A 128453-nucleotide genomic window follows, 5' to 3' on the forward strand; every position below is an offset into this window, starting at 1 on the left:
GGAGACGCACTTTCACTTTTACTGCCATTTAACAAGCTTGTGTTCCTCTGAGCTTTGTGTTTAATAAAGGTTTCTACTGACTCTGCCCTTTGGCTGTGTTCAGGTGCCTGGGGCTGGGAGGGGTGGTGGGGAACCTCAGCTGTAAAACCGAGATGTTTGGGGTTGTTCTGTGCTCTGTTCTCCACTTTGAACTTGAAATCCATTACCAGGTATGTCCATACCTGGGGCTGCCAAAGGTGCTTTGGTGCTTGGTCCCACACAGGGTGGGATCTGGGCCTGATCCTGCCCTCCCTGCTCCTCCAAAGAGGCTGAGCTGCAGGAGGATGGGGGTGATGGGTCTGGATGGGGTTTGCTTTCCTTTCAGCAGCCCCTCTCCCCACTTGGCTCCTCTCCTGCCTGGCTGTGACCGTGTTCACAGGGGTCTGAGGATGAGGGAAGAGAAGAGGATCTGACTCCATGTTTCAGAAGGCTGATTTATTATTTGATGATATATATTACATTAAAACTATACTAAAAGAATAGAAGAAAGGATTTCATCAGAAGGCTGGCTAAGAATAGAAAAAGAAAGACTGATAACAAAGGTTTGTGGCTCTGACTCTCTGTCCGAACCAGCTGGGCTGTGATTGGCCATTAATTAGAAAAAACCCCATGAGACCAATCCCAGATGCACCTGTTGCATTCCACAGCAGCAGATAACCATTGGTTACATTTTGTTCCTGAGGCCTCTCAGCTTCTCAGGAGGAAAAATCCTAAGGAAAGGATTTTTCATAAAAGATGTCTGTGACACCTGGTTCCCTCCCCACCTTCACCCCGGTTTTGGGGCAGCATTTTCCTGCAGCGTGGGGCCAGTGTGAAGCCACTCCATCCACTGAGTTCCCAGCTTTCCCTGTTCACCCAGCTCTTGCTGCTGCCTCAAGGCACCTGCTGGCACAGGTTTCTGGCCCAAAGTTCGAGGTCCCCATGTCCTTGCTGGCTGGGGACTCACTGCCAGCAGCAGCAGCCCTGCCCTGCCTGCCCTGATCCCTCTGCAGCACTGAGGGGCACTGGGGACCCCAGGGAGGGGTGCTTGGAGCTCCCAGGGGCTCCTGGCAGCCAGGATGGGGCTCAGGGGCTCCCTAGTGGCAGCCAGGGCTGTGCTACTTCCTGCCCCTGTTTGTGCCCTTTCTCCCCTCCTCCTGCCTGGTTTTCCTTTAAACAGCCTGATAAATATTTCACCCTGAGCACGTTGTGTAAACTCCCCCTGCTCCTGCAGCAGCAGGCAATGGGATCCCACGTCAGGACAGGCTGCTGGGTGGCACAGAGAGCCCTTCACACTGCCTGGCATCCTGCCTGCATCCTTGTGCCTCTCTTCCCACACCTTCTTCTTCATGGCTTTGGGTGGCATTTTGTAATTGGGCAGAAAAGTCCCCATTGTAGGCTCTGTGGGATCAGTTATTGGGTTAAAAGGGAAAATAATCCAGGTGTCAGCTCTTAATTGGATAGTTTAGTCTTAAAAGACCTTGGAACCAGAGATTCTTGGCCATTTTTGTGGTGCTTTTCCAGCGTGCTGAGCCTGGTGTGGGCAGCATGCAAAACTCTAGATAAGATAACAATAAACAAGAACCTGAAGACCAAAAAGATCCAGTGCATCTCTCTTTCCTGACACAGAACCACCCCAGGAGGGTCTCCCCTGACAGGGGAGCCCCCAGGGAGGGCCCAGCCATAACCCAGAAGTCGGGGAATCGGCAACAGATACCCTGACACTGCAGGGTGCCCAGCCCAGCCCACGCCAGCTCCTCCCCAGCCATCCCCCCCTCCTCTGCTCAGTCCCGTGGGGATGGATGGTGATGCTGATGGTGATGGTGATGGTGACCTGCAGTGCTGCAAAGGGGAGAGACCCCAGTGTTGGAAACAGGAAAGCCTTATCAATATGATTGCCTGGCAAAAGATTTTGAGAATATAGAAACTATAAGTGAGATTGAAATGAAAGCAAGCTTTGAGATCCCTCAGTTACTGAACAACTGGAAAACAATGGTGTGGCCAGCTGAAGGTGATCCCCTTTTGATGGAACAACACCCTCTGCTTGCAGACAGGCCCAAGGCTCAGAGCAGACCTCACTGGCTGGGCAGAAGGGGCCCAAAGAGGAGTTTTTAGGGTTTAAAATGTAACACAGTGTGGTAATGTAATGATTCTTATAGGCTGGATGTAAATGCTGTAGGATTTGTATCTTGCACTAGATTGGTTAGTGAGAATGAGAATATTCAATACAGAAGAAGATTTATTGTATTGTAATGGGAACCTTGCTCTCTTGCTCTCTTATCCTCTCTTTTACTCATCCTCTCACTCTCTTTTACTCTTTTTCTCTCTCTCATTTTCTCTTTACCACGCTCTTGCTCTCTCTCTTTACCTCTCTCCCTCTTTGGGGCCTGCTCTGAGCTGTGGCAGCTCCCAGCAGGGCCCTGCCCCCAGGCCCTTTGCAATAACCCCCAAGTTCCAGCCCTGGCTGCAGAGATCTCTCGTGTCCGTCTGTCCCGACCGTCCTACCCCCATCACTCCTACACCCCGGCACAGGGAATGGTTTTATGGAGGGGGCACAAGGAGAGGGGAGAGGATTTGCACTGCCATCCCCAGCTCCACGGGGTGCTCCCACAGCCAGCCCAGCCCCAGTCCCAGCACAGCTCTGCCCCTTTCCCCCGAGAGAAGGCAAAGTGCCACAGACATATTTTATGAAAAATCCTTTTGCCAGGATCTTTTCTCCTGAGAAGCTTCAGCTTCTCCATGTTTTGCTGCTTTGGAATGTGATTTGGAGAATTGTTTACCCAGCATGGGAAATTGGTTTTACTTGATGACCAATGACAGCCACCTGTGTGAGGCTGTGAGCAGTCACAAAATTTTATTATCATTCCATTCCTTTCTATTCCTTTCAAGCCTTCTGATGAAATCCTTTCTTCTATTCTTTTAGTATAGTTATAATCTATCATTTTCTTTTAATATAATATATATCATAAAATAATAAATCAGCCTTCTGAAACATGGAGTCAAGATTCTCATCTCTTCCCTCGTCCTGGGACCCCTGTGAGCACCACCACAGGCACAGGGCTGTGTCCCCCTGGGGGCTGCACTGCCAGCTCCACGTGACCCACGTAAAAATAACCACTGTGCCTCCCAGGATGATTCATGATGCAGCTCAAGGGCTTCCCTCTGCTATTTCGGGTGCCTGGAGAGGGAGCTGATGGTAGAAAAGCACATGGCAGCATTGGGAAGCAGCCCCAGGCACTGCCTGGTTTGATTTTTCTGCTGCAAAGCTGCTTTTCTCTGGCAGGTGAAGGCAGCAGGTCAGGGGATGGGCACCTTGCACTCATCCTTGGGCTCTCATTGCCAGGAGTGTCACCCCACAGGGACAATGTCCAACCAGCCTGGGGCTGCAGTGGTGACCCCCTGGCATTGGAAAATGCTGGGCAGGATGTGGCCACGGTGCTGAGCCCAGGCAGCCCCGGGGTGCCCTGGCCCTGGGCTGTAGGGTTGGGATCTGGGGGGTCAGGGGAGCTCCATAGTGGGGTGAGCTCCAGGACAGGCTGGCAGTGGCATTAATGCCCCCCATAAGGGGTTTGTATCTTCAACCTGATCCCCCTAGAGGGTCCTAGGGGGCTTTGGGGTCTCTCTAGGCAGGGGTGTCCTGCCCCACCTCTGCATCCCACCCTACCCTTCCCTATTTCCACTTCCAAAAATCCCTCCTCTTTCCTGCAAAGGAGGGAGCTCAGGGAGCTGAAGAGCAGCATTGTTTATTCCTGGGATGCTGTTGAGTGGCTGCTCCCTTTAATTCCTCCCCCCTGAGGTGCTGGGGAGCAGAGCAGAGCCCTGGTGTCCCCCACAGCTGGGCCATGTCCCCCTTCCCTGCCGTGGCTTTCTGGGATTGGGAGCGCCTGTCACCTCCTGCCATCAGCCTGAACTTCACCCTCACTCTCAAGCTGCTCCTTCCCACTTGGACACCCATGGTGACTCCCAGGGATCCCACTGGGCACCCAGTGTGGATTTTTGGGGCAGAGGGGAGTGTGGGAAGCCCTTCCAAGGGGGGGATTTTGATCCAGGGCAGAGCCTCACCATCACCCAAGACCCTTCCATGCTCCCTGGCAAGGTGAGCCCCTGTCCCTGCTGCACCCCTGGCCTGTGTTCTGTTCCTGCTCCCATTTCAGATGGATTTGATGATGGCCATGCTCAGCAGCTCCAGCCCTTGGAGCTCTGTGCCTCCCTGGGGACAGGGAGAGCCCCGTGCCAAGGGCAGGGAGTGCACGAGCACCCTGGAGCCCTTGGATGCCCCTGCCAGGGCCCAGCTGTGCTTTTTCCACCTCTTTTGCTTTGCACACACCTGGAACAGCTGGGAGATGGTAAAAATAGCTGTGATGCCGTGGGCTCAGCTTGGAGCACATTGTCCCAGGGGGAGCAGGAGGTGAGCGAGCTCCACGTGCTGCAGTGGGTCACATTGGGGTGGGGAAGGAGCTGGGATCTGAGACCTGGCCCAAGCAGAGCTGAGCTCAGCAGTCAGGGTGTCCTGCAGAGCTCCAGGTGAAAGCAGAGGTGGTGCTGAGGGAGGCAAAGCCTGCCTGGGATTCTGAAAAATCCAAGCAAAACTGGTTCATGGCCCTTTCTCATAAACTGAAATCCTGGAATGGAGGCACAAACCCCCAAGTGCCTGTGCCAGGCAAGGGATGGGGACAGCTGCTCTTCCTCCTCCCCCTCCTCCTGTCCCCCAGCCTGCTGAGGCAGGGGGGGTTCCCATCTCTGGAGGTACCAGGATCCTGGCATGTTGCTCCAGAGGGAAGCAGCTCGGAGCAAAGGCTGCCTGGCACTGGAGGAGCTGGCACCACCAGGCACTCATTTGGAGCCACCCTGGGATCTAGGGCCACCAAAACCACAGTGGCACTAGCTGTGGTCAAACTGGGGCCAACCCAGGGCCAACTGAGGGAACCAGGACTTTCCCAGTGCCATCCGTGTCCATGTTGGGACCACCTGTGGTCAAACTGGGACCAACTGGGGCAATCAGGGCTATCCCAAAGCCAACAGTGACTGCACTGGGACCGCCTGTGGACAAACTGGGACAACTGGAGCCACAGTGGGACAAACAAAGCCATGCTAGGACCAGCCATGACCCCACTATGACCACCCATGGTCAAACTGGGGCAGACCCAGGGCCATCTGGGGCAGACCAGAGCTACCCTGGGGCCAACAGCAACCACACTGGGACCACCCACAGTCAAACTGGGACCACCTGGGGCCTCGCTTAGGGCACCCAGGGCTACGGTGGGGTCAACAACGACCACACTGGGACCATCCATCACCAGACTAGAGCCACCCCAGGGCCAGCTGAGGCACCCAGTGCTACTGTGGGGCCAGCAGTGACCACACTGAGACCACCTGTGGCCACCCCAGGGCCAGCTGAGGCACCCAGGGCTGCTGTGGGACCAACAGTGACCACACCAAGACCACCTGTGGCCACACTGGGATCAGCTAAGGCACCCAGGGCTGCTGTGGGGCCAGCACTGATAGCTATGGTCACACTGGGACACTCAGGGACGGTCACACAACCCAGGGGTGGGACCCCACGGGGCTGTTCTGGGTCCACCGGGACCGCCCCAGCGGCGAGCGGGCACCGGGACCCAGCGCGGCCCCGCCTCTCTCCCCTACGCAAAACCCATTGGTGGTTATTGATGTCAATCACAGCTCGTGGCCAATAGAATGGCGGCGGGGGCGGGCCCTCCGCGGAGGCAAAGTTGGCTGGGGCGGCGGAGCCGCTCGGCTGAGTCGGGATCGGCGGGGCGCGACCGGCGCACGGAGCGAGCCCAACCGAGCCGGGCCGAACCGAGCCAACCAAACCGAGCTAACAAAACCGAGCCGAGCCAACCTGCCGAACCGAGCTGAGCCCAGCCGAACCATCCCTGCCGAACCGAGGAGAGCCGAACCCATCCCTCCGGCACCGCACCGAACCCGTCCCTCCGGCACGCATCTGATCCCTTAGGCACAGAACCAGACCCATCCCTACCGCACCGAGGCCATTCTTTTCGCACCCAGCCCATCTCTACGGTACCGCACCGAGCCGTGCCCCACGGCACCGCACCGAACCCATCCGTACAGCAGCGCCCCTGCCCTGCGGCACCGCACCGCATCCCGGGGCACCGCACCGCACCCCGGGGTACTGCACCGAACCTGTGCCCTGCAGTACCGCACCGCATCCCAGGGCACCGCACCGCATCTCGGGCACCGCACCGCATCCCGGGCACCGCACCGAACCTGTGCCCTGCAGTACCGCACCGCATCCCAGGGCACCGCACCGCACCCTCCGGTACCGCTCCGCTCCCCGGTGCCCGCAGCACCGCGCCCGGCGGGACCATGATGTCGTGTGCCGAGCTGCTGGCCGTGTGCCTGCTCTCCGCAGATCGCGGCCCCAAGCCCCGCCGCCAGCCGCTGCCCATCTTCCACGACGTGAGTACCGCGGGCGGGACCCCCGCAGCCCGTGCCCCGCTCGGGAGCCGCCGCACGGCTGCGATCGGGTGAGGCTCCTTCCCGCAGGAACCGGCCCGGGGGATGCGCCCGTGGCAGCGTGGTCGTGATGGCTTCAGTAATGATGTGTCCTTCTGCCGAATGCTGGGCCTCTGGTGGCTGGGAACAGCCCACGCCTCATCCAGAGCTGGCTGTCATGACTCCCGGAGCGGGAGCTGTGTGGCAGGAAGGCCGTGGAAGGTTCCCTGGAGCTGTTCACAGCCATGGGATCCAGCAGAGCGTTGCCTGCGGCAGCCCCCGGGTGCAGCCCCCGGGTGCAGCCCTGTCCCTGCCCGCTCCCGACGCTCCGGGATTGTGGAGGAGGATGCTCCGTGCGGGTTGGAGGTTGCCTCGGCATCCTGGCGGCTGTGGGTGGCACGGGGGAGTGGGAAATGCAGGTGGTGCCTCTCTTTGTGCTCGGGGAACTGCTGGCACAGTTCCTCCTGTCACACCGCGTCCCCTCCTGTGCCGGGGGCCGGGGCTCCGGGGGAGGCGGCTGCATGTCGGCCATGGGCCAGGGGCACAGCCCGGGCCAGAGCCACCCCTGGAGCACCTCCGGCCCTCCTGCTCCTGTCCAAATCGCCGTGGTGACAGAGCCCTGGCATTGCCGAGTGTCCGGCACTGCTGCGCTCTGAGCCACCCTGGGGACCAGGGACGTGCGGGGACACAGGTGCTGTCCCTGCCCTGCCGCAGGGAGGAGGAGGAGGAGGAGAAAGGCAGCGAGGATGGGGTGCCCGGGGAGGAGGAGAAAGGCAGCGAGGATGGGGTGCCCGGGCACTGGCACAGCCCAGGTTGGTGCCAGCTGCCATGTCCCAGCTGCCATCTCCGTCCTGACCCTCTCCCGTTCACCCCCGTGCCCCAGCCCATGCCAGAGGAGGGGAACAGCAGATCCCGGTCTGGACCAGCCACGTCTGGTCCAGTCCAAAGCCCCCGGCATGCCCAGGGAGGCGCTGGGAAGCCGTGGTGCCGCTCAGCTGCCAGCTGGGGTCGGGGTCTCTCTCCTGCCTGGGGGGCTCGGGCTGCCAGGCTCTCCAGCCAGCATCATTAACCGCGCTAATTACTCGGCTGAGGGGAGGTGGGCAGGAGGGGGGGGTGGTGACAGCTGTGTTCCAGCTCAGCTCCTCAGGGCACTCGCTGAGTCGCACATCCATCCCTCAGGGTGTCATTAAAGCAATTAAAATGGGAAATGTTAACAACGCTAGCAGCTGCTTTCCGGGTTCTGACGGCTTCTCTTCCTCTACCCTGTGACTCCTTTGCTCCCACCTTTGCTCCAGAGCTTGGCAGGGTGAGTTTCATCTCTGCACCTTTGGCTCTGGGCACTTGGCCGGTGCCCAGCTGCCCCCAGATGTGGCTGTGTTCACAGGGGTCTGAGGATGAGGGAGGAGATGAGGATCTGACTCCATGTTTCAGAAGGCTGATTTATTATTTTATGATATATATTACATTTAAACTATACTAAAAGAATAAAAGAAAGGATTTCATCAGAAGGCTAGCTAAGAATAGAATAAGAAAGAATGATAACAAAGGTTTGTGTCTCAGACAGAGAGTCTGAGCCAGCTGGGCTGTGATTGGCCATTAATTAGAAACAACTAACATGGGCTAATCAAAGATCCACCTGTTGCATTCCACAGCAGCAGATAATCAATGTTTACATTTTGTTCCTGAGGCCTCTCAGCTTCTCAGGAGGAAAAATCCTAAGGGAAGGATTTTTCATAAAAGATGTCTGTGACACCCAGGCTGGTCGGGGTGAGTGAGCATCCCTTGGCAGCAGGGCAGGATCCCTGCCTGCCCCTGGCAGCACTGCCCACTGCACATCCCCGTGGCTGCTGCTCCTCTGGGACCTGCCAGCACATCTCCTGCCTTTGGGAGCAGGGAGGAGGAGGAGGAGGAGGAGGGCTTCGCTGCAGGCGCGGTGTGAGCCGCAGTGCTGCCATGGCCCTGTGCAGCATCTCCAGCCTCAGGGAGATTCATCCCTCAGGCCCAGGGCTTGCTCTGTGCCCTCCCGGGACATGGGAGCTGAAGGAAGGACGGTGCTGCCTGGCTGCAGCCTGTCCATGTCCCCAGGGCAGCTGTCCCCTCCCCAGCACTGCAGCTGCCTCCACACCTGCAGGCAGAGAGGAATCCTATAATCTCCATCCTTTCTGGGGTGCATGTGGGGCTCATCCCATGAATAAATGGTGTTTCAGTGCTTCTTCCATTGGTATTGGTGAGGCTGCAACTGCTTGGGCACAAGCCCAAGGGCTGAGGGAAACATCCTGGGCTCCAGGCAGTACCCCTGTGCCTCTGGGGCTGCACCCTGAGGCAAGAGAGAGATTCCTTGTAGGGCCCTAATCCCACTCCCAGCCTGGCTTTTCATCACCTTCCCCTGGCTTTGTCCCAGGGTGCTGTCCTGACTGGGGACAGTGCTCAGCTGCCATCCCTGAGCCCAGGGAGGGGACAGCACTGGCCCTGTGGAGCGTGGAAAGGGCTCTGTGCTGGCTGGGCTGGGCTGGGCTGGAGCTGGTCCTGGGCTCAGGCAGGGATGGGCTGGCTGCAGGCAGCCAGAGCCAGAGCCCTGCCATGCCAGGCTATATTGGTAAATTATTACCAGTATAGCAGGACAAGATGTGCCTGAGCTTGTCTGGCCCTTGCTGCTTGACCAAAAGGCGGCAACTGTGGTGTTTCACCCCACAGACACTTTTGGCTGCCTGGGTGTGTGGTGTTTCACCCCACAGACACTTTTGGCTGCTGGGTGCTGCAGTTGACACTGGGGACAGGTCCAGGCCTGCAGGAGCTCTGGTGGTGCTGGGATGGAGCTTCCCCCCATAACAGGGGCTGCTCCTCAGGTTTCCCTCTGGCAGAGAAGCTTTGAGGCCATAGTGAAGGAAAGGAGTCGGTTCTGATGGAGGCTTTGGATCCAGAGCTTTATTCTGGCCCTCAGGCCTCTGAATGCAGCACCAGCTCCAACAGAACTCCCTGAGCCCGTGGCTGCTGCTCCTTTAACCCCGGGGAGAGGGGCAGGGAAGGGGCAGGGAGGCACCAAGCAGGGACAGGAGGGGAGGGACAAAGGGACAAAGGACACCTGGATGGCCCAGTGCCCCCCAGGGGTAGAGGGCATCCTGTGACTCTGCCAATCACTCAATGCCCTTCTGGAATGCCAGGACTGACAGACAGTGCTGGGAGGGGTCAGGGAGGGAAAGGAGAGGAGACTGACACACCTGGGAGGGAATTATCAGGGGAGGGACCCGGGGTTCTGGGGCAAACCCTGACATCACATTGCAACAGGGAGCCCTGCAGCAGATGTAGCCTTGCCCTGGGGGCACTCACAGCTCCTGCCTGTGCCACGCTCCTCTGGAGCTCCAGGCGGCTGTCCTGTGTGCACTGGCTCGTGTAACTCACTGAACCTTGTGAGTGAGGAACAGGCACCCACTCTGTGTGCTGAGGCTCCTGCTGAAGCCAGGATGGGCTCACCCCAGATTAGAGACCACCTCAGTGTAGTTATGATATTTTCTGAAAAATCCCTTTGCTGGGATTTTCCCTTTTTCTCTTGAGAAGCTGAGAGGCTTCAGGAACAAAATGTAAACAATGATTATCTGTAGAATGCAACAGGTGGATCTGGGATTGGTCTCATGTGGTTGTTTCTAATTAATGGCCAATCTTAATGGGCAATCCGGACAGTCCAGCTGTCTGGACTATCTCAGTCAGTCACAGGATTTTGTTATCATTCCATTCTCTCTGCTTCCCTGGCAAGCCTTCTGATGAAATCCTTTCTTCTATTCTTTTAGTATAGTTTTAATATAATATATATAATAAAATAATAAACCAGCCTTCTGAAACATAAAGTCAACATTCTCATCTCTTCCCTGGTCCTGGGACTCCTGTGAACACCACCACAGCTCAGGTCTCTGGTCTCCCCTGAAGCTGAGTTCTGCCTCTGAGCCCACAGATAAGCCCTGCTGAGCAAGGGCAGCCTGAGAGTGGGAAATGTTTGCCCTCGCTCGAAGTGCCTGGGTGACACTTGGCTGTCTCTGGGATGAGCTGGGTGGCCTTTGGGACACCTGGAGCCACACGAGCCACATGTCCCTCTGATGACACACAGCTCTGCAGGATGAAGCTTCTCCCTTGATGGAGAGTCCGTGGCAGGGTGGGACCCACGCCTGTGGCATTCACATTGTCTGGAAAAATTCCTTCATGCCCAGGATTTTCTCCTGGGAAGCTGAGAAGCCTCAGAGAAAAGGAAAACAATTCTGGTCTCATTTGCTTCTCCTGTGTTGTGCTCACATGTGGAATGTGTTTGGAGATTGTTTACCCACAGGTGATTGTTCCATTGCATTCTGCTGGGAGTTGTTTTCACTCTTTGGCCAATCAGGGCCAAGCTGTGTCAGGACTCTGGAGAGAGTCACCAGTTTTCATTATTATCTTTTTAGCATTCAGTAAGTATCCTTTCTGTGTTCTTTAGTAGAGTATAGTATTCTTTAACATAATATAGTATCATAAAATAATAAATGAGCCTTCTGAGAACATGGAGTCAGATTCATCATTCCTGCCTTTTTTGGGCCAGGAATACAATAAATACAAATTTAAAATTGTAATACAATAAATACTGTAAATACAATACCACGGGTGCTGCCCCTGCAGCTGTGAGACCCCACAAGGAACCCATTAGCCTGGAGAAAGCTTTGCTCTAAAATCCAGAGGAATCACCAGCGTTTGGGAGCTGCAGGTTTCCATCTCAGCTCAGTGTATGCTGTGTGGTGCTCAGGGAGTGCCCACCCCCTTTCCTGGCCAGCTGGGACCCTGGGGATGGTTCCCTGGAGCTGCCTGGCCCAAGGCAGCCCCTGCTCTTCAGCTTGGGGCAGAAGGAGCTCGCTGTGCTCACAGGAGCATCCTCCAAGGAGCTGCTCCTGCTCCTGATTCCCAGGGAAGGACCCAGGGAGCTCCAGCCCTAGAAAAACCTCAACCCAGCTGCAAGCCAGAGGCTCAGGGGGTTTTCCTGGGCAGCTCCTCCTTTGCCTCAGGTTCTCAGGGGGATGTCAGGGCCTGGGGACATGCACAGAGCTGGTGGTGGGCAGTGCAGGAGGAGCAGTGGTGCCTCTGCCTGTGCAGAGGGCTGCTCTGGGTGTGGGGGCAAGAATAGAAAAGTTCTGTCTCCTTTCCCGGCCCTTTTTCTTTCCTAATCTTTCTTCAGACCTGCAGATTCCTTCATCAGCCAGGATAGTAAATCAGGGCAACCCCGACAAAGGGAGGAATGATGAGGAGGACTCTATTCAGAAGGCTAATTAGTTATTATTTTATTATATATAGGCTAATTAATGAATTATTTTATTATACAATATTTTTCTATGTTATATTACACTGAATCTGCACAAACACTCCACTCAACTGCCCAGAATCTCCTGTCAGTGACAGTCCCAACACCCCTGGATTCAATTGGTCAGTGAATCAAAACACTCACACCAGAATCCAATTACCAATTCCCTTCAGGTAAACAATCTTCCACAATGCATTCCACTTGTGAACAACACAGGGAAAGTAAATGAGATAAGAATTGTTCTTTCTTTCTCTGAGGTTCCTCTCTGTGATTCCCAGAAATATCCTTGGGAAGTTGTGCCTTGCTTTTCTCTGTGAAGAGAAATGTGGCCACAAGCCAGGATGATATAAAGGATGGTTTCCACATAGAAAATTTTCTGTTGTTGCCTCCATTAGGATGTGCTGGACAAAACCTTGTACATTTTGGTCTGGAAAAACGTTGCCAGGCTTCAGAGGTGATGCTGTTCCTCACTAGAGTCAGCCCAAATAATTCCTGGTGAATCAGGTCCCAGCAGGGCTGAGCAGCCCCAGCTTTCTCCTGGGTCATGGGAGAAGCCTCATGGTTGGGAATCTGTGCTGAGACCCTGAACTGGAGCAGCTCTCCAGCTGTGCCCTGTGGCAGAAGCAGTTACAGATTAATTAACTCATTAATGATTAATTACAGTGAGTGTGCGTGCCGAGGAGCTGTGGGAAGGGCTGTGCTGAGGGCTGGTTACAAAGCTCAGGGCAGGAGCTGCTCCTTGATGCAGGTGCTGCAGTGCTGGTGATGCACAAAGTGCTTCCTTACAGACTGGGTTTATTCCTAATGTTCTTTCCTTTAAATGGACTGAAAAATTAAACAGTTGCTATCACAGGATGCAGCAAAGTCCTTTCTGCTTTGCCTGTGTGTTCTCTAAAGGTGCTTGCTGTGAGTGCTGGGCTCACTCAGCCAAGAGCTCTGTGCATTAAGGGCAAGAAATGGGTTTAATCATTGGCAAAGGGGCATTTCCCAGGGCAGCCTGTGCAGTCCCAACAGCTGGAGCTGTTCTCCCTGAGCTCTTGGAGGTGTTTTTCCGTGCTGCTGGCTGCTGCCTGTCTCACTGCTCAGCTGCCCTTCTCTCCTCTTGTGTTTTGTCTTGCAGATTTTCCGGCGAGCCGACAAGAACGGTGAGTGCTTTGTTCCTCTGCTGCCTCCCCCTCCCTGCCTGGCTCCTTCCCACTGGGAGGTTTGGCTGCGAGAGGGAGGGTGGAAAAGGCTTTTCTGCTTCACCTGGATCCCAGAGCCTGCCCAGGGCTTGGGGAATGGGCTCTCCCAGTTCCCATCCGTGTACCGTGCAGGACACAGCCCCTTCCAAGCCCTTCTCCTGCCCAGGGCCTGTCAGGCTTCTGCTGGGTCCCTCACAGGATGGGTTCTGTCTCCGTGCTCAGTGCAGGGTTTTACAGAGCAGAAGGGACCCTCAGACAGAGCTGTTTGCAAATTCCTGCAAATGCAGGAAACGTGGGCTTTGGGGAGTGCAGGATTTGGTGTTGTTTGAGGGCTGTGCTGGTGCCCTGCTGTCCCCATGGTGCCTTGGACAGCCCTTCTCCCCGGCCTTGTCCCTTGCACTGTCAGGAACTTAATATTTCAGAGAGCTGGGCAAAATTTGCTGCCAGACTGAAGAATATTACAAAGCTGGGAAGCAGCTGCAAGCTCTGCAAGCAGATCTGCTGTGCTGCCTTTGTGTCCTGAAGCTTTAGTGGTGATGGGAAAGTTTCACCCTCCTGGCTGGGGGATTCTGTTTCTGGGTGCCCCTGCAGCCCCTGGCATTTGGGAATTAGGCTCTGCCACCCAGTTTTTAATCCAGCACCCATAAACCAAGAGGTCCAAAATCACAAGGGATGTCCCTTAGCCTTCCCACACTCTCTTGGCTCTTTTCCTTCATGGTAGCACAGGAGATGCTTTTATTGCAGATCACAATGCAGCCCAGGAGCTGCAGTCCTCCACAGAGAGGAAGGAAAAAGCTCTTGAGTCCATGGAGAGCACTTTCTTTCCATGGAAATCTGGTGCTGCCCTCAGTGTGCTGTTCTTGGACAGTCTGTGTGCCTTTCTGAGAACACCACAGTGGGGCCTTTAGGGAAGGGCTGAAATTCCCACCTGCACTTCCAGCAGCACCCAGTGTCTTTGCTGGGCTGGTGGGCCAGGCTCTCAGGGAGATTTGTGCTGTAATTATGATGCAGAACACGCCCAGCCCCATCCCACGCAGGGCTGGGATGCTGCTTTCCACAGATATATAATTATTCTTCCCTTTCCTTTGAATGCAGATGATGGGAAGCTGTCATTTGAGGAGTTCAAGAACTATTTCTCTGATGGCATCCTGAGCTCGGAGGAGTTGTGGGAGTTGTTCAGTGGCATTGACAGGCGTCACTCAGAGTGAGTACCATGGTGGTGGCACTGAGGAGATGCAGGAGAAGCTAAAACTGCCTGACTGGAGGTGGAGGAGCTTGGGAGGCGGGTGTGATAAATAATCAGGGTGAGACAAACCCACCTCTTGCCACAGAGGCACTGAAACCAGCAGTGAGCCCTGGGAGTGCTGAGAGCAGCCAGAGATTTTGAGAGCAGCCATGGATTTCCTGCAGCTCCAGGAGGCAAGCAAGCATTGAAAATGCCATTCTTGTGGTTTGGGAAATGTGCTCCAGGAATAGGCAGCCTGTGGAGCAGGCTGTGTGCCTGCAGGAGCCTGTGCTGGTGTGGGGACACACAAAGTCACAGACTCTGCCACTGCTGACTTAGGAGCTGCTTGGCACTTATGTAAGAGCTGCTTTCCACACAAGTGGGCCTGGTGCATGTAGAAGGGAATTTAGGACAGCTACTTGTAAAAAAAAAAAGCCCCACAGATCAGGAGAAGGAAATGAGTTTAACTCTGGTCTCCTAACAGGGAATTTAGGGCAGCTACTTGTGAAAAAAAGCCCCACAGATCAGGAGAAGGAATTGAGTTTAGTTCTGGTCTCCTCATGAGTGGTGCTATCCAGAGGGCTCTGCTGGGCTTGTCTGGGATTCTCATCCCAGCTTTTTGGGTATTTTGGCCTCACTGGGGTCTCTATGCCCAGCTGGGTGAGTCTGTCCTGGCACTGGGAGGAGCTGGGTGCTGCTGCATTGCATGGCTGGGGTCTGTCCACACACTGGGGTGCTGCTGGGGGACAAGGGGCTGCAGCTTCTCCCCAGTCTGGGGGGCAGCTTTGGCTTCCCCTGCACCTCTGACACCCTTGACCAGGGCACAGGTCCCTGCCAGGGTGAGGAAATCTGGGGCAGCCTGAGCTGCACACGCTGTCCCAGGGCTTTGCAGGGAGCCAGGGTGGTGGCACAGAGGGCACTTGTCCCCCTGAGATGCCAACAGCCACCAAATGCCACCAACAGCAGACACCCAGTGTCACCACCCACTCAGGACTGGGGCAGTGGGAATGGTGAACTCCCAGTGCTGGTGGAGCTGGGTTTGGTTCCCACAGCAGGGGTGGGCAGCCTTGTGCTGCTTTCCTTGGAGCCTGCTGGTTGGGCTTGTGGGTGTGGGCAGCAGGAAAACATCTCTGAAACCTCTCTGTCTCTGGGCTGTGATCCCAGGAAGGTGCAGTGAGTGTTCCCTTTCCTCTGGAAATGCTCCTTTCCTCTTGCTCCATTTTGGGGTGATCTCAGAGTCACAACAGCCCTGGAAAACACAGGGAGCAGCAAAAGATGTGTCAAGGGAAATACAGGTTGGATATTAGGGAAAGGTTTTTCACAGAAAGAGTGATAAAGTTCTGGAATGTTCTGCCTGGGGAGGTGGTGGAGTCCCCATCCCTGGGGGTGTTTAACAAAGCCTGGATGTGGCACTGGGTGCCAGGGTTGAGCTGAGGGCTTGGGGCTGGGTTGGACTCAGTGATCTTGAAGGTCTCTTCCAACCTGGTCATTCTGTGAATTCAGTGAAGCTGAGAGCTTTAACCCAGCTCAAAACTGAGCAGGGAAGGTCTCCTACCTTCAGGTGGGGCTTGTTCCATCCATCTGGAGCAGCTGAGGGGGCCTGACTGGGCTGGGCTGCCCGGGGAGCCGTGGCTGCAGCAGAGCCCCCAGAGCTCGTTACCTAACGAGGGCAGCTGTGACAGCATTGAGCTGGTGACACCTTCAGCAGGGTGTGAGCCTTGGCTTCTCTTCCTGCCACCAAGAGCAGAAGGGACCCTCAGACAGAGCTGTTTGCAAATTCCTGCAAATGCAGGAAACGTGGGCTTTGGGGAGTGCAGGATTTGGTGTTGTTTGAGGGCTGTGCTGGTGCCCTGCTGTCCCCATGGTGCCTTGGACAGCCCTTCTCCCCTGGCCTTGTCCCTTGCACTGTCAGGAACTTAATATTTCAGAGAGCTGGGCAAAATTTGCTGCCAGACTGAAGAATATTACAAAGCTGGGAAGCAGCTGCAAGCTCTGCAAGCAGATCTGCTGTGCTGCCTTTGTGTCCTGAAGCTTTAGTGGTGATGGGAAAGTTTCACCCTCAATCCAGCAGGTGGGTTTGGTGCTGTGTTTGTCATGTCCAGGCTGGAATTGGTGTTTCCTCAGCCCTGCCAGGCTGATCTGAGGAGGGGCAGCAGCAGAGATCTCCATGCCCAGACCCCTCCTGACCCTCACCCACCCCTGGAACCTGCAGCTGCTGGGAACATGAACATTTCAGAGCTCTCCACATTTCAGAGCTCTCCCACATTTCAGAGCTCTCCCACCTTTCTTGTTGCCCTTCCAGAGGGCCCCATGCCCTTCTCTGTCCACCTCCCACCCCTCTGGCTCTCAGGTGGGACATTGGGCCTGTGCATCACACACCTCTGCTGGGGTCACTTCACATTCTACATCTCCACAGCAGGCTGGTTTTGTTCTGCATTTCAGAAAATGGTTCCATTTTGGCATAAAGAATCCCCTCACTTTAATTCTGTGACATTTCAAAGTTTATGTTGAAGCCAAATTCAGCTCTGGATGGCAGCTGGGACAGCAGCAGGTCCATGGCTTTGTGTGGCTGGTGCAGAGCTCCACACCAGCTCTGGCAGTGGCACAGTGAGGTTCATCTTCCTGGAGAAGGGCATTTTCATCCTCTGAAATATCTGGGTGAGGAGAGACTGATGTTTCTGGAGGTATGAGAGCTCCATAGCTGCATCCAGAATTGCAGGGGTTGAATGCCAGCCCTGTGAAACCTGCCCAGGGAGTTGCTGTCTGGATTTTACCCGTCCTTCTGTCCTGCACCTGTTGGGGAAATCTAGAAAAATATGGTCTGGAAATGCATCTTTCCATGAGAGTGTTCAGGAATTGGGTGCAGATTGCTCAGAGCCTTTGACCTGGAGCCACAAGGGATGGAAATGCTGACCTGGTGCCTCCTAAAGTCTCTTGGTGGAAATAACCTCAAGCCTGTGATTGTCTGGAAGAAGGGATTTGAGTGGATTCCCTCTCCTCTCTTTACTCAGAGACTGCAGCATCTGCCAGCCCCAGATGATGGAGAGTGACTGAAACACTCTGTGTCACACAAAAAAGGTTTGGAAAGCAGATCTGTGATGGCAGTGGAGGTTCCCAACATGATAAATGATAAAAATAATAATAAAAAAAAACAAACCCCGTCTGCTTTTCTGCAGCTGATTGCTGTTTCCTTGCATAAATTCCAGGCACATTCTGACAAAATCCCAACAGCATAATGATGACAAGCTCCTCCATCATCAGTTCAGGCTTAATTACAGTTAATCAGTGGTTTGAGCACAGTCAAAATACAGCTCTGGGAGATGTGGAGAGTCTCAGGATGAGTGCTTTGGAGGCAGAGGATGGCTCTTCTCCTGGAGTGGGAATGGCAGAGAGGGAAGCCTGCTGCCCCTGGCAGCCCTGCAAAGTGGGTCAGCATTTGGTGTGCACTCTGTGGGTGAGCTCCACCCTGGTTTGGGGGTGAATCAGTTCTGGCAGCATCAGAATGGCCCCAGCAGCCCCGGGGTTTGCCTGCTGTGCTCTGTCCTGCCCCTGCTGTGCCAGGGGGATGCTGCAGCCTCTGGGACATGGGAGAGGTTCCCCTGCAGGGCTGCTGCTGGAACCGGCTGCAGAGCCTCCCCTGGACAGCTCCCACAGGGGGGATTTCTCCACGAGGTGTCATTGATTGGTTCAATGGTCAGTGCTTTAGTGATTGATTAGTTAACATTTCTTTTTAAGCAGCCAAGATATAAAGATATATACCTTTATATATCTATATCTATATCTATATCTATCTTTTTATATATATATCTTTATATATATAAAATTTTTATATACATATAATTTTTATATAGATATAAAATTCATATGTATATAAATATATAAAAATTATATATTTATTATACTCTTTATATACTCTTATATCTTTATATACATTTTACATATATATATAAATATATCTTATATATATTTATATATATAAAAAGATATATATATAAAAATATATATCTTTTATATATATATATATAAAGATATAAAGAGTTATTCATAACCTTGGGAGCCACAGGGTGGGAGTTGATGGCAGCTCCTGTCACACCTTGCTGGAGCTGGGATGGCAGTGAGTTGAGCTGGTGGCTCCTTGTTCCTTCTGAAACCAGTCCCAGCCCCAGGTGCTCACTGGGACCAGTGCAAATGCCTGGATAATGTGTGCACAAAGTGTCCACATCCCCTCTGGGGTGATTTTTACCCCTCTCTTAGGTGGGAGCCAGGTTTCCCTGCAGCTCTGGGGCTGTGCTGTGGATGCTGCAGTGCCAGGGCTCTTGCAGCACTGCAGCAGCTCTGCAGCCTCCAGGCAGCTGCCAGAAATAAAGGGGGAAACTTCACAAGGAGCAAAACCTTTTTCCAGTGCCCACTGGTGCCCCAAACCCCAGTGCCTGTGTCAGGCAGAGCTGCCCAGAGATGGGATCAGCAGAGTTGGGCAGAGTGAGGGGCTGTGGCTTTGCAGGTTTATCTGGATTGAGTCTCAAGGGAAACAGGATTTTTTTCTCCACTTTACAAAGTGCCTGCAGTGCCAGGTCAGTGCACAGAGCCCTGCCTGAATCAGCTGCTGTGTGTTTAAAATAGCTGAGCTGAATGTTCCTGTCCCTCTGTGCTGCTCAGAGCTCCAGTGCAGTCCCAGAGCAGCCTGCAGCCCCCTGCCCTGGCTCTGCCAAAATATTGCCCTGCTTTGAGCCACTGCCCACTGTTAAAGTGCTCTCAATGGAGAAAGGGAGAGACACAAACAGCCTTTGATGTCTCAGGAAAAGCTGTAGGAAGATTTTCACCTTAATTATTTCACCTTAAATGGCATTTTAGACAGTTCACACAGTGTTCTCTAATTTTACATGGGGGTGTTTTTGTCCCTTTGCCCTGTGAGCAGTGTCAGGAGGGGACAGGGTGATGGTTTCCCACCCCTGGGCAGCAGCACTGCAGCATTCCCTGTGCTGGGAGCCTGGCAAACTCCAGGTACTGCCACTTCCCCCATGTGTGACAGCACTTAAACACTTGAAAACCACTTGAAAAGCTCTCTTTGGGGCTCTCTTCCACTTTCCCAATCAGGATTAAAATTGGTTGTAATCATCTGGGGGATTTTGAGGCAGCAGAAGGCCTGGAGCAGAGGCTGATTTGAATAAATGCCATGCTGGGGTCTGTCCCTGCAGGCTCTGGGCATGGAGAGCAGCTCTGCCTCTGTGCCTTTGGCCACCTGAGCAGCTCCTGCAGCACCCTGCAGACCCATCCCAAAACCTGGGGCTGCTTCTGAGCATTCCCTCCTCCCTCTCTATCGCCAGCTGGGGTCTCTGTACAAATCACAAACAGGCCAGGACTGCTGGAACGTGCCTTGAGCTGTTTTATTTTTCAGTATCACTCTCATTACATGGTTATGACAATGGGAAGATGCCACCAGCTCACATCCCAGGCAGCAGACCCAGAACTTAATGTTACAACTCACTTTATAAGTTTTTTGACCAATCCCATAAAGCAAAAGCCCATTGACAGTAGTTCTATCCAACCACCATAAGCACAGGTACCTTTGGTTAAACAATGCTTGCTTATTTCAAATACAATACCTGCTTGTAAGCCTTAAAGCACAACGCACAGAGCTCCATTATTAAGCTTCAAACTTCCTAATATCTTGCTAGATAAACTTTTCTGTAGCTTAGAGAGTTATTCTAGACAAGCATTTATACACAGACCATTGCTCTATTTGTCCTTGCTTTTCTACTTTTTAAATAATTTTTCTGCTGACCAATCTCATGGCTGCTGCTTAGCTCTAATCACAGTTCTGCTGTCTCTGAGTCCTGCCTTTTGCAGCTTTCCCCAAACCCTCTGATTTTGTGGATTCCCACACCTTTCAACCCCAGCAGCACCTTTAGCAGCCTCAGGAGGGACCTGTCCCAGCCCTGCAGGGATGCCAGGGGAAATTGTGCTCTCTGTTAGTAAAAAGGGTGGGGGTCTGGCCCCTGCCTCCAGGATTTTGGAGCCAGATCCCTGCTTTAATGACCTTCAGGGCAGGAACAGCTTCTCTGGAGGGCTGGGAAGTCACCCAGCACCTGGGCTCTGAGGGAGGAGGAGGAGGAGGGGGTCTGGCCATGGGAGGACCTGGGCTGAGGTCAAGGATGAACAAGGAGGGAGTCCTGGCTGGATGCTCCCCAGCTTTGGGGGAAGAGGTTGGGTTGCAGAAGCAGCTCCAGGCTCAGAAATGGCCAGGCAGGGTGTGGGGCACCTCCATGGCAGCCCCACTCTGTTGTCACAGGTGCTCTCCCAGCACCCTCCAGCTCCAGGAGATGGTGGTGGAGCAGATTTTCCTGCTCCTTCAGCCCCTGGGTGCTGCAGGGGCTGGGAATGGCTCCTGAGCTGCTGGCTCTGAACCTGTGCAGCTCCTTCTTTTTCTAATGCAGCTTGTGAAAATACATGAACGTGAAAATCCACCAGGACACAAGACAAGCCCCCAGACCCCTGCTCACCACCACTGTTTCCCCCACACCAGCCCCACTATCTAACAGGAGCTTTTCTGTGTTTCTTGCAGCAACGTGGACACGGAGAAGTTGTGTGGTAAGTGAGGGATGTTCCTGCCCTGGAGAGCTTCCCCTCCCCAGGTGTGTGGTGGGGTTTGTGTGTGTCTGACCTGGGCTGGACTGGGTGGCTCAGAGGTCCCTGTGGCTGGATCCCAGCACAGAGGTGCTTTTCCCAAGGGGAGAGGTGTCTTGGTTTGAAAAGCCACGTGCCTACTAAGGAAGGCAGGAGCTTCCCCTGAAATGGAAAATGCATTTTCCCTCTGAATTATTATAATTTTGAAATCATAATAATAGTTATTTCAAAATCATTATTATAATTTCAAAATCACAATAAATTTTATTTATTATATTTTAATATTATATTTTAATAATTTTAATTATATTTAATCATATTTAATAATATCAATTTATTTAATTAATTATAATTAATTATATAAAATTAATTATATAATATAATTATAATTATATTTTAATATTTAAATATTTTTAATATTTATATTCTAATTATTACAATTTTGAAATTAAGGGTCTCTCAGGAAAAGATATGGGAGCAGGAATAACAGTTCTTTACTAGGGAAGAAAATAAAAATAAAATAAACAATGCAGTAATACAAAACTCCAGAGCCAGAGTGAGAGCAGGCCCTGTCCCCTGTGTGTCAGGGGGTGGCACAGCCCCATCCCATGGGGGCTCAGCCCTCCTGCAGTGCCAGCTGTGGCTCTGCTGGAGCAGGGATCCTGCACAAGGGGGGAGTTTTCCTCTGCAGCTCCAGGGCTGCTGGAGATGGGCCTGGGCTCCCTCTGGCAATGCAGGGCAGCAGAAGCTGCTCCTCTGGCAATGCACTGGGCAAAGGCTGCTGTGCTGTGCCAGGCTCACATTGGATCCAGGTAGGAATGCTTGGCTCCTGCCCTGGGCGCAGCATCTCCCCATGGGATGCTGGAATTGGATCAGCCCTGCAGGGACACTCAGTGGCCATGGACAGCAGAGATCTCCTGCAGGGAGGATTGGCTGTGGCAGAGATCAAGAAAAAACTGCCCCAAGAACAGCAGAGAACTGCCCCAGCTCTGACACATGGGGATAGAATTTACCAAACCACAGCCCCAAACCACATCTTACAACACAGGACAATAGGGAAGGATTTTTAATTTCAGTCCAAGTGGGAGAATGATTCTGGAAAGGGAAGTGAATTCCCCCCTTGCAGCTCTGGGCTGAATGTGGGGAGCAGGAGCAGGGGAGGCAGGGATGGAGGTGCTCAGGAGCCTGACCATGGTGTTCTGTCCTGCTGCAGATTATTTCTCAGCATACCTGGGGGAATACAGGAATGTTCTCTCTGCCCTGGAAACGCTCAACGCCGCAGTGCTGGCAGCCATGGACAAAACCAAGCTGGTAAGGATGGCACAGGGGAGGGCAGCTGGGTGGGAAACTGGAGCTGTGGTGAGCTCAGCTGCTTCTTAGTGTGGAATTTGAGAGTTGGAGGCAGCAAACCCCTCAAATCAGGGCACACAGCCTGGAGGAGGGCAAGGGCAGCAGCCTGGTATCAATGGATGGTGTTTGCTGCTACCTTTCCCAAAAGCATCTTCTGAGAAAGCTGCTTGGGCAAGTACAGACTCAATCCACACTCTCAGCACAGCTAGATCAGTATAAAAAGACAGAAGGGGTCTCTGTTTAGAGTTCCAGTGAGGTTTGTTGTACAGTCATGCTGAAGGAACCCAGGGACAAGGACAGGGCAAACAGTGAGTGTCCTTGGTTAAGTATGGGGTCAGGAACAATGGTTTGGGGACACAGGGACAGTACAAAGGGCAGTGACCTGTGAGAAAGGGCAGATTAACATTGCTGCAGGACACCATGGGAGAAGCCCCTTTACACTCATCCTAAGGTGAGAGGCACTCTCGAACCTATGGTGAATTCTTCCAGGGCAGCATCCTAGAAGTTTCCCTAACAGGCTCAAAGGTGTTCACAGAGAAGGGTCAATCCAAAACTTTTGTGCTTTGGAGACCTTATCTGCGTTGTGGGGACATGATCTGTGCTCTGGGGACATCACCCCCCCTTGCAGGGCTCTGGCAGTGCCTGTTCCAGCAGCTCCCTGCAGTGTCCTGCCCACAGACACTTTCATGGAGCATCACTGAGAGCCTGTGGCAGGTTCTGAGTCAGTGTTTCAAAGTGTTTCCCCCCAGCAGTGAGGCTCCAAACTGCCCTGCAGGGCTGGTGGTGCTCGGGATGGAGCCCAGCCCAGCTGTGCTGCAGAGGAGGGGCAGGAGCAGCTGCAGTTCCTGCTCTCCCAGCCTGGTGCAGGGCTCATTGCTGCCCCTGTGCTCACCCTGTGCTGATGGAAATAGTTTGGAGGCTGCTGATTAGGGCAGGCTCTGAGCCCCAGCTGGGCTGGGCAGCCTCAGGGTAAGGACAGTGGGGAAAGGCAGTGCTGGGAGGGCCCTGCCCAGGGACCAGCAGCTCCTTCTACACCTGAGCTGTGTCAGAGGGCTCAGCTGTGTGCTTGGGCTGCTGCTGAGCCAGGAGAACACCCTTCCTTGGAAGCAGGTGAGGGGCATCATCTGTGTGAATGCTCCTCTGAGCTCTTGGTCAGACAGAGAAGGAAAGGGGGAGCAGCCCCACACTCACCAGAGTGGTGTTTGTGCCTCTCTAGTGTCAGTCCCTCTCTGGGCTTTCCTCTGGCCAAACCCAGCCTGAGTTTGTCCTGTGTGCCTGCAGTTACTGCAGTGTCTGATTGAGCCCTTTTCTGACCCAGAGATGGGCAACTGAGAGGTGTTTTCAAACCTGTGTGTGGAAATTTCATGCCAGGAGAGGGAATCTCCTGAAAATGCATTTTCTCATTGGCTCAAGTCCCTGGCCTCACTCACTGTTATTCAATACAAGTCCAGAGGGAGAGGAGGAATCCTCTCCAGAGACCTGGGCTTTATTTCAGCTCCTTTCTGTTCTGTTTTTTGGGTATTGAATGTGTACACTGGTGTTTCTCCAAAGGGCAGCACAGTCACTCTCTGCTCCCCAATATTGCTGTGAGGCATTCACTCCCTCTGAGGCTCCTGCGCCACTGCTGTTCTCTGGAAAAGAGAAGCAGGTTTTTCCTGTTGAAGCAAATTTTGCTGGAGTCATTTCTCCACCTGTTTGGATGTGCCTGGAGCCAGGGCAGTGCAGTGTTCCCAGCACTGCTCCCACCCAGGAGGGGTCTGTGCTGATCAGGAGCTCTGACCCAGCCCTGCTGTGCCCAGTGCAGGAATTGATGCTCCTGGGGTCCCTTCCCTGCACTCCCTGCTCTGCTGGGCTCTGCTCAGGGCAGGAGCTGTGGGAGGGATGCCTGCCCCTGCTGGAGGCTGCAGAGATGATAAATGCTGCATTCCTACCTGCTGGCACCTGAACGTGTTCCCACATTTGTATTTCCAGAGTTGCACTCGAGGTTGAGTTGTGATGGGATGAGTGGGCTGGATTTTAGCCAAAGCTCACACCTCTGTGAGCCAGGGCAGAGAATTTTACACCTGCCCCTCAGAATTTTACACCACATTAGACCTGCCCCTCAGTTCTTCTGGCTCAAACACCCCTCTGAGCCCCCCTTGGCAGAGAGAGCAGCCTCGTGGAAGAACCAGATGAACTTTCACCCCAGGGAGCTGCTTGAGCACTGAGAAAACTGCAGTGTTGGAAACCTAAATTCTGAGAATTTCAGACTTTCTGTGCTGACAGGCACTGACCCCCAGGAGAACACTGCATTTGACCTGAGGCCATGGAGAAAGTTCCAAAATTAAAGAATATAACTAATATTATGAGTGTGTAATTTAAATAGAAGTGTGTAATATCACGTAGTAGAAAACTTATAATTTAAGGTTTTAGAATATAAGTATATAATATATAAAATAAATATTATATATTAAATATATATATATATAAAATATATATATTTAAAAACTTATTTTATACTATACTTCATACTTAAATATATATACTTTATATATACTTTTTAATATGTATATATAGTATATATACATTATATGTATAGTGTATATATACTTTATCTTTTTCTATACTATATATTTTTATATATACTATATGCAATAGGTATAGTGTCTATATAGTATATATAATAATATACTATATTAATATAGAGTATAATAATATATATTTTATATATAATATATAAATTTTAGATAATATATAGTATATATAATATATAAAATATATAGTATAATATATACAATATATATTTTCATATATACTTATATATATAAAATATATACTTATACAGTTTATACTTATACTAACACTTTTAAAACTTATTTGTAGTTTCATCTCTCTCTCAACAATATCTATCTTATTCTATAATATTTATAAGTTAACATTTCTTATCTCAATGTTTACATACAAATATGTACTATGTGAGCCTTCTGTCAGATTTTAAGAATTTTCTATTAATCCCACACTTCAGGAAGCTCTGTGTGTGTGTGTGAGCAGCAAACCTGCTCCTGGTTGTTTTTATGGATCTACAGGTCAGCAGGAGGAAACCAAACCATTAGGGGTTCCCATGCCTCCACCCTCCCTCACTAGGAACCTGCTGAAGAAAATTTGCCTTGTCAAAAAAGAGAGTTTTTCCTTCACATTCTGTCATTCCCACTTATTTGTAAAATATAACTTGGTAGCTGTGCTGTAGTGTGCTAATTACACCTTATTTTGTGGTTGAACTTCATGTTTGCAATATAATTGTGTAGGGATAGGAGGTGAACAGAGGAAATAGCTCAGAAAACAGCCTGATGTTTCTCACAGGGGGTCTGAATGCTGAAATCTTTCCATTCCTCAGTGTGCAAACACTGCAAACCCTCACATCAATACCTCTCCAGGCCAGGCAGCCTCATTGACCCTTTGACAGGAATTATGTGGCCACTCATTCCATTCTGTCCTGAGCTTAACTATCATCATAAGAAATCATTGAAACCCCTCAAAAGCAGAATTATAGCAGCTCCTGGAAACTTGGTGATTTTCATCTGGATAAACAGAGCTGAAATACCAGTGCAGGACCAAAATTCCTTGTCTTGAGCTTGCTGAGTTATTTCCTTTGTGACTCCCAGCCACAGGGCTTTGCCATGAGCAGAAATGCTGTGCTTGCTGAGTTTATTGATAAGAGGGTTTGACCTCTGTGCAATATCTGATGAGAGGATTTTGGGTTTTTGCCCCAAAATGAGGAGTGCAGTGGGGACCGAATTTTAGGTTCTTTCTCTCCCCCGGCACAAATTTTCCCAAATTGCTGCTGCAATGTAGAGCAGCATTTGGAGCTCTCCTGGGGATGGTTATTTCCATCCTGTCTCCAGCACGTTCCCCTGGGTGTGCTGGGTTTGATGAGGCAGCTGGCACTGCTGCCATGTCCCCTCCTGGCACAGCCTGCCCTGGGCTGCCAGGGGGGACTGGGGGCTGCCACCCCACACTGCTGCCTGTGCCCCTGTGTTTGGGGCTGGTAGGAAAATTCATCCACAAATACCAGAGGTTTATGTCCAAAAAGGAGACAGAGGAGTCCTTTTACTTTATTCCAATAAAGGGAGAGGCCATGGGGCATTCCTCTTGGGTCTCTCTAATTTTTGGAGGACTCAGCCTCCTTTTTATCCCAGTTTCCCAGCCACATCTCCCTTCTCTCTTTCCCCATTGGCTGAGGTACTTGGGAGGTACAGATTTCCCAGAACTCCTGATACCAAAGATTTCCCTCTAATGTATAACCCTCCCTTTTAATTTTTAATTCTTATGGAATTTAGGGGATTTTCTTCTCCATTGTTTCTTTCATCTTTCAATATTCAATTTCATTTATCAGCAAACCTAAAGTTTATTTGTAAAGGCAAATATCTTCTTCCATTCATGAATCAGTGGAATCCTTCCCATTGTTTCTTTCATTGTTTATCTACCAGCAGACCCACAGCTTGTTTGGAAACATAAATCTGCTGTTCCTCTCAGGGTGCAGGGGCTGCCCTGGGTGAGCTGTGGGGCTCAGGGCAGGTGGAATGTGCTGTTGGTGAGAGCAGCTCTGTCCCTGCCATAAAACTCCATCCATGGGGGATGTGGGGCTTGGGGCATTCAGGGTGGGAGCTGAGAGGATGAGGAGTGCTGGGATGAAGGGTTGGTGCTTCTCCCAGAACCTAGCCCTGGGAAGGTGCCAGATTATGCTCTTTTCTGACCCAGAGATGGGGCAACTGAGAGGTGTTTTAAAAATTTTTATTTTATTTTTAACAGTACAATAACAATATTCTACTTTAACAATAAAATTTTGTACTGAGTTTCAGTACTAAAAAAATTCCATAATTAAATGTTACTCCCCATCACGTATATACAGAAACTCAGGTTTGTAGTGCAATTGTACTAGCCCAGTACCCCCTAAAAATAAAATTACTAACCTAAATAAATTCCCACAGGAAGGGGAGTGATGTGCTTGGGGAGAAGCCTCCAAGCCCCAGGGTAGGGGAAGTGTTTGTGTGCCCAGGCTGGAAGGACACCTCAGAGATGGGAGCACACCTCATTTGGCTGATGCTGGGGGAAGGGCCCTGGGAGGTGCCAGAGGCATGACAGGGCTTGGGTTTGGATTTTGGGCACTGAAATTGGTGCCTTGTGAGGGCTGCCCTAGAGCAGAGGCTGGACAGAGCTAAAGAATAAAGCAGGGATTTATTCAAAGGATCTCCTCCATGGATCCACCTTGGGCAGCACCAGAGCCCAGCCAGGGCTGCACCCAAAATGAACCAAAATGGCCCCAAAATGCACGGCCGGGCACGGGGTCTGTCCCTGGGATCAGTTCTGCTCCATTTGCATCTTGCAGTTCATTGTCCCATTCCAGCTTTAGCCCATCCAGTCCCACCCTGCTTGTTTTTCTCTCTCCAGCCCACGGGGTTTGTGCTCTTGGGGCTGAGATTTGGATCATTTGTCCTTGGTGCCCAGCTGGAGCAGGAATTGTTTTGTCTCCCTGCTCTGATATGAAGCTCAGAATTACACATTAAAGCAGCACAGAATCTGAGAAATATAAAAGCTAAACCTGAGGCATCAGAACAGACTGTGCAGGGCTCTGTGGTGGGTGAATAATGTTCCTGCTGTGCCCCCTGGGCACTCTCTCCCTCCAGGTGTGTCCTGGGGAGGCTGGAGTGTCTTTGTTTCCCTTCAAGCAGGGAGTGGGTCCAGGCTGGCAGGAGCTGGGCAGGCACAGAGAGGCAGTGCTGGGAGAGCTTTCAGTGCCTGCACACCCTGAGATGAGGAGGGGAACGGTGGGCAGGGATCCCCAGCCCTGGGCTCTCCATTTTTGGGGTTGTGGGCACAGAAGGATTTGTGGGAACACGTGGGATGCTTGGCTGGGAGAGGCTGGAGATGCAGAGCTGGAACTCAGTTTGCTGTGGCTGCATCTTGTCAGTGTGGCTGCCATCCTCTTCCTGAGGCAGGAAAATGAGATTCATTTTCCAGCAGGGATGAAACCCCCATCCCCCTGGCCCCTAGTGCTGGGGGTAGGGGGCTGTGACCATCCTTTGCTGGCTCCAGCATGAGCCCAGAGCTTGGGGGATGAGCATCCATCCTCTCCACTCTCTCCCCTTCTCTTCCATTCCCTTCCCTTCCCCTCCTTTCCCATCCAGGCACAGCTCCTGGACTGGCACAGAGCAACCAGAGAACCACGAGGGGCTCAGGAGCCTCCCCACTGCTCCCTTTCTTTGGCACCAGCAGTGGAAGGGTTACAAGGAAATCCTTCTGTGCAGAGCTTCTGGAATTCCAGATCCTCAGCGTGCTGGAGAGAAACACAGCAGGAATTGGAAATATTTGACCCCAGTGATGGGGTGGCATTGCTGGACATTATTTTGGACATGGTTCATGGAGCCTGGGGGGGGTGAGGGCAGCTCTGGGTGCTGCAGCCTTGGGGTCACACGAGGACACACAGGGAGGGCAGGGATGCTGCTCCAGCCTTGTCTGTGTCCAGGAAAGGGGTGGATTTCTCCTGGTGGATGCTCCTGGGGAGCAGCCAGCCCTCCTGCATCACGTGGAGGCTCCTTCCTCGCCCTCCCACTGCTGCTCCTGTCTCTCTCAGAGCTCACAGTGACTCCTGTGGTTTCTGTGTCCCTTGGGGAGCTGGCACGGGGCTGGCCATGGGGACAGCAGTCTGCTGTGACAGCTGGGCTGTGCTCTCCAGCTGCTTCCTTCACCACCTCTGATCCCTTTCTAGTCATCTGCCCAGCTGAGTCAGTTCAGGCAGGCAGTGCCAGGGGAGGAAATGCCTGCTCAGGGAGCTGAATCGGCTCCCTGCAGCACCAAATGACCTTTAGACCAAAACTGAAGGAGTGAAAGCAGTTCCCTGGTATTCAGCTCATCTTCCCCAGCCAGTGCTGACCTGTTCCCTGTGCCAGGTGAGGAATCGCCTCCTGCAGGGAGTGGCTGCAATGCAGGTGCTCTGTGGACCTTGCCCTGCTCAGCTCCTTCCTCCCACACCTGTGGCTCCCTTTGGGGGTCCTGCAGTGCTGACAGCTGGAAAAGGTCCCTCCCATTCCAGCTGGGAAATGCAGCCTGGAGCATTAGGATTGCCTAAATATACCCAGACCAGGCAGTCAGCATGGCCTGGATCCCCAGCATGAGCCACAATTGTTTTCCACCCCGATGGGACACACTCTTATTAGACAGGAAATAACCTGGAGTGTCAGTGAAAAGCACTTTGCTTCTTCTGGGGCATTTTATTGACTTTGCACCCCTGCAGCAGCACAGGAGCCACTCAGGCACTGCTGCAGCTGCCCCAGGGGCAGGGCAGTGTTTCAGTGACACAGTGGGATGGCTGCCACCTCTCTGCTGCAATTTTGTGTGCACTCCTGCAGTGACACAGGGGATGGCTGCCACCTCTCTACTGGAATTTTGTGTGCACTCCTGCAGTGACACAGGGGATGGCTGCCACCTCTTTACTGGAATTTTGTGTGCACATACTGGGCCCCGTGCTCCTGGTACTCTCCCTTTGTCATCCAGGTGTGCTGGAAGGAGGTGAGCGAGGCTGCCATGGAGCCCCCAGCCCAGGCTGCCGTGGCCCTCCTGGGGCTGGCCAGCACCTCGACGTGCACACCTGCTCCTCGGAACAGCAGGTTCAGCTCCAAGCACATCCTCTCAGGAAAGCCAGGGAACATGGAGGAGCCCCCTGAGAGCACGATGTTGCCCAGCACATGTCTCCTGGCCTGCTGAGGCACGGCCTGCAGGCTCTGCCAGGCCAGCTGGTGCAGCCCGGGGCTGCTGAGCTGCAGCAGCTCGGGCCGGAACAGCGGCTCGGGGCAGCAGAAACGCTCCTTGCCCAGGGTGATCCAGTGCCCGTCAGGGGTCTGGAATCTGGCTGGATGATGGGATCCCTCCTCCTGGAGGTCTCCCTCGTAGTCCAAGGACACGTAGCAGCACTGCTCCTTCAGCCGGGTCAGCACCTTCTTCGTCAGGGCCTGCAGCGCTGAGGGCTCCGTGTGGCTCTGCTGCTGCAGCAGCTGGTGCAGGTGCCTGGACAGGTGATCCCCGGCCACCCCCAGGCTGCGGGTGCCCTTCCTCAGGGTCTGGCCCTCCCAGACGGAGGTGACATGGGACAGGCCTGCCCCAGCCTCCACGGCCAGCCCAGTGACCCTGCCGTGGGCGCAGAGTGACAGGAACCCGGTGTTGGCCAGGTGCAGCGCGGGCACCCCCAGGCCCTCGATCAGCACCTCGGCCGCCTTGGCCCGGGCAGTGCCAGGGCAGGACGGGGACTCGGCCAGCAGCACCGGGTGCTCCTCTGGGGACACTTTGAGGCAGCAGCAGAACAGGTGGTCCCACAGGGTTCTCATGCCGTCCCAGTCCTCAACCAGGCCGTACTTGAGCGGGCAGCGCCGCGGGGCCGAGCACTGTGGGCTCTCCGTGCCGGGGCAGGGCTGCCAGGGGGTGCCCAGGCTGCAGGGCTGCCAGGGGTCCCAGGGGGTGCCCAGGCTGCAGGGCAGCAGTGTCCTCAGCACGCACTGGGGCTGCTCCTGGCCTGCAAAGCCGCCCCGGGTGAAGCGGCTGCCGCTGTCGATGACCACCGCGGGCTTCAGCATGGCTGGTGCTCCACAGGGATAACAGGCATGGAGGAACAGCCTGCAGCAGGACAGGAGGGGTCTGGTGAGGGCAAAGCAGGCTCAGGTGCCTGCTCTGCCCCTCTGGGGGACAACAGTGTCTGCTCTAGAGGTGTCTGGGTTTGTCCCTCCTCACTCCCTATCTCGCTGGGCATCCCTCCCTGTCTCCATCCCCTGAGGTTCTCTGACAGTGCAAGGAGAGAACTTGAGGTGGTTTTAAGGAAGCAAGGGAACACTGGACAGGGAGGTTGAGTGGTTGGACCAAATCCTGGGCTGTATCTGAGGGAGAGGGGCCAGAAGGTCAAAGGAGGTGACTCTGCTCATCTACTCTGCTCTTGTGAGACCCCATTTGGAATACTGTGCACAGTTCTGGCATCTCCAGCACAAGAAGGACATGGAACTGTTGGAACCATTCCTGAGGAGGCCACAGAGTTTCTGAGGGTACTGGAGCACCTCCCCTCTGGAGACAGGCTGAGAGGGTTGGGGCTGTTGAGGCTGGAGGAGAGAAGGTTGTGTGGAGACCTCCCAGCACCTTCCCAGGGTGTGAAGGGGCTACAGGGAAGCAGGAGAGGATTCTTTGTCAGGAACTGCAGTGACAGGACAAGGGGAATGGGATCAAACTGAAGGAGGAGAAATTTATGCTGGATATTAAATGCAGGAAGTTCCTTACCGTGAGGGTGGGGAGGCCCTGGCACAGGGTGCCCAGAGCAGCTGGGGCTGCCCCTGGATCCCTGGCAGTGCCCAAGGCCAGGCTGGACAGGGCTTGGAGCAGCCTGGGACAGTGGGAGGTGTCCCTGCCATGGCAGAGGGGGATTGGAACTGGATGATCTCTGAGGTCCATTCCAATCCCTTAACATCCACAGATTCTGTGAATGCTGCTGCCAGCAGAGCCCATAGCACATGGAGAGGAGCTGAGAGGATCTGTGATCCCAGCTGGCAGAGAAGGGCAGGAGTTTGGGGTGCCTCTGTGTGTGCCCAGGCCCTTCCCTGGCTCTCTGTGCCTCCCAGACCTGCCCCTGTGGCATGGTGTGCCTCTTGACCTGTTCTTTGGGCACTCTCCAGGCCAGGTGACCCTTCAGAGGACACAGTCTCAAGCTAGGTCAGGGAAGGTGTAGGTTGGATATTAGGAAGAAATTTTTCACCAAAAGAATAATAAATACTGGAATGCTCTTCCCAGGGAGGTGGTAGAATCACCATCTCTGGGTGTGTTTAAAAAAACACTGGCCATGGCACTGGGTGCTATAGTTTGGTTGAGGTGTTAGGGCATAGGCTGGACTCAATGATCTTAGAGGTCTTTTCCAACCTCATTATTCTGTGATTCTGTGATTCTGTGATTCTGTGATTCTGTGATTCTGTGATTCTGTGATTCTGTGATTTGTTCTCCCCCAAGCGTCTCACATGCCCCTCTGGATGCACTTTTACATCACCCATCAGAAATTCCTCAGGGAGTGTCTCATGGGAGCAGACAGGCTGGCACTGTTTCCCTGGGCAGAGAGGGCACAAAGCCAGCCCTGCCTGGGCCTGCCAGTGCTGGGGGGGTCCCTGGAGGAGCTGCCAGCACCCAGGGGCCACCACAGGCTCCCAGCCTTGTCCCCAAGCCCTGCAGTGAGCAGAGCAGTGTGTGAGCAGGGGGCACAGGGGATGCTGTGGGGCCCTCCCTGGGGCTGGGGGCTGTCCCTGACAGTGACCCTGACCTTGTGGCTCGTGTCCATGTGCCCTCCTGGAGCTGGCAGTGCTGGACCAGGGCTGGCAGGGCTGGGCTGTGGGTGCTGGGCAGGAGTGCCCATGGAACCATGGCTGTGTGCCCTGCTGTGATCTCACAGCAATGCAGCCCGGGGGTTCTTCTGCCCCACAGCCTCACTTCTACCCCCAAGTGTCACTTGTGGGGATAATTAAAATTTGATAAAAAATAAACCTCGTTTGCTTTATTTAAGGGACAGCCCCTTAAATATGGCTCTGCTGCCCCTGCACAGAGGCAGATCTGACAGATCCTGTCCCCTCTCCCCAGAGGTACGAGACAGCCTCCAAGATGGAGCAGTTCCTGACACGGTTCCTGCTGCGGGAAACCATGCACCAGCTGCAGTCCCTGCAGGCGTCCCTCGAGTGCGCTGTGGACACCGTGGAGGAGCAGGCGGGACGGGAGAGGTACCGGGATGGGATGGGATGGGATGGGATGGGATGGGATGGGATGGGATGGGATGGGATGGGATGGGATGGGATGGGATGGGATGGGAGAAGAGAGGTACTGGGGTGGGACACGAGAGGTTCCAGGGTAGGACAGGAGAGGTACCAGGGTGGGATGGGAGAAGTACTGGGGCAGGAGAGGTATCAGGGTGGAATGGGAGTGGTGGAACAGGGTGGGATGGGAGATGTACGGGGATGGGAATGGGAGCAGTACCAGGATGGGATGGGAGAGGTACCGGGATGGGATGGGATGGGATGGGACAGGATGGGATGGGAGAGGTACTGGGGTGGGATGGGATGGGATGGGATGGGATGGGATGGGATGGGATGGGATGGGATGGGATGGGATGGGATGGGAGAGGTACCGGGTGGAACACAAGAGGTACCGGGTGGAACATGCCCAGCCTCTGTCCCCAGTCCCGCTCCTCACTGGGACAGAGAGCCAGGAGCCCTTTTCCCAGCCCAGTGCTGAGCTGACACCTCTAGGAATGGCTTCAACCCCTCCTTTTGATTTTTTTTGTTTTAATTCCAGAAAGGAGATCAAGAAGTCGGAGACTTCGGTTGGCCTGAGGGCAGGGAGGCGCTGTGGGCGCAGGGGACAGAAGAACGTCTGTCTGTCCCCAACAGACCCCTACTCTGGGATGCTGACAACAGGTACCTGCTGTTCCTCAGTTCTTTGTGTCCTGCTGGAGCCTGGAGGGGGTGTGGGACCAGCACAGAATCACAGTAAGGTGGGAAAAGATCTCCAACGTTGAGTCCAGCCATTCCCCCAGCACTACCAAGGCCACTTCTAAACTGTATGCCCAAGTGCCACATCTCCAGCAGCACTGGGCAGTGAGGGCTCCTCCAGGATGGAGCCTGGAGCATCTCACCCAGGTGCCAGCTGGAGCTTCTGGGGGATGCTGTGTCTCTTGGCCAGTAGAAAAAAAATTAAGTTTTTTGGATGAGAGGTTTAGAAGATTTTGTGGTGTTTGGGTCTTAAGCAAGCTTTGGCTGTGACAAAACTGAGCTGTTTTGGGTGACACCTCTGTGCCCTTTGCCCTGCAGGCGTTTGTGTCGAAGACAACAGCCAGTGGATGGCTCAGATCAACAGGCTCCAGCAGCTCATTGAGAAGCTGGAGTGCAAGGTGTGTGCCCAGGGGGTGCTGGGGCTGCCCCACGCCTGGGCACGGCCACGTCAGTGCTGGGACCCCCCTCCCATCAGTGCCAGCACGCCCTCTCCAGCCCTGGCATTGTCACAGAGCTGCCCCAGCCCTGCATGCCCTTGCCCCCAGCTCTGATGACCCTGTCCTGCCTTCCCCGGGGGGCTGAGGACTTCCCCAGGCCCATTGACCCCACAGGTGTGCAGGGCACAGCCTGCTCTGCCCAGGTGCCACAGGGAGTGTCCCTGGGGTGGTCCCCAGCTGTCCCCGGGCCACTCCTGCTGCAGAGCCCTCCCAGTGACTCTGGTTTATCCCAGTAATTCTGGTTTATCCCAGTAACTCTGGTTTATCCCAGTGACTCTGGTTTATCCCAGTAATTCTGGTTTTCCTGGTAAATCTTGTTTTTCCCTGTTGCTAATGCAGAGCCCCCGCCTGGAGCCGCTGAAGGAGGAAGCCATGTGCAAGGGACAGGATGCAGTGAGTCCCTGTCCCTGCCTCTGTCATTTCCCTGTCCCTGTCCCCATCCTCGTCCCTGCCCCTGTCCCTGTCCCTGTCATTTTCCTGTCCCCATCCCCATCCCCATCCCCATCCCCATCCCCGTCCCCATCCCTGTCCCCATCCCTGTCCCCATCCCTGTCCCTGTCCCTGCCCCTGTTATTTCCCTGTCCCTGTCCCTGTCCCTGTCCCCATCCCCATCCCCATCTCTGTCCCTGTCCCTGTCCCTGGTGTGCAGTGCCCCCTGTCCCCCGCTGTCCATCCTGGCAGCTCTGCTGTTCCCCGCTGATGGAGCAGCCTGGGCTCCCGGGCTGGGTCCATCCAGGGGACAAGTGCAGCTCCCCCGTGTCCCTGCCAGCCCCGGGCAGTGCCCCCTGCCAGCCCCGAGGGTGCCCACAGAGCCAGGGGAGGGGTCCCCGAGCCCCTTTCTGGGGGGATCTGCAGCATCTCCTGTCCAGGTGGGCAGCAGCGCTTGGTGTCCCCGCTGTCCCCAGCGCTGCGGTGGCACCGGGGGGGAGCAGGGGGCGGGAGGGGACAGCCCCTGACCCCGTGCTGTCCCTGGCAGCACATCCTGGTGGCCAAGAGGCAGATCTCGGTGGCCACGAGCAGCATCGAGCAGTTCCGGCGGGCGGTCCGCTCCTACACCGAGGGCACGGCCGGCCACAGCAGCTGCCTGCAGTGAGTGGGGGCTTTGCTTTCGGGCTATTTTGGGCGTGTTTTGGGGGGTTCCCCCCCAGAAATGCGGGTTTTTGCCCCTCGGGGGACACAAGGGTGTGTGTGGGGTGTTTTGTGGGCGAGGCTGGGCTGGGACCTGGCAGGCAGTGTGCCCCCAGTGCCGTCCCATCTGCTGCAGGTGTTCCCAGTAAGAACCAGTGCCTGCGGAGGAGTGGGGGCTTTGTGGCTGTGGTGCTTTCCTGTGGGTGAATGCAGGAGCTCCTGCAGCGCTGCAGGACTCAGCAGCAGTGGGAAGGTCAAGGGCAGGGCTCCTGCAGCGTTCTGGTTGATGGAGAGCCTGTGGGAAGCTGCCCCTGGGGAGGCCAAGGCTGCCCCAGAGCCCTGCAGGGCCATGGCAGTGCCAGGCTGGCCCTGATGGCACAGCTGCTCCCTCCCCTGTCCCACGGGACACTCCAGGCTGCCTCCAGCAGGGAATGTTCCTGCTGTTCCCATTTCAAGTGTCCTTCCTCAGCTCTTCACTTTCAACAGCACAAATTCACATTTTCAGTCCAAACAAAAGGAAGATGCTGGCTGTGACACGTGTGGTGGAGAGAATGGGAGGGTTTTCCTTTGGAATGGATGTTTTTTTTCTCTCATCAGGGTTATTTGTGGAGGCAGCAGGGTGCTGTTGTGTGGGCTGGCTCTCCATGGGAGCACAAAGCTGGAGCTGAGCCTGGGGACATTCCATGGGGCTGGGTCCCTGCAGGGCATCACAGAGCCCCGTGTGGGGCAGGGCACACAGCCCCAGAGCTGCTGGGTGACATTCTGTGCTGTCCCCCCGGGCTTGGCCCCCTCCAGCAGCTGCAGGAAAGGCTTGGCCTCAGCTGGAATTGCTGCTGCTGCTGCCCAGCACAGCTGCTTCCCCTGGCCCTGCACCCCAGCACTGCAGGGAGCCCTGGCTGCCTCCCCCAGCAGCCCCAGCCTCTCCAGGGAATGTGGAATTATCACTGTGGGGGCAGAGAGCTGGGGGTCTGTGCTGTGGGCCCAGCTCCTGCCCCCGTGCCTCAGTTTCCCCCCGTGTGAAGGGTGACACCAACCTGCTCCAAGGGGCTGGAAGGATGAGCTGTGGCAGTGCTGGGGAGGAGTAAGAAATAATAAAACACGGTAAGAAATAATAAAATACAGTAAGAAATAATAAACCACAGAAGGTGCTGGCTCCTGGGCAGCAGCAAAGAGCTGTGTGAGAGCTGTACAGCTCCTCTGCCTCCTGGACCCAGGAACTGTGGAGCAGGATTTGGGTTTGGGATCCTCTGGAGCTGGGAATGCACCCAAACTGTGCTTTGGGAGCCTTGTGGGGAGAGTGATGGGCACAGCAATGCCCTGCTGTGCCAGGGCCGTGCCAGGGCCGTGCCAGGGCTGTGCCAAGGCCGTGCCAGGGCCGTGCCAGGGCCGTGCCAGGGCCATGCCAGGGCCATGCCAGCCTGCCCAGGGCTCAGGGTCCCTCTGTCCCCACAGTGTCTCTGCCTGCAAGCTGACTGACGAGGCCTGCTTCATCCTGTACGAGTTCTGGCAGGACGTGACCTCGTGGAGAAGGTGGGGCAGTGCCCATGTGAGGGCTGGGGGGCTCACACGGGGTGAGCCCTCTGCTCCCTTCCCTTGCCCAGCCTGTCCCCCTGCCCTGCCCTGTGTGCCCTGGGGCACAGCTGCAGCTCACAGGGCTGAACACACCCAGAAAGGCTTTGGGGAGCAGGGGCTGGTGCTGGGGGTGCAGAAGCTGCTCTGTGTGGGCACAGGGCCCTGGCACCACATCCCCCTGACCCCACACCCTGCTTTACAGCCATTTGCAGTCCAGCTGCAGCAAGACTTTCCAGCAGTCCATCCTCAGCCTGCTGGAGTCCCCAGAGCTGCTGACCACCATGCTGTTCCCAGGTGAGGCTGCCCCAGTCCTGCTCTGATGGGCTGCACAGGGCAGGAGCGGGCACTGGGGCTCCCTCCAGAGCACAAAATGGCTTTGGGGTTACCTAAATGAGCTTCTTCAAGCCTCAGGGTGAGACCTGTTGTCCCCAGCAGGTCTGGCTGTGTGAGCTGGGCTCTGTCCCCTGCCCAAGGGTGGTGACAGCCAGGAGCAGGGACACTGCCCAGGTAGCAGATGAGCTGAGTCCTGGCCCCAATACAGCTGGTGCCTCATTTTGTGTTTCTCCTGAGCCCTGAAGCTGCTCTGCAAAGTGCTGCTGCTCCCAGCTCAGGGCCAGGGGTTCCAGCCCAGCTGGGCCAGGGGGAGGCCAGCACAGGGAATGTGCCATTCCCAGGGTACCCTTGGAAATGGGACCAGCTGTGGGGACATTCCCAGGGTACCCATGGAAATGGGACCAGCTGTGGGGACATTCCCAGGGTACCCAGCTGTGGGGACTGGGAACCAAATTCAGCCCCAGTTTGCTTTCAGGGATCACTTCAGGGTCTTGGAAAATAATAGTCCATAAAAGATGGATTAATTTGGACTGAACCCTGCTGCTCCTGAGTTGCCAGTGCCACTGACCACATTCCCAGTGTTCTCCTGCAGGAATTGCCACAGTGCCAGGGGCTCACCCCTCTCAGGCTCCCTGCCCAGGGTGGGGGTGGGTGCTTTAGGGACCCACAGGTCCCATCTCTGCCACCCCAAATCCCCATTCCCAGTCTCACACTGCCCTCAGCTCCCTGCTTTCCCTCTCTTCCCAGCTTCCTGGTGGATCATGAACAACAACTGACCCGGGGCAGCGTCTCCAGGACACCATCAGCATGCGGGAGGACGTGGGCACAGCCTTTGTCACCTCTGTCACCTCCCTGTCCCTCCATTCCCTCCTGTGGCCAGCGGGGGCTGCCTGCCCTCGGCCCTGCCAGTGTTTTGCTCTTTTCATGTTAATTTATTTATTTCTCCTGCTCCCAAGCCGGTGTCTGAGCTGCCTGGGGGGGCTCTGGGTGGGGTGGCAGCCCTGCCCCTGGGGGAGCATCCCAGGGGGGGCCTTCAGTCCCTCTTGCACTCAGCTCCTCTTCCTCCTGGCTCTGAGCTGCCCAGGGGTGGGCAGGGACACAGCACTGGCCAGCTGTGACATCCAGCCCAGGGAGCCAGGTGGCCTGATATGGATTGGCAAGAGTGTTTTATAGGGGAAAAATATTTTCTGAAGTGCTTCTGGCAAGGTGTACCTGCGCATGGCCTGCCACGCTGGCAGCATGTGCCTTTGGGGCTGGCTTTGTGCCCCAGCAGCTGTGCCCATGGCTGAACCTGTCCCCAGCACATCCCAGAGAGGCTCCAGTCCCTGCTCAGCTCCCAAACCCAGCCTTGGCACCGGGCAGTGGTGCCAGGAGTGGAGCTGAGGCAGTGGGGAGGGGTCTGGGCTGGGGGAATAAGTGAGGGGGGAAGGCTGGGGCAGATCCCACCTGCTCCAGGGTGGCTCTGGGGCTTTCCTTGGTGGTGCTGCAGCAGCAGAGCCTCTGCTGAGCTGGGAAAAAATGCATTGTCACAGGCAGTGTGGAGGGAGTGGGATGGCACAGGGGACAGGAGGGACACCAGCTGTGGGAATCTATCAAATCAGAGGGTTTGGGGAAAGCTGCAAAAGGCAGGCCTCAGACACAGCAGAACTGTGATTAGAGCTGAGCAGCAGCCATGAGATTGGTCAGATTCCCACAACCAGCCACCCATCCTGGCCTGGAGAACATCATCCTTGTGCCCTGCCTGTCCTCAGCACCAGTGTGGCACAGGGGTGGCTGCAGCCCCAGTGCTCACCCACCCAGCACCTGCTGCCACCCCAGGCTCCTCTCCCAGTCCCTGTGGGTGCTGCTCCAGCAGAACCATTACCTGGGGTGCAGCTCCCTCCTGGGGACCCCAAACAGGCTGTGCTGGGTGGCTCTGACCCAGGGCTCACAGGGTTTTGGGGTGTTTGTTTTGCTCCAGCAGGAGCTGCCTGGGTTGGGGTGCCAGGGGCTGGCCTGGCTGATGGCAGGAGGAACCTGCAGGGAGCAGGGAAGCTCCTGCTTGGAGGGACAGCAGCTGCCCCTGCCAGCCCAGCCCGGGGCAGGCTCAGCACACAGACACAAATGAGGGGTGGGGGGCAGAGCCTGTCCCTGTCCCCATCCCCAAGCCCCCCATTGTTTGTCTGATTACCAATCCCTGCTGCTTGCCCTGGCCAAAGCCAGGATTTGCTGGGACCATGGGGCAGCAGAAGTGGCTCAGCCCTGGGCAGGGGCAGCTGCAGGGCCACACTCCTGGCCCTGGGATGACAAACAAGGGCTGCAGGGATGGTGCAGCCACAGCAGCACCATCAGGAAGGGACAGGCTGTGCCAGGGCACTGCCAGGGGGGTCAGACAGAGGCAGCCCTGCAGCAGGCCCTGGTTTGGGATTCCTGAGCTGCCTCCCCAGCCCCATGTAGGGTTCACCCCTCAGTTTTGGGGTTTTTTCACCACTGGATTAATGCTTGCAGCAGCCTGGAGATCAAAATGCTCTGTTCAAGCCAAGGTGTGGGCAGGGGGCATCCCTGGGGGGCACAGGGCTGGCAGTGGCAGCCAGCTGGGACAGCACCCTGCAGGCTGCTCTGTGCTCACATAAAACAAGATCATTTATACAAAGCTCAGAAAACAACACACTGAGCTATAAAGCCAAAGGAATCACTGAGGATAGGGCTGAACTCCAGCTCTGCCTCACATGCTCCCAGGCTTTGCCCAGAGCATCACCACCACAGGGGAGGCAATTTCTGTCCCTAAAAGCCCAGGGTGTGGCAGCATCCCCCAAAAACCCCAAGAGCTGCCTGAGCACTGCTGAAAACCTCTGCCCCTTCCCAGAGAGAAGGGGAGCTGGAGGATGAATATAGTCTTTTTATTGACTACTTTTGAGTAGAACAAACTAAATACATCTGTAACAGTTTGGGTTCCTTTATACAGGACATTAAATAAGTTATGCACAGGAATGAAGTAACAAATTTCTATTACAGAATTAAATGTCAAAAAAAAAAAAAATAGAAACCTTAACCCAATGTCTTCCCACTCCCCAAGTTCACATTTATCATTCCATCTTTTAAAAAAAAACAACAAAAAAGGAAAGAAGCAATCATTCTAATCATGACTGTTAGTATTTCATTCATTTACACTGGGGTTAATTTTAATACACAGCCATCAAAGTTGCATGAGAATTATGGAAGACAATCTATTTACAAGCAATTCCTCCCAGCCCTGCCCTGCTCCCCCACCCCACCCCAGCCTGGCACTGCCACCACTCACCCACAGCATGAGCAGGTGAGGAGGGGACCTGGGATTGACCTGAGGCTGTTCCAAAAGTGCCCCTTAGGGCAGAAAATCCCTTCCTGCCAGCCCCAGGATGGGCTGCTGCAGGTCAGGGTGGCTCCAGTGCCACCCCCCTGGGAGCTGCCTCAATGCCAGTGTGCTCCAGCACCAACTCCTGGGGACACAGGGACACATCCCCAGGGCCACTGGAGCTGTGGGGTTCACTTCAACACCAGGAGACCTTGTGGCTTTTTAACAAAACCTTGCAGACCAGCTCCATGCCACAAGAGCAGCTTCCCAAGGGGCCAGGCCTGGAGCAGCAGGTTCCCCACTCACCCCTGTGACAACCCATTACAGCTCATTATTGGCCTCCCATTGAAAAAGTGATCAGAAATAATTAGGGAATGACTTGCCTCATTGGGCTCCAGCCCAGCAGTGGCACACACACAGTCCCAAACATGGCTTTCCTGAAGAGGAGGATTTCTAGAGCCCCTGTGGGAGTTGGGAGCAGCTCCTGGAGGGCACATCCCCTCCCTGCCACGGGCTGTGCCACTGCCACCCTGTGTGACACTCCTGGCCAGCCCTGCTGCAGGGCTGTGCTGCCACAGCCTGCACTGCCCTGGGGGCCCCCAGTCCCTTCTTCCACCCCACAGCAGGGACTCTGGGATGGACAGAGCTCCCCAGGCTGGCCCCATTCCCCTGGGACCTCGTGATCCTCTGGTTTTGAGATCCTCTGATCCTGGGGTTTCAGGACCATCTCTGAAGGTGGATGCACATCCCTGGGCATCTCTGGATGCAGCACTGCAGGAATCCCCTGGAGCAGGGGATAAAAATCCACACAGGACACCCAGTCCTGCCTTTCTTTTAGCAGTGTGAGTGGAGAGCACAGGCTGTAAACAACCCCTTGCACCAGCGAGGATCTCTGGGCTCAAAAACAACAGCAGGAACTCACAAACCAGCAGCTTCCAGGCAGTGAAAAAACAAAACAACTGCCCCCAGGTGGAAAGGGCACCTGCAGCCAGCCCAGATCTGCTGTGCACGTGTTCCCCCAGCACAGGCCCCACCCAGGAAACACCCAACTGTCTGTCTCACCACAGACTGGGATGAAATCCAGGCCATCCAGCACTACCTCCCTGCCACTGCCTCTTGTTTCAGAGCAGACAAATCCCCTCCTCCCTCTCTGCAACCCTCAGCTGCCAGCCTGGAGGCAGGAGAAGTGGGCTCAGCTTTTGCCATCCACAGAGGATGAGATGCTCCCGCTGGGAAATTGGCTCTGGTCTGTTCACAGCAACAACCGGCCCACACAGCCACCTGAGGCACAGCTGCCTGGGAGCAGGGAACAAACATGGAAATGATGGAGGAAAGGTGGAAGGAGGAGGCAGTGGTGGCTCTGGCACCTCGGGAAGTGAGTCTGAGCATGCCACAAGGACAGGGCTCCCTGCTTGGGCACCACACTCTCAGCACCTCTGGCATGTGCCAGTGCTCTCCCCATAGTCCAGGTCCCCTGAGTGGGTGCCCAGTGTCCCCCAGGTCCTGACACTGCTCTGGTGTCCCCCTGAGAGGAGCAGGGAGATGCTGCAGGCGAGGCTCACCCCAGTCCACGAGCCACAAAGGAAAAGGCAGGATGAGAGGGCAAGGCCGGAGTGTCGGTGCCCCGATGTGTCAAATATATCAAGTGATAACAGTTGCTGCAGGGGCTTTTTCAGCTTTAAAAACCCCCAGGGAACTCATCCAGTGGAGTGAAGCCAAGCCTCCCTCCTAGAGCCCGTTGGTGTCTATGGCTGTCACGGACGCCGGCGTGGAGGAGCGCGAGGTGGTGGCCGAGCTCTTCTCCAGGGCTGGGCTGGGGATGCCATCCAGGCTCTTGGCTGCTGCTGCCACCCGGCCCGTGGGCAGTGCCAGGGGCTTGCTCTGGCCGTGCAGGCCTTGCCCACAGATGCGGTGGTGCCTCTCCCAGTCCTTGTGCTGGCAGAAGGAGCCGCAGTAGCGGGCGATGTTGCAGCCGCTGCACGTCTCGCTGGCCTTGCGGCCACAGTTCCAGCAGCTCTGCAAGACCAAAGACACTGTGCTTGAAAGGGGGTTCGCTTCTCTAGGAGCTGCAGGATGGTGCTGACTCAGCTCTGGAGGGGACTGTTCATCCCCTCTGGCCCAGATTTGAGAATATGAAAATGAGCAAGCCATTAATTCCTGCTATTTCCCAGCTCTTTGCCAACGGTTCTAACCCCCACTGCTCTTTGCCCACAGCCTCTGTCACACTGCTCCAGGCACATCCTCTGCCCTAGACCCACCCGAATGCAGACAGGAAACAGCAGGCAGGGACTGAAAAACACTCTGCAGATGCTGCTATTGGGCCTTTTTATTTCCTGTTTTAAGCAGCTCTATTTTGGTCTCCCTCCCAGCCAAGTGCTCTCTGCGGGGATCAGGGCGCGCTGCACAGGCACCATTTGCTCCGCACCCTGCCTCGCTGCACAAGAGGTTGGAGCAGGCCAATTTGGAAAAGCAAATGCTCATTTGAAAGCCTCCCAGCCAGGTGGAAGCACTGCCAGAGCCCGAGCTTCAGTCTGGAAGTAGAGCAAAGCCCCTCTGGCCGCAGGGAGAGGCGTCAGCTGGTGGCTCCCGCGTGCCACCGCTTCCCTCGGAGCGCGGGGCAAGGGGCCAGCCCCGGATCAGGGCTGCAGCTGCTCTGGGGAGGGGAGGGACAGCAGAGCAGCTTCCCTGCAGCTGGAGCAGGGCGTAGCAAACACACACTGGGGAGGGCAGCTCAGCTGTGGGAACGCAGCTTCTGTCAGAGCTGGCCTTTGTGGGCACACGGCTGCTGTGACCACCAGCAGAGAGCTGTGGGAGGGGGGTGCTGGGCTCCAGCAGGCAGCCCTGCTGTGGGGAAGGGCTGGGAGATTCCCCAGCACTGGAGCCACCAGCCCATGGTGGTGATTTATGGGCTGGCAGTGAAGCACCTGACCGGTTCACTTTGGAGTGAGGTGCTCCAGAGCCTCTGTGTCCCCAAAGGTCCTCCACCTTCCAGGAGAAGCAGGACTTGAGGCCAAAAAGCCCCTACCAAAGGATGTGGTAGTTCTTTGAAAACTGGGTCACTGCTTCGCAGCTGTTTACACTTCAAGTGTTTTTCAACTGTGTTGCAAAGGTTACAAGATGTGCCAGAAACAGGACAGCTTTTACACAAGGGCTCTAGGGCTTGCACAGGGTGCTCAGCAGCTCCCGAGGTCCCAGACTGCTCCTCAGCACAGCTGGACGAGGAGGACACTCCTCTGCTATTCCCCTATGGAGAAATCACTACTTGCCTCATTCCTTCCATGGCTTCCTGAGCAGTTCCACCCACTCCCATCATGCGACTGCTGTGTTCAACCCTCAGCAATTTCACTGGGAATTGCACTATGGACATAATTCTCTGGAATAACACCTAGAATTCCATGGTTCTGGCCACACTTCCCAAGCTCCGGCTGAGCTGAAACCCACCAGGAGGTTTGGACCTGCTGTCCCCACATCTCAGCAGACATGAACAGCACAGTCCCATCAGATTTCTGCACAGCAGACACAAACTCTCTGCTCTTGTACGTGTAAAGAAATTAAAATAGGGAGCAAAGCCCACATGGATGGAATGTGGTAGTGCAGGAATGAGCCATGTGATTCCCCTTGCCCAAAATCTCAAAAAGTTCTACCCAAGTGAACTTCCTGTTAAGCAACAGGGAGGATGATTGATGATTGAAGAGTAGAAAGAGATTCTCTGAGGAACCCATTCAGCACATGGCACTGGCTATGACAAACCAAGATCCATCCCTTCTTATCCAACATGCAAGTGTGGCACAGACCACCAGGAATGTGCAAGGGCTTTTCCTGCAGCCCAGCTTCTGCCCTGCCCTATTTTCAAGCCCACAAACAGCAATTTCTTTTTTGCAAAGATCAAGTAACTCCACCACAATTTCTGAGCTAAACTGCTGCATGCACCAGCATCCTTTTCTCTTTGCTTCTACACCTCTTTCAATCCCACAAAATCCCTGGTCATTACACTGAGTCCAGCTCAGGGTGCCCAGTGGCTGCACACACTCGTGTCCACAGACATTGTTCAGGCTGACTCCCTGCCAGCAAAACCTAAAAAGGATTTTTGATTATACTGGTGCATTGCTTTAGCTATTGATTGGAGAGAGACTTCTAAAAGGAAAAGGGGTTGAAGACTGGAGTTTGGAGCATTCTGGTCTAGTAGCAGGTGTCCCTGCTCATGGCAGGGGCTTGGAATGGGATGATCTTTGAGGTCTCTTCCAACCCAACCCATGGTGTGATCTATGATTCTGTGAAAAGGCAGGGGGGACCTGCAGGTTTGACCTGGAGACTCTGCAGCCTTGGCAAGCCCTTGCCAGGCTGTGCCCTCACCGCTCACCTCCGTGGACTCCTCCTGCTCGTTGATGACCAGGAAGGCATCCTCGGTGGCCTGGCGCTTGGCGTCGGCGATGGTCTGCTCCATGCGCGCCCGCTCCGACGCGATCATCTCAAAGGCCTTCTGCTCCGCCTCGGCCACCGCCTTCTGCACCTCCGACATGGCCTGCCGCTTCACCTCGTTCACAGCTTCTTCTGGAAGGAAAGAGCAGCCTCACACACCCACCCTGGCAGTGAGGAGAGCCTCCCAGAGAAACCCAGCTCCAGCAGCACGTTCACAGCACAGCATCCAACGCATGGCGAGGCCAGGCTCAGCACCATGGGATCCCCGTGCCATCACAGAGGAGCAGAGCCCTTTGGGAAAGGCAGGGTGGGGATGATGGCAGCCAGATGTGCACATCCTGCACATCCAGCAAACCCCCAGTTTTGTGTTTAGCTTGGGTGATCCAGCAGGATCCCAGCCTTGGTCACTGCGAACATTCACCGGGTTTTTTCCAAATCTCCCCCATGACAGCCATGGGATCCCCATGCATTCACAGAGGAGCAGAGCCCTTTGGGAAAGGCAGGGTGGGGATGATGGCAGCCAGATGTGCACATCCTGGGGTGTTGCTGCAGCTGGGCTCCTGCTGTTTCTGCACAGCAAACCCCAGCTTTGTGTTTAGCCCAGGCGATCCGGCAGGGTCCTGGCCGTAGTCACCGCGAACACTCACCGGCTTTTTTCCAAATCTCCTCCGTGACGTAGCCTGTCCCCGACCTGCTGCTGAACTCCCTCAGGGAATCTGCTGGAGGAAGGGACACAGGGAAAGGTTGGCAAAGCCTCATCCCACCCAGCTGCAGCTAATGTGCCCAGTGGTAGCTCAGGACATCACAGGGCAGGGAAGGATTGACCAGCTAAAACTCCAAGCAGAGGATTCCTACCGGTAAAGCCAATCCTCAAACACTGACATGATAAATTACAACATTTAATTAGCACCTTGCATAATTTATGACACTGTATAACCTATCTCCTGGTACTCTAAAACAACAGGCAATGCTTATAAATGTATGTTATCCAACTTCTGCACTGTCCACAGGCTGTGAGCATAAGTCTGTGCACCAGCAGTTCACATTAATCACAGCACTTCCCCATCCCAGGGCAATTCAAAGGCTTGAACTTATGGACAAACTGTCCTCCAAGACACCTGGAGATGCTGCTTGATGCTTAACTGAACCTTCTCACAAGAGCAATAGAGCTTGAAAATTATCCCTAGGTCCCACTAGGGGAGAAAGCAACAGCTTTCCAAATTTATATAAAAATTTTAATTTTATCAACAAGAGGCTGGAAGTGTATTAGTCATGATATACTTAAATATAGAAGGGCTAAAAGCTGGCTGTGCCCCCCAGGCTGTCACATACACCCACTGCTCCTCAGACTTGGTGGCAACTGGAGCCAGGGGCACTTGGATTTCTTGCAGGAGGATTCACTCTATATTTTGTATACAAACAAGTAGAATATACATCAAATTTATATTTATTTTTGCTAGAAGAAATCCATTTTTATTACTGAATAATCAGAGGTTTTTCCCCCCAGAACTTGAATTGCAGTGGGTTTGGTTGTATGGAAATCTGAATTACATTGTAATAAATCAGCATTTTAGACTCGTTTTTTTCTATAGGGTCAAACCCCTGCATACTGGATGGGGAAACCAGTCAGCTTCAATAAAGTTGACTCATGATACAAAAATAGAATTAGTAACACAGGTAGCTATTACACTTACAAAAGCCTTTGGTATTTTTAGAATAAATAGACCTCAACATTTAAAATCCTTCAGGCAAGAGGGACTGGAAGGAGGAGAATGGTGGAGACTAACACCTCCTCCCTGCCTTTTCACCCCCAGCTTTGGACCAACTTTGCCCAGCAGTGACAAGGAAAGCATGAGCAAAGGTGCCTTTAGACACTGACAAAAACTGCTTCCTGTGTCACCTCTCTTCAAATCCTTGAGAAAAATACTTAAGCATTGTGTGGATGTGACAGCCTGGGGTTTTTTTGTTTGTTTTGTTTGTTTGTTTTTTTTTTTTTTTTCCAGAAGGCAAAATGGCAAAAGCCCTGTTTATTTGATCCTCTCTTCATTTATACCTTAGTTTGCTACAGGTGCACCTGATTGGTCATTTAATCAATACATTTCACATGATTGCCTAATTAACAAGACACCCATTTGTAAACAACCTTATGAGAAAAACAGCAAAACAGATTGTTAAAAAACACCACCTGCAGACTGTTTTAGTATTTGACTATCATTAGTTATCTCCAGCTCCCTAAAGCTTCCCAGGCCAATTCATGGGAAAACTTATCCAGCTTTTTCTCTCTCTGACCAGGCTGTTATAGTATTTGTTGGGAAGTGCCCCAACAAAGGCAGGAATGATGAATCTGACTCCATGTTCTCAGAAGGCTCATTTATTACTTTATGATGCTATATTATATTAAAGAATACTATACTATACTAAAGAACACAGAAAGGATACTTACTGAATGCTAAAAAGATAACAATGAAAACTGGTGACTCTCTCCAGAGTCCTGACACAGCTTGGCCCTGATTGGCCAAAGAGTGAAAACAACTCCCAGCAGAATGCAATGGAACAATCACCTGTGGGTGAACAATCTCCAAACACATTCCCCATGTGAGCACAACACAGGAGAAGCAAATGAGATCAGAATTGTTTTCCTTTTCTCTGAGGCTCCTCAGCTTCCCAGGAGAAAAATCCTGGGCATGAAGGAATTTTTCCAGAGAATGTGAATGCCACACATGTGGGCCATGGACTCTCCATCAAGGGAGAAGCTTCATCCTGCAAAGCTGTGTGTCATCAGAGGGACACATGGCTCGTGTGGCTCCAGGTGTCCCAGAGGCCACCCAGCTCATCCCAGAGACAGCCAAGTGTCACCCAGGCACTTTGAGCGAGGGCAAACACATCTGTGCCATCCACAGCAGTGCTCAACCAAACCCATCCCACGAGTGGCACACAGGACCAGCCCTCCCTGCCCGCTCACCGCTGCCCGCGGAGTCGGCGCTGGCGGGGCTGTGCTGGCGGCTGAGCAGCTCGGTGCCCGCCTTGCGCGGCTCGGCCGTCTCGGAGCAGCGTCTCTTCCAGTAGTTGAGCTCCTCCCTGTCGGCCTCCTGGCAGCGCCGCAGCACCGCCATGGAGCGCCGCGTCTTCTCCACCATCTCCATGATGCAGTTCAGGGCCTGCGGGGCGGGGAAAGGGTCTCAATGGTTATAGGAATGTGTCTCTTGTTAACAGAGTGACATAATGTTCCAGATTGCAATGAAAGATGTTTTCTATTATTACCATCTGTATGGCAGATTATCTTCTGTCAAGTGGGCAGTTTGCCTTATCTCTCTCTTTGAGTGACCACAATCACTCCTCCCTCAAGAGGGGACACTTGCTGATAACAGCCATTGAATGTCCCTGCATGGCTGATAAGAACTACAGCATCCCATTGGGAGATGTGAGCCCAGAGGGAGGAGCCAAGCATTCCTACCTGGATATAATCCAGAGGTTTTGAGACACCAGCACAGCTTCCCCCCCTGGATTCCCCAGAGGAACAGCAGCTGCCTCTTGCCCTGGATCTTCAGAGGAAGAATCCATCCTTCTCTACAGGATCCCCCTTGCTCCAGCAGAACCAGCCCTGACACTGCAGGAGGGCTGAGCCACAATTCCAATAGGACTGCTGCCAGCACCCTGACCCACAGGGTGTCAGGCTGGGTTCTGACTCTGTCAGTGTTGGTTTAGTGCACTGCATTGTTTATTTTAGCCTTTTTTTTTTCTTCCCTATTAAAGAACTGTTATTTCCTGCTCCCATATTTTTGCCTGAGAGCCCCTAAATTTAAAATTTATAGCAATTCAGAGGGGTGGGGAGGGTTTACATTCTCCATTTCAGGGGAGGCTCCTGCCTTCCTTAGCAGACTCCTGTCTTTCCAAACCAAGACACAAAACTATAATTTGTGCCCTTAAAAAGGAAATAAGGCCAGAAGTTTCTCTCCTCAATGAGCTGAAAAGGCATCTCATAAGATCTGGAGGATTTCACCTCAAACTTAAGGATAGCTAATTGGACAGGAGCCAAAAAAGTCCTGCCTGAGCAATTACTAGATATAATACTAGAATATAGATAAATACTAGAAATAGAAGAGATAAAATAATAGTAGAAAAAGAAGAGAACAAAGAAACTAATGGCTTTTGTGGGGTATTTTACCAGGGGCAGGAGGGCCTCTTGCACCTGGATCTGTTTTCCTCTGTAAAGAGTTTTGTTATTTTGCCTTTTATTGAAACCTTTTTGTTTCCAACACTGCCACAGAAGCCATCCTGATTTTATGCCTTCTAAGGTAGCTGAGCTATCTTGGGTGTGAAATAGATCTCCAAGAGCTCATGAGACCTGGCTTGAAGAGAATCATATTTCAACGATGACAGGTTTCACTGTGGAGGGACCATACCAGGCAGATGAGACAAGAGCGAGGTGGTTTCCCTGGATTTGGGATGGTGTCATGCCCAAGGATACAGCACTAGGTTGGGTCACCACAAGAGGCAGCTCAACACCTCCAGGACATGCTCCTAAAAGTGGAGAGGAAAACCCCACCACTTTCCTATGGGATTTGGTTATGATCCTGGTGTCAGTGCTGCCGTCACAGTCCAACTCCAAATATTCAGCTACAGGGCCTCTGCTCCACCCCAACACCATCCCCTCAAAAAAACCCATTAGCTTTAAACCGTGAGGTCTCTGCATTTATGATCAAAGCTGAATTTTAATCCCATCTCTGACAGAAACAGCAGTGAAGTGCCTGGAGGAGCTGCCTTGCTCAGAAGGAAAAAGCTCAGCATAAAATCTGCCAGAAGCACCAGGTCTTGCTGTTGGTGCTTTTTTGGTCCATAAAAAGCTGGCACCTCGGGGAAAAAAAAGTCTTAAAATACAGTAATGATAGGTTTACTCATTTTCTAAGTAAGTCCATATCCTGACTGCACTTAGTGCATCTGTGCACTTGTGCTGGCCAGGGCTGGGGCAGAAAAGATCCCAGTGGAGATAAAGCTGGGGTTGGTTGCTCAGCCAGCCATGGCAGCACCTGGCCATGCTCTGTAGGAGAAGCTCCCCAGCTCTAGACACTTCAGCCACACCAATTTTAGTCTCCACTGACCACGGGCAGAGGAAACCTGCCAGGAAAGCGCTACAGCTCCTCTCAGCCCTCCCCACCATCCACCTGCTTGTGGTGGCTTGTTCCACCACCAGCCACCAGGAGAGCCTGGCTATGGTATCAACAAGGAAATCACCAACTGGAGCAGGTGGAACACTGAGTTGCTGCTTCCCACAGAGCTTCCCACAGCCCCTGCAGTTCCTTACGTGATCGAGATGCTTCCACTCATCCGCCCACTCCCTCTCTGTCAGGCGGTGATCCACCAGCTCGTCCTGGTAGCCTCCATTCAACCCTGCAACAAAACACAGCCACAGAGGGATTGATTAGATGGGTCAGTGGGGAGAGGAGTGGCCCCAAAGCAAGAATAAAGAGCTCTATTTCCAGCTCCACAGAGCTGGGATTTTAAAACACATCTCCAGGTGGCAGCTCTACAGGGGTAATTCCATGCTGGTGCTTTTATATCTCTGTCTGCTACAATCCACTTGTGGCTCCAGCTCTGACCTGCTTGTGGAGCTGGTTCTCCTGTTATAAACTCACAGCAGCTCAGAGCCTGTGATTCAGGCTGTTGTGCTGGAAATACATCATGCACCTCCCACACATCCCTTGGAGAAACAGGGCAGGGGGTCAATCTCTACTCTCCTGCTTTGGAGATCTTGGAAAAGTTAGTTTCTATTTCCCTGCCCTCTCTTCCTCCCTGCTGGGTTGGCTACACTCAACTCACACACTAAGTCCTTCATACAGGGAAATACAAACACTCAATCTTCCTGTTTGTAACTTCCCATGGAGAGCTGTTTCCTCTGAACTCCCTGCAAAGACTCAGCTGTGAGGACATGCCCAGCATCAACCATCTTTGGTACGAGTGGCCAAGCAAAGACCAACACCAAAGCTCAACCAGGAACCCTCCAGGCTCTCACCAAGCCCGCCGTGCCTGTCCCGGATCTCTCTGTGCTCCAACATCTTGCTGGGGTCCCTGTAGAGGTGGGAGGTGGCAATATCTTCCAAGGTGTAGTGCTGGAGGGGTGGTGGGGTGGGGTGGAACTGCCCGCTGGGGTTCATCAGGGGGATGGTGAGGGCAGGGCTGTGCCGGGGTGCGGGGCTGATGGTGCAAACCCTCTTGGCCGGAGGCTCTGTCGGCAGCGGCTCCCTCTCAAAGCTGCTGTCTTCCCTCCTGCAATCACACCAGCACAGACAGGCATTCCTTAGCATCCCATACATGTACTCAGAAAGATGCAGATTTAGAATCAGCAGGGTTTGGGCAGCAAGGATTTTACCACGGGGTAAATGCAGAGAGCTCAAACAAATGCACTCAATTTGTGAGGCGACGCACAAAGTGACCCCGTCAAAGAAAAGGGTTCAGTATGCCTGAGTGTTGTGATTCATCTCTCTGAGCATGACCAAATTAAAATTTCACAGTTTTTATAAATTTGAGGCATGCTCCACATAATTGCATAACAACTTTTATCTTGGAATAAAACGTGGTGAAAATGAAGCGCATCCTTCCCAGCCCTGCCAATGCCTCCGCTCCTTGCCTTGGGGGTGGGAAACTGCTCAGCTCTCTGGCTCAGGCTTTGCAGTGCTACCCAAAAGTCCCTCTGGGACACACCCTGCCTGAAAGAGGAACCCAACCTGAATTCATAGTGCAGTAGGAGCAGTCATTGAAGTCTTAGAACAGCCAGAATTGTTGTTGAGAGTGATAAGATCCTGAATGCCGCTTAAAGCTTTGTCAGCAGCAAAGAGAAAACAAAAGTCACGACTTCAATAACTGAGCAGAGGGACAAAAGCTGTCACCTGTCTGGACTGTGCCTCTTGCCATTGCCATTGACCTCGATGAGCAGCTCAGAGGAGTCAGCAGGAGATGTGGTGTTGGTGTTGAGCAGGATGTGCTCGTGCTGGGCCAGGTACTGGGAGGGCGTTTGCTTGGCAGCGCGGGCACAGTGCAGCAGCTCCCGCTGCAGCAGAGGGAGGTTGGCCTGGAAAACAAGCACAGAGCTGGGTTACAGCAGCTGTTACAAAAGGTTTGGCTTTCATTAATAGCTCAGAGCAGTAACACCTGTGACCCATGACCCCCACTCAGGATCCCCCAGCTCCTGGTGTCTGCACTGGCAGATTTAGCTGTATTTTCCCAGGAGCCTGATGTTGGTAACCCAAAATCCAAGTGTTACAGGAAGCACTGTGTGCTTCCAGCATCTGGTTACCCAGAGGTGTTGTGGAATCCCCGTCCCTAGAATGCTCAAGGCAAGGTTGGACAGGGCTTGGAGCAACCAGGTCTAGTGGAAGGTGTCCCTGCCCATGGCAGGGGGCTGGAATGAGATGAGCTTTAAGGTCCCTTCCAACCCAAATCACCCCGTGATTCTGTGATTTAACCATCCCAGACAGACTCCGTGTGCCAGCACTTCAAACATTCTAGATCTGAACATTTGCAAATAAGATTATAGGCTCAGAAGCTGCCACATGGAGCTCGGTTTGCCTCCTTTATCTCCAGCACACAAGCAGACATATGTGGCTCACAGCACAACGTCAGCCAGTCCCACACGGCCAGCTCTGTGCAGTCTGTCTTGGGCTCCAGCAGTATGCTGTGGTGCTTGCAAGGAGAGCTTTCCCAGCAATGTCACAGTGCCAAGAGGCACAGGCAGGCACACAGAGTGGCAGCAATCCCCAGCAGCTCCCTGTCACCTTCAGGAAGGGGATCACAAATGGCCGCAGGGGGAAGTTGGTCGCCTCTTGCAGCTTGCAGTGAAATTCCTCGATTGTCACCGTTGAGTTCTGAGAAAAGAAATTAAGATATGAAATGGCAATTATTTCTTATTTTTAGACATGTGGGAAATGGCTCCAAATGAACAGAACTGGGAGGGAGACAGCATCTGCTGCTCCAGGACTGACAGTGTTTGCATTGGATCCTGCTGGATGCAGCCAGCAAGGCTCAGGCCAGCAGAGCAGGAATGCTGCACTAGGAGAGGGGTGGGAACTGCCTGGCTCAGCACTCCCCCAGCTCCAGAGTGGGAGGCAGAGGCTGACTCCAGGGCAGCAGGACCCAGCTGGCATCTACTGCATGCTGGGGCAGGCTGTGGGGAGTCAGACTTTGATCCCAGCTGCTCAGAACTGCACACCTTCCTCCCCTTCAGTTCTCCTCATCTAACCTATCCATGGAGTCTCAGCAGCCCTCTGTTTACTGTGGTCCCCTCCTGGTCCAGCCCTGCCTCCCCTGGGGCTGCTCAGGCTGGGTAATGCCTGGGACAGCAGCATTTGATAATCTGCATGTACAAAATGCACCCTGCAGCAACAAGCACGATCTGGGGTGAGAACAACAGCCAAAGGGACCTGGACAGCTTCTCCTTCCTTCCCCAAAAGGGTAGGCTAAGGCACTACCCTACATCCATGGAATGAAATAGGCTATATAAATGCAGCAGCAGCATTTTACATCCAGTGCTTAAGCTCTGGGAGTGACCCAGAGGATGTGGACAGACTCAGGTTTGCCTTGGAAGCAGAAATGATCCATGCTGCTGCAGTCTAGCTCCCTTCAGTGCCTGCTGAGCCTCAAAAGAACACGTGCCAAAAAGCAGAGATCAGTGCAGGAGCTCCAGGGGACCACAGCTGCCCAGGGCTCCAGAGCCTCAGTCCAAGGTCACAGAATGGGTTGGGTTGGAAGCATCCTCAAAGGCCATCTCATTCCACCCCTGCCATGGCAGGGACACCTTCCACTGTCCCAGGTTGCTCCAAGCCCTGTCCAGCCTGGCCTTGGGCACTGCCAGGGAGCCAGGGGCAGCCACAGCTGCTCTGGGCACCTGTGCCAGGGCCTGCCCACCCTCACAGGGAAGAATTTATTCCTAATATGCAATCCAAACCTCCTCTTTTTCAGTTTAAAGCCATTCCCCCTTGTCCTGTCACTCCATGCCTTTGTGCATATGGAGTATCATGTTTAATGCACTGGACAGCATTTCCCCCAGTTATTCTGTATAAATGCAAACACTGGATACAATTCCACAGCAAGACCTGTTCATTTGGGTTTGAAGGGTGTTCTCATGGCAGGGGTTAGGAATGAGGTGATCTTTAAGGTCCCAAATCAAACCATTCTGTGATTCCATGATTTACAGAAAGGCTTTGTCCAATTCCTTCCAGCTTTCCTTAAGTTTAGCTGCACACAATCTCGTGCCTAAGCCACTGGACCAACAGCTTTTTGAAACACAGCAAAGAAAAAATAAATCATTCATTTTCTCAGGAAGCACAAACATAAGAGTCTGGCTTAGCAAAGATGCAAACAAACACTGTGTGCCAGGACCTGGGAAAAGCCAGGCAGCCTGGGATGGTTCAGGACTTACCACGAGTGCCAGGACGAGGGTCCGGACCTTCTCCCCGATCTCTGGTGAGATGTCATTCCCAAACTGCTGCAGGGTGGTGAGGAAACGCTTCAGCTTGCTCAGCTGCCGGGCTCCACACGTGGCTGGGAGCTGCTGGTTGGTCAGTGAGGAGGAGGAGGATGAGGAAGGGCCGTTGCTGAACCTCTGGGGTGGGGATGGGGCCCCGTTCAGGGTCGGGGGGGAATGGTTGATTCCATTGGGCACTGCAAAGGGCAGACAGAAGCCATGCTGAGCACCAGGTGGGCACATCCCTGTGCCCTGGTGCTGAAGTGGATCCATCCTCCAGCCAGGAGGCTCCTGCTGCTGCTGAAGGGCAGCTCAGGTGGCTCCACCTCACCCAAGGAGGGCTGGCAGAGCCTACCCTGTGCCTGCCATCCCTCCCTGGGGATTTACAGGGAGTTTCACAAACACAGTTGTTTTTATCCAACCTGGTCCCATCTGCAACTTTGCCTCCTGTAAGTGGTGAGCATGTTGAAACAGACTGAAGGGCTGGAAGTTTGGGAACTCGGCAAGGGATTAGGATAAATTGTTGACATCCCCACGCTGTGGTTGTGCAATGTCAAGCCCTGTCTGATGAGCAGCTGTGCACTGGGGCCCCAGCTTGGTATAAACCCAGAATTTCAGAGTGAAAAGCACATCACTGGAAAGAGAATCATAGCTGATCCACAGGGCTTATCCTTAAAAACCCAGCCCTGAATCCCTTATGATTTAAGTCCTGACAAGGGGGCCACGAGGTATAAAAAACATTTCAAGTGATGGTGTTCAGAGAAGCCCTGAAACCACCTGGCAGAGCTGCCCCTTGCCTGTGGGAAGAGCAGAAACTTGCTAGAAAAGATGCCAAAATTACTGCTGCAGCTTCATGAGGATCATACCAAATCCTGATGAACCCAGTGTGGGGTTTTTCACAGAAGACAGGAGGTACTTGAACAGTTAAACCACTCTGGGGCATGCCAGGGTTGGAGGCTGGAAAGGCTCCACACACCTGGACCTTCGTGGTGAGCAGAGGAGGGAAACTTAACCAGAGTCAGTTAAGATGCAAGGAAAGATAAGGCTACAGAGACCAACAAAGGTGGTTCCTGCCAACCAAGGGGTGACAGCCCTCACAGACAGATGATGAGATGAAGGTGAAGGCCAGCACTGAGAGGATGGAGGTACAAGGCAATGTGAGCTCATGCCTTTTGTTATGGAGCAAAGCAACCTGAAAAACTCCTGTTTTTTACACCCACTCCCAAAGCAGCAAAGCAACAGGGACGTCAGGATGTACCCACAGGTACAGCTCCACAGAGTACACCAGAGCTGTGTGAAAGGCAAGGCCCTTCTGGTAATTACTCAAAGGCCTTTATTTCACTATAAAAGGGCTACAGATAGGGTGAAGCTGCCAAGAGAAGCTCCTCTCAAACAGCAAAGGCTGTGCAGCTCCGTGCTCTCCGGCGGCCACAACCAAGGCGCTTTCCCCCTTCTCTATTTCACTTCCTCTTATTCTTTCAGATGAAAGCCTGAGGAGAGCAACGGGCTCTATTTATACCTCAGGAGAAAGAGGGGCTGTGTGACACCCCTGGGGCTGTGGGGGACCCTGGGGAGAGGCTGCCAAGGAGGGAGCAGGGGATGCTGGTGGATGGGGGATGCCGTTAGACACGGCCCCGTAACCGCGCTCTGCGCTTCTGGGCTCAGCCCTCCTGACCCTCTGCCAACGGCACCACCACAGGGCAGCTGGCACTTATCTGATCCTGCACATCACCAGGACCTGCTCCACCACACAGCACACAGCAGGGCTGGCACCTCGACTGCCAGGTGAGAGCACAGCGCTGCAGCAAGCGAGGCAGAGCACCATGACCAGCGGGATTGCTGGTTTGGGGACAGCAGGGTGATAAAATTCCTAGGAACAAAGTCATCATCCAAGGCTACTCTTAAATTCTGCCTTAGGTCCTCCACAGTCAAAGGTTTTGCTGTTTATCCAACCCTGTGTTAATGATCCAACCCTGTGTTAATGATCCCTTTGTTCCAGCTGCTCCACCTCACCTGCCCAAGCCAGGGCAGGTCACACCCCCACTGAGTGACCAGGACCCTCTGGTGCAACTGAGAAATGAAAAAGCAAGAATGAACTTCACCATAGGTCACATCTCTCACGTGTCTTGGAAAGAGGCAATTAAGTCATCTGCAATCAGCAGATTCAGGCTTCTTGGCCCTTAACAGCGTGCCAAGCATCCTCATTGGAAAAATTAATTTCTGTCACTTTGCTAATGGTCTTTTTCTGCCTGAGCAAAAGGAGAGCCATTAAAAACGCCTGAGCACATAAAGATGGGGACAATGTGTCTGGCGGGATAACCCAGTGATTAGTGCTGCTGCCAGCACATCACAGTGTGTCCTCCAGGAGGCTGGGCTGGAAATCTCCAAATCCCAGTGCCAGCATGGAACTCTGAGATAGCCCAGACACTGTCATGGACAGCACAGCAACACAGAACCAGCTAGGGAACACTCTGTGCAAGGAAAAGGGGTGAGGAGAGCATGGAAAATATGTACATGCCATGTGTGGGGGTCAGATAACTCCATGCCCAACAAAGTAAAGCAGCTTTGCTCCGGAACAATGCTTTTAAAAAGACATTAAATGGCTTAAATGTTGGCTAAAGAAGGAAAAAAAGAGCCTTTCTAGGCTGTAAGAAAAGGCTGAAGGTCCTTTCCATCCACAGAGTCACCTCTGAGCAACACTCAGCTAGAAGAAGTGGGTGCAAGGCTGTGCTACAGCTGGGTAGGATCAGGACTGACTGTGGCTTAATAGGAAAGATTATAAAGAGAAGATGGAAAAAAGAGAATCTGGATGGACAGCAAGGAATTTTCAAGGCTGGGAAATTAAAAAAATGAAAAACTTTCTAATCTCAGCTGCAGGAATGCTGCCTGCAAAGTGAGATACAGCAGAGTGGGAATTAACTCCTCCAAAAGATAAAGAGGAAAGCCCAGCTCTTGGCTCGCTTGAAGCTGACCTGATAAAAGATTCAATTTCTTAAGGAGTTTATGGTGGAAATCAAGGCTGCACCTGCAAAGAGAAAGACTCAAGGCAGCACCAGGAGCAAGGCAGGAGCAGGCAGGGGGGCAAAGGGGGATTACACAGCCTGTTTTATGTCCTGCATGCAGTACAGAACTGCAGGAAAGCCCCAGTCCCCCCTCCCACATAGCCAGGCAGCATCACCCGCCGTGCCCTGGCTGATGGCTGGGACATCCCAGTGGGTTCTAGGAGCAGAGCCTTCCCTGCTGGCTGGAGCTGGTCCCAGGACAAGCAGCAACACCGGGCTTACGTGCAGTTGGAGTGAAGGACACGGGCCGGGGGCCGCCGGCGTTGACGGGGGGCAGCGGCGGCATGTTGGGAGGAGAGGACCTGGACTGGATCTTCACTTCCACGGGCGATCCGGGCATCACTGGCACCCTCTTCTCACCAGCAACTGTACCAAGAGAAGGTGGCAAGGCTTAGTGACAGTCCCTGACACGCATTTCCCCGCCCAGCACGCCGGGAACAGTTGCAAGGGTGAAGATAAGAGCTGGGGGAAGTCACGCAAGGCTCTCGCGCTGCTCTGGAGGGCCCCGAGCTGGGGACAGGCACCAGGGGTCATGTCTGTGGTGTCTGTGCTCACCATCCCAGTCTCCTGACTCCATCTCCTCAACCCTCATGCCCAAAGATCCTGTTCAAAGTGTTTCTGTCGATTTGCTTTGCCCCTGTTTAAGATCTCTCTGATACACACCTCGCTGAGCCTTTCCAGAGGAATCACAACCTGGGGTTGTAGAGATGAGCTGATATCAGCTACTCACAGCCCCACTCCTGTGTGCAGTCTATGACCAGCTCAAACTGCAGCTTCCTTTGCAGCCTTGAGGGATGCCCCAGCTCAGGGGAGCAGTGTGACCATACTCCCAGCTCCAGTGGCTGGGATCAGCTTCATAAGACAAAAAGGAAGAAACATCCTAATGTAATAGTGGGATGTTTTTGTTTTTTTGAGAGGGGTGTTTTGGGGTATTTTTGGTTTTTAAAGTGCAGACAGCTCAGCAGACAAAGCCTAAGGATCTCCAAAGCACGGCTCCCGTGGGAGCCAGTCCCATTCCAGGGGTGCTTTGTATTGCACTGCCAGCATCTCCAGTGTCCATGACCCCAAAGAAATCACCCCTCAGACATGATGGTCCCCACTCTCTGCTCTTCAAGCTGGCCCTCTCCTCGCTCAATTAACTCACTAACGAGATGTGAGCAGCTTGTCTCCCCCAGGAACACGGCCAGGTCTCCAGCTGCACCCCAGCTCAGGCTGTGAGGGAGCTCAACCCAACTTCCACCTCTGCAGTGGTGCAAACTGGGCTTGGGACCATTAACATGTAATTTGTTATCCACAGCTCTTACCAATATCTGTCAGCTGCAAGAAATTCAGCTTTTGAGCCCAGGCAAACGATTAAATGCTGCATTCCCATAGAGCACTGAATAGGTGGCAAAATTCTGCACTGAAATACAACCCAAACCTGCTACTTCTTGACTCCCAACAACAAAAACGCTGCTTTTGAGAGCAGAGAAAACACAAACTGGCACCTGAGCCCTCGTGCTGCTGCCTGGGATCTGCTCTGTCAGCCCCAGCACCTGCTCTGCCACCGAGCTGCCTCATTTATTTTCCTTATGGCAAGTCATGGGAATGCCAGAGAGGTAACAAATGAACTTTGTTATTCCTAGCATTTCTTTCTGCTGTTTGCAGGAAGGGGGAGCAGGGATGATACACTCTGAAAATCCATGTTTTCCTGCCCTGTCAGTACAGGTGGAATAACTTGGGTTGGAATTGCTACAAAACCCACATCCCAGAACAATTGTGTCTTCATTTATCTAAACCTGCTTTCAAGAAAAGGAAAAAATTCCAGGCTCTGCTTTCATGAAGTGGGGAGATATTGAAGCCATGGGAAACTACAATTAATTTTAACTTATAAGAACTACATTAATCCCATATTGCAAACTACTGTACATGTGGCCCAGCTTCCATACAATTGAACCCTGATGTGCAGACCCTTCCTGTCATTCCCATGCATGAATATGATATTCAGATGAATAACCATGCATTGATGTAGGAACATGACATCATTTATACATGTAGGCACCTATTCCAGCAGGTGAGTTTATCACCAAGAGCAAGGAAAACCCCATGACTTTCCTCTCTAAATAAATGCAGCAAAACAGTGAAATTTTGTACACAAAGTTAGGGGTATTTCTACCACAAAAAGTCTGAGTTCCCTCACTCAGGCAAGGAAGGGACACATTGCTAAATGACCCAAATTATTCAATCAAAGCAGCACTAATTGTGCCTCTCCAGCACTCGGTGTCAGCTGCCCAATGACCATCCAGGGTCCCACTGTCACCCACCTGCCTCTTCCTCTTCTCCCTCTTCCCATGAAATCCCCTTTTCCAGGTGCACATGGCCAATCTGATATTGCCATACTCTGGAGAGCATGAAATCCTTAACTCTTCTCCTATTCCTTCCTAAAATGTTCCTAGGGCACATTAAGAAAGCAGAACTAATTTGGTTAATTTACAGAGAGGGAGATAAATTTTGCATGGAATTTATAACCCCAAAATAAAACCAGCTACTGTGTCAGACACCAAAACTGAAGCCCACAAGAAGCCAACACCTTCCTTTCCAAGCCCACTCCAACAGACAAGAAGCAAACAGGATTGTTAAATTTAAAAGCTTCCTGCTAATGACCTGGGGCATCTATAAATGCAGATAAAAACCATCTTTCTGAAGCTCTCCTTTTTTAGCCTAAACATGTCCATTTAATGAGAATCATCTGAGCAAACCAGGCTGTGACCAAGGGCATGAGTCAGCCTTGAGCTGACCTGGGGCTAAAACTGAGCCAGTGAGCAGCTCCCTGGAGAAAGGCTGCCTTCCTGGACTCATTCTTTCACTTCCACCACTCAGAAATATTTACCAAGAGCAGCTTTTCAGTGCTGCCTCCATTTGCACAGAGAGGATGCAGAGATGCTCCTCAAAATGTGTGCAAGTCACTCAGCTGTGTCACTCACCTAAAGAGTCAAATGCCATCAGAGACTTTGGATGATACTCTAACAAGAACAATTGTTGTCAATGCCTGAATGCTCTGAGCACCAGAGCAAGACACCTGCCCAAACTGGAAACATTGCACTGCTCTCCTTCAAAAGCTCCTTCCAAACCTTACCTGGATCAGAAACACAAATGCTGTTGTCCCTTCTCAAGCAGTGCCTGCAGGAGCAGGCCAGACATATTTATGGCACAACACTTTGTTTGTCAAGCTGCCAAATGCCCAAAGTTTGCAGTGACGCGTGCTCAGCTCTGCACCAGGATGTGCCCAAGGTGACCAGGGACAGAGGCAGCAGTGATGTGGACACTGGGTGGGAGAGCTGCCTTCCCAGCCTCAGACACACTGGAATTACCCATGGGAGGAGGACTCAGAGAAAATAAACCCAATGAGGTGCTGCTTTAGTCCTGGCTCCATGCAGGAATTCCATCTCCACCATCAGTGGAGGGTTTGCAGCGGGGATTCTGCAGCTCTCAGCTGGCATGGGCAGCTGCAGCACAGAGCAGCCTGTGCTCCTGCCCTAGATATTCCTGTGGCCCATTTAAGGAGCCCAGGTGTGCAAGAGCCCAGAAAGCCCCAGGGCTGTGAGTACACCTGGAGCCCTCCCTCTCTCCCTCCCTGAGAAGCTGCAAGGCCCTGGGTTCATCTGCCTCTGCTCTGGCTGTCCGTGTGCACCAGATTTCCTTCGCTGCTCCAGTCGCCATCCTGGCGTAACAAATTAAAAAGGAACATATGTCAGGATTAAGTGCAGCTGATTTTTCTTTCTGGAGAGGAGAAAGAGCTAAGTGAGACAATGGGACAAGAGGCCAAGAAAAAATCTGGGGTCTCAAGTGACGCTCAGAGAGGTCCCACTCCTGCATTCCCAGCTCTCCCAGCACATTTCAGAGGGGCAGTTTCAACACCAGCTCCAGACAGATCTCATCCTATTTATTTTCTTTAAAGAAGTCCTCCTCCACCTATGGTGTTCAGTACAAAGAGTGTTGCTGTGACAGGTAACCTCAGCATTTACTGGCACTATAAACTGTATAAAGAAACTGCTTTATTAATCTCTTCATGCCTGTGGGCTTGAGAAAAGGGAAAAGGCAGAAGAAAAAAAAAAAAAACAGCAACAAGTTAGGGAGTATCTCAACTACACTGGAATTTAAATTAATCCTAAATTCCTCTGGCAATTAGAGAATAAACTAAGTGATGAAAAAGAAGTAAAACAGTGCATGAGGAGAACTGGATGTTACCTTCCCCAAAAAAGCAAGATTAGGAACTGGAGAAGAGTGACAGTGAGGCAGACAAAAACAAATAGTCTCCTCCTCATCCTCTTCCCAAAGCTCAAAATATAATTCAAGGCAGTACCAGGAGGTGCTCCACTCTGCTCAAGACAAAGCCTTGATCTAGATGCCCTGGCAGAGCCATGGATTTGCTGAGACCAAGGGAAGAGAGGAAGAGAGGAAGAGAGGAAGAGAGGAAGAGAGGAAGAGAGGAAGAGAGGAAGAGAGGAAGAGAGGAAGAGAGGAAGAGAGGAAGAGAGGAAGAGAGGAAGAGAGGAAGAGAGGAAGAGAGGAAGAGAGGAAGAGAGGAAGAGAGGAAGAGAGGAAGAGAGGAAGAGAGGAAGAGAGGAAGAGAGGAAGAGAGGAAGAGAGGAAGAGAGGAAGAGAGGAAGAGAGGAAGAGAGGAAGAGAGGAAGAGAGGAAGAGAGGAAGAGCCACTGCCACAGAGCAGAAAATGGGGATGCTTTATATGAATTTACACTGCAGTGTCTGCATGGGCACAATTTAATCCAGTCACCTTCCCGAGAGCACATTCCTGATGCACAGCTAGGATTCCCCTTGGTTCCGTGGCATGAGAGTTAAGGAGGAAGGATGAACTGTGGAGTGATTTTGGAGCTGTCATTTGTAAATAAGCTGCAAAGAGTCAGAACTGTGTCTCACCAACCCATGTGCCAGACTCGAGCTCTCCAGCTTTCTGTAGAAGTCAAACAGTGAAATATCTTGGAAGAAATAAGAGAAAACTACATTAAACATGAGGCAGCCCTGCACCACCAGCAGCTATGCCCAGGTAAGAGTTTGCTTTTCTCTTTGGCAGCTTGCAGGACACAGAACAGGCTCAAAATCAGATCTTGTCAACAAAATTTTTACCACTAAGTGGTTATATTGCAAACCTGTAAATTAACAAAGGTGGCTTTTGAGTAAAAGGCTGTGTACAAGGGTTTGCCCAGTGGTGCAGTCTCAGGAGGGAAAGCATGACATGGTTTCAGACAGAAAGAAGAAGTTTGATCAAAGCAGATGTTTTCAACTTTCATCTGGATCAGGCAGAACATATTCATAACCTAAAAGGCCTCTCCTCACCCCAAAAAGTTAAAACCCCAAATTCATCCCTGCCTCTTGAGAGCAAGGGACTGGAGAACTGTCCCAGTAACAACAGCCAAGGTCAGGTCCAGCAGGAGAAATTCTTTGGTCACCCACGAGCCAGGTCTGAGCTTATTCCAGAGCCAGTGAACAACCAGACACCCCAAAGGTGATCCAGCCCATCCCAAAACATCCCTCAAAGCAAGGGAGATCTGCCACACCTCTCTTTCCTCTGGCCCTGCCACCTCAGGTGAGCACTTGGCATGAATTGATTATAGCCCACCTACAAGTCAGCAAAATGAACCCTTCCTACAAACAGTCCTGGGAACTTCTTCCCCCACTGTTTATATGGATTTAGATAGAGCAATGCCAAACTTGGCTAAATGGATAGAGAGGCCACTGGAAAGAGGGAAAAGAAGGAGGGACAGACCTTTAACAGCCCCCTCTGACCCAAACTATTCTATAACTCTGCAAGCAGCTCCATGTCTCATGCTGGAGGGCAGGCCAGGGACTGCCCCAGCCCAGCCCTGACATCCCCAGTGAGGAGGATGTGCTGCAGTTGGCTCGTCACAGGGTCCCTGTTGATCATCTGAATGCAGACGAGAGGCAGCAGCAGTGTAACCTGACCTGATAATGTAAATAGGGTGAAATGAAATATGGTTCGCCACCTCCCCAGCTTTGGCGAATGTTTATTTTGAATAACATGCTTATCTGCTCCAACTGCTCACCATCTGTTTTCAGTCTCCACCAAGCTAATATTTTTCACATTTAGGAACTGAGAAATGGGAAGAATTACATTTAAATTTTATTAACATCTTTCCTCCGCTCCAAGGTTGCCTTTCCCTCCCCTTGATGGCTCTAAGCCATCTGTAGAGCACCTTTGCAGCTCTCCAAGGCATGCAGATGAGAGGTGATCTACATGCAAAGCAAGAGCATCGTTACTCAGGCTTCCAGAAGATGCCATTTACTGCTTCTCCACCACAATTCCCTCCCTCACCTGCTTCCAGACAGCTTCCCCCAAGCTCAAACTCCAATCACATCGTCAAGGGAGAAGTAATATTTTATCTTTTTGCAGCATTGCTGCATCAAAAAGCGATGGAGAGGGAAGATAAGCATCAGGAACAAGGCAGCCAACACAGCAGCTTTGAGAAAAAAAAGGATGGTTGGGTCTGTCCCAATTTGGAGGAGAGTGAGCCACTGGGAGGTCTGTAGTCAGGATGACTTCTCTCTACAAATATTGACATTTATTTGCTTGTGGGGTGGTTTCTAGAGGTCTTTCTTTGCTTGAGTCAACAAAAGGTGATTTACAACCAGCACTGGGGGACACGAGTGTGTGGCATAACCAGGTCACCAGCAAGGGCTGGTCACAGGAGGTCCCTGACCACCCTCCTCCCTCCATGCCATGCAGTTGGCCAAGATGCTACTACAGCACCAGTGGCAGTGGGTAACTCATGGCCCTGTACAGATATTTCCCCCACTCCATGTGATCAGCCTATTTTTACCCCATTTAGCTCGGGTTTATGGCACATCCCAGCTCCTGAGCTGTAAGATGCTGTGGGAGTGGAGAGGGCTAGGCACCTCTCAGGAGAGCCTTGCATCACACAGGAGGGAGCTGCTGAGCCTGGGAGAGGCATTTTATAAATCAAAAATAAACGCGTGTATCTCCATTGCCATCTAGTCCTCTCCCACACACAGCTGTTTCACTTTAAATCTCAATTCAATGTGAAACTCAGATAGAAGAACTTGAAAGAGCAAAGTATGTTATCGTTCACAAGCAGTCCAGAAAGCAGTTAATAAGGGAAATAAGATTAATAATTTATTCCTGAAGGCAGACTGCAGATCTTTATCCGTCTTGCCCTTCAGTGATTTTTATAAAATCCTATTAATGTGCCTGGCTCTAGGAACTCAGCAGTAGCACAGGTTGGATTTGGGGCAGCTCCCAGGCAGACAAGGCGGCGGCAGCTCCAGCTCTGCCTGTGCCATGGCCATGGCAGACCCAGCAGCACAAACCTTCCTGTAGGGCACTCCTGCCTCCAGAGCCTTCCTCTGGGGCCACAGACTCAGGCCAGGACCAACCCTGCATGTGGGATTCACCCCACAAACTATCACATCCAACACACCCCACAGCTGTTGTACATCAAGCCCCCAAACTCATCTTGCTTCTAGAAGAACACAAACCACCCTGTTGTGGTAATCCCCACTCTCCTGCTCTCTTTCCATGAAGGAGGCAGGGAATATTTACCCTGACAGCCATTTCCACCCAGGAGCTGTGGCTGCTGTAGCCACAGCCATTCCCTTCCCACACCACTAGCATCCCTACCAGTAAATTCTGGGGACCCAACTCCATCCCTTGATGTCCCTGGCAGCAGCTTTTGCTCATCACTGTCTCAAAGGGATGCTGTGAGCTCTGCCAGGGAGCCCGAGGTGCCCTGGGTCATGGAACCCTCCTCATCCTCACCAGCTGATTGCTCTGCTCTCATCAGAGACAGCCACCCCAGAGGGAGGCATACACTCCTGGAATATAGCCCAGGAGAAAACATTCCTGGAAACCAAGGCCTGCATTGCAGTTTTTGGATAGGAAGCACTTTGGGGATTGAAGGGAGTGATGCAGCCTCCCCAAACCATCCCTTTGGCTGGGCTATAACCTGGGACAGGGCACTCGTTCAGCAAAGCCAGAATTCCTCACTAATTCATTTGCTTAGATACTGCTAAGTATTTTGGTAATTTTTCATTAATTCCTTGTTCCATTTAACATCACAGAATCAAGACTATTTTTTTTTTCTTTTAAATCACCCACTCCCATAACAATATTAAGCAATATTTCCTCCTCCGCACTATCTACTCCTTGGGCTAAAGCACTGGGAATGAAAAATGAAAGCAGTTACAGATATCAAACGGGCAATTATCACAATCATGGCAAAAAATGACATCTTCAAAGTCTCAGCTTGCTGCACTGCTCTCCAAAGCCTCTGACTCTGAGCAGAACAACAGTGGCAGGAGCAAAGTTTCCAGATGGGAACATCTGTGTCTCATTTGCCTCAGGGAAGAAAACACCAGGAAGATTTACGGCTCCTGAGGCTGGTGGAGCCCAGACACAACACGTACAGGAGGGGATACCATGGAGAAAGGCTTGGAGCAACAGCCTGCTAGCAAAGATTGGGTGTTTGTAATTCATGATTATTCTGCGGTGCTTCTACATGTGGGGAAATGAGATGTCAGGGCAAAAGAGAGTTTGGGTTTTGCTTGTTGTAAATGCTGTGTAGAGTGAAAGTAAGAGTTGAGTTAATTATGCTTGTATTAAAAAAATAAAATAAAAGCAGCACTTTTACCATCTCAGCTATTTTTAGATAGAAAAATTCATTTTAGAGTTGGCTTTAAGGGGTTACACTCCTAAAAGGTTTGAAATTGCTCCCTGCCCAGAGCATCAAGGCCATGGATTCACCCCTCTGGGGTCCAGTGAACACCAATTTTACACCAGAGAGTAAGCAGTGATCCAACAAGTGGGAAACTCATGGTTGAGTGACCAAGTCTCCCCTGGCAATGGCAGTAAAAACCCATTTCCCTTAGAAGCATTCCTTAAATTCTGCCACAGTTTAGGGACCACATTTCCAAAGGTGGGCAGGCCTATAATCCACAGGTTATACACAAGAACAACTGAGCACTGTAATTTTGAGAGTGCAAATCTGTTTTTCATTCTGCCTAGGCTAAACACCATGGAGTAAATAAAGCTGGAACTTTTGTACCTGTAAAATTCTGGGAGGTCCAAAAGAGGGAAAACACAGTGAAACAAGCTCTAAGTTTAGAAAGCATTTTCCACCTTAACAGAGGCTTCGAGACAGCCTTTAGGACATGATTTTATCTAGCCCTCATAAATCCTTTTAAAACTTGGACTGCTGGCCATTTAACAAGCAGCTCCACCCTTCTCCTGCTCTCCAGATGAAACACATTCACACTGGGCTCCATTTTGTTCCCTCCTTCTCCAACCCAGCAGTACCAGCAAAGCAGCAGAGCCTGGGGAACCGTGGTTAATTGGCATCCTCTAATTACTAATTAGCTCCAAGGGGCTCTCTGCAGCTCCAAACAGTCAATGGGAATGCATCCACTGATTTAAACAGGCTTGGGAAAAGCAGAGCTGCTGGAGCAGGCTCTGAGGAGTGACCCAGGGAACTCACAGGGAACCCACAGCTCCCCAAGGAGGAGCCAGCACGGGGCCACCACCACTGCAGCCCTTGCTGGGCTTCCCAGGAGCAGCTCTGGAGGAGCCTCAGGGAGGGTTACAGGGTTCTCTCCTCCAAGGGGAGCATTCCCAGGGGGTTCTGGCTGCTCTGCAGCTTCTCCTGCACCTCTCACACAGATGCTGCAATTAGAGGTGGCCGAGCAGTGTTTGTGGTTCAAAAATCCATCATAAGAGATTTAAGGCACAAATTCATCCCACCACCACCCCACAAGCTCCATTAGGACCCTGAGCCTCCTCACTGCACAGCTTTACCAGAAGAGCTGAGGAGAGGGCACAGAGCAGAGCCCAGCAGGAGCTGCTGGCCACCAGTGCAGTGAGGCCACAGCTGCCACTCTGCAGCACTGCCCTGCTCCCTGCTCAGCTGCTCCAGGAAACCCAGGGCAGCACTGCAGGTCTGGCATTCCCATGGCTTCCCCAGGATGACCCCTTCCCAAGGGAATGCTGCAGCTTCTGCACTGTGAGCCTGGCTCATCCCAAAAGTGAGGGTCACCAGGTGAGTGAGCCTCCTTTTTCACTGCCTGGTGTTTTATGTCCCAGCTCTCAGTTCCAGTAGGAAAAGTTGTGTAAAAGGAGGACATGTTCTAGCCATAAGAAACTGAGGAGGTGCTGAGAAGGATGCTGTTTCTGGGTCAGCACAGCAAGCCCCTTTGCTGAAGGCTTCTCACCACAGTGCAGGATGAATCCCTGCCTCTCCAAGGATAATAATTTGGGGAGTTTCCTCTGAGAAAATCATCCCATTGAGCAGAGGCCACTGCACTACCTGGTGCAATTTTAACCCCAAGCAGCTGAGGGATGATGTGATACCCCTTATCACAGTGCCAGGTGAGCTCAGATCCCAACCCCACAGCTCCTGGCACTTCAGATCCTGCCCACCTCTGTGCCTCTGCTCCCACTTAGCTGCTGGGAATAAGTTTGGCCACACACAGGACAAGCTCCTACAGAGATGGGCAAGGTCTGTACAAAAGCTCCCACAGATTGTTATGAGGGCAGCAAGGTTTACTCCAGTTTTTTGTCATCAGAGAACTCAGAAATCCCTCAGCCACAGCAGCTCCTTCAGGAGGGACAGCCTTGTCTGTGCCAACATGTCCTTCCCCCAGGATCCCTGAGATCCACAGTGTTCCTGCCTCGCTGGGTACAACAAACACAGGCACTGTCCATGACTTGGACAGGTCCCCATCCCACACTGACACACCCCAGGATCTGCACAGCAGGGCAGAGACAGCCTGGAGCACCTTGGAAGTTCAAGCAACACAAGGAAAAAAGGGAACAGCCTGAAAAATCATTAAATCTTTCAAAATAAAAGGATGAAATCAAACCCACCTTAAAATCACCCAGTGAATGAAGATTTGGGAGCTTTAAATCTGATTACTAAAGACATACTGGAGGAGTTTAAAGTCAAGCTTTAAAACCATTTAAGAAGACATCCCTCTTGCTGTCCTCCATCTTCCAAACGCTGGTGCTTGATGGTTTGGTCTCCAACACTATAAATGAACCTTAAAACCAGCACTGACCTCAGAAAACAACCAGTACTGAACAAATCTGGGTTTCTTAGAGCATCATGAATATCACTGAGCACAGAGATCTGGGCTAAGGAGAACAGGAGCAGCAGCTCTGGGGTTTAAGAGCAGGGGTATCCAGTGAGTAGAGAGTTCTCCAAATGAGTAAAGCACAATCTGGGATAAAAAAGTCTCTGCATACCAGGCAGACACAAAGCAGCAGTGCTAGCAGCTCAAGCACCACTACCAATAACTGTAAATAACAGCAATTAAAAAAAAAAACAAAAAACAAACAAGGTCACTTCTGAAAGAAGTGAGATCTCAAGGCAGAAAACCACATTTAATCCATAACAACCAACGTGACCGCAGAGAGGCGCAAATAATACCAAGGACACCCAAAGCTATTACAAAAGCTTATAATAAACTAGGAAAAAACCCCCAAACTAACAACAAACCTGTTTGTTAAGCACAGACCAGGTACAAATCCTGACCATCTGGAGAAGGAAGCAGTCCAGAAACTCATAGTCAGATGGGCCAGTTTAGATGAAAACAATGGTCATTTCAGCAAAAAACAAAACAGAAACCAAATGCAGTGCAAAACAAACCACTAACCAAGTTCTACCACAAACCCAAAATGAAGCAATCAAGGAAGGATACAGAAAAACATCCCCCTTGGGTGTCTGAAGTCATAGCATTTCCAAATATAAAGCAGACTCTAACACAGAGTCTCCCTTCTCCAGATGGAGGCTGAAGAGCAGGAGCTCATCACTGCCAGCCAGCCCAGGGCTAAAGCTCCACCAGGTTTTGTCCAAAACTGGGTAAGTTGTCCAAGAAATCAAGGAGGAACTTGGGAAAGATTTGAGAAATCTCTTCCATCCTCACTATTTCCAAGTGCCAGAGGGGACTCCATCCCTCTGTCAGTGAGTGTCTGCAGGGAAGGGTCACAGCAGGGACAGACTCTACTCTGTGAGGACAAGAGGAATGGCCAGGAAACGATGCCCAGGAAGTCACACCTGAGCATGAAAACTTCTTTACTGTGTGGGAATGCTCAGGGAGGGCAAATATCTCCCTCATTGGAGGTGTTCCAGAACTGTCTGGACACAACCCTGTGCCACGTGCTCTGGGATGACCCAGAGCAGGAGTGTCCCTTGCCCCACAGCCAGGCTGGCTCTCCCAGCAGCCCTGGCACTGCTGCCCACACCAACACCCCTCTGAGTGCCCTGCTGATATTGCTGAGGTAGCCAAGCCTCACTAATGAGTCCCCAGCTCCCTGGCTCTGTGGAGAGCTCACTTCATTCACTTGGGCGCTAAGTGCATTCAGTGCTGCCCAGCCAATAGTCCCTGCCATCAGTGGCACACACAGGAGCCCTGCCAAGATGACAATTCTGCCTCTTAAAAACACTCCTCACACCACTACACAAATGGCTTCTCCTCTGTGCCCCAAGCCTGACCAGCCTGTGGGAAATTTCCACCATTCCCCAGAGCTGGAAGCACAGGAGGAACACACTCAGGGTGTGTTTGGAGGGGTGTGGGGCCCTGATGGTGTAGAGGGGTCCTTACACACCTGGAGCCCCAAGAGCCAGCATCCCCTGCAGAGTCCAGGCACAGAGAGGTGAGGATGGACAGGAGAACCATCAAAGTTCAGTGTTTAGAATCATGGAATGGTTTGGGTGGGAAGGGACCTTGAAGATCACTCTGTTCCAAACCCCTGAACAACTTCCACCAGACCAGGTCACTCCAAGCCCTGTCCAACTGGAACATGGACACTGCCAGGGATGGGGGACCCACAACTTCTTGGTCTGCTCAGGAAGCACAGCAGTGACTGTTTCTGTGTGCCTCCTTCCCCTCCCTCTCAGAGGTGGAGAATTTCCATGGATAACCTCTGGAGATTCAGTGATGCACAGGGACTGGAGAGGGAAGGCTGGCTCAGCTGCTGCTGCACTCACTTTCAACCCATCACACAGCAACACAGCACAGACAAGACTTCCCAATTCATCATTCTTAGGCTTGGCCTCAGATAGTTACCACTAATCTGCATTAACCTGCTCCCCATCAACTGGAGCACAGGGGAAAGACAAAAACCCAAAAAGCTCAAAATTGTGAGACCAGGGCACAGAACAACCCAGCAAACCCCCAAGTTTGTTCTCAACTGCCATTTTCCTTCCCTGGTCACAGCAAAGCCTGTGACACCGTGCCTATAAATTTCCTCTAATGATGCAGCAGTGAGGCAGAGCCCCATCTGTGCCTGGGCACAGGTGAGACTTTTCACTATCGTGTAAGTGCAGGCTGCCTTTCAAATACACTCACCAGCCCATTAGGCAAATTAGATTTGCATATGAGAGGATAACTAGAAAGTCAAGAAATAGGCCCTGAAGGAAAATACATTCTGTAAGCTACATGTCCCTGGGAAGATGTGGACAGGGAGTTTGCTGTCCATCCCTCTAGGGCTACTTTAGGTTTTCATGGTGTTCAGGTTTCTCTCAGTACTGGCATGGGTTTGAGGACAGCCTCTTTACCAGGCAGAACTGGAGGCAGACAAAGACATCTGCATCCCTATCTCCCTAAAAAGATGCCCAATTCTGCAGGGAAATGCATCATTTGCAGGTTCTGCCTTGCAATATGCTGGAAAGGAGATTAAAATACTACTGGTGTGAGAATTTCAATTGATCCCACCTGGGTTTCAATAACATATCACTGAAGTACAGAATTACTTCCAGCACCCTAAGAAGGTCCAGAGGCACATGACACCCAGTGGTATGGCATTACACAGGTGTCCCATGTCACTGAGGACACCCATGTGGACTAAACAGTTCTGCTCAGGTGATTCTGAAGAATTCATCCGCCTGCACATGCTTGGTTTTTTTTTTCCTGGTGAGTGTATGCAAAACAGAGACAACCTAGCTCATCTCCCAGAATCCAGATGGCACTTGCAAACCTTGTCTGTGTATCAAATGTTGTTTTTTAGATCAAGTGTCCCTGGTTGACAACACAGAACTTCACGATGCTATCTTTAGATAGGCTTCTCTGCAAAGAAACACCCTTGGAGCATACGTTGCAGGAATATGCTAATGTGGCAGGGTGTTTTCAGTGGCCACAAATGGATCTGTTCCTGGGAGCTCAGACACCCCACAACAAGCTGAGACTGGCTGGAGATGAAGGGTCACCCAGCTCCCATGGAAAAGAGGCGCCAAGAAGTTAAAAATTGCAGAGAAAGGTTAAATTACACCACTGGAGAGAGGCAGGGTGAGCTCACAGCAAGTGCACTCACACACAAGTGATGATTACAAAAAAACTCTACTAAATGGGTGAGGGCAGCTCAAAACAGACAGCAAAATCTGAAACTTTCCATTCCTTGACTTCTCCTACAAGTTTAGAGATTCTTACCCTATTTCCTATTCAGCTGACTGCAAGGATCTTATAAAAACCCAGTGATTTTTCTTCCTCAAGGTCTTCACTTCCTCCTCCACATCTCATGCAAAGATAAAAGCAGCACATGCAAACTAAGTTCTTTAAAACTAACCCATTAATAAAGAACAAAACTCTACAAAACTTGCAGTTTGACATATTCCTGAGATAATCATGTTACCTTCAATGAAAAAAAACTGTAGCAGTTGTTAATAGAAAACAGCAGCACCCCTCAAAAAACCCACCCTGAGCTGTTTTCTATTCTCCTCAGCTCCAAGAACAAGAATCATCACCTGCATGTGAAAAAGCATGAAAAAACCCCTGACTTATACACTGTCCCCACTAAGCAGCAAAATGGCCTGACAAAAACCAAAAAAACCCAAAGAAAGCTGCAGAAACAGGTTATGGTACAGCTCAACCCTGGGATCAGAAGGTGACACCAAGAGCACTGAGGTGGCAGAAATAACCCCTCATGCCCGCTGCTGAAAAGAACATTTCAGAACAGTGACATCAGGTAAAGCAGCAGCTTTTGAAAAAAGAAAGTGATCCAGGAGGTAGCTCCTTCCATATTGCAGGCGCTCACAGTAAACACCATATGGCCTGTTAATTTAATTAGGGAGAAGAAACCCCCTAAGTTTGAGATTTGACTTTGAAGGGTTTAAAACAAGTCTGAGGAAAATCACTCGAGATATTCCATGAGGTTGCCTTGCCTCCTTCATCCACATTCTGACCTGCTGTACCTGGTGTACAGGCCTGGTGCTACCCCAGGCTGCACACACCCCCCTAAAGAGTTGGAATTCTTTTAGAAGTCCACCACTGTTCCCACCACTGCACCTGCACAGATGCCTCCCAGGAAGATCTGGGTAGTCACTGCCAGGCAGCCAAGCCAGGAGAGGGCTGGATCAGGAAGGAGGGAAGTACAGTGAATAAAGCAAGTACTTCAGCTGAACAATATTCTCAGATAGCAAGCAGAATTTTTATTTTAAATCCTCACAATCTACACTGGCAGGTCCCACCTGTCAAAGACAGGATGCAGCTCGTGCTGAAGGTCAGCCTGGCAAATGGTGGAACACCAATGGTGAGACACAAAGCCTCAGGGCAAGTCCACTCCCCATCCATAAGTAAATTTGCATCTGTAATCTTGAGATCAACCAACCAAGCTCCAACTGTCCCTAAAGACTTTTGTATCTGAGCAAAATCTCAGTGCAGTGCTGAATAAAATGTCATTCTCCATTATGGATGTATCTTCCATGTCTCTGTGAGCAGAGAGGGCATTCCTAGGATCATTTCCAGTTAGGGGTTTGCTTTCCTGCATCTGTACCACCATGGGACACTGCAGCACCACTGCCAGGTCTCTGCACAAACTGCTCAGTGCGTCATCAGCAGGAACAAGAGAGACCCCATGGAAGTGGCTGCTGGGGCACCAGCAAGGATGCAAAGCCACAAAAGGTGATGATTCCCTGAGGAATGGCCTCCCAAGCTGGAAGAGCTGAGGCTGACAAGGCTCCTGCAGGGTCTCACCTTCAGCAGCCCGAGGCCCAGGCAGCAGCAGGAACATCTCCATGGTGCTCCAAGGACCACCATCCATCCCCTCAGGAGCTGCTCTGGCAGGAGCCTCCAGCACAAACCCCACCAGCACAGCCCTGGGGGTCCCAGCTGGGAGAGGGAAACCCAACACTTCTCCAGAGAGGTGCCACCAACCTACCTCGGGCCTGGGTCAGGGCTTTGGCCTCCAGGCTGCTCGGGCAAGGGCACAGAGGGAAGCTCTGCCTGGTGCCTCCAGGATGGGCACAGAGGGAAGCTCTGCCTGGTGCCTCCAGGATGGATGGGCACAGAGGGAAGCTCTGCCTGGTGCCTCCAGGATGGGCACAGAGGGAAGGTCTGCCTGGTGCTTCTAGGATGGGCACAGAGGGAAGCTCTGCCTGATGCTTCCAGGATGGATGGGCACAGAGGGAAGCTCTGCCTGATGCTTCCAGCACAGGCATGAGCTGCCACCGTCCTTTTCTCCTGCCTGGCACAAAGTGGGTCAGGGCTGTGTGGGCTGATGGCACGTCACAGGATGTGACCCACCTGTGCTCCCACCATACCTTTGAAAAGCAGGGGCATTTCCCAGGTAGGGCAGCAAGGGATGCTCCCTCCCTCCTCCTCTTACCAACTGCAGCCCATCTTGTCTTGAGGAAAACCCAGGATACTCTATGCCAGCACTACCCCAGGGGATATTTTAGGAGGTTTGGACTTTTATGGATCCTGCTGCCCTGCAGATAAATCGTACCAGGAGAAAATCACATTGCTCCTAGAAATTTGTAACCTCAGTTGGCATGGAGTTTCTCCTTTGCTCCTCTCAACAGCTGACTACACTCACAAATTAACATCCCACTTGTTTAATTGTGTTTTCCTTTCCTATGCAGACCCAGGCTGGGATCTGTGTGTCCCTTTAATAGGTGTGTCACAGCAGTATGCCAGAGTTCCCCATTTTCTAGTTAAAAAAAAAAAAAAGCCAAAAAACAAGCCCAAACCCAGATAACAAAACATCTAAAGCCCAGCAGACTTCTTCCTGCTAGCAAGGAAACCTCCTCTCAGGACACTGCAAAGATTTAATTTACTACCAATTGCCCTCTGGTTATTTTACATTTATGGGGTGGGGGCTGAAGAAAGGAAGAAAGCAGAGAGGGTGTAATTAGCTTTGCTTGTAAAATGTTCATCCCAGTTGTAACAGCAACTGGAGCCTATCGGGGGGCTTAATAGATTTCAGGGTTTTGTTGAAGCTGAAGGGTCTGTGTGGGATGGGGGGGGGGGAAAGGCTGGGAATAAAAAAAAAAAAAAGAGGAAAAATATTAAAAAAAAATCAATAAGTGGATCCTACATCTTGCCACAGCCCCATATGGAAGTAATCAAGCACAAGGGTGGCAGCTGGGGCCAATAACAGTCACCTGCAGTTGAGGGACGTGGGGGTTTGGGATGGGTTTTTAATGCTAATTTCCTGGAGGAACAATGCGGGAGCGGGCGCGGAGCGGCTGAATGGGGAGCAGCGGAACAATGGCTGCACCTGGCGCTGCGGGCAGCGCACGGAGCGGCAGCGCCCGGCACATCTGTTCACACAATGCCCTCCCCCTGCAACAGGTCCGAGCTGCAGCCCTCCTCATCCTCCCTCCACATCCGTTAGCCACACTTTTGGGGCTTTCCAGGGTCTGGTTGGTTGTTTGTTTTTTTTGGTGAAAGGGATGGTTGCACAGCATCCCGCCAGCAGGTTGCGGCATCCCGCTGCTACAGACGAGGAGAGGAAGGAAAACTGACTCTTGGCTTTGAAGATCTGCAAGTGTTGGCTCTTCTAAATGGTTCTTCTGGCCACCTGTGAGTGTCCCCCTTCAATAGCCCAAGTGGTGCTGCAGGCAGCAGAGATGGGAATCCTGCAGGCAGCAGAGATGGGAATCCTGCGGCCGGCAGCGCGCCCGAGGAAATTCAATACGCATTATTCTAAAACCTTCAGCTTAGCTTATAAAAATGCCACTGCCCAGCCCAATAAAAGGCATGATAGTTACACTTTAAAATGCTTTGAAACCTCTGAAATCGCTATTGTCCTGTTGGACATAAGCTGCTGACACACAAAGCCGTGCTAAGGTCAAGGTCCTGCCTCAGAAAATTGCTTGCAGACCCAGGAACTGAACCCAAGCCTCTCCGTGCTGCACTTTAACTGTGGGATCACTGCTCACCATTTCTTCCTGGCTGCTGCTCCTGCTCTAAACAAAGGTTTTTTCCAGCCATTCTCTGAATGCTGCATGAATTAAGGCAGTCTCCATCATAAAAATAAAAGTTGAACAGAATCCCAGAGACCTGCAGTGACGCTGCCCCCGGGGACTGCTCTGGAGTGTCTGTCGAAACACATTTCATACCTAGCTCCTAACAAGCAATCAGATATGGAAATAGTCACTAGATAAAGGCAAGCTTACAATCCAGCCCAGAACAAGTATGGATAAGCCAGTTCTTATAATGGGAAAAAACCCAACAGGCAACAGATTATGACCATCTTCTGCTCAGATTTAAAAACTAGCCAGCATTGACTTAAATCTGCTGCATGTGCCCAAGTCCTCAAATGACTGTGTTCAGCTCTCCAGCTACACTATAAACATCACACATACACGTCAAACAAATCTTGTTTTTTATCCAAACCTTAAAAAAACAGATCTGGGAAAAACAAGAGGCCACCTGGCTCCCCCATCCCATCCCATAACCGTGGGAGAGCACTGCCTCCTGCTAAATGCTGCTGGTGGTTACTGCATTTATGGGTCAATCTGGGGACTGGAGGACTGATTGACTTGAAAACTCAGCTCCTGCAGTTAAACCACACAAACCTGTCAAACCAGTGATAACCTCTACAAGCCAAACTGCACCGTGGGTGATGCAAGACAAAGCTCTGTAAAGCAGCAGTAAAATCATTTGGGACTCACACTCCATGTGGCAGGAGAGGCAGCATTAAGTGAAATCCCACTCTCTTGGGGACCCTGGTCCTATAAGACTGAGAAGAATAAATCAGAAAAAAAACCCAAACCCAACAGCCTGACCCAGGATTCACGTGAGCAAAGCTCCCTTTGCTTTGGCAGGTTTAAACAAGCCTCTGCAACACCAGCAGATGCAAGTTGCAAAAATAGCAGCATCTTGGAAGTAAGCAGGGGCTGTGGCTCCAGTCCCTGGGCAGAGCAGAGCCTGGCTTGGCATTTTCACTATTAAATGGAGTTTCTGCTCTTTTCCTGGGGGCATTCCCTGTGTAATAGAGTTCTCAGATTAACAATCTATTCTCCTTGCCTTTAGCAATTCTGCTCCTTCCTCAAACCCTTCAAATCCTTCTCTTGGCTTAGCTGCACTTTCCTGTTGGCAGTATTTGCTCAAACTGCCTTTGCTTTACTCTTTTTTCCTTGTTTCCCACACTGGAGTCTCTGAGTTTTGCATTATTTGTGTGTTTCTCTAACTGCTGGATGGGCTGGGCTACCTGGCTGTGAAAGACACACAGTCATTTAGATGAAGCCCAGGTAGTTCCAAAAATCAGACAGAACATCTTTTCCATATTAATAGTGAAAATCATGTCATCCAGCAGACAATAGCAGGGGGGAAAAAGTGTCTTCACTTGGATGTCCTGTACTATTTCTATAAAATTATTCGGTCTGGTGACAGAGTTTCAAGCCACCCTCTTCCCCAAAATACAACCACCTCTCTCATCTAAGCACTCGGCTCATCAGGCACCCTAAATCCTTTTTAAAAATAAAGGAGCCAGAGGAAAAAAAGAAAGTTTCCTGCAGGGCTTGAGCAAGACTCTACTAAATTAGTTATTTAATGGGCAAATCGTGCTGCCCTGATGCCGGCAGAACTTCCGTTTGCTTAATCAGGGCTCAGCCCGCAAGGAGACCGCAGCAGCAGCTGCTCCAACACCCTGCACTGCCTTCACAAACTCGGGAAGTCTCCAGGAGAGCTGCAGCAGAGGAGCACTGCTCTTTGCTCCTAGATATCATCACACCCTGTATGGCTTTGCTGGACGTTTTTGGGGTTTCAAACTCCTTTGTGCTGGTGCACTTTGAGACATTGAAGCGCACACACTCCTTCTGCCTCCTCTCCAGGGACACACAGGAGGTGTTTATTGTGTCTCTAGAAGCAGATTTATAATAGATAGCATTTTTTAAAGCCTCTACCCAAATGCTTACATGCTGCAAGAGAAGGAAAACCTTAGGGTGGCCCATGGAGCGGCCAAACTGACCAAGCACAGAGCTGCAGCCCAAGCAAGCTGCCAGGGAGCCCACCCAGGCTCTCCCTCAGGAACCCCCATCATTTGGCATGTTTAAAGCTAACCTGGACAAAGCAACACCAAAGGGAATCATCCTGCACCAGGCAGCCCAGCAAATATTCCTCTCTCTTTTTCCAGCCTGACAGCAAGCAATGCTCAGCCACATTTCAGCTCCCCAAACTTTGAGTGCTGATTTTGGTGCATCGCCTGTGGCTGGGCAGGATTTCTCCAGCACATAAAATGGACTGAGTATCATTGCACAGGAGCTGAGTGGTGTAGGGAGCAGAAAAAGCTGATCATATTTGCGGGAGCAGCTTAAACATGCAACAGAGGGATCTCTACAACAAGCTACACCAGAGGGTCAGAGGAGTAATTTCAACTGCTGAACCTTCCCAAAACACAGGGAGGGGGCAAAAGGGCAGGTTTAAACTAAATATGCAAGATCCAGGGATTACAATAGAAAAAGAGAAAATAGAGCCTGTCTACAGCCCGACAGTGAAAATATATAGGGGAGGTGTGTTCTGGTATCACAAGATTGATCTGGGAGATTTAGATGCTGGGAGCATCAGTTGCTGCTCAAGGAGTGCAAAGACAAAAAGGGAGCAGCCTCTGACACAATGCAGAGAAGCCCTGAAAACACGGGGGAAATTAAGGAAATTTGGGAGCCAATGGAAGAAATCCACCTCTGCAGTTTACACCCCCCAGCTTCAATACTGGCATGCAGAAACCAGAGTAAGCCCAGGCACAGCAAAAAACCACGTTCTGCTAAAACACACAAACCCCTTCCTGCATTGCCATTTCCCCAGAAAACGCCAAATCCCAGCCCTCTGCTCACGGAGGGGGTGGTGGGGGGGGAAGGAATAAAAAAAAAAAAATACCCATTCCATAGCAACCCAGAACGAGCTGTACCGCAGCTCTCCTCAGAGAGAGTTTAGTGTTTTTTCAGCTGCAGAATCCTCGCATGCAGCCGGCTGGGCTATTGAAGTTTTCCCCAGCACTGCAGAGGAGCGAGGCAAGGCTGGCAGAGCGCTGCGGCCGCCGCTCCCCGCCTGTGCCCGTACCTGGTGCCGAGCCGGAGCTCGGAGCTCTCCCCAGCCCTCCCGCACAAGCCAAGGCGCTCCCCAAACCTCGCAGGGCTCAGCATCCCCCCGAGCATCCCCCGCCGCCCCGCTTCAAAATAATCCCGTTCTTTGCTTACCCTAGCCAGCGAGGTTGCAAGAATCCAGCTGCTGTGCAATACACCTCGTTTCTTTCAAATAGAAAGAAAAGCGCTCTTCCTCCTCCTCCTCCTCCGCCCGTGATCTTCGAGCGCAGCCGGAGCCCAGCCTGCCTTCTCCTTTCATTAGCTGGACATGTGTCAGGTCCCGCACATCTGCGATTTCTCACTGCCTGGAGCCGCCTGTCCGATTCCAGGGAAACACAGATGGATCCCAGATGGGAAGGTCCTGCCAAACAGACCAGCTCTCCACCTTGCCAGAATACCCAGCTTAGATGCAACACACCCTCGGCTCGCTGCCTGCTCCCTGCCTGCGCCGCGCTGCTGCCAGGCTGCTCGCCAGCTGATGTCACCAGGCACACACCTACCAGCGCCTCGCCGCCCGCCTGACATTAACTTGTTAAATACACCGAATTTGTTTATGGCCGGCAGGAACTGCGAGGCAGAAGCAGCTTCGCCGCCCCCCTCCCCAGAGCCGCCTTTCACGGCAGCCTCTGCCCCAGCCCCGCGTTTGGAAACCGGGATGAGCTCTTGGTTAATTTTCCGAAGATTTCCCCATGCACGTAAATCTTGGCTGCAAACTCCCCCCTCCCCGTCCCCAGCAAGGCTGGAGTTTGCGGCGCTGGAAAACTGGCATGTGTTAGCAATTAGAAGCAACAACAAGATAACAAGATACTGATGTTGCAAGGGTACCAAAAGCGGACTGGAAAATTCAAAGGAAGAGCAATTAAATGTGTAACATACTACCCGGCTCGAAGAGGAAGTGTTAAAGGAAAATGTAAATCCGAAATGTTTTATACCGGGAGTAAACTCCACCAGAGATCTCAGAGCACTGAGGGAGGCCCGGAGCAGGAACCCGCTGGGCAGGACCACATTTGACCATTTCCCCCCTCCCATTAATGCACAGCCGTGGCTGCTGTGCCACCTACAAACCTCCTGGTAATCCTGACAGGCTCTCCCCGAGGTGCGGCGTCAACAACAGATATTAACAGGAGGCCCCTGACTAATCCCATCAGCCCCGCACCATTCACCGCCAGCCCGGCGCTGGGCAAACACGGATTTACACAACAGCGTTCCTGGCCACGGCCCTGCCCGCCGGGGACTGCCCCGAGCAGGGACAACCACCCCTCCAGAGTGCCCAAACCAGCCTGCTCCACACCAGCCCACTGCCAGCTCCCCTCAAACTGCCCCACGAGGAGCAGCAGCGCTTGCATTTTGCCTGCAGACCATGCACAGACACAGTTTACACCCCAGGAGGAGAAGCAATGCCTGCATTTTGCCTGTAGACCATGCACAGGCACAGTTTACACCCCAGGAGGAGAAGCAATGGTTGCATTTTGCCTGCAGACCATGCACAGGCACATTTTAACATCTCAGAAGGGATCCACTGCTCCAGTCCTTACAGCTTAGCAGGTTCAGGACTTGATCCTTTCCAAATCGCTGCAGTCAACAACACCTCTCTCTCCAGCTACTTTTTTAGAGAGCCAGGGACCTCAATATTTCCCCAGCCAGCAAACTAAGAGCCTGACACTGCTCAAGCTGGGGGATGCTGCTTTTTCACAAGTCCAAAAATCATACATGCCAAATTCTCCACAGTTGGTGTAGGCATGACAGGATAGTTACTTGTTCACACGCAGCAAAATGCTCCTTTTTCTGAAATTCCCATGGCTCTGGCAGGCTTCTGCTAACTGCTATGCCCATAAACCTTCTGGAGGTACTGCCCCCCGGCATCTCACCTAACCCTTCACCCTAGCTTCTCTGCTGCTTATTCCTAATTAGTTTAAGGTACCTCTGCTTCCCTTTGGGAGGGAGAAAAGGCTGTAAAGGGAGAAAAGTGCTTTAAAGGAAGCATTAAAAAGCATTCTGCAAGCAGGCACGGCATGAGTCCATGAACACAGGGGCCACAATCTCCTGCTGCAGAGGACAGGCCTCCCAGTATAGGCAGGATGCTGTGTGATAACTGGGGGGCAATTTGGGCAGGAGATTTTTGGGCTGTTGTAAGAGCACATGAAGCTGCTGCTTCCCTGGCTGGGCAAACACATCACTCTGAGAAGAGCAGCCCTGGCTGCAGGCAGAGGGGACACAGGTTTACAGCAGCTCTCCCTCCTCCAAACCTCACCCAAGAGGTGAGGTTTCCACATGCTGCAGTTAGGAAAAAAGAAGTGAATCACATTCAAGTATCAGCACACAAACACCTGGAGCATCCCATGAGATGATGCTCAGGCAGCAAAACAGGTTGGGAACAGGCAGATCCAACAGTGCCTCCCAGCACCCCAGTCCCCACTGGAGGGGCTGCTGGCAAGGCACATCAATAAAACATTCAGGTTCAGAAAGTTCAGCTCGCTGGGGCTTCTGACACTTCTGATGGAGGTTGCGCAAAATAGCGAAGCTCTCAATATTTCATAAGCTGAGATGGAAAAACCATCTCTAAATTACACAGACAATGCAGGGAGGCACAACCCAAGCAGCTCCACCAACACCAGAACTAATAAAGTTATTTTCCTATGGACTTGCATCTGATGGTTGGCTCCCTGGCACCTCACGCTGTGAGGTCCCCAACAGGAGCCATCCCCAGCCGGGCTGTGGCGACAGCGGTGGCTCTCATGTGGATTCTCTGATGTCTTCCAAGAAGCAAGCTCATGTTGCAGCTCTGTCCCCAGTGGAGATGGTACCAGGCAGATGGATGCAGCCCTGTGCTCCCAGAGTTAAGAATCCAGCATCAGACACTGCTGCTCCCTGTGCTGCCCTGTCCCACCACCCCCAGAGCAGCCTGAACCGGGCAGTGAACTCCAGATGCCACCTGGGATCTCTCAGGTCTTTGGGTCAAAGCCATAAGAGAAGCACCCTCAGAAGGCACAGGGAACACCCTGGGGGTGGCATAAAGGAGCTTTATGTGAAATAGGTAACCAGCATGAGGTGTTCCCTTGCCTGCTTTTTTAACCATATTTCAGTTTAAGGACCTGAACAGCTTCACACAAACAAAAGCTGTCCCCAAATGTGACAACTGGGTTCTAACTACCCTTTGTCAACCATGGCTAAATAAATCTCTTCAATGTTTTTACAACCTAAAGCACTTTGAAACGTCAAGAACTCAGGTCACTGCAAGTATTTTAAGTACAATTACAACGACTTTATAAACCTTTATGAAAAGGCACATAACTCTTTGTCACCGTGTCCACAGCCCAGTGCCTAAAACCCCACCATCCTCAGGGAAGACATCCCCACTTCTTGCTAGGGAATAAGGCAGACCTCATGGCTCACCATTAGAGTAAGAAAGATTGATGGGTGCCTTTGGGTTCTCCAGGTACAAAAACTATGGACAGCAGGGTGCCCTGAGTGGAAGTCATTGCCAAACCTTCTTTGAAAGGCTCATGGATCATGTCTTACATATGATCCAAGTGCTCAGCTCACCCAAACCATGACCCATCCCTAAGTTCAGAGGCAGGTCCATGAAGTATAGAACCACAAAATGCCAGAGTGGTTTGGGTTGGAAGGGACTTTACAGCTCATCCCACCCTCTGCCATGGGCAGGGACACCTTCCACTATCCCAGAGTGCTCCAAGCCCTGTCCAGCCTGGCCTTGGACACTTCCAGGGATCCAGGGGCAGCCCCAGGTTGCTGCAACCCCCATCCAAGCTGGGACAGGGAGTCCATCCACATGCCATCTACTGACCCCTCTCACTGTTCCCAAGAGGCTTGTCTGCTCCTAAAAATGCATTGAAGCAGATGTTGCAGCCCAGACATCACCAGCACAGTGGAAGGAAGCAGAAGTGCAGGCAGCATGGAGAGAACTTCTTTCCCCAGCTCATCATGCTAATCTGCTTCTGCTTTCTTCTCCTGGGAATGTTCCATGGAAAGAACGATGCAAGCAAAGTTTGAACACTGGGAGCTATTGATACCTGCTGCTCAGTGTGGTTTCTGAGGAAAGCAAGGAAATCTGAAGAATTTTTCCAGTTTGCAGTGGAATTTTTATGCCTATCACAGCCCATTGCCACAGCAAGCACAAGAGACCCAAACTGCTTCTGATTCTCTGCTATTCCACAGATAGTTCATGATGTGCCTTGGATTTATTTTTTGCCTGCTGTGTTCTTACCTCAGAAAGAAGCTTCTCTTGAATTCAAGGCAACCCTGGAAAGCCTTTGCCTTTTTAAGCTGACCACTTTCCATTGCACAGAAAAATAAATCCAAATGCACTAAGGCAGCCAAAGCCATTTATCAGGCTAAGTAGGAACTGTAAATTCATGCTAACTGGAATCTGATGGAAACCAATTGGGATCCTCCTCCTCCTCCAGGCTCAGGTCTGGCAGGAAAGTCAAACATTTTATTGCCTTCTTTATGCCTTACAAGACAGTGGAGCCAAGAAGGGACTGCTCTCTTTGAAGCAATGCTGATGGGGTTGCAAGGGACACTCAGTGACTTGAGTTCAAGCTCAACCCCCAAAACAGAGTTTAGACCTCTCCATTCCTGGCAAATTTATCATATTTAACAAACATCCTCTTTTCAATACATCCATTATTTGAATTAGCACATGGCAGATTATGTTAACAAGCTTAATTTGTCACAGAATCGTGGAGAAAGGTTTGGGTTAGAAGGGATCTTAAAGCTCATCTCGTTCCATGCCCTGCAGGGACACCTTCCACTGTCCCAGGGTGCTCCAAGCCCCAGTGTCCAACCAGGCCTTGGGCACTGCCAGGGATCCAGGGGCAGCCCCAGCTGCTCTGGGCACCCTGTGCCAGGGCCTGCCCACCCTCACAGGGAACAATTCCCTCCTAAAATCCTGTCTAACCCTGCTAAGGCACACCCAGATCTTCCAGTCCCTCTCCAGCTCTCTTGGAGCCCTGTTAGGCACTGGAAAGGGCTCTAAGGTCTCCCTGGAACTTTCTCTTCTTCAGGCTGGATGTCCCCAGCATTCCCAGCCTCTCCCCAGAGCAGAAGAGCTCCAGCCCTCAACAAAATCCAAATCCAATCACATTGTCTCCTTCAGGAGTGAACATGAGCAGCGTTTGGCTTTTGTGCCATTTTAATCCTCCCCACAGAGGGGGAAAACCACATTAAAAGTTGGCCTTAACTGAGCTGGAAGAATTTTACACCCAGAACATCCACAATCAGACATTGCCAAAAAAAAAAATCCCCCAAACAATCAGGGGGAGCAAAGATGCAACAAGGAATTAAACACAACCTGAGGAACTTACTGAAACTATTCCTGGCCAGCCATTAAGGGAGGGGACACACATCACCTAAGCACATGATGCTTTATTCCTGTGGCCACATATGTAAAGAAAAAACATGAAGGAACTGATGTCCTATGCAAAAATATCCCCTCTAAAACAACAAACCAATTCCTAAATCTAACACCCTTGCTCTGATTAGAAATCCAAGCTTCTGTAGCTGTCACGGGTATTTAAACCAAACACAGAAATATGGAAAAAATGAGTAATCCTATTTGGAGAGAGAGTAAAATCCAGCCTGCAGAGGATTAATTCTAGTCCAACAGCCCTGCAGCTTGACAGTATTTTCCAGATCAATAGCAGTGCCATTTGATTACTGAGATTTGTTCAAATACATACATCCACTCCCCTCCAATTGTCATTTCAGTGATTCTCAACTTTAGTTGCCCAACACCCGGACCAGGAGCTTTCCTGGCACTGGAGGCTGTGTGGATGCAGCTCTGCTGCAGCTCTCAGCCACCTCTCCCCTACTTTAGAAAACCCAATTTCCTGTCTACATCTGACAGTTTTGCCCCAGTTCTTGCAGGACCATCCTCTTTAGCACCTGCTTTGGGTGCAGATAAGCTTTGAAAGTCAAAATCCTCCCTTTTTCACGTGAGGTGATGGCTTTGAGAGCCCTGTCCTGGATCAGGCACCCTACTCCAGGCTCCCAGTGTTCTCACCAGCAGATGTGGAAGACCATTTACAATTAAGAAAGCAGAGGTTAAAGCCTAACAAAGCAGCAGAATTTGGAGTTTTCCCTCATCCCAGGGGCCACTGTGAGCAATAAAATGCAGGTGATGGATCCCAAGCCCCTTCCCTACAGCAGGCTCACTATATCCCAGTTTGCTTCCAGCATCTCCCTCCACTGGTGCCTTCCCTGCCACAACCCCTGGCTCTTCCCCTGAGAATGGATTTTCCTTCTTTATCTCAGGCTCTTTTAACAGAAAGAGCTTTTCCTTCTTTATCTCACGCTCTTTTTCCCAATTTCACCCTGAGCTTCCCTCTGCTCCAGGCCCTTATCTGTGGGGGCTGCTGGGGCTCTGCTCCTTTCCCAGTGCTTCAGAGGAGGAAAGTGGTACCTCCCCACCACACAGCCACCAAGGAGGGTTCTTTTCTCATTAATTAGATGTCACTAACCTGGTAACCTTGATTAAGAATATCCAAATTCCCATCTCCCTTTAAAAAAAAAATAAATCCCAAGTTGTTTTGTTCATTACACCCAGCAAAACCACCAACTGTGCATTTTAAGCAAGGCTTCCCAGTAGCATCCCAGTTTAGCACCGAGCAGGGTTCCCTTCCTTCCAGCCTCAACCACTCACAAAAACCACAGTTCAAAGGTGGTTTTTGGCTAGTTTTTTCCTCCATTTACTTTTCCCCCATTTTTCTTTGCCAGCTCCCTTCTCCTGCTTCCCGCTGACCCTTTAGACCTAACAAACGCTGCCTTTGGGGGGGAGCAAAAAGAAGAAAGAGCCCAGCGCAGCCCTTTGCGCCTGGCCCGGCATTCCAGCGCCGCGCTGCCGGCTCCACAAAGTCTGATTTAGGAGCACTGCTGGGAGCTATTAGTTTACGAAAGGCCCAGCACGCCCACCCAGGCTCAGGGGCGGCGAGAGGCTCCCCTTTCACCGCTGCCATGTGCCTCCCATCCCGGCTGGAGCGCTCGGCAGGGCACGGAGCCAAGGCAGAGCCAAGGCAGAGCCAGCCCGGGCGGGGAGCGCAGGGGACAGGGCTGGACATCAGCCACAGCACAGGAGATTCATTCACGGGATGCTTAGTGAGAGCCCAGCCTCCATCCAGGCTCTCCTTTCATCACACAATAATGAGGTTGGAAGACATCTCTAAGAGCATCGAGTCCAGCCTATGCCCTAACACCTCAACCAGACCATGGCCAGTGGTTTTTTTAAACACATCCAGAGATGGTGATTCTACCACCTCCCTGGGGAGAGCATTCCAGTATTTATTATTCTTTCAGTGAAAAATTTCTTCCTAATATCCAACCTGTACCTTCCCTGCTGTAGCTTGAGACTGTGTCCTCTTGTTCTGTCAGTGCTGCCTGGTGGAAGACGCTGACCCCCACCTGTCCTCAACCTCCCTTCAGGAAGGTGTAGAGAGCAATAAGGTCACCCCTAAGCCTCCTCTTTTCCAGGCTAAACAGCCCCAGTTCCTTCAAATGTTCCTCACAGAGCTTGTGCTCCCAGCCCCTCACCAGCGTTGTTGCCTCCTCTGGATGTGCTCAAGCACCTCAACATCCTTCCCAAAGTGAGGGGCCAGAACTGGACACAGCACTCGAGGTGTGCCCTCACCAGAGCTGAGTACAGGGGAGGAATGAGCTCCCTGCTCCTGCTGGCCACACAAAATCAGAGCAGGGTAATGAGAAGTGGAATCAATCTTCAAAACCCCCTTCCCCCACCCTTCCCTCCTTCTCAAAGGGGAAGCTTCTGAAAATACCATCCCCGTACCCTCCCACCACCAAAACCTGGCCACGCAAACCCAATCCACCAGGAGGGCAAGGATGTTGCTGTTCCTCCTCTCTCCAAATCCCAGGCTGTTGTGGGCAGGGCAGCATCTTTGCTTCTGGGATCACACTGTGTTGTCTCCACTCAGAAGCACTGCCAGGCCCATCTGAGGGTAGGGATCACAGAATCCCAGAATAATGAGGTTGGAAGAGACCTCTAAGATCATTGAGTCCAACCTGTGCCCTAACGCCTCACCCAGACTATAGCACCCAGTGCCATGGCCAGTGTTTTTTTAAACACACCCAGAGATGGTGATTCCACCACCGCCCTGGGAAGAGCATTCCAGTGCTTTATTATTCTTTGGGTGAAAAATTTCTTCCTAATATCCAACCTACACCTTCCCTGACATAGCTTGAGACTGTGTCCTCTGGTTCTGTCAGTGCTGCCCAGTGGAAGAGACCGACCCCACCTGTCTAAACCTCCCTTCAGGAGGTTGCACCTGCCTGGTGCTCCTTGTTGCCGTGTCCTGTAACCACTTCTTCCTTTTTGTATCCTTTTTGTTTCCACTACTATGGTCTTAATCTCTTTTTTTGCCATATTTTTTGTGAAAAATGCACGTATTTTATGATTGGCTTTTTGCAAATATTCAAATGAATATTATATGTGTTGTGTTAGAAAGTAATGCTGTATTAATTCTCTTAAGTAGTGTGTTAAATATAGTTTTAGGTTATAAAAAAAATGTTAAAATAGAAACTATGCTATGTGGGATACTTTTTTAAAGAAAGTACTTGCAGAGAAATAGCAGCCACAGGACACCTGAATCTTTCAGAGAAAGAGAATTTGTTGTTCCCTTATCAGAAGAAATGAACTTCTTCCTGGCTCGAAGGCGCTGTTAGGATTCAGAGGAAGAAGCTGACACTGCCCAGACAGAATCCTGTGTTTGAATGGAATTTATGCATCATGGATGAGGTGTATGAATATGCAACAGGCTGTTGTTTTTAAGGGTTAATCCTTTGTTAATGTGGGTCCTTTTTCGGGCTCGTGCTGCCCAGAAAAAGGCACCTGGACTGTCCATAACTCTTTGTCTCTATTGTCTCATATTGTCCTAAATCAAATTGTCCAAATTATTATTACTGTAATTGTATTACTATTTTTATAACAATTTAATTACTATTAAACTTTTAAAATTTTAAAAACAAGTGATTGGTGTTTTTCACATGTTTGATTCCCTTCTCCACTGTCTGCTTCCACCATCTCCAGGCTCCTCATCTGCCTCAGTAGCCCCAACACCTGATCCTGAAAATCATCACTGTCATCCCAACCATTGGAATCTGCTGAGCAAGCTCAGCCACCTGCCCAGGTGTCTGCTACCTGACCCTGCTACCCTCCCAGAATTAAAGTGTGCATCAGCCTCCCAAAAATGTGAGCCGTGGGGAAATTAGTGGCTGGCCAGATTTTGGCCAGTTCATTATCCCAAAATGCCTGGTGTGGATGTAAGACAGAGTTAACTCCCCAAAACTGAAGATCAGCTCAGTGGTGGGAGAGGCAGTGAGAAAGGAAAGGGGAAAACAAGCAAATGAAGCATCATTTTGGAGTCATCGGGGTTTTGACATTCTCCAATTGGCTTCTATTAGCATTGCATCTCTTTGGGTGCCTGAAGGAGAAAAAAAAATCAAAGGCAAGACTCATTTCCAGAGGTACAGAGCAATCAGCAGGTTCTCTGTGCTCTGGAGTGTTTGGATGCAGCTCAAGGAGGACCAGGCACAGTGAACAAGGACCTGAAATTTTATTACCTTCCCCTCCTGCCGGAAGCAGAGCCTATTTGCAGATTTACAGCTCGTGTCAACAGGAAGTTGGTGTTTACAAGTTTCCTGGAAAAAAAGCCAGCATTCCTGTCCTCCACCACAGCCTGGTGGGAATGCTGCCTTGTGGGGGAGTGCTCAGATGGAGAGGGGAGACAGGAATGAGTTTTGGCCATGTAAAACATACAGACAAATAGATAAAGCTATGAAAAAAAGAAAAAAAAAAACTGAAGACCAGAAGGAGAACAGTAATTCAGCAATTTGGTGGAAAATGCACAGCAAGACAGCACAGCCGTGTCTGGAAAAATACTTTTGTAGCATCTGGGATTCACACTTCAAAGAAGCAGAAGAATTTTAAGAAGATGAAAAGCTATATTCAGGCTAACATGAATTTTTCTCTTCTGGCCCAACTCTTCTGTCATTCCCATTACACTGTTCCTCCAGGAGTCACAGCCAAGCTCAGCTGGTCACACTGGGGTGGGTCCTCCTCTCCCAGTAAAGGCATTAATGGGACCACAGTGTGTCTGGTGGTGCTGCTGGATCCACCAGGATCCATCTTTCCCCAAACTCAGCCCCAGATGGAGCTGAGGACATTGTTTATTGCCTTCACAAACTGGAGCCTGGGCCTAAACAGCTCTATCTTGTGAAAGCTGGATTTAAAATCTTCCCCTTTCATATGGTTATTTAAAAAACAAAAACCAAAAAACCACCAAAAACCAAAACTGAAACCAAACAAAAAAACCCCAGTATTTGTTCCAAAATTACACAAAACAAGAGGACATGAGGACAGCCAGAGGTCAAGCAGCCAGAGCTCTACCAGGATGCCAAAGACCCAAATATTTATTTAGGCCACGCTGCACAGTTTAGCAAAGACAGCTATGGAGTGCTTAGGGTGGTATCTGATCTCCTGAGAGGGAACACACTGCTCCCAAGGAAAGCTTCTGCCTCGACAGATGGACATTTTCCAACAGAAGGATGATTCAATCACAAGATCCCTGTGACACAAACTCATTCAACAACACACAACAGGTACAGAAAACCAAGTCTCAAAAAGCCACACTCAGCTTCTCCCCAGACAAAGGGCTGGAGAAAACCAAGCTGACAAAGCACTCAGCCCACCCAGCCTTACCAACTTCCAGCATTTAACATGCAAAAGCTTGAAAAAACTGAGCTGAAGAGGAAACTCAGACCTGGTGCAGGCATCAGGTCCTTCCAACACCACCACAGGGGTGCCCAGCGTAGATTTAGGGTGACCCCCTCACCCAGAACTGCACTCATTCCTTTGAGTGCTCTTTTCACACCAACCAGCAGCACTAAGAACAAAATTCCCAGTAAAATCAGAGAGATAGGGAGGAGAGTATCATGCAAAGGTTCCAAAATTTATTTTTCCACCCTGAGTCCTTATCAGGAAACCATCAGTGAGGAGCTGCCTGCCCTGGATCCAAGCATTTCACACCCACGTGTCACCAGCCCTGTGCAGGAGGATGGAAGCTCAAAGGGAAGATTTTGCAATAGGCTGAAAGGAACATTTGCTGAAAGCATCCCATCAAAGCAGGCAGGTGTCTTCTACCCCACACCCTGGACATACTTGTTCAGACAACTTCAAGAGCCAGAAGAACCTAAACACCTGTATGGTGAAATTAATTTCCATGCACAGAGAAGGAAAAAACAAGAAAATTATTACCTTCAATCCAAACCTCAGGTTTACTAAACTTGAAACTTCAAAAGTCATCAAAAATCTTCATTTTCTACAGCGTGAGTTACATTAAAAAAACAAAACTCAGGGAGAAGAAAAAGAAAAAGACAACTTAAAAAAACCAATAAAAACCTCAAGCAGGAGATAAAAAAAGAGAGATTCATCAGCAAAGCTCCTCTAAAGTGAGGTTGATGTTGATGGCAGAGGCAGCTAAACTGCAGCATTCTAGGAAGAGCTAATTTGATTTAGCTGTGACTAGTGGGGGGGAAAAAAAACCCCAACAAAACTAAAGCAGCTCAAACACATTTACTTCCTCTTCATTTGATTAATGCTACCCAGGGCTGTGGCCAAGGTGAAGCTGAGTTTATTGCCCTGAGCCTGCTCTGCCCAGGTGAGCCAGCCCCTCCCAGGGCTGCTCTTAACTTCTCCCAGCTGTGCTTTCCCCATGCCCCAAACGTCTCCACCTGGGGCTGCAGATGGAGCAGCTGCAGCTGAAGGCAAACACCTGGTGAGCCACAGCCCTGCTCTGCTTCCAGGGGGAGAGCACAGCTACAGCAGCTCCTGCCCTATTTAAGGCCTTATCAGGGTTTTAAGTGCTGTGTTTGTGGTTCATAATCTGCTCCCCTTGAGCCCAGGGAATCTGGAAAGCTCAGCTGGGCAGCTTTGCACTGACCAGCCACCAAGAACCTCCTGAAGATGTGGAAAGGAGGGATAAATGCAGCACAGGTCCTGCTCAGAGTACAGCACCACTGCATGCTCCACTGACTGTACCTCTCCAACAGCTGCATTTCTCACACAGCAGCTTTGGGCTGCACCAACACAACCACAGGAGCTGCACATGAGTCCAGGTCCCTGAGGGGCTCCAGGCTGGCAGGAGGCTCCCCTGGGACACAGGAAGGGAGACTCTTGTCCTGTTCACTGCTGATGTCTGACCTGGTGAATACTTGGAAATTCACTTCTCTAGAAAAACATTTGAAAAACATTCCCATCCTGTAGGGAATGTCATGATGAGCAGAGCAAGAGAAGTCCTAGGGCTGTTTTTTAAGGGATTTTTACTGCAGTCACATCAAGTTACATCCCTCTTCAAGTCAATACTAGAGCCTGAGCAGGCTTTTAGTCCAACAGTTCATTCCTCTTGGAGACTCCTTACAACTAAGCAGCAGTGTCATACAATTACCTGGTTAGCAGTGCTGCTTCAGCATTTCTTTGTACCATTTTCCTCCAAGTTCTTGCTCAGTGATGGCAATATTAATAATATTTCTATTAAGAACATAAATATTAACAATATTTCTATTAAGAACACAAGGGTACATAACTATAAGACTACAAACTGGAGAGGCAGACAGTGCATTAAAAAAACCCCAAACCCACTTCCCAACAAGATCCAGACATTTATGGTCACCAAAGAACCAGCAAAAGAAGCTGTTTGTTACTTAGCAGTAATTTTCAAGTGACTTGAGCTGAATTCAGTATTGTAGTCACACAGGAAAAAAAAAGTCCATGAGAAATGCTCAAGGCCAGGTTGGAATGGGCTCTCAGCAACCTGGGATGGGGGAAGGTGTCCCTGCCCACAGCAGGGCTTTGGAACACGATGGTCCTTAAGGTCCCTTCCAACCCAACCATTCTGGGAGTCTATGTAATAAAATGTTGGGGGAAAAGGAGAAAATTCAAGGGTTAAATTAAATCTTGCAAGGCCAAACTGACAGGAATCAGTTCCAGAAATCCAGCAGGGTCAACTTCCATCGACTACAGAAGATCCTTGTGCAAATTAAAAGGTTTCCCTGCCTGTTTGTTTCAGCATATGGAAAAGCTGCAAATTCACTCCCTGAGGTTTGCTGTTAAATGAGGAAGCTGTTAAATGCCAGGAGGAGTCTCAGGCCTGGGATATTTGGATGCTAAGGAGTGCTGGAGGTGCAGCCTGCTGCTGTTCTCCCACGTGCTCAGGAGTCAAGTCAAATCAAGGCAACATTTGTAAAAGCCCCTCTTGGGCCCCGTTTCCAAACACCTGCATCCCTGGGCCCCCCTGCTCTCGTGTTCCTCAGTGCATCTCACTATGAAAATGCAGAGTGCCTGTCTTCCTCACCCATGCAGAACAGCTAATCCCAGCAGGATAATCCTGCTTTAATGAGAAAACTATAGGACCTTTGATAAAGCATATCAATCTTATAAAAGCCCTACTACAAGATTCCTTAGTCTCTGGGACCGGGTGACCGACCTCTAAAATGAATTTTGCATGTGGCTGTCTCCAAGCTGTGGAAGGTAACATGTGGCAGGGAGAGCAAACTGCTCCCTCTTGCTTGCAAGGCACCATAAAATCTGGAACAGTGCTGGAGGCAAATTTCCCATGCCTCTGGACATGTGTGCCACCCCATCAACAAAACAGCCCATCCTCTGCCTGCCACAGGAGCCAGAGGACACTGGCATCTCCCACTGGTTTCTCCAGCTCACAGCACACTTCCCCAAATGGGAATGGCCATGATATAACTGACCTGCCCCAGTCAGGGCTCCAAAGGTCAAGTAACTCCCTACAGCCCAACAAAGAGCTGGGAGATGGCAGGAACTGTGTCTTGGGCTGCAGAACAGCTGCTGAGCTCCAAGATAAACCTCAGAGCCTCTGCCAAGCTGGGAATCTGTGTCAGGTTTTGTATGACAAAAAAAAAAAATTGAGAACAATTCTTCATTACAACTTAGGTGTAGAAATCCACAAACACTTTTTTCTGACCTCACGAGACCTTGCTCCAGCTCCAGAGAAGAGCCCAATGAATTGGCATTTCAACACTTTCTTTTCCCCTCAAGTCCAAACACACAACTGCTGAGAAAAAGCAGTGATGCTCTGACCTGACACGACCAGTCGTGTTGAGGGATAATTCCTGTGCTGTATCAGTGACTGGAATTACCAGGGCTTTGCCAACAATTTAATGAGATGGAAACTCGTGCTCCCACTGCCAGAATTTGTTTGTCAGGCCATAAACTATTTAGATGCCCTGAATATTTTGCTCCTGTGTTATAAAACAGGTGTGAAGAGGTGCATCTCCATCCTTGGAGCAGCAGGGCCTTTTGGACAGATCTAAATTCCTGGTGTGCTGCATGTGCTCAGGGAGAGCTGTGCCCTGGCTTGCCCTTCACCAGAAGAGGCTCTCAGAGCCTGGATGGGGATGGGGTCACACCTGCCCAGAGCCCACCTGAAGCTGGACCAGCTCTGAGTGGTGCTGCCAGGTTCTCCAGAGCTTCCTGGGCCACCTCAGACCAGCAGGAGCAGCAGCAGGACAGCAAAATGCAGTGCTGGTGGAAACTGAGGCAATCCTTACACAGGCACAAGGGAAAAGGGGAGATTCTGTGCCAACCAAACTAACTTTGTTTGTTTGGTACCTGTGAGACTGAAGGCAAGAATTCCTGCATGGATCAGCTCCTGGTCTTTGGTGTTCTAGTGTCCTTATGCCACCAGGAAAATCCTCAGCACTGATGGAGCATCAAGATGTGGTAAACAATGCTCAGGAGCCGTGACTGAGCCTACAAGTGGTTTTTTCTGAGCATATTTTACCATAAAAACATAACAAATTTAATTCCATTAGTTTTATCTCAAACTCAGCTTTCTTAATTAGAAGTACAGGGCTCGAGGGAAACTGCTGTAATTATTAAATGGGAAATAAAATCTGATGAACACAGTAACTACAGTGATTGAAAACTTAAATAAAACTGGTAGATGACAAATCAAGAACTATTTAAAAATCACCTGCTCAACAGTTTGTGTGCTCTAATAGTTATTTACCTATTCACATGCACAAAGAGGTTTTATTCTCCCTCTTGCTAAAATCAACACCACGCAGGAAAAAAAAAGACAAATATTCAAGAAAACAGATAAGCACCTGGGAATGTTTTTGGAGTAGTGCACTGCAAAACCAAGACTCTCCCTCAGAAGATTCCATCAAATTAACTTCTAGGTGCTCAGCATGCCTAGATAAAGAGGGAAAACCAAGCTTTCATGGAAAAAAAATCATCCCCTTGGGGAGATAAAAGGACCCCACCAGTGCATTGTGGAATGTGGAAACTCAGGTGGGCCAAGGGCAGTGATCTGAAGTCAGGTGTTTTGCAGCAGAGGGGTGAATAAACACCAGTAAAGGGATGCAGGTGATCCACTCACAGTTCCAGTGTGAGCAGATTTGCAGAGCCACAAGAACAAGGCACTGCCAGTCCTGGAGCAGCACAGGTCAGGAGCTGTGCCACACAGGCAGTGCCTCTCTGCAAGAACATTCCTGAGGACACACACGCGTTCCCAGCACCACTGAAGCACAGCATATCCCGTTACTCACCACGGAAGGTGATCCATCAGCATCTGTAGTGTGAAGAGGGAGGCAAACAGCAGAAGGAAAGCAAAGTGCTAGAAAGAATTCCTGGCTAGAATTTGCTGCTTTAAATCTTCCCATGAACACGGGCTGTGAGCTGCAGAACGCCACACTCGCACCGGGAAAGCAAAATGGGTACAAGGCTCCCATCCAACTCGGGTTTAATGGCACAGAAGATAGATCTGCTCTTTGAGAAAAATCCCAATTGTTGATTTCTATTTTGTCTGGCGGTGGAGTACAGTATTCCTCCTTCCTTCCTGCCAAAAGTGGTGGAAGTACGATGTGCTTTAAAGTAATTACAGCAGCTCATCCCAGAAGTGGCTGCATTTCAAACGAGGCAGGAGATGCACAAGTGGGGAGTGGCTGCTCCCAGCTGAACGTTGAACCTGCCTTCAGACCTGGGGATGAAAAGGTTCTCTCCAAAACAAAACACACTTGTTTCTGATATCTGCCCAATTTGTCCCCTTCTGGTCTGCCTAACCCTGCTGCAGGGGTTAGGCATGGAATGGCTGGAAATGCCAGGGCAGAATGGCCCGATGTGGCACCTGTGGGCAGGACATGCCTTCCTACAGGGACTCAGCTGGATCCAAGATGTTTTTAACTGGTATCTCTCTGACTCCTCAGCAGAACTTGCAAACCTTTGGCTGTGCCAACCTTGCACCCCTCTAAGCACTGCAGTATTTTCAAGTGTGCAGTATTTTCATTATTGGTAGAACAGCCATAATTATCCAAATAAAACTATTACTATACTGGGCCTTTGATCATAAATAGAACTTAATGGATTTTATTACATCCCAGGAAGCGAGAGCTACAGAAAGAAAAGTATTGCTAAATGTGCTCTGCTACTACCTATCAATTTCTTCTAAACACTGAGCACTTTAGAAATAGCCAAAGAAACACACTGCTCCTACTGCATAACCACTGCAAGTTCCCCTCTGAGCTCTTCCCCTTTAGCCAGCTCACAGGGGACGTTTCAGCAGCTGAAAATTAAAGGGTCACAATATTGAGCCTTCAGGTATCAAGTTCACAATGGAAATAGCAGCTGACACAGAAAGGGCTCTGCTGAGCACGGCAGTGATAATTCTGTTGCCTCGGAGCTGGAAGCAGCTCACTTACACAAAGTTTGTTATTTAACTCAGCGAGGAACGAAACAAAATGCCACAGCCATGGATTTATTCCTTACACAGCCTCTTTCAAATCATACTCCACACCAGAGACGTGCTAGCAGTGAGTTTAACTCTGGCTGCTGTATCCTCTCAAATCCAAATAATTCCCTGTCAAGTGCTGGGGAAGGCAGTGACGGCCTGAGCAAGGGCTGCTTGTCCTGCAAACCTCTGCAAACTCTTCTGCTGGAGCCCATCTTCCAGAAAACTTCATGGGTCTGTGAGCAAGTGACAACAAATCCTGGATGTCCGACAGCCAAATGGAGAAGGGCAGGAATGAGGAGGACTTCAGTGGGGCAGCCAGATATGCCAGCTTCCCACTTGCCCTGCTGACATAATGCAGGAAAAGCCATCTTGCCACCCCCGGGGACTCCCCACCTGGCCCCGCTCCGCGGTGACAGCCCAGGCCTGCTGCTATCTCCCAAACAGATGCATTTATTCTCCTGAGAGCCTCCCACGTCTTATCTAGCTGGCAGTTTCCAAACGTCGAGCGCCAAGTCCAGCTAAAACCACTTTAAGCTCTTTTAGGCAACAATTCCTGAAAGCGTTTTGGCAGGGGAGCGAGGGAGGCGGGGTCCCCCTGAGCTGTCCTGCCGCGATGGGCACGGAAAGCAACCCCTGCACCCCACTCTGGAGATGCTGTAAACAGGACCTGGCACAGGAATGGATGTAGAGTTTACAGAGATGCCTTGCTTCGAGCAAATTTGCCTCTCAACACATGGCCAAACTCTCACGCAATAAATTAACTATTTGGCAGCCACCGAACCAGCGCTGGAGCCAAACCAATTAGGGTTTAATGTGATCCCAATTTCCTATTTCTGAGACTGGGGTCGGGGAGGTGGGGGAAGAAGGGGGAAGAGGAGGGAGGGAGAGCAAAGTAAATCCCCTCCTGGTTTATAAATCCTTGCCAATCATCTCAGATAAACGGGTCACCCGCAGCTCTAAATCTGTATTTGCACTTGCGTGCTCCGAGGGACGCGGTGGGAAAAGGCGCGTCGGACGCAGCCAGCCTGACTCCCGACATGTGTTTTCCATACTTGGGAAATTCAATCATTTAAAAAATATTTACCAAGCTTTGTCTTTAATTAGAAAAACATGACGACGGATAAGGCGAGTTATTGTTTCTAAGCTAGAAATGTCAGAGATCCTCATGATGTCAGAGGATAAACCCCATCAGCGACCCGCGGACCCGCTGCCAGGGCTGCAAATGTTTCGAGGGATTTTTTTCACCTTCCCTCAAAGTTCAGCCCTTTCCAGTCACAATTCATAGGTGGCTTCTTGGCCCCCAACAAAGCTAATCCTGAAGGAAGAGGAGGAGGAGATGGAGGGAAGGCTCCTGCAGCAGATCTGCCAGACGGGTGTTTTCATGCAAACGAGCTCTCACAAACCGGGGAGGAACAGAGGAACATTTGACTTCTTTATGTTTTAACATCCTGGCTCTGGTACCTCCCCTGCACAACTACCTGCCCTCAACTAAGATAAGCAAATTAATCTCATCTGCACCTGGAAATGCCACAGGCTGAGCTGTCCCTATACTCTGAAAAAGTGTTAAATTAACTTTCTGCTTAGCCAAGACCCAGGGAAGTGCTCACTCTCTCAGGAATACAGCCACAAAATTCTGCAGCCCACAATACCCACCTAAGAAAAGGAAGCTGCCTGTGCCCCAAGCAGACAACCAGGAGTTCTGCCTGCCCAGGAGCATGTGTGACCCTACAGCTGTACCCCACACTACAGCCACCGTTCCACCTCTGTTTGATCCAACACCGGCAGCCAGATCCGGAGAGGCTCCGCATGCACAGCTTTAAAGCAGAAAGCAAATATTTGGTTTTTACCAACAAACAAAAGATAGCCGGGATGCAATGAGCTGTCAAGCCCGTTTGTGTGCTCACCACTGCTGTTAAGGCGACTGAAGAGTCTCTGCTGACCAGGTGGGGGTTAGGAAGGGTGCCTGGACTGGTTCCTAGCGCTGCCAGCCTGCTGTGTGCCACCAGCCCAGTCCCACCAGTGCCAGGAACTGCTCGACCCAGCCACCCCTCCCCAGCCCACTCCCACACACCCCAAACACGTACAGCCCCCCTGTTGTATCTCCTTTAGGGCCTTATCCCTCTTTTCCTCCTCCTCCTGCTGCCTCCTGGCAGAAAAGGCGGGATCAAACACACACAAAGGCCAGGTGGGAGCGTGTCAGGTGACAGATTTGGAGAAACTTCCTGCTGCAGCAACCAGGTGCACTGCTAGGGAGTGAAAGCCGACTCCTAAGAGACCACGAGGATTAAAAAGTACAGATAAGCAGGGAGAAGCTGGTATTGATGCAAACAAATGGTGTGTCTGTCCAGTCCAATCTTACAGCAATAAGTCTGCAAGCATTCATGAAGTATTTGTCTGATTATTTTATATCCACAGGCAAAAAAAAGGCTAATCCTGCATTTTCCTGTAATGTACCTGTAATGAGAGAATTCTGTAATATTTTTCAAGTATTTTTAGCGAGCTATGGCCCCAAAGCCAAGCCAAGAGCATGTCAGGTATCTTGTGAAAATACCCTTGCAACCCAAGGCTGAGGGCTGTGAGCAATGACAACCTTAAATACCAACATAAATCTACACTGGAGAAAATCCCTGCCTGAACAGTCTGATCCTTTAAATTATCCCAAGTGTGCCAAGCATGTCATTGAGGAAAATGTGCAGAATTTGACCTCCAAGTGCAGTCCCAGAAAAATTGCTACCTGTAGAAGTTAAAACTGCTCTCTCATGAAATGGAGTAAAGAACATTTTAATTGACTTCCAAAGTCAGGGTTGATTAACCTGGAGTGCACAAATACAGCCAAAATTATGTCCAGGATATGTTGTAGCTGAATGAAACAAGGGTGTGCACGCACACAGGATGTGGCACAAAGAGATGGGAAGGTGACAGGGACACAGGAGAATTTTAAGCCTGGGTAGAAACCCTTCCCCTGGGACTTTTTCCATCAGAGAGGGAGAGGTGGATTCACTTCTCACCTTTCTGGGTCTTACAGCCACCTCCTTCTTCTGAAGGGGAAGAGTTCACCTCTGATTCTTGCCAGCAAGAGGGAAACCTGAGCAGTTCCCCCCTTCTCCAGTGGCTCATGACAGCCTCTCGAGGTGCCTGTGACTCCTTGGCAGCTCAGGATGATGGAAAGCACTCTGCTCACTATTCCACTCCAGTCCTGCTTCCAAAAGAGTCCACTCCACAAGCCCTTCCCCAAGAACAAACTCTTTTCAATCCTCAGAGTGCCAGCAAATCAAAAAACTCTTCTTCTTTTCTCTGACTGCTTTAAAACTTCAATTTATTTCATTCTCCTGAACACTGGCACAAAGGGAGAGGAACACCTAAAGCCTTTCATTTTACAGCATATGAAAATCAAGACTAAGTCCCTGAATGATGCATTTCAATTTCTGGCCATTGGAAATATCCACATAAGAAGAGCATATTCATGAGAGCCAGTATGTGCTTTAAATGAACGGGAACATCCCAAAGTTTCAAAGCAGTCCCACATTTCTTCTTTCCTTCCCCATTGTTAGTTTCACACTGAGCACTGATCCACTTCCCTGTAACACACACCCAAAGAAATCAAGCAACCTCCTGACATTGCCAGGATCTGTAAAAATCAGAAATCGTCGGGCTATGCAGATGATTAGATTTATAAAAATTGTGAGTCTACAGCTGATTATTCACTTTTTGGATAACCCCAACAGTGTTCTTGGGCTGACACTGGGCCCAAGAATCGAGTGATGTCTCGTGCAAGTGTTCAATAGCTGGCACTAACAGGGCATCCTCACCTGATCTATCCACAAAGGCCCTGATAACTTCAGCACATATCTGTGTGCTTATCTTTATAAAGCAGCTGCAGGGCTCATCAGCCTTATCCTTAGCATTCCCCAATGGATGCTGGGCCACAGACACATTAAATTGAACAAAAAACTTCACTTTGGCTCCCACTGAGTCACTCCAAGCATTCCAGGTGCCCTCACCCTCTCCTGCCAGGCGCCTTGCTGTCCCTGCTGCCATTGGGTCAGTGATTGTTTGCTCAGTTCTGTCAGCAGGAACCAGATGAAAAGCCCTAATCACAGAATAATAGACTGGTTTGGGCTGCAAAGAACCTGAAAGATCACTTTGTTCCACACCCTGCCATGGCAGAGACACCTCCCACTGTCCCAGGTTGCTCCAAGCCCTGTCCAGCCTGGCCTTGGGCACTGCCAGGGATCCAGGGGCAGCCACAGCTGCTCTGGGCACCCTGTGCCAGAGCCTGCCCACCCTCACAGGAAGGAATTTCTTCCTAATTTCAGACATGCTTTAATATTGCAAAACTCAACAGCCACATACACATCTATACATCCCTGCCAGGATCCAATAAAATATTCAAACAACTCATCCCATGTTGCAGAAAGTGTCCCAGCTGAGAGGAACCGGTTTCATGTACCCACCCTGAAGCTATGATGGAGGCACAAGATCCCTGTCTCCCTTAGCTTCAAATATCTTTAGCAGGATTTCAAAGGTGTGACTCTCCTCCCTGTGCTCAGTGTGAGGGAAGCAGGGGGGAATGTGACCAGTCTCTGCACACACCGCTGAGCTGCACCACGAGCAGACACACTGGGTGGGATTTGTTTCATCCAGCTCCTCACTGCCAAAGCCTCAGCCAGGCTCTCCTGCACTCCCCTTGCAGTCAATGAAAAAGCCCAGGCACCTCCAGTGAGGAATTTGTCTCATTCAGAGAGAGGTGTCCAAGACTGGAGAGATGAATCACCCTCAGCAGTGCCTGTTGTGACTGACTTCAAAGGGAGCTTGGGGAAAGGAGACTGGGCACAGACTTTGGACGGCAGGGGTAAAACACATGATCTCACCCCAGCTCCTTCTGTGGGGCCTTTTCTTCAGAGCTGACAAGATGAAGGTCAGGAGCCAGGTGCCCGGGCTCTCCAAAGCCACGTGGACGTGGACACGGCTCTGCCACCACGGTGCTCTCCAGGCACCTGGGACACCAGCTGGCTCAACTCCACACGCCTCCACAGACTCATATTTCCCACTGCCTCAAGGGGGAACAGCTTCACCCCATCATCTCCGCACATTCTGCCCCTAGGCAGCACCATAAAGTATAAAACCAACTTCCGGCACTTGGTAATTCCTTCTCCAAATCGGGAATGCAGCTTTCAGAGTGGTTTCCACATTAGCATCAGCATCTATCTTTACACTGCTTCCCTATGAGCAATCACACTTCATTTGAAGATTCCTGAATTTCCTGAGCTTTGGGGTGAGTTTTTAACTGCTTTTCTCCCTTTCCTGAGCAATGGCTTAGCCACAGAGTCACCGTGAGACCGTGATCCAGCCCACGTGTGATGGCCATTGCACACACAGACATCCCGGCTCCATCTGGTACCTCACTCCCCATCCAGGATGGCTCAATTTCCATCCCAATCGTGGACAAACCAGCACAGGCCACAAAAACTCTCAGGAAGCTGAAATACGGTGAGAAGCACCACGTGCTCTCCTGCCAACCTCAAAGCTTTCGGAGGGCACAACACTTCTGGCAACAAACGGGGGATTTTGGGGAAATTAACGCAAACGGGGATGAAGATCCAGCTCCCCACTGCCGCCCTCCCAGCTGCACGGAGGAGAGGCGCTGCTGTGAGCAGCATTTCTGTGCACAGGGCTCGCACACGCGGGTGCCAGGTCGCTGTGTGCCCGCAGTTTGCAGCAGGGCAAACACTCGTGCCCAGCTCTGCCGTGGATATTTCACTGTGGGTGTTTCCAAAAGTGTCCCAGACCCCTCACGGAGGTGTTCCGGGGCTGGCTGGCAATGCGGGCAGTGCCAGGAGGGTGCAAAGCAAAGCCCGCTTTGGCTGCAGCACCGCGGTCGGGCTCTGCCGGCCCCAGCCCTGCCGAGGGGCTGCACCCCTTGTTCCGGAACCCCTCCAGCCTGGAAATCCCCCACAAACCCGGGCACTGCGGGCTGGGATTGCGGCTGGGGGTCCCCAGGCCCACACTGCGGGGCAGTGAACCCGCACGCTGAGAAACACACATTAATCAGAGGTGCAATTATGGACTATGACACAAAGCGCGAGTCCCCTTCCCCCGGCCCGCTCCGGGGCTCGGCCCGCTCCCCCCAGCCCGGTCCGGCGCTGCCTCCCGCCCGTGCCCCGCTCCCGGCTCTTACACTGGCAGCTTCCCAGGATCCCCACCATGGCCCGGATCCTCGGCGCCTCCTGCCCGGCCCGGCCCGGCCCTCGCCGTGACGAGAGCGGGGGCGCGGCTTCCCCCGGCCCGCCCCGAGCCGGGCAGGAGGGGCCGAGCGGAGGGCGGGGGGCTCTGAGCAGGGCAGGAGGGGCCGAGCGGAGCAGGAGGGGCCGAGCGGAGGGCAGGGGGCTCCGAGGAGGGCAGGAGGGGCCGAGCGGAGCAGGAGGGGCCGAGCGGAGGGCAGGGGGCTCCGAGGAGGGCAGGGGGCTCCGAGCAGGGCAGGAGGGGCCGAGCGGAGCAGGAGGGGCCGAGCGGAGGGCAGGGGGCTCCGAGGAGGGCAGGGGGCTCCGAGCAGGGCAGGAGGGGCCGAGCGGAGCAGGAGGGGCCGAGCGGAGGGCAGGGGGCTCCGAGGAGGGCAGGGGGCTCCGAGGAGGGCACGGGGCTCTGAGGAGGGCACGAGGAGCCGAGCGGAGGGCAGGGGGCTCCGAGGAGGGCAGGGGGGGCTCCGAGGAGGGCAGGGGGCTCCGAGCAGGGCAGGAGGCTCCGAGGAGGGCAGGGGACTCTGCGGAGGGCAAGAGGGGCTCTGCGGAGGGCAGGGGGGGCTCCGAGGAGGGCAGGGGGCTCCGAGGAGGGCAGGAGGTGCTACAATACCTGTACGACCCCAAAGGTGTTACAATTCCTGTACACACATCCCCAAAGGTGCTACAGTACCTGTACAACCCCAAAAGATGTTAAAATACCTATATACACCTCCCAAAAAGTGGTACAATACCTGTACAACCCCAAAGGTGTTACAAATCCTGTACACACATCCCCAAAAGTGCTACAGTACCTGTACACCCCCCAAAAGGTGTTAAAATTCATCTATACATGTCCCCCAAAGGAGCTATATTACCTGTATGCCCCCAAAAGATGTTAAAATTCCTATACATATCCTCAAAGGTGCTACAGTACCTGTACACCCCCAAAAGATGTTAAAATTCCTCTATACATGTCCCCAAAGGTGCTATAATACCTGTACACCCCAAAAGATGTTACAATTCCTCTATACATGTCCCCAAAAGATGTTAACAGACCTTTACACGCATCCCCAAAGCTGTTACGATACCTGTACGTACCCCAAAAGCTGTTAAAATTCCTGTACACACATCCCCAAAAGTGCTACAATACCTGTACATCCTCAAAAGATGTTAAAATTCCTGTACACCCCCAAAAGATGCTGGAAGACCTTTACACACATCCCCAAAGCTGTTACAATACCTGTACTCACCCAAAAGATGTTAAAATACCTGTACACATATCCCCAAAGGTGCTAAAATCCCTGTACACCCCCAAAAGATATTAAAATTCCCATACACACATCCCCAAAGGTGCTACAGTACCTCTACACCCCCAAAAGATGTTACAATTCCCCTATAAAATTGGGGATGTAGCACATCCCCAAAGGTGCTACAATACCTGTAAACCCTCAAAAGATGTTAAAAGACCATTACACACATCCCCAAAGCTGTTACAATACCTGTACACCTCCAAAAGATGTTAAATTACCTGTGCACAACCCCCAAAGGTTTTACAATACCTGTAGCCCCCAAAGTGTTACAATACCTGAGGACAGACAGGTTTGTCCCCAGCCCAGTCTCAGCTCCTCAGGTGTTGTAGCCTGACAGCCCTGGCCAGGTAATAATTAGCACTGACTCCATGATTGCAGAAGGCTGATCAATCACTAATTTATTATACTATATTTATTGAGAAACCCATTGCCTTACAGGCAGTCCAATACAGTTTGGACCTAATTGGTCCTTGAAATCCAAACACCATCACCACTGGCTAATTAAGAAATCACCCTTTGGTAAACAAATCTCCATAACACATTCTACATGTTCACAACAACAGGTGCAGCGAGTGGAGATAAAAATTGTTTCTCATTCTTTTCTCTGATCTTCTCACAGCCTTCCCCAGGACAGTGCCTGGGAAAGCTGTGTGCCTGTGGCTCTCTGTGCAGAGAGCAGCTGCCACAAGGTGCTGTTACCAAAGTGGTTTTGCTCTCTCCTGGCACTTCCCATATTCCAAGTCCAGCTCTAAATCACATCCACAGTGTGTCCTAGGGAGTCGTGCTGCAGTCAGACACCCTTGGCAAAGGTGAGATGTGTTTCCACTCCTACAAGCCAAAGCTTTCACTGTTTGGATACCTCAAAACCTGGAAATGCCAGAGGTTGGGATCATGAAAGTTTCACTATTCAGAGACTTCTATTCAGGGTTTGTCAAGGCTGCAGCCTCACAGAATTATGGAATATCCCTGTGCTGGATGGGACCCCCAGGATCACCCATGGCAGCCCCAGCCCTGCCCAGACCCCCCAACAGCCCCAGCCTGGGCATCCCTGGCAGCTCCTGGAGCTCTGGCAGCCTCGGGGCCGTGCCCATTCCCTGGGCAGCCTGGGCAGTGCCAGCACCCTCTGGGGAAGAACATTTTCTTTATGCTGAAATCCAGTCAGCGTCTGAAAATGAAGCACAGCTTTGCTCCCATCCTGGAGGGATTTGCCATTTTAGGTGTTTTCTGGGAAGCTGAAAATATGCCAGCTAGGTCAGGAATGCCCCAAAAGACTTGGGAGTAGGTGTAGGAGGAAGATACGTGCCTGCAAATTGGGTTATAGCTGGGGTTTCCCTTCCCAGCAGGTCCTGGAAGCAGGGCCAGGACCCAGTCTCCTGCCCTAGGGAGATGTCCTCACCAGTTACCAAGTCATGCTTGTACCAGTGTGGCTATGGATGCGCTGCTTCAGCCTGGGAAGAGCTCGCTCCAGTGAAAGAGAGCTCTTGGGATGTGGCAGGAGATCAACCTGGCTGCCCTAGGGCACTGTCCATGCCCTCAAGTCACTGCCTGTATAACCAAGGCCTTGAGATCTGTGAGCTCTCCTCGGGGATTGTCAGAGCAATGGGGGTGGGATGGTCAGGACGGACGGACACGAGAGATCTCTGCAGCCAGGGCTGAAACTTGGGGTTATTGCAAAGGGCCTGGGGGCAGGGCCCTGCTGGGAGCTGCCACAGCTCAGAGCAGGACTGAGAGAAGAGAGGGGGAGAGAGGATGAGACGGTAAGAGAGTAAAAGGGTAAGGGAGTAAAAGGGTAAGGGAGCAAGGTTCCCATTACAATACAATAAATCTTCTTCTGTGTTGAATATTCTAATTCTCACTAACCAATCTAGTACAAGATACAAATCCTACAGCATTTACATACAGCCTGTAAGAATCATTACATTACCATACTGTGTTACATTTTAAACCCTAAAAACTCCTCTTTGGTCCCCTTCTGCCCAGCCAGTGGGGTCTACTCTGAGCCTTGGGCCTGTCTGCAAGCAGAGGGTGTTCCATCAAAAGGGGATCACCTTCAGCTGGCCACACCATTGTTTTCCAGTTGTTCAGTAACTGAGGGATCTCAAAGCTGCTTTCATTTCAATCTCGCTTATAGTTTCTATATTCTCAAAATCTTTTGCCAGGCAATTATGTTTATAAGGTTTTCTTGTTTCATCTTCCCCAACAGGGGACAAAGGGGCACAGGGGTCAGGAGTGCAGTTTCCAGCAGGACCATGCTCCCAGCAGACTGGTGTGCCCTGCCCCAGCTCTGGGCTGGTGGTTGCTGGCAGCAGCCCCAGCCCTGCAGCTCAGCAGTTTCACCCCTGATGCTCAGCAAGCCACAGGCTCCGTTGGAGTTTGTTGGCCAGGAGCAGGAATCTCTTGGGCCCAGATGGCCCAGGATGGAGCAGATCCAAATTTACACTAGAACAACAGGACCATCCATGCAGTGCCATTGTCCTGGTTTCAACTTTGTGGCTTTGCCTCCTCCCCAGCCCCTCTCTGCCAGAGCCCACATTCCCCATGCTGCTCTTATCTCCTGCCGTGCTGGCTGCAGCTTGGCTCTGGCCTGTGTTTGCCACCACTTCATTCCTGTGTCATCCACAGCCTCGCTGGAGCCAGCTTGACACCGGTCAAGCAGAAAGGGCCATTGTGTGGGGCGCTGATAAGGGCTTTGTTTTTATTTAGCTGCTCCTTAAAGCCTGTGAAGCTCCTTGGAGAGTGGCTAGCCCACCATGATGGGAGCAGCTTCCTAAGACACCTGAATCTCCCTGGCATCTCCCTGAGGCTCACCCTGGAGCCCTCTTTGTGCTGATGGAGCTGCTGTGGTGACAGTGTGGGGCTGTTGGTGCCCTGCTCCTTGTCCCATCCCTCCAGAGCACCACAACCCTGAGAGATGAGCCCTGGTGTGAAGTGTCACTGCTCAGCTTGAGGAGAGGGTGATGAGGACTGGGGGAGCAAAGCAGAGCACTGGGATGTGCTGGGAAAAGCTTTGCAGGAGCAGCAAATGTATTTTCATCTTCCTTTCTCTTCCACAGCTTTGGTGAAGCCATGGAGGGCACAGGGCAGCTCCATGACAGGGTCTGCATTGCTGCTTGGTTTCTAAAGATGGAACACCTTCTTTGGAAACCCCAAAGAGGAGAGGATTGTCTAAATAATACCCCTGGAATACCAGGGAAAGCTACACAGGAAGCTTGGTCTGGCAGGCCTCAATGCTGATGAAGGGTGTAGCTGCTCAGGACAGCAGTTTTGGGGACATTTCCATAGGTTTATGTGACTTCCCCACAAAAGCAGGGTCATGGTTGAAATGAGGCCATCCTGCTGCTCCTCCAGCAAGTGTCTTCTAGGGAGAGGAGATGGTGAGCAGGGAATGGGATCTCTGTGCTCTTTCTCAGGCCTGAGACAAGTGGTGCCAGGTAGTAGCCCCACATTTCTCTTCACAGAGAAAAGCAAGGCACAATTCTTCCCAAGAATATTTCTGGGATTCACATTCTCTGAACTTCAGAGAAAAAAACCACAATTCTTATCATTTGCTGTGCCTGTGTTATGCAAAAGTAGAATGCAACGTGGAGATTGTTTACTCACAGTGATGGTATTTTGTTTCCTTGGCTCATCAGGGCCAGGTGTGTGTGGGGACTGTTGGGTGACAGTCACGAGATTCAGTGCAGTGTGTGCAGGGTTGAGTGCTTGGCAGGTTCAGTTTTAGATGTATAGAATAATATAGTATAATAAAATAATGAATTACCCTTCTGCTATCCATGGAGTCAGATGCATCATTCTCTCCCCTCAGCAGGGCCACCACAGCATTGCAAACCAGGTCATGGGTGAGATGTGGGCATGGTCCTTGCAGGGAGGATGAGCTCCAGACCCTGATGTTCTGTGAGCAAGGGGGGCACACCAGGTGGAGATGCCCTCTGCCACAGCCTGCCCTGCAGGGAGCTCTCCTTCCCCACCTCCACCTCCCCAGATTTTAGCTGTATAGAGAGCTGAGCTTGTCTCAAGCTCTGTGGAAGAACAGCCATCAAATGAAGGTGGCAGATGCAATTTTTCCTCTGCTGCTACATTGGTAGACAGAGCAGGGTTTATTTGCTCCAAGAGAAAAAAACCCACCCAGGCTTTATGAGTCTGGATTTCTGTGCTGCATCCAACTGAGCAACACCTGTTCACTCAGCTGATGCTGCTGTATGTCCTTGAAATAGGCTGGTGGATGAGACAAGAGACTCTACAGGCATGTGGACCTCATTTGGAACCCTTTTCTTTTTATCACTTGAACACATCATGTATTTGGGACAAGAAAAAGACTTAACTCAGTGCAATGTGTGGGGACACACATGCTGGAGAGGTAGATATGTAATAGATATATAAGTCTCAGTATTTATATACCTCTATCACACCCCAGTGAGCAGCCACAGTTTTGCAAACAGCATTTTTAGGACTATAAATACACAGCCACTATACAAGGAATGTCTATGGCCAGGAAACCACGAAAATATTCATACATGCCCTCTAGAAGACAAGAGGTTCTTCCCCCCTCTTTAGAACACTGAATTGGATCTCAGGCAGTCGGGTCACAGACACTTTTTCCATGGTGAATTCTCTATCAGGTGCACAGGGAATGGTGCTTGCTGCATGAGCAGGTGCTTGGACTCTGCTCTGGTTATTTGCTGCCATCCCACAGCTCAGCTCGTGCCATGCTGAATGAGCTGTGCTCTGAGGATGGGGTTTTTTCCGTTCTGTTTTCTGTCCTGACACATCCTTACCCCTCCCTGAGCACTGATCAAAAGCACCATTCTGGGTTTGGTCCCCATCCTTCAGCTCATGCAGAAGTTCTACCAAAGGGAACAGCATGGACAGGAGGGACATGGGGCTGCTGGAGCGAGTCCAGGGGAGTGATCAGGTCCAGAGCAAGGTGATCAGAGGAATGGAGCAGCTGTGCTGTGAGGAAAGGCTGAGAGAGCTGGGATTGTTCCTGGAAACAATCCTGGAAACAGCCTGGAAAAGAGAAGATGATTGTGTCCTTTCAGTACCTGAAGGGAGCCTGCAAGAAAGATAAAGAGACACTGTTTACAAGGGCCTGGAGGGACAGGACAATGGGGAATGGCTTCAAACTGAAAGAGAACAGGCTTAGGTTGGGATACTGGGAAAATATTCTTCCCTGTGAGGGTGCTGAGGCCCTGGCACAGGGTGCCCAGAGCAGCTGTGGCTGCCCCTGGATCCCTGGAAATGTCCCAGGCCAGGCTGGACAGGGCTTGGAGCTCCCTGGGATGGTGGAAGGTGTCCCTGCCCATGATGAGAATGAGATGGTCTTTAAACTCAAACTTATTCTGATTCTCTCACTTTATGAGACCTCGTAGCCTTGAATAAAACCAACATAACACAGGGGGCTGCAGGCTGAGCTGGAGGGAGGGAAGGTCTCAGCTGATGGCTGTGGCCCTGGGTGGAACAAGCTCTGTCAGGCAAAGATGTAGGGCCAGCCTTGCTCCCCCCAGCCTTTCCTGCCCTTCCTCACCCCATTGCTGCCCCCTCCCAGTGCCCACACCAGCTCTGCCCTTCCATTTCCTCTACAGGGAGGGCAGATCTGTGGCAAGGATTGATGGCTTTGGTCAAAGAACAGCAAAAACAAAAGCAAGAGGGAGTGTTGTCTGGAAATCTCTCATCTCACAGAATTTGTAGCTCTAAAAATGCTGAAAAAAGCCATTACTGTCATAGAAATGAGTGAGAAATGAGATAAAGGATTTCTCTCACAGGGCAGGCCAGAGCACCCTGCCTGCTCCCTTCACTGGGAACTGGTTTTCCAAACAAGGAAAGAGAAAGTTCAGTGCAGGCATCATTAACAGGGTGAGAACTGAGTGAAAGGAGAGCGAGGCAGATGGTGCCAGAAGGGAGGTCTGGAGTTTCCCAAGGTCAGGCCTGGTGGCTGGTCAGAGTTTCTCCTGGCACAGTGTGAGTGGTCAGCACTGCCAGGAGAGGCACTGTGTCCAGGGGGAGGGGATGGGATCTCATTGAGCAAAAACTTCAGGAGGAGGGGATGGGTGGGATGAGACCTGTTCAGCAGGTGGGAGACAGAGCACACAGCGGCTGTCGAGCCCAAACAGGCAATAATTCTGTGATAAAATCTTGGGACATTATTTACCATGCTGGTCCCTTTCTTCAAACACCAATGTTTGAGCATGAGGGTGTCCAGCCCAGCTCAGAAGCTGTAATCCTGTCCCTGAAACCATCTCAGATCTTCCTCATTTGTATATTCAAGCTGATGGGTGCCTGCTGCAGCCATAAAGAGGCTGATACTGTTTTGAATATCTTATTTGTTTTCCAGAGGCCATCTGGCTGCATTTCTTCATTGTTTGAGAAAGCAGTGACACTGTCAGTGCTGCATTACCCAAAAAATGCCCTGTGCTGGGAGAGTGAGTGACTGGAGAGGCAGAAAAGGGACGTGTGAGCACTCAGCAGTCGCAGCTGCGCATCAGGGCTGTGCATGACTCTGTGAGATCTCTCAGCATCTCCCTGAGAGGAGCAAACTCACTGCTCAGGACCCCAGGAGCCAGCCAGCAGCTCCTGTGCCATGTCATCAGCTCCTGTGCCATGTCATCAGCTCGTCCACGTCACGGGCTGGCCAGGCACCCCCCAGCTTGTGCAGCTCAGGGTTTCAGCTCTGGGTGTCCCACCCAGTGCAAGCAGACTGGGATGGCTGCTGGGATCCACAGATCTGCTCCCAAGGGAGCAGTGAGGGAGCTCAGTGCCAGGCAGGATCAGGCCAAGGTGATCAGACTCCAGTGCCTGGCAAGAGTTGAGGAAAGGCCAGCCCTCACACAGGTTTGGACTTGTCAGAGGGTGATTCCCTGGTTGCCTTGCTTTTGCTGTCTGGAGGCAGGGACACCACCCAGCCTTGGGGACACAAACCCACAGTGTGTTTTGGTGTCATTCAGGAACCTGCAGCCACAAAACTGCTCAAACTTTTAAATTTGCAGCCTCAACCCAGCCCCTTGTCACGCTCAGAGCAGCCCCAAGCTCAGCCCTGCCTGGCCGTGCAGGCTGCCTGCCATCTGGCACGAGCAGGGCCAAGGAGAGTTAAATAAATGTTAAATACACACTAATGCCATGTGACACCAGCAAAAGGCAGTGAGTTCAAGCTGCAAGAGTCTGCTTATGTAAACAGCATCCTGAAATTAATATTTACCTTTTAAAACAAACAGATATTTGGGGTGTTTCACAGCCTTTCTGCCTAGCAGATGCCAAGAACAACAGCTTGGTACTGCAGGGAATTGGCTTGACAGCTCAGGGGACAGTAAACTCCCCACCAGTCTCCAGACTGCGAGGTCAGAGCCAGTCCCTCTCTTTTCAGGCAGATAAATTCGCACAAGTGCCAGATTAATCTTTGCTCAGGGGCTGCGACCTCTAATGAGGAGCAGGAGCCACCCCGAGTCGCAGGCGGGGAGCGGGATTGCAGCGGCAGATGGGCTGGGGATGGAGGTTTGGGGATGCTCAGAGCAGTCCCTGGTCCACAGGGGCCCTGGGCAGGCAGAAGGGCAGTCCCGTGGTGCTCCTCGGGTGGCAGCATCGCCACCAGCCTGGCTGCTGTGCTCCCCTTCCAGCCGGACCTGCACCTGCGGGGAAATCCCATCGGTTCCCTAAGGAGCGATGGCTTTGTAAATCACCACCACGGCCCCTGCCAGAGCACAGCCGGGCTTGGGGATGTCCGGGGCTTCTGCTGCTCCTCCATTGTGGCCATGCCCATCCTCATGTGAGCACCCAGCAGTTTATGGGGTTTGCTAGGTTCGTGTAAAACATTTTTTACCATTTTCCAGCAACAGGATGTGAGCGGCCGCAGCCACAAAGCAAAAGTCAGCTGCCACTGTGGAGGTGTGTGGCAGTAAACAGCAAATGAGTAGAGGCTGGGGTAGGAGCCTGATTTTGGGTTTAATAGGATATTTTCTGTAGATGTCTGAAGCAGAAGGAATCTTTGGTGCATTTTGCAGCTCATGACTTCTACCATCATTCCCTGTTGGATTTTATTTGAGCCCTCTGCTCCTAACACACCTTCATCCCATGGTGCTTCCATCCTCCTCCTCCCAGCTCAGGCTGATTCTTCCCTCTTGGCTAAGGTTCTGATCCCCTCACAATCCTGCCTCTGCCTCTGGGTGCACTTTTCCCAGAGGATTTTGGGGTGGTGTGGCTGTGCAGGGTCCATGCTCACAGCCACCATGTGCCTGTCCTGGTGCTCAGCCGACTCCTGCTTTGGATTTTCAACTCCCTCCAGCAGATTCTTGGTGATTTTCAACCTCCCATGGAAGGGGAGAAAGGAGACATGGGATACTGATGGGCCAGGGATGCACAGGGCTCGGAGCAGAGCTGGGAATCCCAAATCCATCCCTCCAGGAGCACACAGATCCCACAGATATTGCACTCTGTGTGAGGGGACATGGGACACCTGCTGTGGGATGACAAAGTGACAGCACTTCTGGGGGTTGTTACCTGCCAGGCAGAGCAAAGCAAACCCAGCAACAGTGCGTGGGTGGGAGGATGTGGGCAGGCTCTGTCACCCCTGTAAAGCAAAAACCAGCAACGACACCAGCCTGGCTGCCATGGGGCCCTGCCACGGGCACAGGGGTGATGGGGGCTGATCAAACAGATGACACCCCAAAAGTGACAGCAAGGCAAGCTGAGCTCACTAAACCACATGAAGTTTAGGGTGCCAGGGAGGGGCTGCAGCCAGCCTGGGGTGTTCAGCCTTTCCAGAGTGGCTGTGCTGGAAAAACGAGTGTGTTTGTGTTCGTGTTGAATACCTCTTTCTTTTGAAACCTAATCCTCTTTGCATTGGAACTGCTGACAGAGCTTGTCAGGGCTTGCAGGGGCGGTGATTTAAAAGGTGATAGCAGCGCTAAGGAACCCGTCAGCCCCGCCGGTGTCACACGGGAGCTGCGGCTCAGCGCTGGGCAGCGGGGCTGGCGATGCCACCAAGGCGCTGTGACAGCCCCACCCCGGCAGGACCGGCCCGGGCTGCTCCCCGACTTCTGTCCCAGTTTATGGCAAATTTGGGAGAAAGCCTCCAAAGGGGCCCCTCCAGAAAGCAAACCCACACAGCCCCTGCCCCCAACCGGTTTGGGAAGGATTCCTCGGAGAGAAGTGGAAAGAACCTGTTTATTTAACAGGCACAGCACCCCCAGCACACAAAATGAACAATACCGGGTGACACCACTCTGTCACTGCTCTGACAAAGATGACAAATTCAGAAAGTCTCTCTGGGGGTGGTCGCTCTGTTCTCAGTCCCTCCTGTGCTGGGGCAGCTGCTGCAGCCACAAGGTGCAAACTCTCGGTGTTTGCCAGGTCCCAGTCCAGAGCAGGTTCCAGTTGGTCCAAAAAAGGGAAAGGAAAAACAGTCCAGGAAAATTCGGACTGCTCAGCTAAACTAACTAATGAGCAGGAGCAAAAGCAAGAGCAAAGCAGAAGCAAAGCAAAAATCAAAAGCAAAAAGCAAAAGCAGCACCATGTACTGCCCTGTCTGTATGTCCCACCAGCCATGGGGGAGCGGCTGATAAAAAACCAAAACAGAACTTCATCCTTCAGAGCCAGTGTTGAAGGCACAGAACATGATATCCAGCATGAACAGAACACACAGATGGGGATACAAGCGTCATAACATCACCCTAGGACACCTTCCTACAATCAGCTCCCTTTGCTGATGAGGTCAGCTAAAGTTGAGCTGGAAAAAGAGGGGGAGTTTTTCTACTGAGTGACAACTTCAGGCTAAACCTGTCAGGATGTGATCAGGTCGCTGGCAGTCTGTGGGGACATGGGGACAGGACACCATGGGTGGGTCTGGGGAATGCCATCAGCCCTCCTGCTTCTCAGGTCCAGCTCCAAAAGGGGGTGTCCAAAACACTCCTGTGTCTGCGCCACACCCCTTTACAAATAAATTAAAACTCAATTATGATGTTTGGTGCATGGTAATGGGGTGTCAATTTTCCCTAAGTAGTGGCTGATATATAAAAACCAGACCTGTAATCTCTGCTATTAAAATGAATGGGTAAGTTGCATTTTACATGAAAGTCTAAAAACCAAGGTTGCTAATAGGCAGATTCAAATAATCCTCTCTGAACTGGAAAAAACAAATACTGGAGTTTTGAGGAGGAGCCATGCCCCATATAAACAGAGATGTTTTCAGAACTGGCAGGGAGCAGGACTCCATATTTCTTCAGGGAATTATCCACAGAGCTTGGTTATAGGTGATGAATTAGAAGAAGGTTTTCTGCCTGCTGATTTTGACCATGAACTTCAGTTACTTTGCCCTGCCTGTGTCCAGCTTCACCAAGGGTTTTGTGTGAGGATTTCAGCACCCTGGGGTTTCCAAGGAATAATTTTATACTATGAAGAATAATATAAAAGAAACCTTTATATATAAGAATATAAAACATTTAAATATAAATATATAATGTTTATAATATAATATAGAATATCTATGTAGAATATAGATATAGATATATAGATAGATATAGATATAGATATAGATATAGATATAGATATAGATATATAGATAGATATATAGAGATATAGATATAGATATAGATATAGATATAGATATAGATATAGATATAGATAGATATGAGAGATTTAATTTCTTATCCAAACCAAACCAGAGAGCAGCAATTCTGTTACAGGTAGGGAGGGCTGAAAAGGATGGAGCTGAGGGAGGGGTTTAGCTGAGGGTGATGTGCTGGATATGATCCCCCCAGGCTGTTCCCTTGCACCTCCAGCACCTCTGCCCAGCCTTCCCTGTGCCCCCAGGCCCAGGAGGGCCCAGGGCAGCTGCTGTCCTGGCTGGGGGTTCCCTGAGCACCTGCAGTCTCTCTGTGCAGCCAGAAGGAGCAGTGGGAGCGTTTCCAGGCTGTGGAGATGCCCTGCAGAGGGGCACGGCAGCTCGGGGATGCTCTGCCCAGTGCTTGGCACGTGCCCTGGCCGCAGCTCCAGGCCTGGCCTCCTTCCCATGGAGATGGCTTTCCTAGAAAGCTCTGCCTGCTGCCGTGCCCTGGCCCCCTCTCCAGAGATGCCATCAGCCTGAAGGCGAGCAGGAGGAGGCCCAGCAGTGCCAGGATCCTTCCATCCCTGCCCAGGGGCTGATGATCCCAAAATAAGACCTGCTGGACCACCCAGCTGTGCTTGGGTTTGAGTGTGGATGGACACGTGGGTGTGCCTGTCCTGCCAGGCAACATCACCTGGCACTGCCAAAAGGCTTCAGGTGATGAGGAAATATGCACAACACAGTTTGGTTATCACTTCTTTTTTAATAGATTTTGGGGTAAAAAATAATCCTTTTTTAACAGCTTTTAGGGTAAAAAAAATAATCCAGGACCACTCAGGAATTAACAATAGTTGTAATATCTGAGCCTTGAAGGCAGCTTTCTCTCCCAGCCTTCTCTCCCAGCTTTCTCCTGCCCTAGGTTCTCTGGGCTGGGGCTTGCTGCCCTAGGCTGCTGGGCCATGTGGCACAGGGTGGCTTCAGCTGGAGCAAGGGGACATTCCAGCTGGGCAATGTCCTGTGTCAATTTGGAAGGAAGTTCATTTTGGAAAAGAGGAGCGAACAAGTGTGTGACATTTTCGTTCCAAACACAGGCTTCGCTTTATGTGCTCAACCGTGGAGTTGGAAATCAGCAGAAATTGAAATAATGAATTTCACTGTTACTGACTTTAAAAAAAAAAATCCATTAACTGGCAAATTCTGAAATGTCATGATTTTTCCGGCTGTTCAGCACAAAAACCAATCTGGAAGTGTCAGTATCCGAGCCCCCAGCAGCCCTGTGGTCCTGACTGGCTCCAGAGGCTCTGGTGGATCCTGTTGGGTCCTTTTGGCTTTGCAGGGAGGCCCCTTGGCTGCACCCCACATCTTTAGCAGAAGGACATCAGCCTTGCTGCTGTGTCCCAGTGGCACCTGGGGCTCTGCCCATGGCATCAGGAGGGTGAGGGGGTGGTTTTGGGAGTCCTGGCTGGACCACCCTGGTGGATCAGCCATGCAGTACCTGCCCCAGGATTGTGCCTTTCCCGGCCAGAGCCGGACCCAGGGGCAGCCCAGGGTGCCCTGGGAGCAGGCAGCTCCACCCGGGAGTGGTGGGGAGCACAAAGCCCATATCAGCAATGATTTCCTGACAAACAGTGCGGCTCATTGTCTGTTCTCATTTATAAACTGCTCCACACCAGCCATCTGATATCCATTATTACAATTACAAACAACCCACAGTAACTCTCCAGCTGGTCAGCTCCATCCTAACAGCACTGCAGCCATTCAAGGATGCCATATGGTACCAGAGTTTCCAAAGCAGCATTGTCAATCAGCCTTATTAATTTCTGAGTTCATTTCTTTTCCTTTTAGGGATATATTTTTTCCTTTCTTTCTATATAAGACAGAGACACTTCTCTGGCCTCAATTTGGAATATGCAGCTTGACAGAATAATTGAAACATCTACATCTCTGAGGCAGCTGGCAGGGAAAGGATGAGCCTGAGCTCTGTGAGCAGCCCCCCGAGTACTGGTGCTCATGCAAGACCTCCAAGTGTCTCTTCCCATCTATACCCCAGTGCGTGCCACGAGAATATTAAAAACCCATTAGATCCGGAGTGCCGGACATGGCTGGCTCTTTACTGCAGATGGAGGGTTGCTAATGGCCATTTCCCTTCGATCTCTGAGTCTCCTTTGAGCTATATTTATTTTTTCCCCAACATTTTGGAGCCTACGGGTGGTGTCATTGGAGATGCTGCGATGCTGCTGGCTGTGCTCGTGCCCATCCTGCGGTGAGCAGGAGCTTGGGAGAATCCCAAGGTGATTCCCAGCTGGATGGACTCTTCCTTGGAAGTGATTTCTGGGTGATTTCTGGTGATTTTGAGCCTGGCCACTTCCACGTGGCACCACTGTATGGTGTATCTGTCACAGTGTCACTGTGCACGGCGCTGAGGGAAAGGGCTGTGCTGGATGTGCCATTCCCAGCCCTGCAAACACATCCAGGCACTGCACCACAGCCACTGGCTGCAGGGACTGCTGGGCTTTGCTTTTTGCTTTGCTTTTGTGTTTTTAAGCAAAATCAGCCATCACCCAGACAGCATTTCTTTCCTTGCTCGAGGCAGCAGGATTCTGTGGCTCTGAAGTGCTCAGCTCCAGCTAAATCTCAGCACCTGAGCTCCAGCAGGATTTTCCTTCCCTGAGGGTGGGATAGAGGTGATGGGCTGAGTAGAGGTCACCTTTCAGGATGAGCCGTGAACACCCTCAAAGTGTTCCTTTGAAAATATCTCTGCACACTTTCATGTTTTTTCTCTCCCCAGCTGGAGCAAAATCTTCCTGTTGGGATGTGGGTGCCTCCAGCAGCACCCCAAACATGCTGGGCTGTGGGTACCCACACCTGGCAGAGGTCCCTAATGCAGGATTTCACTCCTGGCACTGGGACATCACCAGGGAAGAGGAATCAGGCTGAGAAGAGAGAGGAAGGTCCAGCAGCTCCTTGCACCGTGGCGGGTGAGAGCAGCAGGTTTTGGGGCTGTGCATTATGCAGATCATGGGGGATTATGCAAAATCTCTTTGTTCATCCTCCCTGTCAAGGGCAAAGAGCTCTGTGGGGCCAGGACAGTTTGGGAGGGACATCTGCAGCACAGATGGTGACACTGGGGCTCCAGCCACTGGAGGAGGACATCCCCTGACTCCCTGTCCCAAATTTCCTCATTGCTTTTAGCTCTTGGGAGCCCAGCGAGGATCCAGCAGCAAGCCAGAGCTCAGGCCAGCTGTGCCAGGGGCTCTGCTCCCTCCCAGAGCTGTGGGCAGTGGCCACCTGCAGAGGGGAGCGCAGGGAATGTGGTGTCAGGTCTCAAGCAGCATCCTCAATGAGAGCTGTGACAGTGCAGCATCACCACTGCAGTGCCTTCACCCAGGGGAAGTGCAGGCTATGGTGCTCCTCCTACCTGTGCTTGCTCTTAGTGTGGGCTGGGAGCCCCTGTGACACAGCCATCACTGCTGTGACACATCCCTTACTGCCATCCTTTTTGTCTGATGCAGTGCACACACTTTGGAGGGTACGCTGAATGAGGTGGATTGTTTGATTTATCTATGATAACAAAATAACTTTTTTCTTGCTGTTTCACACTTGTTTGGCCCCCAGCACAGTCCCTGTTCCTACCTGGGTCTCTTCAGCCATGGCTTGGTGCCCAGCTCTCACTCCCATGGGGACACACAGGCATGAGGTGCTGTCCCAGAGGGCAGGGGAGGTTGTGTCTGCATGGATGAATTCCCACCCCCAGCTGTGCCCTGATCTCACCTGCTGCAGCTCGTGGTGCTGCTGATGGGACAGAAGCCTGAGGCCCTGCTGGTACCTGTGGTACCCACCTGGGCTGGGTTTTTGTGGAGTTTCCATCTGTTTTCTCCCTACCCTCAGGCTCTCTCCAGTGTGCAGGGGGAGGTTTCACAGCCCTGTTTACATGGACACTCTGTCAAAGTTCACTCTGCTGCCATTTCTCTGCTGCTTGGAGTTTGGCTCTGTCGTTTCCCTGCATTTTCACCAGGACTGTACATCCCAGCCTTTGATCCCAGCTCCCCTTCCTGGCCAGGTGTTGGAGCTCTCCAGGAGGGCTGGAAGGCTGTGGTTGGTTTTGATCCCCAGCAGCAATGGGCAGGACTCCTCTCCCCAGTCCCACCATCCAGGAGTGTTCCCCCTGAGCTCCTCTTCCCCTCTCAGCATCTCCCCACAGGACACACAGACCTCCTTTTCCTTTGAGTTTCTGAATTTGTGACAATTTTGCTTGATTTTCCCCTCTTTCCCCTCTGGCTCCCAGTGAACCACCCCATGCCTTCTGCAGAAGGCTCCTTGCCTGCTCTGAGTCTCTTTTGCCATGGCCATGGGGATGTTGGAGCCTCCTGGCCCAGCCCCTGCCCTGTCCCTCCTGCTAAAGTGGCACAGATGATTGTGTCCCTCACGATGTGACAGCCACACTTACAGAGCCTGGCCTTGGGCAGATCCATTGTTTCCTCAGATTTTCTGTGACCCTTGTCCAGAGGAATCCTTGTGACACTTCCCAGAGGCTGGGAATGCATTTGGAGAGCCTCTGGGATCCCCTGTGGGGCCATGTGGTGCCCTGTGAGTGTCCCACAGCAGAGTGCCACTGCCCCAGGGCTGGCTTTTTCTTCTTCCCCATCCCTGATGCAATCCTGCAGTTATCCCTTTGCTCCCTGAAATGTGTCCAGTTGCTGAACTCCTTCTCTTTCATGACTCTGCCCAGCACTGAGGCTCCAGGATCCCCACTTGCTTTTGCTTGAAGATTGTTCAGGATATTTTTACCCCACAATTTTTTTTTTCTGTGGGATTTTGCTGTTTTCTCAGCATTCTTCAATTATGATTTCACATACCTCCAGGAGCTGACTCACTGCTGACACCACCTTTTCTGAGGATCTGAGGGAAAGCCAAGCCAACATGACTTACTGGTCTCATTCCTTGGTTCCTTCTGCTCTAGCCCTTCCTGACAAGGTTCCCTGTGTGCCAGTGCTTCCTTGGGACACCTCCTCATGAGCATGGAGCACTCCTTGGTTCATGCCCTGGGTCAGTCCTGCCATCACCTGTATCCCTTTCCAAAGGGACAGACTGGGCAGGGGATGCTCTACACTATCACCCCTCCTGACTGTGATTGCAATTTATGCTCACATCAACAGAGGACAGAATATTTCCCTTTTTCTCCCCAGGCTCTTGAGGGGGTTAGAGAAAAAAAAATCCACTCTGCCAGCTGCTCTGGCTGGAGCTTCCTACACCAGGGATGGGGAGACAAGTGGGCAAGGGCATGATGCCAAGGTCAGCGTGTGCTCCAGTGCCTGCCCCATACCAGCTTTCCAAGAAATTCTGCAGCAGAAAAGAAAAAAAAAACAAAAAAACCAACCTATTTTTTTCATTTGCTGCTGGAGCAAGGCCAGATTTTGCAGCAGAACATTTTTTGGTGAAAATGGAGCCATTGTCTTGTGGCCAGCACTTGTTGAATGGCCCCTGCCCGGGCACCACTGGGGATGGCAGAGCCACGGCTGGGACATTGGGCTTTGGGACAGAGCCTGGAGTGTCCCCTGTGAGGTGCCACCAGAGGGGACTGGCCGCCTGTGCCGCGGGCTGCGATCACAAGTTCGCTTTGAAAACTCTCCAGTGCTTTGTTCTCCCCCGATACAATCCATTTGGAGCAAATGCAGTCTCGGAGCATCTTGCCAAGCCCACAAGCTTTGGGGAGGGCGGCTGCTGCGAAGCATTAGCGGCAGATAAGAACCCCTCGGGGATGGCTGGCTGGGGAGGAGAGAGGGAGGGAAGGGCGGAGGGGGAGTCTCGCCTGCCTTGTCCTGGCCCGGGGACTTCTCTGAGAGGGCAGCCAGGGAATGCCAGCTCCTGCCTCGGCTCCTTCGCCGAATCCACGCTGCCACTCTCCCGTTCCCTCACCTATTCTGCTGTTCCTTCATGCTGCATTCCTGACCCTGCTGCTCCTCACACCCCATCCCCGATAATCCCCTGCTTGCCGGGCACCCCGGGTACATCCCTCACTCCCCATGGGAGCTCCTGCTGGACCCAACAAGGGACACAGGGATGTGGGTCGGTGGTTGGGGTTGGGATGGAGCCCCTGTGCTGGTCCTGAGCCCCAAGGCTGGACTGGCCCCATCTGCAGTCACAGGTGTGCGGGAATTTTTGAAGCCCCTGGAGGCAAATTCCTCGTCCTGCCTTGTCCTGCCCGATCCGTGCAGACAGAGGAGGCTGGAGGGGCAGGAAGGGATGCCCGGGGTACCCTCAGGCAGGGGCAGAGGTGCAGCCAGGAATGCCCGGTGAGGTGCCAGGGGTGGGTAAGTCCCTGTGGGATGCAGTCTGTCCCCAGCCTGGGGAGCTGGGGCGCTCGGTGACAGTGGAGGGGGTGGCAGCGGGGCAGGGCGAGGTTAACGCCGTTAGCAGCCGGGGCAGGGGTCTCCAACAGACGAGGCCTCGCCGGCCAGATGGGGAGGGAGACTCGTCTGCCGCTCGCCGGGGCCACAAAGGAGGCTCCCCTGGCAGCAGCTGGTCCCGAGGAAGAGGTTAAGGTGACACGTGTCAGGGCAAAGCCCGAGGGGGGCAGACGCGGCCAGGCCTTTGTGGGGGTCACCTCCCATCTGACGGGGAGCAGGTGGGGTGGGAGCCGCAGGGACCGGGGCCGGAGGGGCGGCGGGACGGCTCCCTCAGGGTCCTGCGGGCAGTGGCATGGCCCGTGACAGCCATGCTCGCTCTGCCTTTGTGCTTATGCACATAATGAACCCTTCTTCCCCCCCTTTTTTGGTCCCAGCAAGAATGGCAATGGAGATGCTGATGGGGGTTATTGCATGGAGCTGCGACAAGACAGGGGACAGTGGGAGGGTCAAAGGTTTGATAGCCAGGACAGGGGCTGGCTGGGCATCCTCACAGTCTGATGGACAGTGGGATGGGTGTCCATCCTCCTGTTTTGTGTCCCTGCTCCCCCGTTTTGTACAAACCACAGGCAATACTTCATCCCTGTGGGCACTGCTGGCCCCAGGACCCACTCTGGAGGCCTGGAACCAGCCAGGGGTCAGGGCTCACCCCCTAACCCAGCTCAGCCCCAGGCCCCTCGGCTCCCCCTCACCATGAGGCTAATTTCAATTATCTCCTGCAGGCCATATGAATTCTATTAATATCAAAGTAATGAGGTAGTTACTGCGATTGGGAGGAACGGCTGGGGAATTGCTCGGGATAGGGTTTCGCCAGCCAAGAGGGGAAATGAAAACCTCCCTTTGGAGAGGAGCAAAGGGCTGGAGCAGAGGTGAGAGGGGGCCAGCCTGGGGCAGGGGGGATGGTCACGGGTGTCCTTCCCCTGGGGGGGTCACTGCTGCCACCCCTGCCATCCCCTCATGCCAGGGGACTCCTCTGGACATGCCATGAGCTGGATGGGGAGCTCACAGCAGGGATGATGCCCCCCCATTCCCTTTCTGCAGCCTCTCCAGCCCCTGCAAAACCCCCCTAAGGATTGTACCCTGGAATACAGAGGTATCCCCTTGCTCAGCCTTCCTGGAGCCTTGTGGGTTCGAGCTGCTGCCCTGGTGTTTGATTGAGGGTGCCCCACAAAGCAGCACTGAAATGGGCAGTGTGTCCCCAGGGCGTGGGACAGTGCTGGGCTCCCTCGAGGCATGTGGGGTCCAGCAACTCGGGAGAGGATGGGGAGTGATCACAGACCCTTCCTGGTATCCATATCCAAGGAACTGAGGCTTTTCCAGGTCCATCACCCCTCCTTCACCATGAAAAAGATCTGGCAAAGCTGCCAGCACTGCTCTCCTGGTCAGCCCTGAGCTCACTTGAGAGACCTGAGAAGACCACGAGGAAGGGGAAAATAGCAGGGAGGGAAGGGGAAATATCAGGAACCATATATGTATGTGTACATCCTCCTGTAAAACAAGTTCCAGCTACTTGTCAGGCTGGAAAAGAGCTTTTTTATGGGGCAGTGGATGGGCTCCTCCTGCATCCCCCTCAGCTGCAGGGTGCCTAGGGACACAAGCAGAGCCTGATCCCAGCTGCAGCAGGGACCCAGCCAGGAACTGGGGACACGGGGAGTGCACGAGGCTGAGCTGGGGGAGAGTGAATATTTAAAGATAAAAATAGCTCTTGTTGTGGAGCAGGGGCGTCACACACGCCTGCCAAGCTGGGAGGGAGCAGGAGGTGCCTCCCAAGTGTTTAGGAGAGGAATTGGGTGAGGAAGGGGAGGGTGGGTTGAGAGGAGGGTGGGGTTTGTGCCCTGGGTGCTGAGCAGAAAGTCAGGGCATGTGGGAGGATCCTGTTGGACACCGCCCCCCAAAAAACGGCGCTGGGGCCGACCCAGAGCCCAAAATAACTGAGAGCAGTGAGGAGAGGTGAGGATTCCTCCCCAGATAAAGAGGGAATATTGGTACAACGGCAGTACTGAGACACAGGACACGGTTTCCCAGAGAAGATGTGGATGCCGCAGAGTTGGGACATCAGGGCCAGCTTGGCTGGGGCTTCCAGCAGCCTGGTTTAGCAGAAGTGTGTCCCTGCTATGGCAGGGGGTTGGATTAGGTGGTTTTAAGGTCCCTTCCACCCCAAACCAGTCTGTGACTGTCAAAGCCAGCAGGCTGAGCGGGCAGCGTGTCCCCTGCCCCCCGTGTGGCACCAAGTGGTGACATGGCCAGAGGGTCACCCCGTCCCCTCCCTCTGCATGTGCCACCAGTTCTGCAGCAGCCGCAGACGCTACGGTTCGTGAGCTGAGCCTGGGGGTTCTCAGCTGGTGGCAAAGCCCCCGGATCCCCGCAGGGCTTTGTCCCTCGGCAGGCAGCGCCCAGCCGGACGGTGGGGTGGGGACAGAAGGTGCCCGGGGGTCCCCGGCCACCCCCAGCCCGCGGCAGCGCCGGTGGCTGCACAGCGGCTCTTTGCTGGCATCTGCTGACAGCGGGAGATCCTGCAGCTCTTCCCAGGGAGCGACGCTGAATCTCGGCCCGGGGACGGCCCCGGCCCCGCTCCTGGGACGGAGAAGGTCCCTGGAGCGTGGGGCTGTAACCCAGCACCTGCCAGGAGCGCCCCGCGGGGATGGGGCCTTGCAGGGAAGGTGCAGCCGCACTGAAGGATGCACTTAACTCAAAACCCTGATGCTGAGGGTGGCTTTCCAGCTAGAAATGGGGAAATGTCCCTCAGGCTTCAAACACAGCCTCTTCCTGGGATAGAAGTCTCTTCCATCCCTCCCGTGCCTCTCTTATGGGCTTAGCACAGGAAGCTCTTCCTGCAATGTCCTCTGAGTCGGGAAATGAAATCACATCCATCAAGGTCTCCTTGTGCCCCAGACAACAGACAACCTCTTGGAATAATAAATCATAGAATGGTTTGGGTTGGAAGGGACCTTAAAATTCACTCAGTCCAACCCCCCTGCCATGGGCAGGGACACCTTCCACCAGACCAGGCTGCTCCAAGCCCCATCCAAGCTGGCCTTGCACACTTCTGGGCATGGGGTGTCCAGAGCCTTGGTGGTGTCACGTTGACAGGCCATCAGAGAGAGGTGGCAGCAGCAGAGAGAGGTGACATTTATCAAAGCTCTACCTGTCGACTTATAAAAACCCCAGGAGAGCTGCAGAATCCAGATTCATGGGCAGTGTATCTGACCAACTCTGCAGTGCAAGAGGTGCTTATTCCCAGTGCCAGGCAGGAAGGAAACAGCATTTTCATTTGCAAGTTGTGAATTAAACCAAAAAATGGCCCAGTCAAACTGCAAACATGATGGTGGATTTTACATTCTGCAGCTCATGTGCTGATTTTATTAATAATTTATGTCCATTATCTGATTGACACCCCAGCTACTGATACCACTTGGTATTAAGAGCATCAGAGAGCCAAAGCTGCAGGAGTAGTGACTGGGCGTTAATGTACGACAACTTTTGCCTTTCTGAAATCATTTTAGCTTCTGGGTGCTGCTTTTTCCCATGCAGTCTCTTGTTCCTTGATTAAATGATCCTGCCCTGATAACGTAGGAGCTGCCATGCAGTGGCATAAGCATTTTGCCACTGTGAAAGCCCAGCTGCTTGTGGTTATCTTACAGGAATACATAAGGGAAGAGCCTGCATGAGATGGAAGAAACTTTGTATGCACTAATTATGCCCCAAAGCGGACAGAAACACTCTAAAGGACTTGGAAATCCCATTGATTCTAAAGTCAGGTACTTTAGAATCACATTTTTTTTCTATGTTTTCTGCATAGTGATTGATGAACCCATCTGTTAAGTACATATTGCATATCTAAATCTGTTAATATCAAGACTAAAATCTATCTAGATAATAAAAGCTATTTCCCTTCCATCCCTTGCAGGGTTTCATGAGTCTCAGTCCTGCAGGGCAGGTTTGGCATCATCCCCTTCCATGAATTCCTGGAACACTGAGCTCAGCAGCCCTTCCCTGGTGCTGAGGGCTAAGAATTGTCAGGGTGTCCAGCAGCCTGAGATGCTGCCTGGATCCCCACAGTTTGGGAATGTTGTCTCAGAGACTGAACTTGAGCTCTTCAAGTCTTTTCTTTTCTTCAGAAGGGATTAATTCAATTAACACAAGTAACAAACCAGCTCACAGCACTCTATAAATAGACTGGTGGGCTTTGACACAGCTCCTGGCTATGCCAAGAAATGGGACTAATAATAGCTGCTCAACGGCAGGGTTCAGGGGGCTGGAGAGAATAGGCAGAGAAAATGCCAGGATGGCTGAAACCTGCCATGAAATCAGCTGGGGAAGTGTGGAATCCCACAATGGTCTGGATTGGAAGGAACCTTAAATCTCATCCCATCCCACCCCCTGCCATGGCAGGGACACTTTCCTCTATCCCAGGGTGCTCCAAGCCTCATCCAACCTGGCCTTGGACACTTCCAGCGATCCAGGTGCAGCCCCAGCTTCTCTGGGCACCCTGTGCCAGGGCCTCAGCACTCTCTGCAGGATCCCAACAGCCACGGAGGAAGCTCTGCTGGAGGGGATGGCCCAGAGTGGGGGGCACAGAGCCCATCGCTGCCACACTGCCAGCTCCTGCTCCTGGGGACCGTTTGGAGGATAATGGAGCCAAGAGATGCTTTTTCCAGCTAAAAAGCAGCAATTTCCCTCAGGGCCAAGGTCAGGGCCCTGGCAGCACCCCCAGTCCTGCACCTCAGCCTCCTGCACTCCCCAGCCCCTTTCCCTCCCACTGCTCCTGCTGCCAGGAGAAATTCCCAGCTGGGCTTTTGTCACCGACGCACGCGTGTTTCTGCGGGAAGTTTCTATTTCTGTGAATAGCAATTTTTCAAGCAACTCCTCCCCCGCCTGCTCGCTTTCACAGGAGCCCTGACGAACGCCGCTGGCATGCCTGGAAGCTGCGGCTCACTCACTGCGGGCCAGCCCCGGCCGGAGCCTCCGCCCTCCCATCCCATCCCATCCCATCCCATCCCATCCCATCCCATCCCATCCCATCCCATCCCAGCGCCTGTCCTGCAGCTCCACGGCACGGAATTATCCTCGTGGCGTCTGGGGAGGCTCAAATCGAGCTGGGACCACTCAATGTGCTGGGCTCCCGGTGCTCACCGTGTGCCCTGGGACAGGAAAGGGATAAAAAGAAGTGGGGAAGCCTGGGGGAGACAAGCCTGCAGGAAAACCCCAAAACAGCAGCACCTCTGCTTGGGGGACACTGAGACCTCCAAGAACATCCTGGCATGTCCCAGTTTCTCAGCCACAGCTCTTGCCAGGCCCAGCTGTGCAGAGGAGCCAGCAAATGGTTCCTGTGTTTGATTAAACCTGGAGCCAAGCCCCCAGCCTTCACCAGTCTGTCAGCCTGATTTGTCCTCTCCTGATGGACTCCCTGCTCAGGGTGAGCCTCCCAGTTTGGGACCAAGGTCTTAAGGGCACTTTTGGATTCCCTGTTTCCATTAGAAGACACCACCTGCAGTACTTGCCTGGGGTCTCTATTCCACTTAAGTTGTCATAGGAATATTAATTGCTGCATCATAGGAATATTAATTGCTGAAGCAGGGCAGAAGTGGTGGCTGGGGATGTGCTCTCTCTCTGCTGGGGTCACTGAGGCTCAGCCTCGCTGCACTCACAGGGTGATGCTGTTTTCCCAAAGGAGGTGAAGTCAGAGTGCTGTGGCCTGGATCCAAGGACCATGGTGCTTTCTCCATCCCAGCAGCAGGACAGGGAAAGGTTGGAACCATCTGGATGGCTTCCATGCATCCAGGCCATGCTTATCAGAATCCGTGCCTCGGGGCACAGAGCTGAGAAATGAAAGGGAACAACCCAAACAGAGCACTGAGTTCTGCTGCACTGAGAGAGATATTTAGTGATCCCACTGCTGGCTCAGATGGGAATGGGCCCTTAGAGGCTGAAATTATCAAAAGCAGCTCTTGGGAATGAAAAAAAGCTGGACAAATTGCTGATTGCAGCTGCCTAGCTGGAAAATAAAGTGAGTGCTCCCAGGGCATGTGGCTCAGGGGGAATGAGCTCTGTGTGCACTTGGGGACTGAAAGACCACATTCCCCTTGCTGTTCCCAAACCAAGAGGCACTGGCAGCCAGAGTGGGGCTGGACAGGGGGTGGGATCAGAGGGAAATACCCTTGGGGTGATGTAGAAGTGCTTGCCACAGTGAGCAGCACTGTACTGCAAAGGCAAAGTGTCACTTAAACCCCGGACATTTTAGCAAAGAGAAAATCAGGAATATGTAAAGCGCCTGTTTTGTAAAGAAATAACCTTCAGGGTTTCCTCTGCTGCAACCTCAAGAAATTCCACAGCTGCTGCTGCGTGGGAGGGAGCCCAGGGAGCATTTTTCTCCTCTGTGTGAGGCTGATGCTCAGGGCTGGCCACAGCCCCTGGCCAGGAAGGGCTGTGCTGAGCAGCACATGCTGCAGCCCCCCTGCCTCAGGTGCCCAGAGCTTCTCTCCACCCCCTTCCCAGCCAGCCAAATATGTTACAGAATTCTTACAAATCCCTGTGCTTTCCAGAGGGGCTGAGACCTCAGTAGTCCTGTCCCAGAAGCTCCTGGAGCTGCTTGAAGTGCTCTGCAAGGGGCAGAGGGGATGTGCCAAGAGTGGTTTGCTACTCCTGGAGGTATTTTCTACTCCTAATTAATGCAGTAAAAATGGGTATCTGCCAAGAAAGTAAAAATATTCTGGTTTTCAAGAACCAGGGCAAGTAAGGAAAAAGCAATGCAGACCCGTCTGAATGTCTGCAGACACCATCTCCTCCTGCCTGGCTCTTGTTTAACCCACTGGCACTCTTGGGAGGTTCCTGCCCTGGCTGTGGCTGCTGGGATGAGCCACAGCTCTGTGCCCAGCTCCCACTGCTCCTCCTGTGACAGCCCAGCACAGGGACACCCAAAATGTCCAGGGTCAGACTGGGGACAAGCAACTGCGGGCCTGTGTCCCTCCCCATGCCAGTCCCAGGATGGAGTGGGAGCACTGGGAAGCACCAGGTTCTCCTGGTGCCCTTTGTCAGGCCAGAACAAAGAGCACTGGGGAGCTCTGGGGAGCACTGGGGAGCTCTGGGGAGCACTGGGGATCACTGAGGAGCTCTGGGGATCACTGAGGAGCACTGGGGAGCTCTGGGGAGCACTGGGGAGCACTGGGGAGCACTGGGGAGCTCTGGGGATCATTGGGGAGAACTGGGGAGCACTGGGGATCACTGGGGAGCTCTGAGGATCACTGAGGAGCACTGGGAATCACTGGGGATCACTGAGGAGCATTGGGGAGCTCTGGGGATCACTGAGGAGCACTGGGGAGCACTGGGGATCACTGGGGAGCACTGGGGAGCTCTGAGGAGCACTGGGGAGCTCTGGGGATCATTGGGGAGAACTGGGGAGCACTGGGGATCACTGGGGAGCTCTGAGGATCACTGAGGAGCACTGGGAATCACTGGGGATCACTGAGAAGCACTGGGGAGCACTGGGGAGCACTGAGGAGCACTGGGGAGCTCTGGAGAGCAGTGTCCTTTCTCATGCCCCATCCCCACATGGTGAGGGGAGAACCAGGCTTTTCCAGAGCCCCATCCCAGGATGGAGCACTGGAGCCTTGGTGTCCTGGTCTCTCCCCATGCTCCATCCGGGCCAGAGCCGTGTCTCTCCTGTTGCCCCATTCCAACAGGCTGGGGAGAAGGCTGGAATGGGGAGAGCTAAGGAGTGCTGGCCCCTCCAGGTGCCTATCCTAGGATCAGTGGGGAGCCGTGTGTCCCTCCCTGTGCCCATCCCAGGGTGGAGAGGAGAGTTGTGTCCCTCGTGGGCAGGCGTGGGAAGCGCTGGGGAGCACCATGTCCCTCTGGAGCCCCTCCATCCGGGCTGGAGGATGGAGTCCTGGGGAGCACTGGGAGCATCGTATCCTCCCGGTGCCTGTCCCAGGATGGAGCGGGGAGCACCGGGGAGTTGTGCTCTTCCCTGTGCCCCATTCCATGATGGGGAGCACCGGGGAGCCGCGTCCCCTCCCGGTGCCCTGTCCGGGGCGGGGCCGAGATCCCGCTCTCTCCCGGGGCTCCGTCCCGGTCCGGCGGGCGGTGTGTGGAGGGACGGGGCGTGGAGCGGTGCGGGGAACTAAGGGGCGGTGCGGAGTGGTGAGGGGAGAGGCTGTGCCGAGTGTGGAGAGGCGGTGCGGGGCAATGGGCGGAGCGGTGCGGGACAGGGACAGGCGGTGAGGGGCGCTGAGGGGTGGTGCGGGACGGGCGGTGCGGGGCGGTGTGGGACGGGGATAGGCGGTGCGGGGCGGTGAGGGGCGGTGCGGGACGGGCGGTGCGGGGCGGTGAAAGGCGGTGTGGGACGGGCGGTGCGGGGCGGTGAAAGGCGGTGTGGGACGG

The 128453-nt window shown here is 52.0% G+C and overlaps 3 protein-coding genes across 8 annotated transcripts; 1 reads left to right on the forward strand and 2 right to left on the reverse strand.

Moving 5' to 3' along the window:
• The first annotated feature begins 5744 nt into the window (after positions 1-5744).
• NECAB3 (N-terminal EF-hand calcium binding protein 3) lies at positions 5745-38205 on the forward strand. Its single transcript, XM_066561763.1, has 13 exons — positions 5745-6456; positions 12924-12948; positions 14083-14191; positions 20775-20800; positions 22050-22147; positions 32816-32952; positions 33524-33645; positions 34039-34118; positions 34557-34610; positions 35194-35306; positions 36798-36875; positions 37120-37211; positions 37998-38205. Exons 1-13 carry the CDS (start codon positions 6364-6366, stop codon positions 38024-38026), a joined length of 1056 nt encoding a protein of 351 aa, XP_066417860.1. The 5' UTR covers positions 5745-6363; the 3' UTR covers positions 38027-38205.
• Positions 29653-30789, reverse strand: ACTL10 (actin like 10). The gene has a single exon (XM_066561288.1). It carries the CDS (start codon positions 30787-30789, stop codon positions 29653-29655), a length of 1137 nt encoding a protein of 378 aa, XP_066417385.1.
• Positions 38206-40108: 1903 nt separating the features above from the next.
• CBFA2T2 (CBFA2/RUNX1 partner transcriptional co-repressor 2) lies at positions 40109-101838 on the reverse strand. Of its 6 annotated transcripts, XM_066561542.1 has the most exons (12): positions 101790-101838; positions 78942-79188; positions 57724-57867; positions 54395-54636; positions 52752-52841; positions 51867-52048; positions 50993-51246; positions 50285-50370; positions 47945-48140; positions 45630-45701; positions 44924-45114; positions 40109-42579 (listed from the first exon to the last, which is right to left on the reverse strand). In XM_066561542.1, the coding sequence occupies exons 3-12, from the start codon at positions 57839-57841 to the stop codon at positions 42292-42294; spliced, it is 1719 nt and encodes a 572-aa protein (XP_066417639.1). In that variant the 5' UTR covers positions 57842-57867; positions 78942-79188; positions 101790-101838; the 3' UTR covers positions 40109-42291. The 6 variants fall into 6 exon arrangements, with proteins under 6 accessions (XP_066417639.1, XP_066417637.1, XP_066417635.1 ...); XM_066561540.1 differs by lacking the exon at positions 78942-79188 and having other exon boundaries at positions 44924-45111; positions 45630-45698; positions 101790-101828; XM_066561538.1 differs by lacking the exon at positions 78942-79188 and having other exon boundaries at positions 45630-45698; positions 101790-101828.
• Positions 101839-128453: the final 26615 nt, after the last annotated feature.

This window comes from Molothrus aeneus, chromosome 17 (assembly GCF_037042795.1).
Source record: "Molothrus aeneus isolate 106 chromosome 17, BPBGC_Maene_1.0, whole genome shotgun sequence".
Classification (NCBI taxonomy): Eukaryota; Metazoa; Chordata; class Aves; order Passeriformes; family Icteridae; genus Molothrus; species Molothrus aeneus.

Coding starts and splice junctions, on each gene's coding strand:
- NECAB3 (XM_066561763.1), top strand. CDS start 6,364: ATGATGTCGTGTGCCGAGCTGCTGGCCGTGTGCCTGCTCTCCGCAGAT. Junction 6,457..12,923: donor CGCTGCCCATCTTCCACGAC/GTGAGTACCGCG, acceptor TTTGTCTTGCAG/ATTTTCCGGCGAGCCGACAA. Junction 36,876..37,119: donor GACGTGACCTCGTGGAGAAG/GTGGGGCAGTGC, acceptor CCTGCTTTACAG/CCATTTGCAGTCCAGCTGCA.
- ACTL10 (XM_066561288.1), bottom strand. CDS start 30,789: ATGCTGAAGCCCGCGGTGGTCATCGACAGCGGCAGCCGCTTCACCCGG.
- CBFA2T2 (XM_066561537.1), bottom strand. CDS start 101,817: ATGGTGGGGATCCTGGGAAGCTGCCAGT. Junction 57,868..101,789: donor GATCCTGGGAAGCTGCCAGT/GTAAGAGCCGGG, acceptor CTCTTGGTACAG/TTGCTGGTGAGAAGAGGGTG. Junction 48,141..50,284: donor AGTGGAAGCATCTCGATCAC/GTAAGGAACTGC, acceptor CCCGCCCCGCAG/GCCCTGAACTGCATCATGGA.